General features: G+C 45.3%; 1 protein-coding gene across 9 annotated transcripts; it reads left to right on the plus strand.

Annotated features, from left to right (window-relative positions):
• Window positions 1–301: 301 nt before the first annotated feature.
• On the plus strand, window positions 302–119043 carry ADD2 (adducin 2). Of its 9 annotated transcripts, none has more exons than XM_078349109.1 (17): window positions 302–348; window positions 56766–56884; window positions 63537–63753; window positions 65489–65627; window positions 69011–69076; window positions 79372–79523; window positions 79949–80029; window positions 83259–83408; window positions 84895–85038; window positions 87067–87165; window positions 91725–91901; window positions 96576–96833; window positions 97665–97784; window positions 98909–98998; window positions 100968–101115; window positions 102767–102895; window positions 112073–119043. In XM_078349109.1, exons 3-17 carry the CDS (start codon window positions 63571–63573, stop codon window positions 112381–112383), a joined length of 2247 nt encoding a protein of 748 aa, XP_078205235.1. In that variant the 5' UTR covers window positions 302–348; window positions 56766–56884; window positions 63537–63570; the 3' UTR covers window positions 112384–119043. The 9 variants fall into 9 exon arrangements, with proteins under 9 accessions (XP_078205235.1, XP_078205239.1, XP_078205241.1 ...); XM_078349107.1 differs by lacking the exon at window positions 302–348 and adding an exon at window positions 523–970; XM_078349108.1 differs by lacking the exon at window positions 302–348 and adding an exon at window positions 1365–1525.
• Window positions 119044–143780: the final 24737 nt, after the last annotated feature.

Genomic DNA, 143780 nt, shown 5'->3' on the forward strand with positions numbered 1-143780 from the left:
GGACGGAAAGGGGTGAGGAGGATGTAGTGAGAGCTGGAGAGCGTTGTGCTCACAGCCCCCAAGGGCAGGGCCACAACAAAATTTTTGTCTTAGTTGAAGAGGGAGTGAGAATCAGGACTGGGAGAATTTTGGTTTGACATTCAGTCAAACAATTGCTATTAAAATCATGAATAGAATTATCTTCCGAAAGCTGGATGTCCTTTCCAGATGAAAATAAATGTTCCAAGTGTAAGACTTTTTCTTTCTTCCTTCCAGGGAGGATACATTCCCCCAAGGGAGCTCTGCTTCAGATTTTCTCCCTAGTAACAGACTCCCCTACTTAGCTCTGGGTGTCACGGGCAGCGAGCGGTACGGAGCTGGTGTGGAACGGGGCTGGAAGCCTGGCTGGGGGTTTGCGGCGGCGCGGGAGGGGGCGCTACCTGGAGCTGGGCGCTGTAGGGTGGGACCGCTGCAGGGCGGTGGGGGGCGCTGCTGGGCGGGGCTGCTGCGGGGCGTTGGGGGCTGCTGTGGGGCGGGGCCGCTGTGGGGCGGTGGGGGGCGCTGCGGGCGGGGGCACTGCAGCACCGCGGCCCTCGGGCGGCCCGCGCGGCCCGCTGGAGGGGGCGCTGTGGGTACCGCGCAGCGGCCTTTTGTCAGCGCGCAGGGCCGGGAGATCTCTCATTTCCTCCTAGCCTCGTGCGGGAAATGGCTTTAATTCTGACCGCAGGGCTGTGAGGGACGAGCGGGAAGCCGAGTCTTTTGTCAAGGAGCTGCGGCGTCCGTGGCGCGTCATCCGTGCCGCCGCCGCGGAGCCGCTGCACTGCTGTGGGATCTTCCGGCAGCTCTGACAAGCGCGGGCTGCAGCATGGGCAGAAAACGCTGCTCTGAAGATTAGCTAGGTGGATTTTTTAAGCGCACCCCCCCAACCCCATAAAATCGCAAAACCAACACGCAGTGGCAGACCAGAGATGGCTAAGATGCTGCGCAGGAGGTAAGGTCTGGGGAGCAGGCCTGGTGGGTTGCCTGGGGTCGCTGGTCTCCTGGCGCGGAGACCCTGGCATCCCTCGGCGTGGCGGGAGCCGCTTGGCCCAGGTGGGGCGCGTCTGTTGCAGAGCGCGTTTGCGCTGCAGCCCTGACCTGCGGCTGTGTGTTTTCAGCCTCAAGGTTTCTGGTGATGATGTAGCATCGGAGGTGCTTAGGAAATCGGGGTTGCAAGCGCTGGCCCCTGCTTAGGGATGGTGGGACCCTCGCCCGCAGCGTAACGACTGACAGGTGGGGCTTTCTTTTGGGTCCGAAAGGAGGGGCGGCAATCCTCGCCTCTCCTCGCCAGGCGGGACCGCCCCTCCCCTTCCCTCCCCTCCCCTCCCCTCCCCACCCTTCCCTTCCAGCTTGGCCGCAGCCCTCCGCTGGAGCAGTGCGGAGCTGGCTTGGCGGGGCTGGGCGCGTCTCCCGGGGCCTTGCGAGATCGCAGCACCGCACTCAGACGCAGGGGCGGGCCGAGCAGGTGCGGTGTCGGCAGCCGCCCACCTTGAGATCCAGGCAACAGGCACGTGAGCGGGCCTCGTGGGTTTGGATTTTATGAGGCTCCACCACTTTGGAGGGAAAAAAACCCCATGGTCCCCGAGGGGGTCTTGCCAGTCTGTTCCTCTCCTATCTTCCATCTTCCCTCCCCTCCCTTTCTGCAGCCGGGGCGGAGGCCATCCCCGGTCCCGGAGGCGGGAGACGGTGTCTGCTTGTTTTGAAATCACCACCGAAGCCTACTTGGTGTTGTGGGGAAGGGAGGGAGGGGCAGACTGCTTTGGGATGCAGATCAGGCTCTCGGGTCTGGCCTATTGTCTTTCCTTTTCTCTTCCTTCCTTTTCTCACCCCTAATCTCCATCTCCTGCCCAAAAATAAAAATAGAAAATAGGAAATAACAATAGAGAATTTAAAAAAAGCAAGTTAAAGCCCACATCCTATCAAATTCTTTTAAAAACTGTCATTATCTCTAATACTCGCTTATTATCCATCTGTTTCCTTAAACCCACTCTTCCCTCCTGTCGTTTGTCATCCAAGATTCAACTGACTCAGATGAGCTTTATCAATAATAGAAATCGAATCTCAGTTTCCTAAATGCACATTTCATGCTTTCTGAGTAACCCAAAAGGAGTGGTTAGTCTGGCATCCTGGAGGAAGCAAAGGGATTGGAGAAGGTGCAAGCGACTGTTTTCACATCTGGTTTGTGGATCTAGCTGGGATTCCTGAGATGTCTAACTTGTACAGTGAGGGGTGTTCTCATTAATGGGACTTCAAAGTTATGTTCTGTTTTAAGAGAAAAATAGCTAGTTAGCATTTGAAGTAAAAAATGCTTTAAATGAATCTCACCAAAGAAGAGAATGATGACATTACACACTTGCAGATAATACCTCCATTAGCATATGAATATGTTAGAGACTTAAAAGGGGGAGTTAGACCATTTAATATTTTTACTTTATAATATTCTGCCTTAATTGTGTGATGTGATCAAACTTTTCTCTGTAGAGACTTTTCTCCTATAGATCCTGATCTTGCCCAGCCCCCCTCCCCGACTCCCTGCATAGGGCACAAGAGCAAAGTTTTCATTATTAATATGATGTCAACACATTTTGAAAAACTGCTAAAGATAAATTATTCTTTGATCCAAAATCTGTTAAGAATTTTTTAGTAAGGCCTATATTCTTTCTTGTCCACCAAATTGCCTAGCCTTATTAGAAATATGGTTGTCACATACAAACATACAACAATGCCTGACTTGAGATGCTGTGGTTTCTAGATTTGGATTTAATTTGTTTTAAATATTAGTATAGTGATGGAATTAGCAAATCTCAGCTATTCTTAAGCTTTACAGATGAGCAAATGTGTTTGCTGGCAATGGGTTTAGTGTTAAGATTTTAAATACATATAAAAAAGGCTTTGGTAGATGTATTTATTTATTACCATCTGTTCCACAAAGGGATTTAAGGCAGTTTACAGGGATTCATAAATATGGCAAGGCAGCCTAACTTGGAAGTAGATGGGAAAAAAGAAAGTATGGTAGATGTATTTATTTATTACCATCTGTTCCACAAAGGGATTTAAGGCAGTTTACAGGGATTCATAAATATGGCAAGGCAGCCTAACTTGGAAGTATATGGGAAGTAGAAAAGAAAAGAAAAGGAAACTAAGGGTAGAGTCATAAAATGGGTTTAAGAATGAGGCTGATACAAAAACATGAACGAGCATAAGACCTTCTGCATTGGCTATGGGCAGGAAACAAATCCAGCTCTAAAATTCCTTATAGCATAAGCAAAAAAGAAATTGACCAGCCCATGGCTTATATGTTTTATTTATTTATTAACTCATTCACACAGTTCTTCACTCAACAAACATTCAGTGTGGACTTACTACGTGTCAGTTTCTGTGAGAGGTCTGGGAACAAAGGGAGAAAGCAGATAAATGTGGTCTCTGTCCTGATGGGCACTTAAAGACAAATGCAAGAAATGGACATTCATCAGGAAGTGAGGCCAGGCGAGGTGGCTCACACCTGTAATTCCAGCACTTTGGGAAGCCGAGGTGGGCGGATCATGAGGTCAGGAGATGGAGACCATCCTGATTAACACTATGAAACCGCATCTCTACTAAAAATAGAAAAAATTAGCTAGGTGTCATAGCACGCCCCTATAGTCCCAACTACTCGGGAGGCTGAGGCAGGAGCATTGCTTGAAACTGGGAGGCGGAGGTTGCAGTGAGCTGAGATTTCATCACTGCACTCAAGCCTGGATGACAGAGTGAGACAATGTCTCAAAAAAAAAATCTCTCAAATGAATATATAATTATAAATTGTGATAACAGCTGTGTGAGAAAAACACAAAACGTTACACGGCCAGAACATAAAAACACAATTCTTTTTTATTTTTTATGTGTTATATTTTTTGAAACACCGTCTTACTCTGTCGCCCAGGCTGGAATGCAGTGGCATGATCTTGGCTCACTGCAACCTCCGCCTCCTGGGTTCAAGTGATTTTTTATGCCTAGCCTCCCAGTAGCTGGGACTACAGTCACGTGCCACCACATCCAGCTAATTTTTGTGTTTTTAGTAGAGACGGGGTTTCGCCATGTTGGCCAGGCTGGTCTTAAACTCCTGGTCTCAAGTGATCTGCCTGCTTCTGCCTACCAAAGTGCTAGGATTACAGGTGTGAACCACTGCTCCCGGCCAACAGTTCTTGATTCTGAGACCACAAAGGAACTTTTTCCTGATATGACAAAGTGTTTGAAATGATGACTCCAGTCATCTCCTTGTCAGACACAAGGCCAAGTTTCATAGGGTTGTTTTTTACAGTGACCCTCAGTGTGAGCTAATGATAACATGTCACAGGTCTTTCACCCCCTGGGGTTCTGAAGATATATGTATTTTGAAGGATTCTCTGACATTAGTGGTTTTACTCCGGTGATAATCTTTTGTTTTTTGGAGGAGTCTTGCTCTGTCACCCAGACTGTTTGAGTTGGAATCTCGCTCTGTTGCCCAGGCTGGAATGCAGTGGCATGATCATAGTTCACTGCAGTCTGGACCTCCTGGGCTCAAGCTATCCTCCTGCCTCTCCCTCCTGAGTAGCTGTGACTACAGGCATAAGCCACCATGCCTAACCTATTCCAGTGATAATCATAAATAATTAGCAATAAAAATGTGTTCTGGATCATCTTGATGGCAAGCCTTAAACTGATGCTGGAGTCTGTGTTTGCCTTTGTATCTTTCCATTTGAGCCAGGGGCAGGCCTGGTGGCTCCAGCCACAGCCCGGGTAAAGGAATGGGGAGTTTGAATAGTAGAGAGAATGAGTCCACACAGGGCACACACAGCTTGCCAACTCCAAAAGTACAGCTCCTGGTGATCACTGCTCTACTGACAGGGACTGAAGATCTCATGCCAGTTCTACCTTTGTATGGATCAGGTTTGCAGCAATTTATTAGCAGCAGATATAGTAAAAACACAACAAAAAATTGCTGTTGTGGATTTTAACAATATTTGAATTAGATCTTCATTTAATGCATATTTAGTAACTCCCCAATAGGTACCCTACATCTAAGAAAATAAGACAGGGCCGGGTGCAGTGGCTTATACCTATAATCCCAGCACTTTGGGAGGCCGAGGTAGGTGTATCACTTGAGGTCAGGAGTTTCAGACCAGCCTGACCAACATGGTGAAACCCTGTTTCTACTGAAAATACAAAAATTTGTTGGGTGTGGTGGTGGGCACATGTAATCCCAGCTACTTAGGAGGCTCAAGCAGGGGAATCACTTAAACCCTGGAGGCAGAGGTTGCAGTGAGCTGAGATTATAACACTGCACTCCAGCCTGGATGACAGAGCGAGATTCTGTCTCAAAAAAAAAAAAAAAAAAGATGAGTAATTTGTTCTGATGGTTAAGTAACATCAGACTGTGACTTCAAAAATTATTTTTCTACCTACTAACTGTGAGACTTTAGGCAAGTTACTCAACCTCCCTGCTGCTCAGTTTCTTATGATAACATGGGAATAAATATATGGCACTGATTTCATGGTGATATAAGAATTAATGAGTTGTTACATGTGAAAGACTTATCTATTGCAATAAATTTTATTAATTTGATATTTTAAAGTTGATAGTTGTATTTATTTGTACATTGTTTTGATATTTTAATAATATAGAAGCTATAAAGCATAGGTGTTTAGAACTGGTATTTATGAGTATATATATTTAAGTTACATTTTAATAAAAGTGACTTAGGTCAACCATGAGGTCTATGAGAAATTTTTTCCTCCAAAAGGGATTTTAATATAGTTTAAGCATTTTAAACTATGTACAGGGCACACATAGATTCTTGGATAGAAATTTGAATCTTTAGAAAAGATTGCAGCCACAATATTTGACTCCATATACCTTGGCTGCTATAGTTTTAGCCTGAAATAATTTTTTTTTTTTTTTTTGAGACAGAGTTTCACTCTTGTTACCCAGGCTGGAGTGCAATGGCGCAATCTCGGCTCACTGCAACCTCCGCCTCCTGGGTTCAGGCAATTCTCCTGCCTCAGCCTCATGAGTAGCTGGGATTACAGGCACGCGCCACCATGCCCAGCTAATTTTTTGTATTTTTAGTAGAGATGGGGTTTCATCATGTTGACCAGGATGGTCTTGATCTCTTGACCTTGTGATCCACCTGCCTGGGCTTCCCAAAGTGCTGGGATTATAGGCTTGAGCCACCGCACCCGGTGCCTGAAAGAATTTTAAAGCAGTAATATGAAAAACTGCCTGTCTTCAACGACAGCCACCACCAAATCTTCCAGACTCAAACAGGACCCATGAAATGGCAAGCTTCTAGTAAAGATTTCATCCTGGTATGTCTTCCAAGATAAACTACCTAGGAAAGCTTTGCCAATGTTACTGAAAGAGGTGAAGAGAAAGTGTATCCTCTGTAGAGTGTCAACTTCACTTTATAGATTCAAACAAGTTTATTGATTATATTACTCAAAATTATTTTAAACTTTTCTTTGTACCTAAGTGGTTCTGTCAAAGAATACAAGAGACTCAGATGATATTTTTGACCGCTTTTCTTTTACTATGTCCTTTACCATGTCCATATACCTTTAAATCCATATGTATATCATATGTACAGGTATATTGATATATTTATTTGATACATAATATATGTAATTATATATGATAAACATATATTTGTGTATATTTAATTTATTTTTGCATAGTTATATTTGATGCTGTATCACTTCGGGTTTTATAGCACCCGATGGGTTTTCTGGGATGAGGGATTTTCAGTGCAAAAGCTAGGACAGTGCCAGGCAAATGGGGATGACGGATCATTCTCTGCGATGCAAACGTTGTGACCCTTGACTCTCCATTGCAGAGGGAATCTTCCATATTTCTAAACCTTCTTTGTCTCTCTGTATTTTTATTTTTGTCTTAAATTTTACTGTGTGGTAAGAAACCTGGTCCTGCCTTCTTTCTGTTTCCATTACCCTGGCATGATACTCATTCTCTTTCTTCTTTAATGTCATTTTAATCTATTTTAAGCATCATAATTAGATTTTTAATCCAATTGTGACCAAATTTATGTTTATTATATGTGATAGTCACAGATATTCTAAAATTTTATTTTACATTAAAAAAATTCCAAACTATTTTCTTACCCCCTTTCTTAATTTAAATGTACTGTAAGAGTCCCTTATTCTTTAGTTAAAAGGGAAGTTATCTGTCCATTTTTTTCTACTAGTCTTTATTGACATTAAAAATATAGTTGTCTTTCGTAATAATGAGAGATTTAATATACTTTAATTTCTTCTTTTTTTTTTTTCTGTCATCCAGCTCACTGCAATCTCTGTCTCCTGGGTTCAAGCAGTTCTTGTGCCTCAGCCTCCCAAGTGGCTGGGATTACAGGCATCTGCCACCACACCCAGCTAATTTTGTGTTTTTAGTAGAGACAGGGTCTCACCATGTTGGCCAGGTTGGTCTCAAACTCCTGACTGCAGGTGATCTGCCTGCCTTGGCCTCCCAAAGTGCTGGGATTACAGGTGTGAGCCACTGTGCCCAGCTTTAATTTCTTTCATGTTGCCCATCTACTTTCACTAACTTTTTGACCTAAAAACATCTTGGCCTAGGCTGGGCATGGTGGCTCACGCCTGTAATCCCAGCGCTTTGGGAGGCTGAGGCGGGTGGATCACAAGGTCAGGAGTTTGAGACAAGCCTAGCTTGGCCAATACGGTGAAATCCCATCTCTACTAAAATACAAAAATTAGCTGGGCATGGTTGTGCGCATCTGTAATCCCAGCTACTCTGGAAGCTGAGTCAGGAGAATTGCTTGAACCTGGGAGGTGGAGGTTGCAGTGAGCCAAGATTGCACCACTGCATTCCAGCCTGGCAACAAAGCGAGACTCCTCAAAAAAAAAAAAAAAAAATCTGGGCTTTTAGATTCAGAATTTGCTTTTGTTTTCCAGAATTATTTTTGACATTTATATTATGTTTTCTAACCATACTCACAGCTGCTATTTAGACTGAGAGTTAGATAGGTTACAACACTCAGTCTATTTCCTAGGCTCAGTATTCATTTTTACTTATTTCTTGATTAGCTGGAATCTTTTTTAGAAAGGGTAATATATTCTGGTGGTTCTTGCTTGCCTAAGGACTTCTTTATGTTGCCCTCTCGCAGTAACATTACTCTTTTGGGGCATATACTTCTTCATCATAATCTTTTTACCTAAAAACTCCAAATATTCTTTTGTCTTCTGGCATTTTGTATGATGGAAGATAAGTTCATTGCCAACTTTATCAAAATAACTATATGAAAGTCCACGAAATTTTGTTTCTTTCCCTTGTAATGAGTACTTTATTTAAAAAAAAACCTTAAAATATATAAAATATAACACAGATATAGAAAAAGACATGAAACAAACGTGCAGTTTAGCAAAATATTATAAAGTGAAAGTCCGTGTGAACACCATGCAGGTCAAGAAGCAGGACACTGCCAGCTCCCAGAGCCCATTGCACCCTTGGACCACACCCTCCTTCCCCTGGAGGTAACTACTCACTTTCCTTTTATGGTAACCATTTTCTTGCTTTCTTTGATAATTTTGTAATCTAAATTTGCGTCCCCTAACAAGCCTTGTTTCTCTTAAACTTTAAAAAATCAGAACTGTACCATTTGTATCTTATTCAATGTTATAACATCTCCATGGTGACAACTTTGATACTTCAAAAATATGTATCAAATTTATTCCAAGAGATTTGGAGCCCTGCTTTACTTGGTGCTCTAAAACTCACTTTGTCTGATTACTGGGGAATCCAGCACAGCCAAGAAGGAAGTGATTTGTGGAAGACAGTGGTCAGTTTTAGACAAGATGAGTTTGAGGTGGGGGTGGCCAGTAGAGAGGCAGATGTATGTATGTGTCTGGGCCGGGACCTGAGATCCAGGTTGCAGGTACAGGGTTATAAACGCACATACGTAGATGGTTTCAAGATGGCATCATGGGCCTAAATGTTTGCGTTTCCTTTCTTCAAAATGGCCAAAGACAAACATAGTAAGGAAAACATTGATTTGAGTTTTAGAGAAGAGAAGAAACAATGGGCCTAGATTCTTTAAGGATTCTGTAAAGGTAAAGTACAGATGGTGCTGGCCAACATCAACCAGCCCATGAGCATCAACAAGGGGGTTTCCTGGGAAGAAGCAGTGATGTCCTCTCAGTTAATTGCTAGTATCCCCAGGCTCAATGCAACAGGGCTAGACAGGCTGTGGTAAGGTCAGTGGAGTGGGGATAAGGTATATAAATCCAGGGGCCCTGGGAACTCTATTAGCACTGCCACCTGGAGTGGCAGACCCTTGTCTTTGTCTGTCTGTGTTGCTGTGAAGGAATATCTAAGGCTGGGTAACTTATAGAGAAGAGGTTTACTTGGCTCATGATTCTATTGGTTGGAAGACTGGGCATCTGGTGGAAGCCTCGGGCCACTTTCACTCCTGGCAGAAAGCAAAGGGGAGCTGGCATGTACAGAGATCACATGGTGAGAGAGGAAGCAAGAGGCAGGTGAGGGAGGTGCCAGGCTCTTCTTAACAACCAGCTGTCATGGGAACGAAAAGAGTGAGAAATCACTCACTATTGCAAGAATAGCTCCAAGCTATTCCTGAGGGATCTGCCACCATGACCCAAACACCTCCCACGAGGCACCACCTCCTTCAACATGAACTTCGGAGGGATCAAAAATCCAAACCATACCACCCTCAGTTCCTCAGACATGTGCTGAGGGAGCTCCCAGTAAAGTGGGCATTTAATATATCCAGCTTCAAACAAGGTTGATTCTGATCACTTCACCAGATGCAGCTAAAAATAAAAATACAAAAGTACATAAATAAATGTTATTCTACTCAGCAGTAAATACCCGTAATGTATTTGATCTAACAAAGGGCTTCATCCTGCAAGCTTCCAGGGCAGGATCTGGAGGCCAGGGAACTTAGGATGTAAGTACCTGAAAACAAATTTCATAGCTCCATTTAATACCTGGAATGATTTTCTCTGTGTCTTTTTTCCAGCCTTGAAGTGGCTGGAAAAAACCTACTAGGCCAAGTAGTAAATCCCTGTGGCTTCTATCAGAAGCCGCTCTAAGGACCATTTGACATCCTTCATCCCATCCCCATGGCTCCCTGAATTGATTACAATTCTAGTAGTTTTTCTGAGTCTAGGCTAGATTTTGGTTTCCATGTCGATGAGGTTGCCTTCCATTCTGCCTGGGCTACTTTACTTGGGTTTCTGTTTCACATGGCTACACTGCTCCTGGCTGAAACCCTGGATTATTTTAGATTCCCCCCACCTTCTTCCCTGCTTCCAGCCCAGTTTTCCTCCATCCATAGTTTATCGGTTTTTTTTTTGAGACGGTTCTCACTCTGTTGCTCAGGCTGGAGTGTAGTGGTGCAATAATGGCTCACTGCAGCCTTGACTTCCTGGGCTCAAGCAATCCTCCCATCTCAACCTCCAAATAGCTGGGACTACAGGTATATGCCAACACGCCTGGCTAATTTTTTTTTTTAATTTCTAGTAGAGACAATGTTTCACCCTGTTGCATAGTTGATCTTTTTAAAACAAAAATCTAATCTCATTGTTTTTCTACCTTCCGGATAAAGCCCAAGCTCTTTACCTACCTCTACTGCTTCTCCTCTTTCTTTATGATATATCCCCTAGGTAGGCTGAAAACCACTCCATCTTTCTGAACATACTCCACCCTCCTGGCCCCTCCAAAAGCAACTCTTTCCACTTCCTTATATGCCCTCTCCCCATCTTTAATCTAGTCAGTTAGTTCTTTTAGAAAGCCAATAAAATAGACAAACTTCCAGAAAGCCTAATTAAGATAAAAAGGCAAAAAAATTCACAAAGCTAGAATGGCATATGGAACAGCATGAAGATCTGAAATCCTAAGAACAATATGCATTATCGTATCCTAACCTCTGTGAAAATCTTGATGAAATGGACAATTTTCATAGAAAATATGCACTAGCAATATTTACTTAAGAAACAGAATGTCATGTTCCAGGATGGGAAGAATCAGTGTTGCAAAGATGTTGATCATGCATAGTTCCTGCCACATGGATGGCAGCCTCCCTGGTAACCAGAGTGATGCAGATTTGTTCCTATTTTTACATTCCTTTGGTAATTTTCTGTGGAATTTTGAAAAAGTAGTTAAATCTTTGTGCTTGATTGTGAATCATTGTATTGAAGGGAAAATCAATACAAGGGCATCTGAGTGTTGTTTTAAAATTGTTTTTCTCAAGAAACAAATGAAGTTATTAAACTTTGAAAGGCATGGAGGCTTTATGAAACAGAAATTCATTTAACAATGGATGTAATTTTCTGCCTGTGTTATTTTATTGAGGATGAATTTTATCATGTTTGCTTTCTTTACTCACCATGGAGTCCCCATAAGAGTATCTTGGGGCTTATTTTGAAAAATCTACTGTGAAAAGACAGGAAAAGTGAGGGTGGGTTTGGTCACTTCCTCCTTTCCTTGTGTCAGGTGGCAGAGCATCTATACTGATTATCTCAGCATCCCTTTTTTTAGAATTTATTCTCCTTCCCTCTCAACACCATATTTCTCTTAAATCTTTCCAACACCCTCATTTGTGTCCTAAATTAGCTACATCTGTTACCATAGTTATGCAGTATCCAGCCTAACCATTCCACACTAATTCCTACCATACTGTGTGTGAGATTGCCTCTTATTTCATAAAATATACCGTTATTTTTCTTTCTTCATCTCCTTTCCCCAAACTTTTAGTTTTCAAGGCAATGCTTGTTCATACTTAACAAATCAAATAGGACTGAAGGGCTTCTAATAAAAAGCAACAATCCCTGCCCAAATCTCACCCCAAATCCCTTATCCACAGGCAAACCACTTTTAGCTGTGTTTTTTTCTTCTGCTGTAGATACCTCTGTGTCTCAAAATAATATACATATACTGCTGTTTCTGAATGTATCAACTGTGATCATTGTCTAGTGACTTTCTGCCATAAAAATCAAGGTTGAAGCGGCTAGGTGCAGTGGCTCATGCCTGTAATCCCAGCACTTTGGGAGGCCAAGGCAGGTGGATCACTTGAGGTCAGGAGTTCAAGACCAGCCTCACCAACATGCAAAATTAGCTGGATGTGGTAGCATATGCCACGCTGAAGCAGGAGAATCACTTGAATCTGGGAGGTAGAGATTGCAGTGAGCTAAGATCATGCCATTGCATTCCAGCCTGGCAAGAAGAGCTAAACTCTGTCCAAAAAAACCCTCAAGGTTGAAGCTTACTTCACCACATCTCCATCTCTTCACCTCTCTTCTGGCCATCCCCACAACTCCCATCCCCACAACTCATTACAACCAAATTTCCCATTCCTTCCACTGTTGATGGTGTCACCTGACTCTCTCCATTCTGTACATAAGGCTGTTACCACCATGTAACAGCTGCTGCTATGTTTTCATCTCTTTGGAGATTATTGCCTCATTTTTCGGCCTTAGCAATGATCATTAAGACAGTTTTTGGGATTCTGCTATGTATCTTAACTGTTAAAGTTATAGGCTGTAAAGTTACAGTTGAAGCCTGTATTTGTTATATTTAGTTCTCAATGGAAGATACATCAAGATTAAGGATGTCGAAAACCTAAAATCTCTTCTTAAAAAGTCTATTATACTTATGAGTAGAATGGTAGACTGTTTAGGATTTGTCTCAAAATAATTTTTTTTATGGGAAGATGAGCATTAGAGGTAAGTTAGATACACCATGAGTTGATAATTGTTGAGACTGGGTATAATCTGTCATCTAAATGGACACACTTTTTAGAGTGAGAGGACATGCTGTTAATAATTACTCTGGGACAAGAGGGGTAACCTAGACTGGGCAGACTGCAGTCTACTCTGAAGCCAGGTCATAGGTACTTGGCATTTTTTTGTAATCTGCTCTCTAGTTTTGTTTATTTACAAATTTTCCCGTAATAATGTCTATTGTTTTGTACTATTTTGCTGTTTTATTAAGATTAGAGCTTTTAATCATGAACTGTGACGTTAAACTTTTGTCAACTTCAAACTATTGAAAATAGCTAGAGAATATTGTCAAAAGGTGAATCTGTTAAGTTGATTTATAATAATGAAACCAAAATCTATAGATTTTGCAACTGGGACACCCAGGAGGCAATACTTAATTAAGTTGACAATATGATAAAGTGGATCTATAGCATCAGTTTATGCAAAGGAGGATGGCTTTTATTGTTCTGAATTGGGTTCACAGATGTGTTACCGATGGGTAGATGCATCCCCAGAAAGTGCAAGTCCTGGGGGATGCGGCGTCAAGAAAAGGGGCTTCTATTTGCAGAGCTTGTCCACATGCCCATGCCCATCTAGAACTATCTTGGTGTCTCTCCTATTTGAGATCCTCCATTACCTTTTACCTGATAAAACATTCTTTTAAATGTAGATTTTGAGAAAGATTTCCATTCCTACTTTGTAATCCCCATTGTATAGTCATCACATGATTTAGTAATTTTTTTTTTTTTGCTGGCTGTTCTTGTAAGATGGTATGGGTGAGACACTTGGATAAGGCTGCAAGGGTGGAATCTGTCTTTCAGGATGTCAGTCATTTTCATGCTCCCAATCAGAGGGCCTCAAGGGCTGTGGATCTGAAGTGAGATCCTTTGTGCCCTATTGAAAACACAGCTGAGATGGGTGACTGCCTGGCTCCCAGATAGCAAGCAGCAAGATGGCACCTTGAAATGAACCTGGGGTACCAGGCAAGGTACTGAGTAATCATGTGAATTCTTTCAATACTAGAGTACAGCTACTGAGGATCAGAAAAAGTTCTGTCTGTCTTTCTTTCTTTGTATTTAAGAGACAGGTCTCACTCTGTCACCCAGGCTAGAGTACAGTGGTGTAATCATAGCTCACTGCAGCCTCAAAATCCTGTGGGCTCGAGCAGTTTTTCTGCCTCAGCCTCCTGAGTACCTCGGACTACAAGTGTGCACCACCACATCCACTGCATATTTAAAATTTCTTTGTAGATACAAGCTCTCACTATGTTGCCTAGGCTGGTCTTGAATTCCTGGGCTCAAGTGATCCTCCTGCGTTGGCCTCCCAAAGTGCTGGAATTACAGGCATGAGCCACTGTAATTCCAGCCAGAAACCAGTTCTTTAAAAGAGATTTGTTCTGATGCTGTTTGTGTGGCTGGTATTATTTGTTATTGTGTTACCCCAAGTATTATACAGAAAGTCTCTTTTTAATTTATTTACTTGTGTTTTTTAAAGTCAACTTTATTGAGAGAGAATATATGTACAGTAAAGTTCCTCTTTCTTAGAGGTGTGGTTCTATAAATTTTGACACACACACACACACACACACACACACACACGTATATAGTCATGTAACAATCACCACCACAATCAAGATAGAGGAAATATTTCTCATTCCCTTAGCGTGAATGCTCTTTCTCTAACCACAGTCCCTGGCAACCACCCATCTGTTTTTGATTTAGTCTTTTCCAGAATGTCATATAATTGGGATTATAAAGTATAGCTTTTTGCGTCAGGCTCCATTCACTTTGCATAATGTTTTTGAGATTCATCATGTTGTTATAAATATTAATAGTTTATTCCATTTGATTGCTGAAAAATATGCCTTTAGATGGATATACCACAATTTGACTAGCTATTCACCTATTAAAGAACATTTGGGCTGTTTCCAATTTTTGACAATTATGAATAAAGTGACCATATATATTAGCATACAGCTCTTTTTGTGAACATAAGATTTTGGTTCTCTTGCGTCAGTACCTAGGAGTGGGATTGCATGTGGCTATGGTAAGTCTGCTTAACTTTCTAAGAAACTGCCAAACTGTTTCTAAAATGACTGTCCCATTTTACATTCCCAGCAGCAATGTATGAGAGTGCTAGTTGCTCTATACTTGGCATGGCCAGGTTTTAAAAAAATTTTTAAACATCATTGATAGGTATATAGTATCTCACTGTGGTATTCATTTTCATGTCCCTATGGTCAGTGATACCAAGCATCTTTTCATGTGCTTAAATGTTATAGTTTCTGTTTTTTGCTAGCTTGCTTAATATTTTTATTTATTTATTTAGAGACAGAGTCTCTTTCTGTTGCCCAGGTTGGAGTGCAGTGGTACAATCTTGGTTTGCTGCAACTTCCACCTCCTGAGTTGAAGTGATTCTCATGCCTCAGCCTCTCAAGTAGCCAGGACTACAGGCGCTCACCACCATGCCCAGCTAATTTTTGTATTTCTAGTACAGACGGGGTTTTGTCATGTATCTTGAATTCCTGACCTCAAGTGATTGCCTGCCTCGGCTTCCCAAAGTACTGGGGTTACAGGCAGGAGCCACTGTACCTTTTTGCTTATCTTTTAAATATTAGTAAAACACTGCCATCCTCAGGTAAACATGGAAGGAGTATTTTCTTAGTTTCAAAGGAAAACAGGTGAGCTGGTTTGGAGGGGTGCGGGGAGAGTTGCCTGAAAGGAAGGTGATGCTCAGGGGAGACAGTGTTAGGTGCTGGGGTCTCATTCTTACCTCCTGCACTGGCTGCTTCTAGACCCCTTTTCTGGAGGATTTTGTGATCTGTGTTGTGAGGGCTCCTTCCTTAGAGAGGGAGGGAGGATCACAAGCTGTAATATTAATTCCGTTTTTAAAAGTTTGCTTATTCTAAGTTTGAATTTTATTATTTTTTTTGAGGGGAGGGAATCTTACTTTGTCACCCAGGCTGGAGTGCAATGGTGCCATCTTGGCTCACTGCAACCTCTGCCTCCTGGGTTCAAGCGATTCTCCTGCCTCAGCCTCTTGAGTAGCTGAGATTACAGGTGTGTACTACCACACCTGGCTAATTTTGTGTATCTTTAGTAGAAAAGGGGTTTCACCATGTTGGCCAGGTTAGTCTCAAACTCCTGACCTTGGGATCTGCCCACCTCAGCCTCGCAAAGTGCTGGGATTACAGGCATGAGCCACTGTGCCTGGCCATAAACATTTTTTTTTTTTTTGAGACGGAGTCTTACTCTTTCGCCAGGCTGGAGTGCAGTGGCGCAATCTCGGCTCACTGCAACCTCCACCTGGGTTCAAGCGATTCTTCTGCCTCAGCCTCCTGAGTAGCTGGGACCACAGGCGCGTGCCACCACACCCAGCTAATTTTTGTATTTTTAGTAGAGATGGGGTTTCACCATGGCCAGGATGGTCTCCATCTCTTGATCTCGTGATCCACCCACCTCGGCCTCCCAAAGTGCTGGGATTATAGGCGTGAGCCACTGCGCCCGGCCAAACATTTTTTAAAATAGATAAATTTGACCTGGATAGCAGCCCCACTGTTAATTTTTATGAGGAGAGGGAAGGAGGGCTAAATAAAAAATGTTTAAGAAAAAGTGCATTTAAATTTGCTGCAGGTATACTAGATGACGAGTAATTAATTGGTCACAGTGGTAGGTAAGTGTGTATGGTTCAACTCCGCACATCAGTCAGTCAACAAGTGTTTACTGAACACCTTCTATGTGTGGTTACTGTGCAGTGCTGGGGATGCTGCGAGCCAGGAGTTTACACTCTAGTAAGGAGGGACAGACACTAAGCATACAAATAAACAGTGTCAAGCATTGATGTCTGTTGTGCAGAAAATAGACTCATTTTAACATGAGGGAGAGTGATTTGAGGAGCCTGCTTTAGCCAGAGTGGTCAGGGAAGGCTGTCTTGGTAGGTAGCAGTGAACTGTTTACAGTGGGTTAGTAAGACTGGATCAGAGGACAAGCTAGTGCTGGCTGATTGCAGGCATTTCATTATGCTATTTGAGGCTACATCATTGGCCAAGAATGGAGTGAGGATGGAGTCAGGGAGATTTGAGATGAGAAGGTGGGAAATGATCCTGTTGAAGCGTCTGTACTTCGAGGGAAGGGCAGGTTGCTTGGCAATGTTAAGAAATCATTTGAAAGGTGTAGAGGGTTATTCGAAGTGAGTCTAGTCCGCAGAGTTTTGTGCAAGGGTCAATGGCTCAGATGCAGGCAGGTGCAGGGTCACATGAGGTTTAACCAAGGGTGGGGGCTCTGTGAGTTGGAAACAATGGAGGGAGAGAGGGCAGAGGAGTTAGAAGTGTTTTGCAAGGGAATGGTTACCCAGATGGATAGTTTAATTTAAGCTACATGAGAAGAAGTGGGAAGAGTAGAGTTTGGAGGTAGATAATTAAAAAGTGATTAGCAGGTATCAGAGATGTTGAAGAATTGCTAGGAGGTGGGGTGCCAGAGTAGGTGGGCTAGAAGGGGATGGTCAAAGAATAGGATGTTGACACCCACACCTTGAAGGTGTTGATCTTGGTGGCAGCAAGATCTAGGGTGTGACCACCAGAGAGGGTGAGGCTGGGTTGGAAGAAGAGATAAGTGGCATTGGAGGCCATGGAGATGTGATAGTGGGTGTCTGTGGGTCACTGTGTAGATGTCAACGTCAGCAGGAATGAGTAAGGAGAGTGGTGGAGGGGAACATGGTCAGCCAGGAGCTGAGTCATTGGAGAATGAGGGGAGTGGCTGGGAGAGCAGTAGAGGAGAGTCACAAGGAGGGGTGATAGGAAGTCAAGTTAGAAGACCGTGCTTCCAAGGTGATGGGGTTTTTGAAAGAGTGGAAATAGATGGAGGTGGCTATAGAGCTTGAGAAGATGTGCACCCAGGCCCTGTGAACCTGGGATGTGGGAGAGAGTGCTGTGGGGCAACAGGGTGCTGGGGGAGAGCCACGCTTCAGCCTCTTCATCTGTGTATCACAGAAGTGGGCTTTATGTACTGAATTTGGAAATGCTGCAAAGAATTCTGTGATTGTTACATTCCATTGGCTTCCAAGCAGGGAGGAAGGTAACCAAGGAGGTATTATTGACTTTGGGCTTGTTCAAAACTCAATTAAAGGCAATTAACAGTACTTGGTGTTGTTTACCAAAGCACTTGTCTCAGGAGGGATCTCCTAGCTTCTTGTGAATTGTAAGAACTCCCTCCCTTGAGGCATCTTGTGTTTTCAGGTCATTAATTCCTGCCTCACTCCTCAGCCATAAATCTCATGGAGGGGACAGAAGGCTTCTGTCCCTTTGTATCATCATCTTGCTGTGGCTCTATGATGACTCCCTTGTCTAGCCTTGCTCTGCTGACGGTGACCTTTAATGTAATAAAATGCTTACAGGAATAATGAGAATTGATGGAGAAAACATACTTTCTTGTGATTTATGCCTCTATGCTTTAGAACATGAGGACATTTTGGAGGAAATGTTATGGAAGAGCGTGGGGTTTTTAAAATGCGTGGCCAGAAATCTCAAAAAAGCATCCTGTACTACCTGGCAATTCTAAGGCATTTACCTTCCCACTTTCCAGAATGACAAATTCACTCCTCTTTTCTCCAAATTTCCTTTCCTCTCTGTCCCACCCACCTTGCTGGGCCTTTCCAACTTCATTGAGAAACAGAAACAGAAACAGTGAGCTGAGAGCTCCCCCATCTTCCCACTTTCCAACCCCGCTCTCCCCATACCCTGACATACTGCTCTGGGTTGAGGGTCCCCTGCTTCTATCAGAGGCCATCTTTTCTTCTGAGCTCTGGGCCCTTTTCCCTCTTACTATCTCAAAAACTACCTTGCAATTGGCCTTTCTTTTTTCTGCATCATCAGCCTCTTTCTTCCCTCCTTCCTCCTCCCATTTCTCCCTTATGTTCTCAGCAAGACTCCTTCAAAGAGTTGCCACAGTGGGTGTGGTGGCTCACACCTATAATCCCGCTGAGGTGGGTAAATCATGAGGTCAGGAGATCAAGACCATCCTGACTAACACAGTGAAACACCATCTCTACAAAAATACAAAAAATTAGCCAGGTGTGGTGGCAGGCACCTAGTTCCAGCCACTCGGGAGGCTGAGACAGGAGAATCACTTGAACCTGGGAGACAGAGGTTGCAGAGAGCCAAGATCGCACCACTGCACTCCACTTCTGGATGACAGAAGGAGACTCTGTCTCAAGAAAAAAAAAAGAGTTGCCTTTGCTCCATATCTCTTCCTGTTCCCCACTGTTTACACTTGTCCTGTTTGTGACACTGAGGCTATTCCCGTCAAGATCATTGAAGATGACCTCTATATTGCCAAATCTAGTGGCTTCTCCATTCTTATCTTACTTGACATGTTAGCAGCAATCAACACAGTTGACCACTTCTTGAGACGTTTGGATTATCTGGCCTGGAATACTGTCCTTTCCTGGTTTTCGCTTGCCTTGCTGGCTATTCCTCTTTTTCTTCTGTGCAGTTCCTTTTCCTCCACCAGAATTCTAAGTGTGAGAGACCTTTGCCCTGCACCACTTTGCCTTCCTTATACACTCTCTCTGGGGAGCTCTTTTGGGCCTTGGCTTTCAACTCCATTTATGTCCTGATGAATCCAAAGTCCCTATCTCCCCAGAACTCTAATTCATTGCTTCCGGAACTTTACTGTGCACGCGAATCACCTGGGGATCCTGTTAAAATGTAGATTCCTGTCTCATAGGTCTGGAGCAGGGCCTGAGAGTTTGCATTTCCAATAAGCTTGCAGTGATGCTGATGTTGCCAATTTCTGGATCTTACTTCCAGTAGGGTTGGGTAGACTGCTGAGAACCTGTATACTCAAATGCTTCCTTGACATTTCTACGTGGATGTCTTACAGGCATCTCAGATCAAACCTAAATGACCCTATTAGAGCTCTTGATTTTGTTACTCAAACTATTTCTCTCTGCATTTTCCTTATGTCATCATCCCAGTTGCTCAAGCCAAAGATTTTAGAGTTGTGTTTGGTTTCTCTTTCCTTAACTTTTTCAACCAGTCCGCCAGCAAATTCTGTTGGTTCAATCCTCCAAAACGTATCCCAGATCTTTGTACTTGGCTCCATTATAATAGTAGTACATGATATTTATTTAGTACTTCCTACATGTCAGGCTGTGTTAATGACATATTTATAAGTATTTAAAGTCTAATCACAATAACCCTATGAGGTAGATGGTATTATTATTCTCATTTTTTGGATAAGAAAAGTGGACAAATAAGAGGCAATAAATAATTATTTGTGTAATAAATACATGAATAAACTTTATAGCTTACTTCTAGGTAACCCTACATAGACCTGCAGTTTATTACCTAAAATCCCCAATTTATTCTTTTGGCTTATTTTTCTCCCTTGTTGTAAATATAATACTCAATAATGCTATTGATATACTTAGAGAATTAGAGTTTCTGTGTCCTTGTTAGGCGCCAATGACATGGCAAATGTCCATTGGCAAATATCCAAAGGGTGTGTGTGTTACAGAATTTGTAGCGCCTTTGGCTTCAAAGCATTTTTGACAAAGGCTATTTCCATTTAAGGCATTAAAAATGTTTATGTCTGATAATTACCATGCCATGATGTGCCTTGCTAAGACATTGTATCTTATGTGTCCTTGTGAAAAGTGGGGACTCCTATATTTCCCATCATATGCTCACATTTTCTGAAACCGGTGGGATATCTTGAGAGAATGACTTCAAGCTCCACGATGTGTTCCTTTTCTTAAGTTTCCTTTGTCTTGACTGATTCTGAGAATATTGTGCTCTGTGCTGGTTATCACAGTTACAGTGTATGATGATAAATGATTGGTGCTCAGGATAAAACAACTTAAATAGTCAAACAGATGGAAATAAGCTCATATGACCAAAGTCTGAAAGAATCGAGTTGTTTAGATTGGAGAAGAGCAGTTAGGCAACTACTTTGCTGTGCCATTGACTGAAAAGGAGCTCTTTAGTAACCTTGTTCATCAAATAATGACATCTTTTGTAATGTGAATAATTAACCTAGTTTTATGAGTTTAAGTTTCTTTTAAGAATGGGAAAGGGAGACACATTCATTTTTGTCCTAGTAATTTCTATCACAGTCCTCTAAAAGAATCCTCTCTTTTAGGACTTTTAATATGCCAAGGCAAACATAATACCAAATATAACACTGCATTCCTTTTTCTAGTTTAGTTCAAAGAGACAATCTAGGAAGTAAGATTTTTATATATAAGTGAACTCAGAAAAGCTAACAAGGTACCCTAAGTGATAGTAAGGGCCTGCTGCTCTGACCTCACCCAACCAGCCCTGCCTGTCTTTAGGTTACTGAGTAACAAGCATCAACTATTACACACCTCAAACATTCCCACCGGAATTATAGAGTGTCAAAGTAGAAGAGATCAAACAGATTTTTCAGTCCAACCTCTTCATTATAGAACTCAGACACGTGAAGCTGGGAAAGATAAGGCACTGATCCAAGGTGAGGCAGATATTAATGGCAAATTCAAGGTTCCAGGGAAGTTTTTCTTTAGGGCATTTCTATTCAAATGTCAGCATCTCCCATTTTAAGAGTTTTCAAGATGCTATTTGATTTCAAGGGAAAGTGACAGGAAGAATATCAATTCCTTGTAAGAATGTAAAATATGATGGAGGAGCTGGGGTTGGGGGAGACAGTTTCTCTACATGGCCAGGTCTCAGTGTTGACCCTTAATTCTCATCCCTGGACACAGGAAAAAGTTATAGTAATTTAGACATTGTTATAATGCTACAAAGTATATTAGTTCCCCAGGACTGCCTGAAGTAACAAATGTGTTCTCTTTCAATTCTGAAGGCTAGGGTCTGAAATCAAACTTTTGACAAGGCCGTGCTCCCTCTGGAGGCTCTAGGGTACTCCTTCCCTGTTTCTTCTTACTTTGGATGGTGGTGGTAATTCTTGCCATACCTTGGCTTGCCAGGAGTGCCAAGTCTCTGCCTCTGTCACCACGTGGTCTTCTCCTCTGTGTGTGTCTGTCTCCTTTGTAACTTTGATGATGAAAGCTTCCCATTCCTCGTAAGGATGCTGACCATTGGATTTAGGACATATCCTAATTCACTATGACTTCATCTTCACTTGATTATGTCTGCAAAGATCCTGCTTCTAAATAAGGACAAATTCACAGGTTTCAGGTGGATATGAATTGTTGGGAGACACTGTGGGGACATGAATTTTAGGAGAGTTTTATGTTTCAACATTTGCTAAAAGTTTATGTGTGTATATCCTGTAAAAGCATGATGTTTCCTTGGTTGAGAGAAAGAAAATGAGAGAGTGAGCATGAGCGCGGGCATACTTGGAGCATTGTTTCCTAAGGTGTATTTGGTGGGATATTATTCCCAAGAGATGTAACATGAAATAAAAATGTCCATGGTCAATAAAATTTAGTAAACACTGTACTCGGCCCTCCTCTCAAGAGCATCATCAGGCACCTACGATATAAAAAGGCTCAGAAAGGTCCTATAACAAGGACCTGTTTACCCTATCGATTACCAAAGTGATTGGACAGGAAAATCTTTTGTCTGTATAACATTCTATATTGGTTAAGAATTGCTTCCAGCTGCATGAAGCAGAAACCTAGCCATAGTGGCTTAGCCAAATAGGGGCTTATTTCTCTTCCCGAGACAGTCCAGGTGTTGGCAACCTGGGGCTGGTGCAGCAGCTCCTTACGGCATCATTGTGCCAGGCTCCTGCCTCTCTGCTCTGCCATGCTTAGCAGGTGGTATTCTTTATCTTGAAAGTTTGCAGCTACTCCATTTCCAGCCTTTTAACTACCTTCTAGATAGAGAGAAGGAGGAGGAAGAGGTGAGGGAAAAGAATAGTATTTCCATCAGAAAATTAGACTTTCTCAGAAATTCCCAGAAGATTTCTGGTAACACATTATTGACCAGTACCGTATCAAATGATTGCTTCTAGCTTCAGGGAAAGCTGGGAAATGCAGTTTTTTTTTTAGCTGGCCATATTGTTCCCTGAATGAAATTGAGGTTTTGTTAGGAAGGAAGAAGAGTAGATAAAGATTGCCTAGCTACAGTGACTGCCACACATATAACTTCCTGTGGCATTAGTAACCAGGAAGTTGCCCTTGTTAAACATTTGTCCTAACTGTCCTTCACAGGAGAGTGCTTTCTATGCAATTCTAGGTTTTTAGCATCAGCCTCTGATATGGTTTGGCTTTGTGTCCCCACCCAAATCTCATCTTGAATTATAATCCCATAATCCCCATGTGTCATGGGAGGGACCCAGTGGGAGGTAATTGAATCATGGGGGCAGTTTCCCTCATGCTGTCCTCATGATAGTGAGTTCTCTCGAGATATAATGGTTTTATAAGCCTCTGGCATTTCCCCTGCTAGCACTCATTCACTCTCCTGCCGCCTTGTGAAGAGGTGTCTTCTGCCATGACTGTAAGTTTCCTGAGTCCTCACCAGCCACGCAGAACTGAGAGTCAGTTAAACCTCTTATTTCTATAAATTACCCAGCCTCAGATATTTCTTCATAGCAACATGAGAACAGACTCATACAGACTCCAAGTTTGATCCTGCTAAATAGGATCTGTACTGAGTTAGTTCAGTACAGCTCAAGCAGTTTAAGTGTGCCTATAGTCATATAGCTCATTGCTGTACTAGGTGCCTTTTAAATTGTATAATGGCTTGAACTGTGTTGTACTCCTAAGCTAATTTCATTTTCTTTAATGTGCTATATCAGCATTTGGGACTTACATCTCTACAAACCTCCAAAATCCTTTGGACATATAGCTGCCACGTTTAAAGTAATATACTTGAAATGCATCACAGAAGCAATGCTTTCTTCTAGCCAACATTTTCAGTGCTGAAAAGACAGAGGCTTTTACCTTCTCAAAGACAATGGATGCTATAGAGTGGCTCAGAGGACCTTATCAGTGGCAGGGGTTTTCAATGATCACCTCTGTGGCCACACATTCTAATCACCAGGGGAGCCAAAGAGCAAGCCTCCATTCCCAGGTAGGAAGTACTCTGCTTTGGATCCAGATAAAATGGACGTGCTATGAGGAGCCTATTGTGGCAGGAGAAGCTATAAAGGTCTTTATCTTTTAGTTTTCCTTGTTTTACCTTAAGTGGTCAGAGAGGCCACATAAGATCAGGGAGAAGGAGTCTAGTTACTGCAGCATAACTCAGCTTACTTCAATGAATAATAATGTCAATGATAGCTATACAGAGACACAGAATAGATTCCAAAAAAGGATTCCTTTTTAACCAGTGTTTGAATATGTGACATTTCTAATTTTACCTCTAAGTACTTGGGGTGAGGAGGAGGGCAGGACCCACATAATAAGCCAATCATGTCAAACTTTAGAACAGAAATTTTCTTCACAAGTGAGGGCATGGTGTCCCAGGAGAAAAACAATATGGAGGTTATGTTAACTCCATACCCTGTTGTGACCACAAGCTCTTTTTTTGGTTCTGGGTGCAAAGATTAAAAAAACACCTGTTTTTCCTATTAGCAATAATATGTTAAGATTTTTTTTAAAACCATATAAAGTTTATGCCATTATAAATTTTCAAGAAAGTGCAGATCACATAAAGCCTCATACCCAAAGGCGGCAGCTGAAAAGAGCAAATGTCTTTATACCATTTTGATTGTTGACCTACTATACAAAAAACAATTGAATTTCAAATTGTAATACCATTGAGTATAAATGAAACAATTTGTTTTCAAATTTCCACTGAGTAATATTTCAGAAAGATCAATCTGAGATTATAAGTGGCTCCCAAGTCACTGGCCCATAAAAGAGATACTATCCCTGGACACAAAATGTGTGCAGAAGATATAAAGGGTCACATAGCAGAAGATAGGATGGGTTTCTCTTGCCTGAGTGACTGTGCTGTGGCAGGATGGGAAAGCATGAGGCATAATGGGAGAGCACATGGCATGATGGAAGAGCACTTGGCATGATGGGAGAGCATGTGGCATGACGGGAGAGCATGTGGCATGATGGGAGAGCACATGGCATGATGGGAGAGCACTTATTATATGACTCTGAATTGTAATCTTGAGGTTCAGCTTTCTTGTTTAAATCCATATTGGACTCTTAGCTCCTGGAGTGCAGGGACAATTTGCTAAATGTTTACTGTCTCTCAACACTTAGCCCAGTTTTCAAAAACTGTAAGAAGAGTAAAGACATTTGGAGAACAATGATGTCTAAGTAAATCTATCCAAAAACATTTGTCCCATCAAGAACATTTGGCTCAGATGCTAACCTGGCAGGCCCAGGCTGTGGGTCAGTGGTGGGAAGGCCAGGCAGGGGGGCTGTTTCTGTCTTGCCAGTAAATGTATATGAGACCTGAACTCCGGGGAGGCAGAAAAATCCCAGAGGCTAATGGGCTCAGTGAGTATCCTAAGGCTACACAGCTGACAAACTACCAAATACAAACTTGATTCCAGGTATTTTCCCTTCCAGGCCAGTGTTTTCATATCCTGTCCTATTGGGGAGGTGGTAGAGTCAGACTGTGTGAGTTAGAATCTTCATTGCCCCAAATTACTAGGAATGGGATCTTGCACATGTCTACTTACCTTCCCTCATCTTGGTACCTACTTCATTAAGGTTGTTGTGGGGACTAAAGGGTTAATGTTTGGAGTAAGTGTCTGGTCCCTTGAATGTTCCATATTAGCAGCTACAAGCTGCCATGCTTTTAATGTCTGCATATTCTTTAAAGCTCCAAAAGGAAAAGGAAGCTGAGTACCATGCTAGGTACTGTAATCAAAGAGAACTATTTGAGAGATTTCCCATGATAAATAATTCCACCACCCACTGATGACTGCCCTCAGAGCTCATAGGAGAGGCCTATTAATTCTGCTCCGTAGATCAGAGAAAATCTCACAAAGGGGTTTACATTTGAGCTGGGCCTTACAAAGCAAGTTGGAATACTCCTGCTTGGTTTGATTCCTTCTTGGAAGAATCCCTTTAATCACAAAAGCTATTTTATTTATTGAGTGCTTATTTTACAAGTCGTTATCACAAAGACAGTCTCACTAGCTCATTATTAGTTCTGAAAAAGGAATATCTATTATTTACTACTTTTCCCCATCAATTACATAACCTGTGGATTTTAAAAATAGGTTTGTTTCACAGTGAATTTAGATTAAAAATAGTCCTTAATTTGAAAATAGCTTACATTGAGTGATATTTATGTAATATATACAGTTAATCTGCTTCTCTAACTATTGGCTACAGGGGTTGGACTCGATTTATCTACAGTCTGCAGGGTCTTTTGTTGTCCTTGGATACCACCTCACATATGTCCCTAATTATCTAAACTGATTAATCATAAAGATGGTGACATTTCTTGGAGTAATTGGACATTATATAAAAAGCATTTACTGTGCTTTCTCAAGAAAGAGAGGCAAGCAATCTACCATTCCCAGTTGCTCTCCTGGGAGGGTTTTTAGTGAGGCTGTAGTCCGGCTTTGGATGAGAATCTCCTGCCTTTCCTGCTCCCCCAGCACATGCCATTTTTCTGTTCTGTGTAGGGATGTTAGAAACACTGTGAACCTTGGAGAGACGTCCTGCATCTCAGGAGGAGACCAACCCCTTCACGTCTAGGTACAGTGTTCACACTCTGAAGGCCTGGTCTCACATCTTAACTTGTTCTGCCTCCTCTGATTCTGTACTTTGTGGCACTGTCCAGAAAGGAATGTGGGAATAAGAAAACAACAACAACCCTTCTGCAAGAATGGGGTTGGGGCACTTTAATAGTTCACCTTGAAATCTTAAGTTCAGTTCCATTAACTGATCCAGTGCTCGAAAGAAGACAACTAGAGGTACATTCAGGTCACCACGAAGTCCTGTGTTTTGTTTTGTTTTTGTCTCCTCAACATCCCAAGCCTATCCACAGTTCTCCAGCTCCCTCAAGTCCTGAGTCCAAGCCCCATCATCCCCACTTGAACATCTGCTGCTGCCTCTAACTGACCCCCACACGCCCACTAGTGCCCCATCCCCATTCTGTTTTTCAGTGTGAGCATTCAATATGCAAATGGGACCTTGCTATCCTCCAATTTAAAGCCCATTATGCTTCCCATTATTCTTAGAAAAAAGGCAGAATTCCTGTGTGCTGGAATCCCATAGACCTTACCCTTTGCCACTCAGCTTCAGCCACAATGGACTTCTTTCTGCTCCTTAACTCATCAAGTGCTGTCCAGCCATAGAGCCTTAGCATTAGCTGTTCCCTGCACTAGGAATGCCCTTTCCTGTCATTTATATCTCAACCTAAGTTCTACCTCTTCAGGAGGCATTTACCCTCTCTTTCCCTGTCTCAGTGTATGTGTATGTATTGTGCAAACATACAGCTGTACAGACACATACACACAATTTAGTTCTGGACTGTTTGAATAATGCTTTAATAAATAGTGTGTGTTTCCTGAAAACAAAGACATTCTCTTACATAATAACCCAATACAATTTTTGGTAATTGTAAACTAGACAATATCGACAGACCTTTAATAAACCAGGCAATTAACATTGGTATAATCCTATTATCTATAGGGTTTATTCAAATTTTGCCAATTACGATTATTCCCATGGTGGTTACCAAATGGTGAATATATTGCCCTATTTTAATTCTCTTCATAGTTCTTATTACTCTGAGTTTTAAGAGGGTGGGATGCGTTATCCATTTAGGGTGGAAACTCTAAAAATAAGCTCCTTACCTGGCCTGTTTACTGCCATGTCTCTTCTGACACCAGGAACAGTGTTTGACACATAGCAGGTAAATATTTGATTGTTGAATGAATGAGTAAATGGCTTACTGGATGGCTATGACCTAGCATGATTTGGCTGCCACATGTCATCCCTGCTGGCCCCTCTAGGGTTCTTGGCTCTGCTCTGGCCACACTAGCCTTCTTTTAAAGTCCTCATACTTTATGCTCTGATCTACCACAGGACCTTTGTACATGCTATAGAGCTCTGGCCTGGAACACTGTTTTCTTCCTGTTTTATTATTGACTCTTGTTTTTCCTTACAAGACTCGATGACTTTAAATATAGTATTGCCACAGCTTCCAGGAAGCCTCTACTCTGGGTTTCTCAAACCAGATGTATTTTTAAATAGACCTGGCAGTATCTCAGAATTTTACAAACTTCTTTGAAATGTTACACACTTGTTGAGAAGAAGGAAACATTTTCTTCTCTTCTTCTACCAATGTTAAGTGCGTCAAAGCAGATATTGTCCCTTATAAATTACCTGTCTGACTGTAACATACAAAGCATCTTGGAGAAAGGAGACAGCCCTAAGATATCGCCTCTTCCTCTGTGAAATGCTGAACATTTCCTTTAGACCAGAGGTGCCTTATGCTCACATTTCTTTCATGATAATCCAGCTCCCAGAGAAATGGAGTAAAAATGCAACCAAATTATATTTTGCATATGTCCTTTTATGAGTCATAGGCTACTGTACATTTTACCCAGTTACACATGCACAATTCTGTGCAGGGTGATACATGGAGAGCCATGCTCTATTCTTCATGTCCACTGAAGAGATGTTCAAGGATAATTTTGACTCCAGCCAATATTGACCTTACTGACAGGCTATGGACTCTAACCCAGCTATCATAAGATGTAACTTTGCTGTGATAATTTTGACCTCCTTAGCTAATTCATTAAATACAGTCTTGGATTCTTGAGTGCACTGTGCTATCCAACAGAAGTATTAATATTTTTGAAGCAAGATTCTCACTTAACACATCTATAACATAGGATCCATAGGATAGGATTTAATAACATTTTTAAAGAGAGCATGTGTTTTTCCCTCATGGGCAAAGTTAAACATACACTGACAAATAATACCACATAGCTTAAAAAAAATCTTCAATGTATGTAAGTGTAGTCAGGGACCTCATTTGTAGGCTCCCTGGGTGCTGTCCAAATGATGTTCTATGGCAGGGAACATAGAAGTCTTTGCCACTTTCGTACATACAGAGCACACTAAGGGCTGGAGTGGATTGTATTGCCCTGAAAGGCGAGCCCCAAAGACAGATAATGACTACTGTACGTTCTTTTCTTTGTGGCATTCTTATTTCATCCACTGTTGTTCTATAGGCAACAAGAGTTGAAGAATCAATGGGTAACAGTTGAGCCTGACTTGATGTTTCACCTTGAACTCCATAACTTTGATTGTAGGCATCATCATATATATATTTTTTAATTCCCTCTCAGGCTGGGTGCAGTGATTCATGCCTGTAATCCCAACACTTTGGGAGGCCGAGGCAGGTGGATCATGAGGTCAGTAGTTTGAGACTAGCCTGGCTAACGTGGTGAAACCCCATCTCTACTAAAAATACAAAATTAACTGGGTGTGGTGGTAGGTACCTGTAACCCCAGCTACTCAGGAGGCTGAGGCAGGAGAATTGCTTGAACCCAGGAGGCAGAAGTTACAATTAGCCGAGTTTGGGCCACTGCACTCCGGCCATGGGTGACAGAGCAAGACTCCATCTCGGGAAATAAATAAACAGATAAATAAATAAATAAATTTCCTTCTCTTTGACCAGCAGTCCATTTCTTTTTTTAAGGGAAATGATATCACATCATCTAAAATAAATAATATGTATAAACATTAAAAGTTAGCTAAGAACACCTGCAACTTAGTTCTGCCTTGTCAAGAGCTGATTCCAAGCAGATGTAGCTGAGCTGTTTCTGGTGTTTCACTGGGCCCAGTTAATCTTTTCTCTAGTGATGTACTTGATTATACATTTTCATGTGAGCAGACATAAATGAGCTTTACTCTCTAAAACACAACTAGCTCAGAAATAGCACTTTCTTAACCAAAAACATGTTTCGGGCAGCTCTTAAATCTTCACAGGCAGGAATGCTTTATTCTGAATTAAGGAAAAAGAAGAATGAGCACAAGGTATTGGTAGTCTCTGATGTATCTGAATTAGGACTATTAAAGGTGTAGTGTATAATGGTTTTTCAAATAGTTAAAACAGATTGAATCAAACGCTTGCAGAACCCCTGATGTACCTCTTGGAAACTTCCAGGTTCTTGGAACACAGTTTGAAAACTTCTAATCCAGTCCAACATCTTCATTTTATTGTTGATTAGAGAAACGTCAAGTGGGTTAATGAATTTGCCTGGGATCCCACAGCTGGGTGGGATGTGCTGGGGAGGAGCTGGGATATGACCTTGGAACTATACCGCAGTACCAAGACACCATATGATTTCAGTTGCTAAACACAACAGAAATTTATCTCTTGCTGCTGTTACATGTCCATTGAGGTTCAGTGTGTGTGTGGGTCCTGTCCCATGTCTTCCTCACTCAGAGATTTAGCTGATGGAGTTGTCATCCTCTGGAAATTGCTGGTGACTGCAGTATGAGGAGATGAAGGCTTTAACATGCTTCTTCCCAGAAGAACTTGCGTTCATATTTTATTGACCAGAAAAAGACGCATGGGAATGCTGACCTGGGATAGGGTGGGGGAAATGTCATCTTTTCCTGTACGCCAAAGTAGAGAGAAAGCACATACTGGTGAACAAAAGCATCTATCACACTTAAAAGCTTGCCTCCCAAAGGAGCTGCCCTCTTTGTTAATACATTTGCCCTCACTGTCCTTTCTCCTTTATTCTCCCAAAGCACCACTAACACAAAGCCCTTCTGCACGTCAAACTTTTAATCAAAGGATTGGGCATATCAGAAGGTAATTATAGTAGAAGGCTGTAAACAGCTTTTAAATTCAGTGTTAGATATCTGTGATTCTCAAAATTTATTGACAATTCATCATCACAGGGAGTTTTTCACTGGCCGTTCCTTTCTATAAGCCACTATTCTTTGCCACGTTCTTGTCTTCATGCTCCTGACTCTCCTTCCATCTCCCATTATTTTCTCAATTGCTGAATTTTGGTAATTTTCCCTGCAAGAAGGCAATTTATCTTTTCTTTTTAATCATCCTCTCCCGAATCAAGATTTGTGAGAGTTGACAAAGGAGGCAGGAACTCATTTTTCATATTTTAAAGGACCCATCAAGAAATTTCTTAGACCAAGGCTGAGCACAGTGGCTCACGTCTGTAATCCCAGTACTCTGGGAGGCCAAGGAGGGATGGATCACTTGTGGCCAGGAGTTTGAGACCAGCCTGGCCAACATGGTGAAACCCTGTCTCTACTAAATATACAAACATTAGCTGGGCATGGTGGTGCATATCTGTGCTCCCAGCTTCTCGGGATGTTGAGGTGGGAGAATTGCTTGAACCCAGGAGGCAGAGGTTGCAGTGAGCTGTGATTACACCACTACACTCCAGCCTGAGCGGCAGAGTGAGACCCTGTTTCAAAAAAATAAAAATAAATAAATAAATAAAAATAAAAAATATCTTAGACAAAACAAACAAAAAACCCCACAAAAAACAAGATAACAAAAACCCTGCTCTCTCCCTGAGGACAAATGATGCTTCTTTTAGAATGAAGAAATTGTTACCTGAGGTGTTTTGTTTTTAACTAGCATTTTACTCTGCTCTGCATGCTTGCAGTGAAATTGCTTACTGTAATGTAACTGTTGACACCCAAATCTATTAGGTTTCTGAGTTTGTATTGTGAATAGTGAGCAGGAATACCTTTAAGTAGTCAACAGATTCAGGTTTCTTATATTCTCCTATCCTCTATTTAAGCCTCTTTGTCAAGGACTGACAAGCATATTAAGGTAATCCATTATTCCTATGATCCTGTTATTTTCTTACTGATTCTCAACAGTTTTTGCTTTATGTATATAGTCCAGTGCTATGTTATTTAGTGCATGATGGTTCAATATGATAGTTTCATTGTGGGATTTACTTTTTTCAAATATAAAATGTTTTGAATCGTTTAGAGCTTTTAACCTTCACTTTTATTGTCTCTAATATAAATATTGTAAGCTTTAGTTTGTTTATTTTTTCCTTGTACATATTTTTTGAGCTAATTATTTTATTTATTTATTTTAGTTTTTTTTTTTTAACTTTTAGGTTCAGGGGTACATGTGCAGGTTTTTGACATAGGAATTTATCCTTATGTCACAGGGATTTATTGTGCAGATTATTTACTACCCAGGAACTAGGCCTAGTATGCAATAGTTATTTTTTCTGATCTCTCCATCCTCCCACTCTCCACCCTCAAGTAGGCCCTAGTGTTTATTGTTTCCCTCTTTGTGTCCATGTGATCTCATCATTTAGCTCCCACTTATAAGTGAGAACATGCAGTATTTGGTTTTCTGTTCCTGTGTTAGTTTGCTAAGGATAATGGCCTCCAGTTTCATCCATGTCTCTGCAAAGGACATGATCTCATTCTTTTTCATAGTATTCCACAGTGTGTGTGTGTGTGTGTGTGTGTGTGTGTGTGTGTGTATCAATCACATTTTCTTTGTCCAATCTGCCATCGATGGGCATTTAGGTCTTTGCTATTGTGAAAAGTGCTGCAATGAACATATGTGTGCATGTGTCTTTATGATAGAATTATTTATATTCCTTTGGGTATATACCAGTAATGAGCTTGCTAGGTCAAATGGTAGTTCTGCTTTTAGCTCTTTGAGGAATCTTCACACTACTTTCCACAATGGTTGGGACAAATTTACACTTCCACCAACATAGTGTTTCCTTTTCTCTGAAGGCTCGCTAGTATCTGTTATTTTTTTACTTTTAAATAACCATTCTGACCTGGTGTGAGATGGTATCTCATTGTGGTTTTGATTTGCATTTCTCTAATGATCAGCGATACTGAGCTTTGTTTCATATGCTTGTTGGCCACATGTATGTCATCTTTTAAAAAGTGTCTTCATGTCCTTTGCCCACTTTTTAAATGGAGTTGTTTGTTTTTTACTTGTAAATTTGTTTAAGTTCCTTATAGATGCTGAATATTAGACGTTTGTCAGATGCACCATTTGCAAATATTGTTGCTCATTTTGTAGGTTGTCTGTTTGCTCTCCTAATAGTTTCTTTGGCTTGGAGACTGAAAGCTCTTAAGTTAATTAGATCCCATTTGTCAATTTTTGCTTTTGCTGCAATTGCTTTTGGCATCTTTGTCATGAAATCTTTGCCCATTGCTATGTTCAGAATGGTTCTGCCTAGGTTGTCTTCCAGGTTTTTTTTTTTTTTTAAATAGTTTTGGGTTTTACATTTAAGTCTTTAATGCATCTTGAGTTGATTTTTGTATATGGTGTAAGGAAGGGGTCCAGTTTCAATCTTTTGCATATGGCTCAGCTATTTATTATAAGTAATATTTTATGACTTCATCATAGATACATCTCTTTACAAGTAGCCTAGAGGTGGATTTTGTCTGACTCCCACACCCAGCCTGTCACAGGCACTTCTTATGTGTGTCTTTAAATCTCTGGCTTTAATACAGCATTGGCATCCATATCTGTCCCTGGCTATGTTGCGTGACCAGCACTGCAGTCCGGGTACAGAAGAAGCATCAGGTAATACGTGTGTGAAACGGCTCTGGCCTCTCAAGGAGTAGCTTCCATATCACAGTGGGAACGTTGCTCAGTTTTCTGGAGGATACAGACCCTGAGCTCGGAGGCAGGCAGTGAGGGAGGAATAAAGCTTCATTTTTCAGCTGATGAGCTTTCTCTCCTCCAAGTAGCAAAGACAAGTGCCTATATAAATCACTCTTCATGCTTCTCTTTTCAGTCTCATAGGTCTCAATGAGTAAATGTTCATCCATCATTCTGGCCCTAGGCTAATTGTAAGTTTTCATTTTTGGAGTTCTTATGAGTTATGATCTAATTTTGTGTGTGCATGGACATTGGTTCTTAGTGAAAAGTTGGGAGAGGTTGACTCATGAATCACTAGCTAGACAACATCTTAACTAGAATTTCTTGAGATATTTGTTATCATTTGAACATTCTGTTCTTCCCTTATTGGATTTTTGTTTTGTTTATAGATGTGTCTCCCGAGTAGTGTTTAATTTATTTTAAAAATTAAACACACTGTAGAAGCTACAAGAGGCCTCATAGTGCACTGGGCTTTGGAATCAGATGAACCCAGATCAATGTTCAGCTCTGCCACTTATTGGCTGTGTGCTCCTGAGCAAGTTGCTAAAGCTCACTGGGTGTCAGTTTCCTTTTCTATAAAAGGGGGATAATAATTTCCATTCTAAAGAGTGGCAGTGAAGATCAGAGGCAGTCTGTAGTGTTTTACCCACCACTTGCACTCTTTCGGCATCATGTGGATGTGACAAGCTGCATCACAATAGGAAGAACCTTTTGGGAGATGGGACCAGAACAAGCCTTTTTGTAATAGCTGCTCCCTCCTCTCCTGGACTAATGATTCTGCTTACCTCGAAGCTCATATTGTTTGACCATTCATTCAACTTAAAAAAAAAAACGGTGGCTGGGTGAGGTGGCTCATGCCTGTAATCCCAGCACTTTGGGAGGCTGATGTGGGTAGATCACAAGGTCAAGAGATTGAAACCATCCTGGGCAACATGGTGAAACCCTGTCACTACTGAAAATACAAAAATTAGCTGGGCATGCTGGTGTGAGCCTGTATTGGCTGGTTGCAGTGAACTGAGATCGCACCAGTGCACTCTAACCTGGCTACAGAGTGAGACTCCATCTCAAAAACAAAAACAGAAACAAACCCCACAGTGGGAAGAAATAGGTTCTCTTTATGTCCAACACAGAGTGAGGAAAAATGGATTTCTCTTCAGAAAACATTAATAAGATTTTCTGAACTAGGCAGCTTCTTGAAAAGTATATGAAAAGTTCTAGAAGTTATCTAATACGCTAAATAACTTATCTCAGTACACAGCACTGTGTTCTGTGTCATGTCTTATGTGGTTTAGAAATTTCAACTGAATATTGTTGCAGACTTTAGGGACCTCTCATGCTTATACCATGAAACCTGGAGGGTCATTTTGCAAAAATACTTAAAAATTCTAAATCAGTACAGATGAGGAGCTATCATAACTTTTCTGTCTACTTGATAGGAACAGAACCAGTTTTAATGTCACCACCATGTGAGGAGTCATATCCAGAAACCCAAGTTAACCAGTGCTGTGTTTCTCCCTTAGGCTGATATTTTAGCACTACTTGATGATTAGGACTTTAGGCATCTACCCAGCTGGCTCACCCCTTAATCCAGTGCCAATCCAACTAGTACATCTTTGATTCTCTCCTTTATGCCATCATACCTGCCCAATTCTTCTTGTTTGTAATGTGATGGGAGATAACTCATACCCTCTATCTGATTGTTCTCAGCCTTTCTGCCCCCTGGCAGTTAGAGACTCTGGTTTTGAGTACAGGGCTTCTTCCTTGCCCCATTGTGCCCTCATGATGGGGGAAAGGCACAACTGTCTGGTCAGGCTTGTGCAATATAAAGTGGGGGAATATGGGTTGGGCGCAGTGGCTCATGCTTGTAATCCCCGCACTTTGGGAGGCAAAGGCGGGCGGATCACTTAAGGTCAGGAGTTTGAAACCAGCCTGGCCAACATACTGAAACCCTGTCTCTACTAAAAAAAAAAAAAAAAAAAGCTGGGTGTGGTGGTGGGCACCTGAGGCAGAACTGCTTGAACCTGGGTGGGGCGGAGGTTGCAGTGAGCCAAGATCATGCCACTGCACTCTAGCCTGGGCAACAGAGTGAGGCTCCATCTCAAAAAAAAAAAGAAGAAGAAAGAAAGTGGGGGACTGAGCTTGAAAGGAGAGGTGAGCAGGAGTGTGGGATCAAGCAAGGAAACGTGGAATGAGCTTTTACATTTGCACAATGACACTGAGTTTGTCGGGAAAGAGTGAGGGAGGGAGGAGGGAACAAAGGCAGAGCAAGCAGGCTGGAGCAGAGGAAATTTTAGTGATGGGGAGGTTGAGGTTTGAGGAAAAAGGCATGGAGGTAACTGTGTATGTGGGTACAGCAAATCAGAGAGGAAAAGGGAAATTTTTAAAAGCTCCCCTGGGGTATCTCTATTCTTCACGGTGTTTGAGAAATTCTAGCAAAAGATTTGAGATACCTTAAATTTGGGGTTGTGTGAACTGTGCCCCCATGACTATGACATCCCTCCAGGGCCAACCCTGGTGTGTGATGGAGTTTTGATGCACTAATACACTGTCAGATCAGCGTCTAGTCCAAGTAGCTGAGGAATCATTTTCTTTTCAGTTAATCATTATGCAAAGCTCTGCCCCCAAACATAGTGTGTGTTCTCAGGGTTTCATTTAGAGGGCACTCTTTTTTCCTTCTTTTCTCTATTTGAGTGTCTCATTGTACCTTCCCTGTGCTGACAAAAAAAAGATCACCATCATCATTAGTAATAATAAGGCAATTGTAGTAACTGCAACAGTCGGAGAAAGCACTAGAAGTGAAAATCTAACTAATATTGTTTGAAATTTTAGAGATAACACTTTAACATTTTTTTCTCATAATCACTTCAAACTCCTGAACACTTTATGTAGGTGATTTCACAGTGTCTAAAATCAGGATTCAATCATTCATGAAGACAAACCTTCACTAGCCCCTTGTACATGCAAGTTGTTCTTCCAGGGCTCTTGGTTTAAAAAGACAGATAATACACTTATTTAACAAGGTGCAGTGCAAGCTAGATGGTACTAAATTAGCAAAGGGCACAGACATAGTTGTCTTGGGGGATTCAGAGAATCAAGCACATGGTTGCTTTTTGGGTAAGACCGTCCTGAATGGGTATCATGTCCAAGATCCCCTTAATTTCTCACCCACCCTCTTCTGCAGAGCATATCCCTAAAGATACTGGTCATTCTCTCTCCTCTCTTGCCAATGGCTGGCTCACTCCTCTGTCTTTCTATTTCCTTTCCATTTCAGTTCTCCCTTCCTTGATAGTAGTGACATTGGGGTCCTCTCTCCCTTCTTTCCAGACCAGTGTGCTACCCCTGAATCTCTAAATGCTCTGACCTGGGAGCATTTTACCCAGGCTTTTTATCCCAAAAGGCTTCCCTGGGGCAGGCCAGAGTGCCAGGTCTGGTCCCTTGGTGATGTCAGTGGGCTACCTCTGTTATCTAGAGCAACCTGTGTGTGTGTGTGTGTGTGTGTGTATATGCACATGCATGGGAGTAGGGGGTTGGGGTAAATATTTTGGAGGGAGAAAGTACTAGGCCAATTCTGCTTCCCTAAGCCATTCCCTATAACATGGGTCAATCACTTGGCTATTGTCCCAGATCCTTGCCAATTGTCCTTTCCCTTTCTATGTAAAACTCATTATCCCCCCATGCATCTGTTCAACCCGATGGTTGGTTTTAATAGAGCCCCCGACTCCAGGGATGTGCTAGAGATTTTGCTAGAGAAAGGGTCTTCAGTGTTCCCGGGGTGGGGGGTGGGTAGAGATAGCAGGTCCCAGCAGGAGAAGTGGGCGGAAGGCACTGCTGAGGCCAGGCCCAGGCTTTCTAATTCTAGAGCTAAGAACAGACTGGTTTCCTTGACAACAGAGATGAAGTCTGCTCATCTGCTGCTGGGGGTGGGCTTTTGTGTATCTGTGGAAAGCACTGGGACTTGGGGACAAGAAAGGCAATCCTTTCTTTATCACTGCAGCAAGCCCTTTCTGAAAACTTGCCAGCGCTTACTGTATTATTAACAATATTAAAACCCTCCTAGGTGGCAGAATGACATCAGTTATGTAATCTGCAAATTGGGAATCCAGATATAGAATCTTTCATTCCCTTCTACCACATTGCTTCTGCTCCTTGATATATTTTACCAGACTGAGAACACCTTTTTGATAACATGTTTTGTTAGCTGACATGTACTCAGCCAAATATGCATTTGTGCTTACCACTTTCAATGGCTACATCAAAAGCATTCCTTCTTTCCTTCCTCAGCAGGCACTGATTCCTGTGGCCTGGCTGCTGGGAGGAAATTAAACTCAACACTTGATAGGCTGATGTTGGCTCAAGCATGCAGTTGTGAGATGGCATCCTCAGGAAAGGCTCTGCAATCCAAACCCTCATTCTTGGTGCAAACCAGAAAACTTCCTCTAAAAACTGGTCCGTTTGCTTTAACCACCAGGCCTGATTTCAAGGCAGCATGTCCTGATAGTGGAGTGGTGTTTTATTTATGCACCGCCTTCCCTTCCTATGCATTATTAAAGCCTCCTTAAAAAGCAGCCGAGGGATCACTAGGGAGAAGACGAGCCAGCAGTGATTCACATCTCTCTGTAAGAGGTAACATCTGCCACCAGAAAAGCTCAGGGAAAAGATTCTGCAAAATTATAGCCTGTCCCAAATCTAATAGAGATGGCCCTTGGACCCTAGGCTGATAAAAGTAGCTAATTTTTTCAAATGTGGCTAATTTTTGTACCATGGACTCCTTGAATGCTAAGTAACCTAGATGGGAAACTGTAAGCGAGACTTATGAGCCAAGAGTGCCTGTGATGAGATGAGAATTAATTAGCAGGAGAAGGCGGATCAGACAGATGTATGAACAGACAGATAGAGAACGCTGCGCTGTTTCCCCAGGCATTTCAGCAACTCTTTCCCCTTGTGAAGTTCACAGCACTGGGGCTCAAATTTAGCTCCTACACATCCCCCTCCCCCCAGTAATCAGGAGTGAGCTGTGGTATTCTAAAGCCCTCCAAATAGTACCTTTGTTTCCTTCATCTCCCAAAGGAAAGATACTGACTTCCCCAGGCAAACAGTGTGCTCCGCCCAGAGGAGGCATTAGCTGGCTGAGTTTTTTGTGTAGAGGCAACAACCTCCCAGCCCCCAGGACCTCACTGCTCTGGCTCTAGACAGACAGGATCCTCCTCTCCATGCCCACCTCTGACATCTCTGAGGGCCACCTGACGATGGGTCAGGGAGATCTAGGGACTAGATTCTGGTCTCGTCTGTCCAGTGCCTTTCCCTCGTGATGCAGTGCCCAGAATGCCATACCAGCTTAGTGCCCTGCCTTCTCTGTATAGTGCAAGGGTCAAGTACATACTCAGGGATTGGGAGAAGCTTTCTATTTCATATATACGTGATCTTAATTGGTCCAGATACTCATTGCATTCACATGTTTCCCAACTAGACAGGAATTAGTTGATTACTTACTGTAAGCCCAGCATTGAGCAAGGTATGTGCATCTGGAGCTTTAGGAAGGCATGTCACTGGCTACATCCAGAGCTGTTTCTGGTTGATTGACAAAATGGTTTTGCAAATTGTGAAGACCCAGAGGCCTCAGACTATATATTTTCACACAACTTCATGCTTTGGTTCCAGATCACTCACTTTGTCCTGTCTTCCTTCAGATTTGATGGCTGTGTTCTCCCCGGCGGCCTGTGCCACTTCATCCTCTCAACTCAATGAGGAGGGAGGGGAAGATTGAAAATATGACCATAGACGTTACCTTGGGCCATCAGGTCCCACAGAATATTAGCAGTTTCATTTTGCCTGTGGTGCCTCAGAAGTGAAAGGTGGAAGACACCCCAAAGAATTTCCATTTGGTGTCTTCTGGTGCAAAGACTGTCACTCATTGGAAGGTTTGAGTAAGGGAAACTTAAGGCTGGTTGGTGCAGTGTCTAACTCCTCTTGTGGGACTGCCTGACATGACACGTATGGGCTAGCCATTTAGCAGGTGCTGCCTAATGAAGGCAGTGTCCCTGGGGAATGGCAGAACTCAGCAGTGCATCTCTGTGGGGTCCATAGGGGATTTGTCTTTTCTCTAGCAGCCCATCTATAACTCCAGCAGGAGACCTGTGCAGCCACACATGGTCATTGAGCCCTGGGGAATGAGGGGATTAGAAGGGTATTGAGGTGTCCTCTGCTTGCACTTTGGTGTGTACTGTCTCATGCACTGAACCAGTTCCTGTTGAGCGCACCTCTTATTGAACGCTGTTCTGGGCGCTGGGGATATGGTGAGGTGCAAAGTCAGACAAGGCTCTGTCTGCTTAGAACTTCATCTAGTGACAGGCGAAAGCCCAATCTAGTTCTTTGCTGTTTTTAGGATTTCGATAAAGAAGTTTCCGCAATGAACTTTCTGCTAATTGCATATGTTCTTTGGTCTTTGTCCTTACCTTTGTCCCCTCCTTCAGTGTCAGCCTTCTGCTCACGTCTCCTTTCCCCCAAAGAGGAAGCAATCCTGAGACAGTAGTAGGTGTTGACAGTGGCAGCCTGTCCAGGCAGGGTAGTCCTAGGCAGACCTTGGGTAAGCAGATATTTCTTCCTTCTTTTCTCTTTGGTGCTCCATCAATTTCTAAGTACCCCTTACTTGTCAGGTGTCCAGGGCCTCTCATTTACAATAAAATAAGGCAGGCTGCATCCTCCTGTATTCCCGTAAGCACTCCATATTTTGTTTGGGTTCTCCTTCCTGTCAGCGCCTGATGTCTGCAAAGCACCAGGAAGAAAGCTGTTATATTCGGCCATATTGACATATGAAGGATTAACAAATATAGTCACATGCTGCTTAATGACAGGGCTGTGTTTTGAGAAATGCATTGTTAGGTGATTTCATCATTGTGGGAAAATCAGAGAGTGTACTTACACAGACCTAGCCTGCTACGCACCTAGGCAATATGGTATAGCCTATTGCTCCTGGGCTGCAAACCTTACAGCATGTGACCGTCCCGAATACTATAGGCAATTCTAACACAATGGTAAATATTTGCACATGTAGACATAGAAAAGGTGCAGTAAAAATATAGTATTATAATCTTATGGGACCACCATCACATATGTGGTCTATAATTGATCAAATCATCATTCAGCATGTGAACTGTATCTGATCAGTTCTTCCTGGAGTGCTGACTTTTAAAAAGAGGAGACATATTAATCAGATAAATCCTCAGATGATTGAACTTCAGGCAAAGAGAAGTAGGGGAGGATGTATAAGTGGCCTGGTGAGATTTGGGGCAGAGAGGCCAGTCTCACTTCATCCCCGTGGGTTAGCTTGCCTTGCCTCTCAGGCTCGTATAAACTGTGGCTGTTTTGTCCTGCAGACACAGGACGTAACAGGTGTGTGCAAATGTGTGCATGTGTGTCCATGTCTTCTTGTTAGGTCACTGTTTAACTTGCATGCATCCATGTGACTAATTTTGGCCCATAGGACCGTGGCGAGTGGCGGGGGGATCTGCTCTGTGTGCAGAGGCCTGATGTGGTACCATGCTCACATGTCCCCAGCATCCAACCCCAGAGCAGTCACTTTCTTCTTCTCACCACTCTATTCACACCGCGGGGAAAGGCTGAGATATCTCACATATACCATCCCAGGGCTGCAATTTGGGAACAAGATAGGATTCATTTTCTTGACACTATCTTTCACCATTTACAAATGGTAGCTATTGCCTGTGGGACTCTTGAGAAATTATGAAGTGTTAATTAGCCGGAGCACTGTGTATTTAAAATATATGGCACACTTAAATAACTATTAAATTAAACCTACTTTGCAGAGTTGAGAAACCATCTGGTCCAAAAATGTGTGGACTTGAATTTTGCTGCATATATTAACAGCAAGTTTTAAATGCTTTTAGAAGTAGTCATTTTGTATTATGTTAGTCTCCTTAAATATGGAAATGGAGGCTGGAAATGGAAGCCTGGAAGCAGGCAGTGACCTGGCTATGGTCACAGTGTGGGCTATTCTAGCTGACATCTCCATCCTTCAGAAATGAGGTTTAAAAAGCTCCCGATGGCCCGAGGGGAATTGAAACTAAAAAGGAAGCATTCCCTGCCATATTTTGCAGAGGTGTGGAGGACAGAAACTGAGAAACCTAGACCAGTCACTGACAACTAAGTATCCCTGAGGCTTTTTTTGTTCAAAGCATACCCCTCTTGGCCTTGGTTACTTCATAAGTTCATTGAAGGGGTTGGGGAGAGGTTTCAATCAGGGCATAACAAGGTAAATATAAATTTCTTCAAGTGTTTCTCCCTGAACTCCCAGAAAAGCCTGCCTTGCCTCACTAGCACTTGCCTTGAAGAGGGAATTTAATGCAGAAAATTTGCACAGGTAATGAAGGAGCTGAAAACAAACCAACCAGCAAAACAAGGCTTGGTGAGGCAAAGGGAGGAATGAGGTAGTGTTGTTCCAGCCCAGGGGCCAGGGTCACCCTTCAGAAACTGGAAGGAACATGGTGGGCCTCTGGCAGAAGCTGGGGCCGTGGAGGAGATGCTTCTTGAGACAGAGCATGAGGAAAGAAAGGCCCTGGTGTCTCCTCCCATCTTCAGGCAGTGCCTCTCATTGCCCCCAACCCAGCATGGAGCCAGCTGCCATGGGAGCCTGCAGGGGTCAGTAGGAAAGGTTAGACTAGTAAAGGCCCAGGCCAGGCTGCCTTCAAGGTCCCTGTAACTCTGACACTCAATGAGCTGGAAGCTCAACATATCTTTGAGAGTTTTCCAGTGGGAGAACCATGCCAACAGGCCCGAGTAGTCTTCAGTAAGGCTTCCCTACTCCCCCACCATCAAAAATAAGCATTGCCAAAGTGCACCCACCTTTTCTGCACTGGAATTGCCTATGTGAGAGGAGAACAAGGCAAGCCCTCAAGGAAGGTGTCTGTGTGTGAGCAGGAGGGGGATGAGAGAGAGGCTAGGAGAGGGCTTATGCCTGTGGGTGGAAAGGGACTAATGGGGCCAGACCCAAAGGCACAGACATCACAGGGCTTCTCCCTTGAGCGGGGGTGGTTACTGTCTGTGCAAAAAGGATATACCCCGTCATAAAATAACTCACAAAAGGGCAGTGTCCATAGCATGTTTTGCTAGAACATTTAATATATTTTCACACACAGCATCTTTTTCAGAGAGTGCCTTCAATCAATACCTGTCAAACTGGATTGATTTTGTATTCACTCAACCAGTGAACCTCTTCCCGAAGGAGGGCAAGTGGTATTGGCAGGCACGCTCTGATGTCAGCCCAGGACCGACTCCTCACACAGGCATCTCAGCTGTGGTGAAATCTGAGGTGCAGACTGACCCTCACTGTGGGCTTCAGGCTCTTTATCTGTAAAGCGAGGGGGTTGGGTATACCCTAAGGGCCTTCCTGATTGCCATGCTGGAGCCCAGCCCAGATCCTGGCAGACAGGTACTGGAAATGGCCCTTTAAGGCATGAGGAAAGAAAACACATACAGAACATGGCCTATGAGGTCCAGACAGCACTGCTGTGGCCTCAGGGACGACGAGAGTGACCAGCAGAAGCTCCTTGTAGTAACTCTAGGCCTTTACTTGTCTTTTTTGAACATGACATTGGGAGAATGCAGAGCATAGCAGTGTTTCTTCTAAATCAACTTTTCTCTGTCATACCCTTGCCCTTGAACCTCACAAAGCTTCTCCTCTCTCAACAAAAGGCCCCTACAAATCCACAGATGTCCTTGGAGGTCCCCATCCTCCTGTTCTTACCCTGTCTCCCTTCCCTGGCAATTCTGCAACCAATTTTTATTATTTTTATTTTTTGAGATGGAGTCTCCCTCTGTTGCCCAGGCTGGAGTGCAGTGGTATGATCTTAGCTCACTGCAACCTCCACCTCCCGGATTCAAGCAATTCTTCTGCTTCAGCCTCCCAAGTAACTGGGATTACAGGCATACATTACCCCGCTCAGCTAATTTTTGTATATTTTAGTAGAGACAGGGTTTTACCATGTTGGCCAGACTGGTCTTGAACTCCTGACCTGCCTCAGCCTCCCAAAGTGCTGGGATTACAGGCATGAGTCACCACACCTGGCCACTTCTGCATTCTAAAGATCCAGGCCAGGCCCCATGGCTCATGCCTGTAATCCCAGCACTTTGGGAGGCAGAGGCAGGTGGATTAGGAGGTCAGGAGATCGAGACCATTCTGGCTGAATGGTGAAACCCCATCTCTACTAAAATACAAAAAATTAGCTGGGCATCGTGGTGTGTACATGTCCAGCCTGGTGACAGAGCAAGACTCTTTCTCAAAAAAACAAAGATCCAAGGAGCTAATGCGGAAAGGTAGGCTTTTCTGGGAGTTCAGGGAGGAAAAGGGTCCGAGGGAGTGGAAAATTCAGGAATACTCATACAGGAGTCATTTTTATCCTGACTCATTTACAGAGATGAGTAACAGCAGGAAAAGAAGTCAGTTTAATGATGAATGGGAGGCACTAGAGACCTGGAGAGGGAGAGGGAATTAGGTGTTGGGGAATGGAGGTACCTGGATGAGGAACGGGAAAGTTTGCTGGACCCCAGCCTCAGAGGCAGGTCACATGTTGGAGAGTGTTGGGGCTGGTGTGGGCTTTGTCAGGAGTGAGTGTTTCATGTAAAAGAGTGGGAGATGATCCTAATGGTAGCTTGAGGAGCTTGAAAGCCACAAGATAACTTTATCCTATTATCCTAAAAGAAATGACACAGTGCCAGTCTTCCTGCTCTGAGTCTATGGCAGACACTGGAAATCAATCCTAGCATTCTTCCCATGGATTGCAAAGAAGGACTTAAGCCCTTCTAAGGTAGCCACTACCAATCAATCAGAGCCTGTAACATGGTATAAAGCTTTGTGACCATTTGGCTGTGGACTGCAAGAAGTCATGGATGGTTTTTCTAGAACATTTTGAAATATAACCCTGTGTGTGGGATGCATTGTGGGGTGGGGGCTGGAGAGAGAGCAGTGGGAGAATGCAGTGAGAATGTAGGCTAAGTGCTGTCTATGTCTCCTACCCATTTTGTGTTGAATTTGGTAGACCATATTTTTAAAAAATTTCTTGATGTGGGCTCTTTTAGTGGGTAAAGCTATCTCCCCCATCCTGCGGCATGCATGCCAGGTGCCTCACCTCTCTTGTCTACCAAAATGAGCTTCTCAGTACCCAGTCAAGGAAGAGCACAGGCTATATTAGAGGCTTGTCTTCTTTTGGATCAAGTGTTTTTTGCCTGTAAAAGCATTAATACAAAAGTCCTGATTTATACATTTCCATCAAATTCATTGAAATTAGGAAACTGGTATTCTGTCACCAACATTTTCATTCTCCCAGGAATTGTTCTGGGCCCTCCATAAGGCAAGGATGATAAAACTGTTTTTTTCCCCCTAGCAAAAAGGATGAGATTACTTCTTGGTTGACCCTGTTAGGGAGTGATGAACTGGAGCCGTCAAAACCCATTAGCATTGCCTGGGTGAGCTGCTATTCAATTCAGAAGCATTGATTGGGCCCAGGGACAAGTGCCGCTAAAGGTCAGTGGCTTGCTTCCACTCTTTATCCCACAGCAGAAAGCTGGGCTCTCACACGCTGTCACAGTGGCCCAGTGCTGTGGCTGACTGGATCTCCAATCTCTGCCCCTTTGTTTCCAGTGGTGTCCTTTGTCATCATGGTGCTGCTGATGACAATAGCATTCTTAAACCTCGTTACTCAAAGTGTGGTTAGTGGACCAGCAACATTGGCATCACTGGGGGCCTTTGCAACATGCAGACTCTCACCCCAGACCTGCTGAATCAGAATCTGCAGCTTAGCAAAATCCTCAGGTGGTTTGTATGTATGTCTCAGTTGGAGAAGTGCCATGACAGTTCTGGAGGCCAGAAGTCCAAAATCATGGTGTTGGTAGGGTTGTGCTCCATCCCGAGGTTCTAGGGGAGAATCCTTCCTTGGCTCTCCCAGCTTCTGATGGCTCCTGGTGTTCCTTGGCTTGTGGCTGCATCACTCCAGTCTCTGCCTCCCTCTTCACATGGTCATCTCCTCTGTGTCTGTGCCTTATAGGGACACTTGTGAAGGGATTTAGGGCTTACCTGGATGATCCAGGATGATTTCAGCTTGAGATGCTTAACCTTATTACATCTATGAAGACTCCTTTTCTAAATAAGATCATATTCACAGGTTCTAGGAGTTAAGACAGAATATTGGGTTGAATATTCCTCCCCCACCCCCTGCCAAATATACATACATACACACACACACACACACATATATAGATATTCAGCATATATATATTTGGCAGAGGGTGGGGGAGGAATATTCAACTCAATACAGATTTCCTTGGAACAATCCCAGATAGCGTTCTTTCCAGGTCCTCACTTATACTCACCTTCTTCAGCTAGTCCAGCCTAGTTTTCTGACTGACTGTAAACTGCCAAATTAGACCAGCATTATTGAATGCTTCTTCTATGACAGGCATTATCCTAAGTGTTTTACATGGATGAACCCATTTCATTCCAACAGCCCCTTGGGGTGGCTAACAAAGTGGAAACTGAGACACAGGGTGTTTCAGTAACCCTTGCTTCTCATAAAAGTACATCCAGGATACAAACTAGGAAGACTGCACAGTCTTTGTTCTTTTCCTTTATGGGATAATGCTTCTGAAATTATGAAGGGTTTAAAAGGTCATCTTCCTGACAGAAAAGAGGGGAGGTGGAGGAGAGAGATGGTGTCAGGGGCCTTTGTTCCACTCACTGGAGAGGTTTGGGCAAAAAGAAGGCCAAGATACAGTGTGGGCCAAGATACATCTGTCCTGTCCACACCTGACACTGCGTGAAGTTTGGGGCCCCCCAGTTGTTGGCATGTAGAGGATGTAGAGCACATCTCCCTCACCACTGAGTGGCCGGCACTTAGTACAGTACCTTGCCTCTGTGCACAAGCATGGCTGTGGCCAGCAGCAACCCTGATCCTGTAGCCTTGAGAGGGGGCCCAAGTTAAGGAGACCCCAAAGCAAAAGCAGAGAGCCTGGAGTGGGGACCAGAGCCACAAGAGAGATGACAGCAGGTCTCCTTGTGGGGAGCTTAGGGGAGCAGCCCAGAGCCATGCAACCTGGTCTGAGCTCAGGAAAATCTATGTGCAGAGTGCATGTGTGGGGATAGTGTGGGGGTTGGGGGCAGAGACATACTACCCTGGGCAGGTGCATGACTTCATTAGGAAGCTGGCAGCTGAGCCAATCCCTCATGAAAAGGCCACCCAGAAATGCAGGGGGGACGTTTCTTATGACAGAGGTACAGCAATGGTCACCATTTAAACGTGAGCACACAGTGCTAGAGGGGCTCACCCAAGGTCACACAGCTGCTAAGCCTCTCGCTCCACAGCATGGAGTGGGCCCTGGAATTTCAGGTTCATGGCACAGCAGTGCCTGGCAAGGTGCCTAGACAGAGAAGGCACTTGAAAGTATGCATATTGAGTCCACCCCAACACTTTTTGCATTTAACACCAGGAAGGTACATGTTTCCGTAGACAGCTTTTAAGGGCTATGCTATGTGTGCAGCACCACAGAAGGTCGTAAGATGGGCATTCAGTGCGGCCCCATCATTGGGCACTTTTGGTCCATACTCTGCCTTGGGCTAATACATTTAATTTGTTTGCTAACCATTATGTGAAGCCTTATTGAATGGGCTTGAAATGCTCTTTTCTAAGTGGTGAGAGGTGGGGTGTCCCCTTGCATTTACCCTTTGTAGACCATTCATGATGTTTGGCCTTGGTTTGCAGTTCTTTGCCATTTTTTCCCAGTCCAAAAATCTAACCCTTTCCTTTGAGTTCCAAACTCAAAGAAGCTCCTCCTGAGGTGTAAGTGTGTCAGGAGATGGCTGGGCACAGCCTTTTGTGCTTATAATTAATGGCTGGGTCTAGGGGGTCAGGGAATTAGCTGAAAAAACCTGTAACCCCATCCAGACATTCTCACCAGCCACGCAAGCAATGTTGTAACCAGCACCAGGGTCTGCAGATTACCTGCTCAGACAGAAAAGCGGAACCCACCATTTAAAGCTAAAAATCTACCTATGTCTTTAGTGCAGAAATTCAGCAGCAGACATAACCTGCCTGTTTTATTAAGCTCAGTTTTAGATTCGTTGATGTTCCCTTGAGAACTTTTGATGAAGCAGTCAGCTCAGATGCATGCTTGCTGACTAGATAGAATACAAACTGTGATTTAAAAAAAATCCAATTGTTGCAATATCAAGAACCCATATGATGAATGATATAATAGTAGCACCTAACATTTATTAAGTATTTAGTATTTGTCAGGCCCTGTGCAAACCCTGTGCTTTCATATATTATCTTATGTAACCTCTGAGGAAGGACTGTTCTTCTCCACATTGTACAAAGACCCCGAGGTTTAGAAAAATTAAGCAACTTGTTCATATAACTAGAAAGATGCAGAGCTGGGATTCAATCCTAGGCTCTTAATGCCATTCAGAGCCTGCATTTGTAGTCATGGTGCTGTGTGGTGGAACCAATTCCCTGGGTCCCTCATGTAGGGAAGTAGTTTGGGGCCCCTATTATTTATCCCCTCCCCACCATAGTTCTTAATTTTCTCTCTACTCCCAGCTTTGGGAAAACACAGGGCAGAATCAAACGGCAGATTTGGAAGTGTTCTTGTAGAGAGAATATAGGGGATGGGAACTGTCACTGACTGAGCACCTACTATGTGCTGTGACCCTCTGGAGAGCACTTTGAGCCCTTGTGATTTTCATGGGCTGAGCCTAATCAGAAATACAGGTGGTGGATAAATTTCCATCTTCATCTTAGTCTGTTGCCTTATGACATTAAGCTCATATTTCACAGTAGAGGAAGAGGCTTCCTTAGCAGATGTACTGAAATACACACTGAGTGAAAACCTTTTTGGGAGTTATACACATCAGTCTGCCTTGTTGTAGCTCTCAGGATGCTGTACTGGGCAGAAGCAGGAATTGACAGATAACAAATTTGGTTTACTGGTAAGCTCTGAATCCAGGTGTCAAGGGGCTCTCCCAAGGCCCTCATGGCTTGTTGCTCTTGTCTCATCCTTCAGCTCCCTGACCCAATATATGATATGCCACCCACCATGTAAAAGGCAGTCCCAAATTGGTGACACTAACTTCTAAGTTGAGTTCCTTCCTCCATTGATTCTAAGACAGACATTTTCCCCTGCATTTTAACATCTTTGAGGTTGGGATGTGTCCCTCAATCAATGATGACTTATAATGATAATTAGCAATGTTTTTTTTTTCTCAGTAATATTGAAAATAATTGGTGTGCCAATGAATCAAGGATATCTTAGAATTGAAGAATACAGTAATGCCAATGCTCATTTTATTTTTACCCCTCTAGCAAATCAACGCCTGGGCTTGTATCTCTCTGCCTTCACTTCTGAGACCTGTATCAAAGAAACGTCTTCTTTATGCTAATCTGTGTGACTCACCTCCCATGTCATTCCTTTAAGCAGGAGATGTCCTAGAAGTGAGGCTGATCTGGGTCTCCAGTATCTGATAGCCCTCAAATTGTTATCATGATGTGTATTTTTCATTCCCTCCTTCTTCTGTATTAAAATAGTTTTATAGCTTTGCAGGGAATTGCAAAGCAGGGGATCATATTTTAAGATTTGTGGGCTCACCCAAGTATTTATTTCCTTGAGTCTGATGTTAGTAGCCCAATCACCCCACCATCCAGAAATGAATTTGATTGAATTTTAAGTTTTCTATAAATGGAGTCCCATTTTGTAACCTGCATGTAGGATTGGGCTGGTTTCCTTGACAATTGTCCTTTTATATCTCTAATTTTAATTGGACCAATCATTAAGGTAATTTCTTTGTTCATGTTAGTATGGAAATTGCCTGGAGGTATTAAAAGTCACTATTAATTATGTGTGCATCACACTTATTTTCAGAAAACATGTGGCATTCTCATCACATTTTGCCAGAAGCTATTTTCCCTGAAGGTTGTATCTTAGGAGACTTGATTTCACCTTATTTGAGAATAAAGGAAAACAATTAGAAATATCTTGAGAAAATATACTTCAGAGAAAGGTAAATGATCTGGAGGACTCAAAAGAGGCACCTATAATAACCAGCTATAGGAAACAGAAGAATGTCAGAAAACTGGTGTCCTTAGTATAAATGTTCAAAAAGACATGGTTTCTAAGAAATAGGAGAGTCATAGAGGAGAATAGACTAAGATGAAAGATCTGAGGTGAAAATTGAGATAAAGTAAGGATAGTACGCAAAATGATAAAAGGTTTAATATAAGCATTAAAATCCACATTAATTTTGCCAAATTAAAATCAGTGAAGTGGGAAATACTGACCAACTGTCAGAATGTAAGGAAAATGTCAACAACAGAATCAGTGAGAAGATAATGATATATTTAGAGAGCAGATATCCAACATGGATACCTGGTGATCCTGCAGGAGACACCAGAATACAGAATCGTCAGGGAGAGGAGTGGACAGGCAAACAACATATCTCCTGTTTTCACCATCCTGTTCTTAACATTCTATAATGGCCTGAGCCTCACTGCTCAGGCTTTTGAGATGTCTCCACATGGAGGCTCCAGAGACCAGCAGTTCCCCATGTGAGCCTTTGGACCGCCCACCCTTAACATACTCTCTGCTTCCTACCATCTCCTCTCTTTGGCCTTCCTCCACACTAGGACTCCCAAGTCTCATTTCAGTTTTGAATGTTCACAGGTTCCCTAGTCTGGAGAGGGGAGGGATAGTATAGGATTACCTTCCAGTTTTAGATGCAGAGTGTTTCTATTTTCTCTTATGCCCAAACAGTAGGTGTAAAATGCCCAATTATAATAAGCCCACAAAACGACTTTGACCTTAATGTGCCAAAAGAGCATTTATTCCTTCCTCTTATGGCTTAGGATATGGTTTATTCTATTAGACAAAGAAGGACCCATACCCAATAGCTGTTTCCTGGATTTATTGGTGGGGAGTGGTTGGGGATGGGAACAAGACAATCCTGTCACATGATCCAGTGAATTACACTTCACATTCCTATTGAAGGACAGATGCACTCAGATTGGGCCAAAGAGCAGAATCAACTGTTTCATGTTTGAATTTGATTGAGGAGAAACTTTTCAAAATGTAGCTCCATTTACTTGCCTGAAGACAAAAGGTAGGCAAGGTGACTGCTTAAAAATACCTGTGACTGGATTCCAGGACAGCATGAGGTGAAACAGTGAATCAGAGTCAGCTTGACTAGACAGCTTTTTTGATGGGCTTTTATCTGCATAGTCTCCTGGGTTTGACCTTTTCACTGAAGGCACTGAATGTGGGAAGACCAAGCCCAGCCATCTTGCTAGCTCAGCACTGTCTCTGCATCACCAGGGCTTCCGCAACAACCCTTTCTTTCCTTTCCATGAAGGCCTGAGGTCCACATGGGTTTGTGATCAGTGGCAGAGGCTGCTGATGAGTGGGTTAAAGCCCAGTACTGGAGCCTCGAGGCTGGGACCCCTGGTCACCTTCATGAACCTACACTGGAGCACTGTGCCCCAGTATTGTAATCATTTCTCTGTAAGCTGCTCCCCACACTCCTATCCTGGGCCTTTTGAGAAATGGGATTGCAATTGCATCCCTTCACATCCCCAGTGGTAAGCCAGGTTCTGACCCCTGGCAGGTATTTAGTGGAAGGATTGTCTTGAGTCCAGATCAAGCAGGTCTCAGAGGTGGCTGTACCCACCCTGCAGTGACTGGTATCCTGGGAGTGCAGGTGGGTGACCTACCACCAGCTGTCACCACTGCAGCCCACCTGCTCTCTTGAGGGGCCAGCAGCATCTTCTTTACCTAAAAGCTTAGCTCACCTTGTCAGAGCGAGTACCAGAGGTGCCTACTCTCTGCCTTGCCTCGTAGTCCCCATTTCTGTACTGGGAAAGAGCTTGGTTCTGAGCCCCACATGCCAGAAATGGGAAGCAGAATCATCCTTTCTGGTGCTGGCCAAGTCCCCAGGGCTTCTGCCAGGAATATAGAACCTGGGCTCTGGCCATGTACTGATGTCCATTCCCCCACTTCCTATCAGGCCCCTGGCATCTGCTCACCTTTGTTTGAATGAGGGGCAGAAAGTGTGGTGAAGTTAAAAAAAAGAACAGACTCTAGAACCAGAGGAGTTCAAACCCAGGCTATGCCTTTCACCAGCTCTGTGGCCTGAATCAAGTCACCCAGGTTCCTGCAGCCTCAATTTCCTCTCCTGAAAAACCGGGATGCTGGGTCCTTCACTGCAGGGCTGGGTATAGCATTGGGCACCTACTGGAGTTTTACAGCTTTTGTTGATTGAATAATGTCTTTCTTCAAGATCTAGCTCAGGACCTTGGTCCTCATAATGTGCACCCAAGGTTCCCAGTCTCCTTTCCCTATAAGCATTGAACACATTCTTTTCTGATCACCTTGGCATTTGTTGTTGGGGCCCTGTAGTGTGTTGGCCTTAACACTTAATTACATTATCTGCGTATATGTGCATATATCTATGTGTGCTTCATTTGCATGCATGTTTTTCATGAATACAAACATGACTGTGGGCCTCTAGCAGGCAGGGTCCTGTCTCATTTCTCCCAGCCATCTTCCTTCTCACGTTCAATTCCAGTTCTTACTCACTCCTGGGCACCAACAGATACTTGACAAATAAGTGTTTATTTAATTAGAGGGTGTGGAAATGATTCCAAGTCTGTAAGAAAGAATACTCCGTCCATTCATTCCACCACAGTAGAAGAACAGAAAAAAAATGCCTACCAACTATTAGGTTTGAGGCCACTTTCTGGAGGGCCTGAATTTTTAAAATTCACTGGACTTTGCTAGGAACATGCCCAAAAGTAAGTACTTATGGGGCCTGCAGCAGTAAGGGGTTAAAGGATTCTTCCAATTAAGAGGGAAGACAGCTATGTCTTTTTTCTTCTTTTCAACTATTTTAGCTTCTTTTCAACTGTTTCATCTTGGACACAGAGAGACTTTACTATTGCTGTCTTGCCTCCTTCTCTCTTTCTTCTTTTCAACTATTTTTGGCTTAAATGATCACAGCAGTTAATACCTAATCTAGAACTTTGTAAAATTCAGAACCATTTGAAGAAATGATGATAAGCTTCCCCGTAATCCCACCCACCCAGAGGCATGAGTTTTCTCTTTTATCTGAACACATCAGGCAGGGTGCGGTCTAGTCCCTTATTCAACTGTCTTCATTTTTTCTGCAAAAGTAGCAGCAGCTCAGCCCTGACTGGCTCCTCTCTCACCTGTGGGAGTCTCATTCAGGGATCGGTGAGTCTGGCTTCTGACTTCAAGCCTAAGTCCTGGAGCAAACGCTACACTGTCCTTGTGGGGAGCTGACCCGTGGGGCCGGGGCCTGGGGTATTCAGAGGCCAGCACTGCTGAGGGACCCATGGCTGTGGCTGTGGAGGAGCACTTGGGAAATGGCAGCTTGTGTCTTTCCACTTTCAGCTCTGGGTGCTGAGCCACACAGACTGTCTGTTCCTGTCTGGAGACCCCCCACTGAAGTGGCAGGAGACAGCACCTGCCTCTGCTCACAGCACATGAAGCTTAAGCTGATTTTAACAAAAAGTCAGACAACACGGGCATCTGTTACTCCCCTTACAGACCTTTTGTTGCTCTTATAGCCACAAGGAATGATCCATAGAAATGTGATTTCATACTTCAGTGATTACGTGTACTTGATCTTTAGTGGGACAGGGAAGAAGATGCTTGGTGACAGGGAGCGTGTTTCGTGATGTGTAGTCTCCAGTTGCCCTCCTACCAGGGTGACTCCCAAGCAGGGATTCTGCTGAGGGGCTGCAGAGATGTGAGGAAGTGAGCTGGCCAGGGTGAGAGGGAGCTCCTGAGCTCCTCTGTGCAGAGAGGAGGGTCCCAGGCGAGGCAGGTGAGGGGGTACTCAAGGGAAGAGGTGAGAGAGACACAGAAGAAGGCAGGGCTGAACATGGGAGAGCCATGGGGGTTGCTGTGTGTGATGTGTGGTGTGTAATATTACCTTCTCTGTCTCCCCATAGTTAATGTCAGATTTGTTAGTCTGAGAGTTGTAGTCTGTTGCTGAGATTCTGCCTTGAATTAGGCAAGAAGGGTGGCTGAGGGGCCAGCCACTGGGTTATATACCAAAAGAGGAGGTGATTGAGGCAATGAGGCACCTGCCATGTATTCCTCCATGAACACTCAGCACCTTGCCCTTCACGGTCTGTCTCCTCACACTGTATGATGAGCTCCCCTTGGGCCTCACTTGCTGCTGGGACCCCAGGGCTGGACAGTGCTGCTTTGTTAAGCTGGCCTAGCTCTTCCTAATTTACCTTCAACTAACATTTGTTCAGCACCTAACTGGCACCAGGCCCTATGACAACAGGGAGGATAGAGAAACTCGGAGACAACAGGCCGCCTGCCAGGAGCTTGAGGTAGTAGATTGTTGCTGTTGGGCTAAAAGTGGAATGGAAGAGGTGAGTCAAAGTGATGTGAGAACTTGAGGGCAGGGGTGTAGGGGGCAGGCTCCTGGAGGAGAGGACACCTGAGCTGCAGGGAGAAGGTGAAGAGAGGAGGGTGTTCCTGGCAGACACCAGCCCCGACAGAGAATCTGCTTTGTGCCTATTGGGTCCTGGGAATAGCTCCTGGAGAGCAGGGCCAACGTGGAGAGGTCAGGGGGCTGGGAGTAGAGGTATCATCTGAGTCTCAGACTCATCCTACAGGGTAGCCATCCTCAAGGAGAAGGGGCTGGGCAGAGGGAAAAAGGCACAGCTCCCAGTTGGGTGTCAATGGGCTTGAATTTTTAACATGGAGTGTGCATTTGGTTTGACAAAGCCAATTCGGATTTAACATTTTATATTTGGAGAATGTGAAAACTATACCTGCCATTTTGATAATAGAAGTTAAGTTTGACTGCGTTTTGGCTGAACAATCAGGGATTTTTTTTTAACGGTTAAGGAACATTGCTCCTGGTGACAAGATGGGTTTTTATTTTAGCAGGGTAGTGAGAGGTGTGGGCCAGGAAGGACTGTGGACCAGAGATCATTAATGGATGGGGAGATGGAGGCATGATTCAGGGCCTGGCGCTCCGGGTGGGGAAATATTTAGGACATAAAACCAGAAAGCTTAGTGATCAATTAGATGTGCAGGGCAGAAAGAGGGCATCAAGGTGGGATCCCACAGTGGGATGCCTGGTTGGTAGGGGGCAGAGAGGAAGGGCTGGCTGGGGAGGCTGTGGTGTGGGGTGAGCAGGAGTGATGATCTGTTTGCAGGTTGATTTTAAAAGAGGCTGCAGGACACAGGACTAGGCAGAGGCCCCTGAGTGTTTTAATGTCCAGGGTCACAGTCCAGTGGGCAGCCAACAAGGATTAGAATGCTCTGCCCTAACTCCTGCCACCTTGCAGCCCAACTTGACTGCACACCAAGAGCACGGGGTAGGTGGCTGTGAGGGGGCTGTGCCTCTGCTGCTCTCTGAACCATCCAGGGGGTGTCAGGCATCTGTTTTCACTACATGGGGTACTGTGGTTCACTCTGGCCCTTGCATCTTTGCTCTGCTTGAGGGATGTGGGGGCTGGAAGCTGGAGAGAAGCATGTGCTGGGAAGCTGAAGGCTGCACAAGAGGTGATGCTGTGCTTGGTACAGCAGCTCAAGCAGGCTCAGAGAGTTCTATCTGGCCAGGATCATCTATGCTCCCTCAGGGCAGCAGCCCTGTTGTAGGTGTCGGGGCCTCTCTAGAGTAGCCCTGGCATTAGGCCTCTTTCTTTCTCTTCCCTTCTCTCATGAAAACTTGCTGATCTGGTGCCTGTCCTGACCTACTCAGCCCAACTCCACCATCAGAGATTAGACAGTTTCATTGCCACAGGACAATGGTTTCTAGATAATATAATTGCCTCAAATACCTCCCAGTATTTTCATTTTAATCAGGGGGTAACACCACAACCCAAGGAATGCCACTCTGATGAGGGATTTCAGCAGTGATGGGAATTGGGATGGGAATTATTTTGTTTACTGTATATTTACCTTGGGGCAAATGTCTGCCTTCTTACAACAAGATGCAGGCTACTTCTGGGGACAAAGGATTAATTCTATTAGTGTACACAAAAAATAGCTGAGATTTTGAAAATTGAAATCTTAGGAAGTTATAGCCATGGGTCAGCCTCAGGCCTTCCGGGGAAGGGAAGGAAGCTGGTGCTTGAGGCTGCAACGTTGGTCCTTAGGGAGGACAGTGGAGATACATCAGCAAACCCTACCCTGAGGCCAGCCCTGGAAGGGAGGAGGCCATTGGAGAGAATCAGTATCTAGTGGTGGCTGGGACCCTGTTCTAGTGAAAAATAGAACCTCTGGGAGGAGGATCTTAGCCAGCACTGGATGTGCAGAGCGCAGAGTCTTGCTCTTAGAAGCAACTTGCAAGTTCTTAAGTAGATGAGGATCATCTAGGCACTGAGCCTGGATGAAAATGCTGAGCCCCAGGCCCCTTGGCTGGATTGAGGAGGAGGCTGAGCCTTAGTGGGTGTGCAGGGTTCCTGGACTCCCACAGGCACATTGTACCTACCAAGATGAGTTCTCCTTGTCCCCCATTGGCAGGATGAGTCTCTCTGAATGGCTCTACTCTGGACAGCATTGGGTCAGGGCTGGACTTGAGCTGCCAGTGAGCCCAGAGCCATGGGCAGGTGGTGGTAGGGTGGGGGTGATCAGGGATGCTGCCAGCCCTGGGTGAGACAGCCCCCAGCAGCTCTGGGTCAGAACAACAGAATGTCCAAGTGAAAATGGAAAACAATCACTTGTCATCACTTATCTTTATTTTTAAACATTTTGACAATCAATGTGTCAAAGACCTTGATTCCTAGCAGTTTTGGAGTAATACCCTACTTTGTAGGGTATTAACAACTTTAGATTCTTCCTTCAGTAGTACTTTAGGACCTATTATCCAGGTATTAGCTGGGGGCCTTTCTTCCCCTCGAACTCTAGGTGAAATTGTCTTGAAGTTACCAATGGATGGCCAGTGCAAATCTAAAACTCTCCCATTTTCCTGGGATGTGATATTCTTCAGGCTGCTTCTGTCTCGTGGACTGCATCCAAACATCACTCATACTAGCATCTGTGAGTTTAGCAGCTGTTAATGAAGTGTTTTGGGGGTCTCAGGAAGGGAGAGCCTTCCAGCCCAGCAACTTGCAACCCTGCTCTGGGCTTGTGCAGGAGTTCCACGTTCTGTACCCTCCACCAGGCCAGGGCAGCCTCTTTCCTTGGAGGCCTTGCCAGCCAACACTCAGCAAAGAGATTCTCCAATTCTTCTCTTTAAAAGAAATTTTGATTCCCAATTGTTAAGATAATGAAGCTTTCTTGACCTTTTTATAGGCATAATTTGCTTTTAAATTAAAAATGCATTTCAAATTCACTTTAAAGAATTTCCCAGTAGCTCTTATAAATCAGGGGAAGAGTCATGGTGGTGCGGACAAGGCTCTGACACTTGTCATGTTGTGTTCTGCAGTTTCCACTTGGATGTCTGAGGCTGTGTAGATGTGGCTGGCACCCCTGAGAGTGGAGCAGAGGGGTGCAGACTGAGCACTGAACAGAAGGAGCCTTGCACAGGGCCGGGCCAGTCTCCTGGTAAGTCAGCAGTGGTTTTTGGTGGTGATGGGGATGATGCACACTTTTTGGTTGGGCCCGTCACATGAGGTGCAGACAAGGCCCTTTGCATGAGGATAAGCTTCCAGACTCTCAGGTCATTGCCATGACCACCCCTTATCCTGCTGACTCAAGAGCTACCATAGAATGTGAAGGACCTTAAAAGTCATTAGTTCACCCCCTGCCCCTGGCTCAGCAAGGACAGAAGCCCCTCTACAGCATCCTGTGCTCACTCTGACTCCCAGCAAAGAGAACTCCCTACCTGACAAGGTAGCCTGTTTCACCTTCCCATTACTGAGCGGCTCCTGCCCTTAGGAAGTCCTCCCTCATGCCCTAAGCTGCAATCTGCCTGTCTATATCAACCACCTGGTTTTCTAGTTCTGCCCTCTGGGGTTCTAGGGAACCAGCCTCATCCTTCTTTCACATGGCAGCTCAGCAGATGTTCTGGGACAGAATAATGGAGTGGAGAAGTGCAGGATGTGGGGCTAGAGACAAACCTCGTTGAAATCCTGACTCCACTGTTTTCTGTGTGACCTTGGGCAAGTTTGTGAACCTTTTTGAGATTCAGTTTCTTTATCTTTTTTTTTTTTTTTTTTTTTTTTCCTGAGACAGGGTGTTGCTCTTTCACCCAGGTTGGTGTGCAGAGTTGTGATCTCAGCTCACTGTAACCTCCACCTCCCGGGTTCAAGCGATTCTCCTACCTCAGCCTCCCGAGTAGCTGGGATTACAGGTGCATGCCACCATGCCTGGCTAATTTTTGTATTTTTAATAGAGACAGGGTTTCCCTAGGTTGGCCAGGCTGGTCTCCAACTCCTGACCTCAAGTGATTCGCCTGCCTCAGCCTCCCAAAGTGCTGGGATTACAAACATAAATTACTGCACCCGGCTTATCTTTATTTTGCTCAAGTAAAACTGGAACAACAATATTGACCTCATAGATTGCTCCCGGGGGTGAAAATACATCATGAATAAGAGTTGCCTGGTAATATTATGTCACCAATTAATTCCCTGTCATCAGCTGGCTGTCCTACAATTCAATTCAATTCTGACATGAACTACCCTGAGTTGAAGGGCACACAAGCTAACTACTATAAGTTAAAGGACAAGGTCTCCAATATGACTATCCCTACCTCAGGCACCAGCCACGAGTGGGGTCCCCAAGTCACCCACACTTCCAACTGACTTAGCTATAAATAGGGGAGTTCCTGTGACCCCTCTTCAGATTCAATAATTCATTAGAATGATTCGCAGAACTCACTGAAAGTGTGGTACTTGCAGTCATATTTCAGAGGGTCCAACTATGAAACACCCACATGGAAGAGATGCATACGTAGGTCAGGGTCTAAGGTAGGGAGCACAGAGCCTCTATGCTCTCTCCCTGTGGAATCCAGGCACATTACTCTCCCCAACCAGGAAGATCCCCCACACTCTGGTGTCCAGAGTTGTTTTTTTTTTTTTAAATCAAGGGGCATTTGTTACAGAGGCATAAGTGGTTAAATCATTTGTCACTTGTCTAGACTCAATCTCTAGCCCCCTCTCTGCTTTGGAAGCAGTGGGGGGTGCGGGGTGGCGGGGGGTGGAGCTGATGCTACAGGCTTCTAATCGTATGCTTGGGTTTTCTGGGGTGGCTAGACCTATCATAACGGCATTGAAACTAAGGGCCTATCATAAGTCACCTTATTAGTATAAACTCAGGTTTGGTTGCAAGGGACTCATGATGAATAACAAAAGATATTCCTACTGCCTTTTGGGCATTTTAGGAATTCCAAAGGTTTTTGAAACTCTGTGCCAGGAACCAGGGACAAAGACCAGATATATTCTTTCTTATGTCACAACTGGATCATCACATGCTGGTCTCCTCTGATCTTCAGCATCCTGCTTAGGCTCTTTTTTGTGACACCAAGGTTGACCTGTTCCCATTATTTGGTTGGGAAACTGGGCATTCTGTCTCTTTCTGGATATTCTTTTTTTGTCAATATAGTTCAAGATTGAAATAGTTTTTTAAGACTAAAACACATAATTACAGTGATTTAATGTGCACCTGCTTATAATTGAATCACAAGCCTCTCATTACTTGCATTCCTGATGCTAAGATGATTTGAGCCCCTTAATGACACATAATAAGAGTAAATAGTTAATAGCACTTGCTATTAACTATTAAACTATATTAAACCAAGCCCTGTTTTAAATACTCTGCATACATTAACTTCACTAATCCTCACAAGTACCTTTCAAAGTAGTTAAGTTGCTACAGTCCCTGTTTTATATACGGGGAAATAGAGGCACAGAACAGTTAAGTAACTAGCTGAAGATTACACAGATAATAAATGGCACAGCTGAGATTTGAACCAAGATAGTCTTGTTCCAGAGTCTGTGCTTTTAATTACTAAGCCATGATGCACATAACTTTTTGGAGAGAGAAGAAAGGAGTATAAAAGGATGCCTCTGGTTCACAAAGCCAAAGGGTTAGCCCCGGCCCCTGTTGTCATGGTGATGGAGCCAGGGTTTCCATGTTCTACCACCCCTATTGGAGTACCTCTGGAGCAACCCTCTGGGGCTAGGCTCTAAGAAAAGAACGCAGACCCTAGGGCGTAGTGATGTGAGCTCCTGACCATCAGGCCCAGAGCTCCTTGGTTCTTTGCATCAAGGAGCAAAGAAGGGAGGGCAGAGCTATTTCACATCCTTCACAGACCAGCTGCTGGGAAATACAACTACTCCATGGGGAAGGGGAAATGGCCAATCTTTTCCTGCCTGGATGGAAAGGGTTTATGCCAGGAAGGCTCAGTACAAGGCTGTGCTGGTCAAAATGATCCCAGTCCCAGAGAAGCTGTGAGTTCAGGTGGTTTGGAGCCTGGAGCTCCTGAGGAGCACAAGGGGCTCACATGCCTGTGCTCACATCCAGTGTACTCGCTGGGGAAAGGGAGTGGCTTGTTGCTATTTTTAAAATAACATCAAAGGTTCATGGCTTTGAAAGCGCCAAAGAGAATTAATTTACTAGAATGAGTCACTAAACAGAGAAGGGGTGACATTTGATGGGGTGATGTCTCTGAAAGAATTTTGTTCTGCAGTGCTGCCTGCCCAGAAGAATCTAGGTGGGGGTTACATGTCTGTGTGGCTCCAATGCAGTCCTATTATGTTTGACTTTGTCTTCCCTTCTTATCCTCAAGGTCCAGGGATGAGGTTGGGCAGGAGCGTGATAGAGGTGAAATATTCTTAACTAACCCCATGCACATGGGATTGACTGGAATCTACAAGGTTAATGTGTGTTCTTTGCAGATGTTTCTCTTTTGGCATCTAATTTGTGGCAGAGGCTCTGGGGGGAAGTGGGAAGGTCTCTTGCTCCAGGAAACCCAGATCCTCCATCCTTCTGCCTTTGTTACATGAACGTATCTGTCTCCAACTCAGATAAATTGTAGAGTGTCAGAGCTGCAGGGGAACCCAGAGGTCATTTGGTTTATTTTCTCATTTAGAGATGGCAAAGTGAGACCCAGAGAGAGGCAATGACTTGCCCAAGCCCATGCAGCTACTAAGTGATAGACAGGGGCAAGACTGCAGGTCTCTGACTTGTAGTCTAGAGCTAAGTCCACCAGAAACATCCCTGACTCAATTACTCCTTTTCCATTCAGATGAAAGGAAAGGGTCTGGACTTAAATGTTACTGTGTATAACCACAACCATTCTAGCAGCCTGCTAAATCTGTTCCAAAATCTTTCTTTGCAGAATCTTTTTTTTTTTTTTTTTGGCTGCCACTTCTAGCAGACCCCTCCCTCTACCTCCAACCCTTCATCTCCATCCCCTATTACCAAATATTCTGTCAACACCACTGGTAAGTGTGGTGCTGGTTGGGGGAGATCAGGTAAGGGCTTTCGTAAGGAGATGACTAAGTAGTGGAGTGATTAAGATCATAGGTACTGGTTTGGCAGCTTTGCAGAAACAGACCATGCTGGCATTTGAAGCACTCCCACTGCTTGTTAGAAGAAAAATTTAAACAAATTAAACTTAACAGGTTTGAGCAAAGAATGATTCAGGAACTGGGGAGCCCTCAGAACCAGAATGGTTTCTGAATGACTCGGAGGCTGCCACATGGTTGGATACATTTATGGACAGAGAAAGGAAAGTGACATACAGAAAATGGAAGTGAGATATAGAAACGGCTGGATTGGTTATGGCTTTGTGTTTGCTTTACTGGGAACAGGATTTGAATAGTTGATCGCCTGTGATTGGCAGAAACTCAGCTGCTGTGGTTGGCTGAGACTCAGCTACTTGTCACAAGAGTAGGTTACAGTCTATTACACATCAAGTTGGGTTACAGTTTATTATACAGGGAGAAACCCTTAGGCCACACTTAAAATATGCAAGTGGGCAGCTTTAGGCCAAACTTAATTTAACATGTCCCAGGGCAAGTGTGTGGTGGCAGGTGGTGGTTTGAATGGGAGGAGGGGCCTAGGCAACTATGGGAAGTGGCCTGTGGTGTGAGCGTCAGGCATGTGAGGTTTTGTCCCATCTTTTGTCAGACTTGCTAGAAATGGTCAAGACCTGGAATGGACACCTTCCATTACATGTTGTGACCATTAGCATCTAAACTACAGATATTGCAACCCTGACTGCTCATTAGGGATTAGGGAGCTTTTGGAAATCCTGATGTCCAAGTCATACTTCAGACTAATTATATTAAAATATCTGGCTTCAATCATTTTTAAAGTTCCCCAGGTGATGCTACTGTGCACCCAAGGTTGAGAATCACTGCTCTAGGTTGAGGTTCAGGCCATCAGCTGAACCTTGAGGAACTCTGTCCATGTGCCTTCCCTTGAACGGACTGTTTACCTTTCCCCTAAAGGAAGAATGCAAAAAAGAACAACAAGAAACTGTCTGTATATTCTGGGCTGATGGGATGGCCTCCCACTGTCCTCCAAGCTTATCTATGGCATTTTTCTCCCTTACCCCACCCAGAGAGACTGCAAGGGTAGAGGGTGGAGTTATGATAGAATGTGGAAGAAGAGGCTACAGGCAGCTCAGGAACAAGAATATGCTCTACTTGACATCAGCAAAGCCTCCTTTGTAATGAGCTTCTGGCCAGAATCAAGGATACCTGGGGCCAATAGGACTGCTGGAGCAGGGCTGGAGGGAGCCAGGACTGGCCAGTCATGGGCAAAGGGCAGATTAGGACCTGAGAGGCCAGGAGCCTTCTCCCAAAGAACAGAGAGCACTCCATCTCCTCATGGGATGGGAGCCCATGGAGGTAAAGCAAGGAGTGGCAAGTTATGGATGAGAACTCAGGTGTCCTGGTCCCTTGCAATGCTCTTTTATTTGTATCACACATATGTTAAAAAACTAATTATTGTTCAGCCAAAGTACATGCTGCCTTCTGCTGAGAAGCAAATCAGCCAGCAGGGAGAAGGCCAGTGCTCTGTAAGTCTTCCCTAGGTGTTGAAGGGGCATAGCATCGACTTAAGGGCCTTGCAGTGCTGACACAAGAAGGGAGGGAGACTGGCTTGGCCAAACTCCCACAGCTGTGACGTGAAACCTGGAACTGCAGGCTTACTCTTCAGAAGGGCTCCAAGATAGCAACAGAAGACATTTCTTCATTCATCATTCATACATCTTAAAAAGCATGCTTGATTAGAAAAAATCCACGGCTTTCTCCCAGCTTGACTCTCCAGAGGCTGTCGTGGTCCTTGCTCCAGGGAGCAGATTTACACACAGCATGTGGGGCTCTAGTAGCCAGGCAGCATGGCACCCTGCAAACCTTATTTAGTCTTTGTTTCTCAACATGAGTTGAGTGGGATTTGGGAGAAAATAGTTTTCCATTAATAAAATTGCATACCTCTTTTTAAACTTGGAATAAGAATCTGATTCTGCATTAAGACACGTTTCACAGAAACAGATTCACCAATAAAGTCCTTTCCAGGGCCAGAGCAAAGTTTAAGTTGTCAAGAAAAGCAATGGACAAAGCGTTTCCCACGTCTTAGCAGTTCCTATGCTTTCTTAGTTGTAGTCTTAGTAGGCCCTGTTTAATAGCTGTGTTCTTTTGTGAATTTCCCACCATAATTTTTTTTTCTTTTTAGTTCTGGGGTACATGTGCAGGATGTGCAGGTTTGTTACATAAATGTGTGCCACGGTGGTTTGCTGCACCTATCAACCCATCGCCTAGGTATTAGGCCCACCATGAATTAGTTATTTCCACCATAAATGTTGAGGGGCCTTATTAGAGGGTTTCCATTTTAGATGAAGCACTAATTTCCAGGAAGTAGCTTACCACTGTGTAGGTGTGCATCACAGAAATGCTCAACAAGGTCTGCAGGTCATGTTTCCATTCAGGGAGCGCTGTACTCCAAGCCAACCGTGACCATTTCAGGGCTGGCTAGTTGGAGAAGGGAGTGGACACCTGAACCCATGTTTTTACATCCTCTCATGCACATCAGTGCCCCTATAGTAGGTATACCGGGCCGCAGCTGGCATCCTGCACTCCTCCCCAGGCTCCTCCTCTACCATCCTAGGAACAGCCGCACCCCTCTGAGAATCCAACCAAACCCATCCCTGTGCTCTGGGAAGCGTGTACCCCAGTGGGTAGCACGTACCCCGGTGGGTAGCACGCTTACTCTAACCTGACCGCATACCCTCTTCCCTTCTCTGTAGGGTTCCAGGAGGGGATTGCAAACCCACCGGGAAAATGAGCGAAGAGACAGTCCCCGAGGCTGCCTCGCCGCCGCCCCCGCAGGGGCAGCCTTACTTTGACCGCTTCTCAGAGGACGACCCCGAGTACATGCGCCTTCGCAACCGGGCGGCAGACCTGCGTCAGGACTTCAACCTAATGGAGCAGAAGAAGCGCGTCACCATGATTCTGCAGAGCCCCGTGAGTGGGGCCGACCCGGGTGGGAGAGGGCACAGGGGGTGCTGGCTCTTCAGGGTGCACCCACCCAAAAGATGAGTAACTCCTCTTCCCCTTCCTCAGGGTCAGTAGAAATGTAAGCCCACTGAGCAAGATGGTCTGGTCACCCGGGCCTTGACTCTCCCTTGTAGCTGATGGATAGCAGAACCTGGCTTGTGTGTGGCAGTTTGGCTCTGTGGTGGGGGAGGTGGGAGCTTCCTGTGCGCCTTCGGAGCCTCAGTTCCCAGTCTTCCATTCCCTCCTTACTGAAACCTGTAACAATGAACGACAAATCCATGTAAACTGGAGACGAGCAGGGATGCCAGGAGGAGGGCTTGGGGCTTCCTTTATTGAACACCACAAAGTAAGAACTTTCTGTTGGGACGAATGAAGCTTTGACATGAATTAGATGGGATGGAGAGGGGTCTGGAAGCCCCAAGAAGTGGGGAGAGTGGAGGGCTCAGCAGGGCTGTGGGGTGGGGTGCCGGATGGGAGGGCAAGTTGGGATCATTCCTGATTTGGGGCCAGTTGGTCCCTGCCTGGCATGGACACAGAGCTCCTCCTTGGGCAGGTAGTGCCTTGAGAAGGCTGAAGCATGGGCCCAGTAGACCACTGAAGGCAGAGGGAGATTGGTGTGGAGGAGGCAAGAGGGCTATGACTGTGGTAGAGCTTGGGGGTTCCTCAGGAATCAGCCCATGATCCTAAGGATTGGGAAGCCCAGGGACAGAGTTGGCATCTCTAGGTGCTTGCTAGGATGGGCTCAGGAGGTGGCCCATTCCACTCTGCCTTGGCCCCCTGGAATCCAGGGAGCCAGGGCCTGTGCAAGGGCTGGGAGCCATGGTGCATGTTCAGGCTGCTCAGAGAAGCTCCAGGGAATGGGCCCAGGTCTGGGTGATACTGTGTTGGGGAGCCTGGAGGAATATGGCAGATGCTGAAAGCACTGGGATGAGGAGCCCCTGGGAAAACCCCCAGAGTGTGGCTAGGAGGGGTGGCAAGGGGGTTAGGAGAGGTGGCAGAGTTAGCACCAGCCCAGATTTCAGGGCTCAGGCAGGAAATAGGGATTGGAGGAGGTCCTGCTTCCTTCTGTTCTTTTATAGGTTGGCCAACTCTCCTAAGGGGCTCTCTACTTCCTCCTGAGTGCTTTCTCCTGCCACCTGGTGGGCAGGATTCCTTGCTTATGGCTTCATGGTCTAAAAAGCCAGGCTTAGAGTTGGACATGAGGAGCGGAAGGACCTCAGAGATCATCAAATCCTCCTGTTCTTCCTCCTACCATTTCATTAAGCACATGAGGAAACTGAGGCCCGGAAGAGTCAGGCATCACTAATGGAGCGGGATGGTGGCTATCTCCATTCAGTTCTGCCTTAAAAATGTCCTTCATTAAAGTCCTACCATACCATGTCTGATGGCGGGGAGGGGTCTTGGGCTTCATATAGACACAGAAAGGACCTGGAATCTGGATTACTGTCCACAGGGCTAGGGAATACAGGATTCATTCCCATACATTTCTTTGTTGTTTCCCACACAGCAATTCCTGAGGTCCTAGTGGAACTGCTCAGTGTCTCCTGCCACCAGGGATCTCGAGCATGACCTTGACCTAGCTGACCCAGGGGCAAGGGGTGGGCACTTGGAAGAGCTCACTGTTAGGCAGCTGGACCCAAGGAGCCCTTACGCTCCTGTGTGAGAGGCTGTGGGGGAACCAGCACCTTGGGGCCTGCTTCAGTCTTTCAGGGAGGAGCTGGAAGGCCTCATCCAGGAGCAGATGAAGAAGGGGAACAACTCCTCCAACATCTGGGCCCTGCGGCAGATCGCGGACTTCATGGCCAGCACTTCCCACGCAGTCTTCCCAACATCTTCTATGAGTATGTGGTGTCTGGGGTGCTAGGAGCAGAGGTGGCGGGGGAGGGTAGGGTGTGGGAGAGAGGGAGGAGCAGCAAGAATCATCTTGTTGCCAGGCTACGGAGCAAGCAGCCTATTGTATTATCAGGCCTTGGGGAGCTCAGCAGCAGACAGAGAGGTACCTGTCTCTGCTTCTGATGTTGCTGCAAATTAAATGTCCACAGAAGAATTACCCCGATGCCAGGAATGAGAGGGGTGGGGTGACCAGTGCATGGGAGGAGACTACTGAAGCCTGTGTCTCCATGCCCCACTAGACAGTCCAATCTGACTCCATAGACGAGGGCTGAGAGGAGCCAGCCAGGGCTATGTGGGAAGCCACCCTCCTGGGCTGTTATGCTCTGCCCTTAACGTTTATAAAACAAGCATCAAAAAATACTCCCCCTCAATAAGATTAATATAGGATTATGGCTAAAAACTGAAAATAATCAAGAAAGGGAACCAGAAATAACTATACTGTGTTCTTAAAGCCCTCAAATTACTATTCTTAATATTTTGGTGAACATATATCCTTCCAGTCCTTTTTTTCTTAACATATATAGATTATGCAAACACATTGCCTGTGTGATTATATAAATGTAATCATATAAAATATGGTTCTATAATTTAATTTTTGGTGGATACATGCTATTTAATCAATTTCCCATTATTGGACTTTTAGGTTATTTCCAACTTTTTCTATTAGGAACAACAATGCAATAAACATCCTTGCAAATAAACCTGAGATTATATCCATGATTAAGATAAATTACTAGAAGTAGAATTGCTGAATTGAAGTATATGCACACATGTTTTAAAGACTTTAATGCATAATAGCAGATTATGTCCTTTCTCCAAATGGATCCAATTTATGTTCCCAACAGCAATGCAGTAGAGTGCCCATTTCTCTGGTCCATAGTGTATATTACCATTTGCTTCATCCTCCTGATTCAGTAGGTGACAAATAGTACCTTGTGTTTTAATGTGCATTTATTTGACTACTGATGAGGTTGGATATATTATATATTTTCACATACATATTGGACATGATTTTCTTCCTTTCTCTTTCTTGCTCTCTTTCTTTCTACTGCCAAGTAGCTGGGACCACAGGCATGCACCACCACGCCCAGCTAATTTTTGTATTTTTTATGGAGATAACGGTTTCACCATGTTGCCCAGGCTGGTTTGAAACTTCGGGTTCAAGCAATCCATCCACCTCAGTCTCCCAAAGTGTTAGCATTACAGACGTGAGCCACTGAGCCTGGCCCTGATTTTCTTTTAATAGTAAATTGCCTTTTTACATCCTTTGCCTATTTTCCTATTGGTGTATTATTTTCTTAGAGATGTTTACATTTTTATGAAGTAAGGCTACTTCTCTATTATCAGTCAAATATACTGCATTTTTTTTTCCAGTTTCTCCTTTGTCTTTTAGTTTTGTTCATGGCAATTTTTTTTTTTTTTTTTGTCTTGTAGAATTCTTTAGTTTCTGTGTAGTGGAAACCATTGTAATTTTCCTTTGTGTGTTCTGCTGTTGATTGTATGCTTGGAAATGCCTTTCCCATGTTTTACCATCTGGTGGAACAAATATCCTTAATTATGCATTTCTCATTTTTTATCAACTGTTTATACAAGTTTATTCTTTAAAATAACTTTAGGCCAGGCACAGTGACTCATGGCTGTAATCCCAGCACTTTGGGAGGCCAAAGCAGGTGGATCACGTGAGGTCAGGAGTTTGAGACTTACTTGGCCAACATGGTGAAACCCTGTCTCTACTAAAAATATACAAGTTAGCCGGGCATGGTGGTGCATGCCTGTAATCCCAGCTACTTGGGAGGCAGAGGTGGGAGAATTGCTTGGACCTTGGAGGTGGAGGTTGCAGTGAGCCCATATTGTGCCATTGCACTCCAGCCTGAGCCACAGAGCAAGATTCTGTCTCAATAAAGAAAAAACAAAAAACAAACAAACTTTAGAATTATTTGTCAAGTCCCCTCATTGACCTTAAAAATTCCTTTTGGGAATTTGATTGGGATTACATTAAATGAATAAGTTGATTTGGTGAAGAATTTATAAATTTATAATTTTATATTAGAATGTAAGCTCTGGAGGGAAATTTGTATGTTTGGTTCACTGCTATATCCTAGAATAGTGTCCTTGATTTAGAATGTATCTAGTACATAGTAGGTACTTAAAAATATTTACGAGTGAATTGTAAATCTTTTCAGAAATGAGATATGTATTTTATTTATTTAAGTCTTCTTTAATATCCATCAGAAAAGTTTAGTAGTTATTTTCATGTAGTTCTTACTAATTCCTTATTAAGTTTATCCTGGAATTTTTAAATAGCTTTGTTACTTTAAATTAATCTTTGTCTATTCACTTTTCTTTCTGGTTGTAGTTCTCATTTAAGATAAATTGTTAGATATATATAGCATACACACACACGCACACACACACTAGCCCCTTATCAAATTCTGATTTAAATTTTAGTATCACTTCAATTAATTATTTTGGATATTGTATATAGAAAAGTCACATAATCTGCAATTCATGGTCATTTTGCTTCCTTCATTTCAAAATTTACCCATTGGTTTATTTTTTTTAGTTTTCTCATTGCATTTGTCAGAACTTTCAGAACAATGTTTAATAATAGATTAGAGAATAGTCATCCTTGTTTTATTTCTGACTTTAATGGAAGTTGTTTTACCACAAGAGTTTGAGATAATTACTTTTTATCATGTTGAAGAAATATCTTTTTATTCTAGTTCACTATGAGTTTTTCTCAGAAAAGGATGTTGAATGTTATCAAATACATTTTGGCCATTTATTGATTTTTTTCCCCTTGAACTATTGAAGTGATGAGTTACAGTAACTGATTTCTGAATATTGAACTCTTTTGCCATTACTGAAGTAAATCATTACTGGTCTTGATACATTCTTTTAAAAATACCTTTCTGGATTTGATTTGCTAGCATTTTATTAAAGATTTTTGCATTCATATTCACACATGACATTGGTTAGCAGTTTACTTTTTGAGCAGTCTTTACCTAGTTTTGATATTACGGCTGTAATTTCATAACATGAATTAAGGTTATTTCACTCTCTTTTTTATCCTGATATAGTTTAAATAAGATAGGAAATCTCTGTTCCTTTAGAGTTATGATTCACTTACAAAGTCATCTATATCTGGAATATTTTTAGGGGTTTTTGATATTTTTGCTCTCGGTTTTATCTGGAGTTTTTGAATTTATTTTATGGCTTCTTGGTTAAATTTTGGTCATATATTTTATGTAAAATAATCCATTTAATGGAGCTTTTCATAATTATTGGGTCATTTACAATATTAGTTTCATCATTTAAATTTCCTGCTAAGCGGGGGACTCAAGATGGCGCTGTGAGAACAACCCAGGATTGGAGCTCTCGTTGTGTCCGCGGAGAGGTGAGTCTGAGCTGCATTTCCAGACTGATCTTTGTTGCCCACGGAATGGGGAAATTCCCAAGTGAAGAGGAGACATGGGACGCCAGGCAGAACCTCCGCCTGGCGAAGCCAGCAGCCGGGGTGGCGGCGGTCGGCCCTGCACAGCGCTCCCCACAGGGCGCGCTTGTCCAGGTGCCCTGTGGAACCGGCAACCGGAGACGTGAGAGGGCTGGACTTGAGACTGAGCTAGACTTGGACAGTGGGCCAGCCCAGGGGATTGCGGGGACAGAGCGTTAGGGGTGGCCTAGTGGGACAAACAAAACCGTGATTTCAAACAAGCCCCGTGCAGACGGCCCGAGACGCTCTGTGGGGGAGGGGCATCCACCATTACCAAGGCAACCCGCCCCAACTGAGATACACGCCCATTGCTGACGCAGCTAGCCGTTGCCGAGGCAACCCGTCCCTACTGAGATACACGCCCACTGCTGACGCAGCCTGCCGTTGCCGAGGCAACCTGCTACAACAGAGAGACTCCGCCGCAGGGCGTGGCGGAGAACACAGCAGAACAGCAGAGCCAGGGCGAGCCTCACGACAGCAGGGCAGAGCCTCGGCAGGCAAACAGTGGCTAGTCTGCGTCCTAGCTGGGCAGGACCTCAACGGACATCCAAAAATAAAGCCCAAACCCCTCAACACAGAGCATTTGAGAAAAAAAAAAGGGTTTTTTTTAATGAGCTCTGTTGCAGCAGAATCAAACATAGCAGCCTAACAGCCCTGAATGAACAACAGAGCCCACAGCTCAGCAATTAAGCCCCTATAAAGTACAAACTGTCTCCTCAAGCAGCTCCCTGACCCCTCTATATCCAAAAGACTGACATTAGGCAGGCATCATCCTGGGACAAAGATAGCAGAAAAAGAAACTGGTAGCATCCCTCGCTGTGCCACAGCAGCTAGAGGTGCACTCCAGACAAGCAGGGTCTGGAGCGAACCTCAGCAGTCGTACAGCGAAGGGGCTAGACTGGTAGAAGGAAAACCAAGCAACAGAAATACTTCATCATCAACATTCTGGGTGTCCACTCAGAGACCCAATCGAAAAGTCAGCAAATACGCAGACGACCAGCGGACAAATCCACAAAGATGGGAAGAAACCAGCGCAAAAAGGAGGAAAACACCCGAAACCAGAACACCTCACCTCCTAGAAAGGACCAAAACTCCTCCCCAATAAGGGAACAAAGCTGGACGGAGAATGACTGTGACGAAATGATGGAATTAGACTTCAGAAGATGGATAATGAGAAACTTTTGGGAGCTAAAAGATCATGTATTAAATCAATGCAAAGAAACTAAGAACCTTGAAAAAAGATTTGAAAAAAGATTCGAGGAAATGATAACAAGAATGGATAACTTAGAGAGGAATATGAATGAATTAAAGTAGCTGAAAAACACAATACGAGAACTTCGCGAAGCATGCACAAGTTTCAATAGCCGAATCGACCAAGCAGAAGAAAGAATATCTGAAGTCGAAGACCAACTCAATGAAATAAAACGAGAAACCAAGATTAGAGGAAAAAGCGCAAAAAGGAATGAACAAAGTCTCCAAGAAATGTGGGACTATGTGAAAAGACCTAACCTACGTTTGATAGGTGTACCAGAAGGGGATGAAGAGAATGAATCCAAGCTGGAAAATACTCTTCAGGACATCATCCAGGAAAACTTCCCCCACCTAGCAAGACAGGCCAACACTCAATTGCAGGAAATACAGAGAACACCACAAAGATATTCAGCAAGAAGAGCAACCCCAAGGCACATAATCGTCAGATTCAACAGGGTTGAAATAAAGGAGAGAATACTAAGGGCAGCCAGAGAGAAAGGTCGGGTCACCCACAAAGGGAAGCCCATCAGACTCACAGCAGATCTCTCGGCAGAAACACTACAAGCCAGAAGAGAGTGGGGGCCAATATTCAACATTCTTAAAGAAAAGAACTTTCAACCCAGAATTTCATATCCAGCCAAACTGAGCTTCAGAAGTGAAGGAAAAATAAAATCCTTTGCGAACAAGCAAGTACTCAGAGATTTTGTCACCACCAGGCCTGCTCTACAAGAGCTCCTAAAAGAGGCACTACACATAGAAAGGATCAACCAGTACCAGCCATTCCAAAATCACACTGAATGCTAAAGAGCATCAACATAATGAAGAATCTACAACAACTAATAGGCAAAACAGCCACTTAGCATCAAAATGGCAGTATCAAATTCACACATAACAATATTAACCCTAAATGTAAATGGACTAAATGCACCAATCAAAAGACACAGACTGGCAAATTGGATAAAAATCCAAAACCCATCAGTGTGCTGCATACAGGAAACCCATCTCACATGCAAGGATACACAAAGGCTCAAAATAAAGGGATGGAGGAAGATTTACCAAGCAAACGGAAAGCAAAAAAAAGCAGGAGTTGCAACTCTCATCTCTGATAAAATAGACTTTAAAGCAACAAAGATCAAAAGAGACAAAGAAGGCCATTACATAATGGTAAAAGGATCGATACAACAAGAAGAGCTAACGATCCTAAACATATATGGACCCAATGCAGGAGCACCCAGATACATAAGGCAAGTTCTTAACGACTTACAAAAGGACTTAGACTCCCACACAATAATAGTGGGAGACTTTAACACTCCACTGTCAATACTAGACAGATCAACCAGACAGAAAATCAACAAGGATATCCAGGGCTTGAACTCAGACCTGGAGCAAGCAAACCTGATAGACATTTACAGAACTCTCCAACCCAAATCCACAGAATACACATTCTTCTCAGCACCACATCACACCTACTCTAAAATTGACCACATAATTGGAAGTAAAGCGCTGCTCAACAAATGCAAAACAACTGAAATCATAACAAACAGCCTCTCAGACCATAGTGCAATCAAGTTAGAACTCAGAATTCAGAAACCGACCCAGAACCGCACAGCTTCATGGAAACTGAACAACTGGCTCTTGAATGTTGACTGGGTAAACAACGAAATGAAGGCAGAAATAAAGAAGTTCTTCGAAACCAATGAGAACGAAGACACAACGTGCCAGAACCTCTGGGACACATTTAAAGCAGTCTTTAGAGGAAAGTATATAGCAATAAGTGCCCATATGAGGAGAATGGAGAGATCCAAAATTGACACGCTATCGTCAAAATTGAAAGAGCTAGAGGAGCAAGATCAAAAAAACTCAAAACCCAGCAGAAGACAAGAAATAACTAAGATCAGAGCTGAGCTGAAGGAGATTGAGACACGAAAAACCCTTCAAAAAATCAATAAATCCAAGAGCTGGTTTTTTGAAAAGATCAACAAAATAGACAGACCACTAGCCAGATTGATTAAAAATAAAAGAGAGAACAACCAAATAGATGCAATAAAAAATGATAAAGGGGAAATCACCACAGATTCCACAGAAATTCAGACCATCATCAGAGAATATTACAAACAACTCTATGAGCATAAACTAGTAAACCTGGAAGAAATGGATAAATTCCTGGACTCCTGTGTCCTCCCAAGCCTAAACCAGGAGGAAGCTGAAACTATGTGTAGACCAATAACAAGGTCTGAAGTTGAGGCAGCAATTAAGAGCCTACCACACAAAAAAAGCCCTGGTCCAGACGGGTTCACAGCCGAATTCTACCAGACACACAAGGAGGAGCTGGTACCATTCCTTCTAAAACTATTTCAAACAATTCAAAAAGAGGGAACCCTTCCCCAATCATTTTATGAGACCAACATCATCCTGATACCAAAACCCGGCAGAGACCCAACGAGAAAAGAAAACTTCAGGCCAATATCCATGATGAACATAGATGCAAAAATCTTCAATAAAATATTGGCAAGCCGATTGCAACAGCAAATCAAAAAACTTATTCATCATGATCAAGTAGGATTCATCCCGGGGATGCAAGGCTGGTTCATCATACGCAAGTCTATCAACGTAATTCACCACATAAACAGAACCAAAAACAAAAACCACATGATTATCTCAATTGACGCAGAGAAGGCATTTGACAAAATTCAACAGCCCTTTATGCTAAAAACCCTCAATAAACTCGGTATCGATGGAACGTATCTTAAAGTAATAAAAGCTATTTATGACAAACCAACAGCCAATATCATACTGAATGGGCAAAAACTGGAAGCATTCCCTTTGAAATCTGGCACTAGACAAGGATGCCCTCTTTCACCACTCCTATTCAATATAGTACTGGAAGTTCTAGCCAGAGCAATCAGGCAAGAAAAAGAAATAAAGGGCATTCAAATAGGAAAGGTGGAAGCCAAATTGTCTCTATTTGCAGACGACATGATAGTATACCTAGAAGACCCCATTGCCTCAGCCCAAAAACTCCTGAAACTGATAAGCAACTTCAGCAAAGTCTCAGGATATAAAATCAATGTGCAAAAATCACAAGCATTCGTCTACACCAATAACAGACTTAAAGAAAGCCAAATCAAGAACGAACTGCCATTCGCAATTGCTACAAAAAGAATAAAATACCTTGGAATACAACTCACAAGGAACGTAAGAGACCTCTGCAAGGAGAACTACAAACCACTGCTCAACAAAATCAGAGAGGACACAAACAGATGGAGAAACATTCCATGTTCATGGTTAGGAAGAATTAATATCGTGAAAATGGCTATACTGCCCAAAGTAATTTACAGAATCAACGCTATCCCCATCAAGCTACCATTGACTTTCTTCACAGAACTGGAAAAAACCACCATGAACTTCATATGGAACCAAAAGAGAGCCCGCATAGCCAAGTCAATTCTAAGCAAAAAGAACACAGCGGGGGGCATCACACTACCGGATTTCAAACTATACTACAAGGCTACAGTAATCAAAACAGCATGGTATTGGTACCAAAACAGAGATATAGACCAATGGAACAAAACAGAGGCACTGGAGGCAACACAACATACATACAACTATACAATCTTTGATAAACCTGACAAAAACAAGCAATGGGGAAAGGATTCCATGTTTAACAAATGGTGTTGGGAAAACTGGCTAGCCATGTGCAGAAAGCAGAAACTGGACCCCTTCCTGACACCTTACACTAAAATTAACTCCAGATGGATTAAAGACTTAAACATAAGACCTGGCATGATAAAAACCCTAGAAGGAAATCTAGGCAAAACTATCCAGGACATAGGAGTAGGCAAGGACTTCATGAACAAAACACCAAAAGCATTGGCAACAAAAGCCAAAATAGACAAATGGGACCTAATGAAACTCCACAGCTTCTGCACAGCAAAAGAAACAGTCACTAGAGTGGATCGGCAACCAACAGAATGGGAAAAAATTTTCGCAGTCTACCCATCTGACAAAGGGCTGATATCCAGAATTTACAAAGAACTCAAACAGATTTACAGGAAAAAAACAAACAAGCCCATTCAAAAGTGGGCAAAGGATATGAACAGATATTTTACGAAAGAAGACATATGTGAGGCCAACAATCATATGAAAAAATGCTCATCGTCACTGGTCATCAGAGAGATGCAAATCAAAACCACATTGAGATACCATCTCATGCCAGTTAGAATGGCGATCATTAAAAAATCTGGAGACAACAGATGCTGGAGAGGATGTGGAGAAAAAGGAACACTTCTACACTGTTGGTGGGAGTGTAAATTAGTTCAACCATTGTGGAAGACAGTGTGGCGATTCCTCAAGGCCTTAGAAATAGAAATTCCATTTGACCCAGCAATCCCATTACTGGGTATATATCCAAAAGACTATAAATCGTTCTACTATAAGGACACATGTACACGGATGTTCATTGCAGCACTGTTTACAATAGCAAAGACCTGGAATCAACCCAAATGCCCATTGATAATAGACTGGATTGGAAAAACGTGGCACATATACACCATGGAATATTATGCAGCAATCAGAAATGATGAGTTTGTGTCGTTTGTAGGGACATGGATGAATCTGGAGAACATCATCCTCAGCAAACTGACACAAGAACAGAAAATGAAACACCGCATATTCTCACTCATAGGTGGGTGATGAAAAATGAGAACACATGGACACAGAAAGGGGAGTACTAAACACGGGGGTCTGTTGGGGGGAAAAGGAGAGGGCCAGTGGGAGGGGGAGGTGGGGAGGGATAGCCTGGGGAGAAATGCCAAATGTGGGTGAAGGGGAGAAGAAAAGCAAAGCACACTGCCATGTGTGTACCCACGCAACTGTCTTGCATGCTCTGCTCATGTACCCCAAAACCTAAAATCCAATAAAAAATTAAAAATAAATAAATAAATAAATAAATAAATTTCCTGCTAAAGTAGATGAGGTAACATCTCATTCTCATTCCTGGTGCTATGTATTTTTACTTTCTCTTTATTGACCAATCTTGATATTTGTTTATTCATAGATATTCTCACATCAGCCAATTCTTAGATTTACTTATTGGTCCTGTTATTCTTTCTGCTTCCTAATTCATTTGTTTTGTTTCTATGTTCATTAATTCTTATCCATATTTTTTCTGCTTATTTTGTTGTTTATATGCTTAAAGTAGCATAAGTGGATTTATTTTCATACTTAATTCAATAATAAAGACGTTTAAGGTTACATATTTTTTTCTATGAGTATGTGTTTGGTCTTATCCCAGGAATTCGACACATAGTATTTCTTAATCATTAATTTCTAAATAGCTTGCAGTTGCTTTTTGGACTTTATTTTTCTTCTAAGAGCTATCTGGGAGTGTTTTCTCATTTCCAAGTAGTTGAATGCTTAGTCTTTTAAAAGTTTGCTAATAACATAGGATTTTATTGCATTATGTTTAGAAAACCTGGCCTATTTAACTTTTGTGTTGGAGATGTACGAGGTTAATCTTTGTGGCCTAATAATAACATTTAGAAATGATAATGGGTATAGACCATCTCTATAGTATGGTATTTGATATTTTTGTTTTAATTTGATTTTGTCAAAAATTTTCTTTCATTATATTTGATTTCTGTTCATTTCTCTTGGTATTTATGATAATTTTTGCTTTGTATATCTTGAAATATTCACAACATAAGCATCAATGATAATTATAGCTTCATTATCAATTGTACCTTTAATTCATATAAAATAACCTACAAAATAGCTTCTTTGTATAAGAGAATATTGTTTTGCCCAACTTCTATTTTGATAATAATATGATGACCTTTACTTAGTTTTTGTTTATATTTCCCTGATGTGCTCTTGATCTTCCTTTTATTTTTACCCCTTTTGGGTCATTTTATTTCAGTGGAGTTTTTTCGTTTTGTTTTGTTTTTGAGACAAGGTCTTGCTCTCTCTCCTAGGCTGGAGAGCAATGGTGCAAACACAGCTCACTACAGCCTCAACCTCCTAGGCTCAAGTGATCTTCCTGCCTCAGCCTCCCAAGTAGCTGGGACTGCAGACCTGTGCCACCACGCCTGGACAATTTTTTTATTTTTTATAGAGACGAGGTCTCACTATGTTGCCCAGGCTGGTCTCAAACTCCTAGGCTCAAGCGATTTTTCTCCATCAGCTTCCCAGAGTGCTGGGATTACAGGTGTGAGCCACTGTGCCTGGCCTGTTTTTATTTTTTTGTAAAATTCCTATAGCATTGCCTTCTGACATTCTGTGGCTATAACAGAGAAATGAGATAGCCGATTTTTTTGGTTCCTTTTTAGGTAGCCAAATATTTTTTTTCTAGATGCTTATGGATATTTTCCCCTTATCTCTGTATTTCAGAAATGTTGCCAGGAAGCAATTAATTGTAGAGTTTTTTCTTTTTATGAACTTTTCCCATAATGCAATGAGTACTTGCATGCACAGATCTTTTTTTTCAGTTCAGAAAATGTTTCTTCTACTATATTCATACTGCTTATCTATAGGTTGCCTCTCTGGTTTTTGTCTCCCAAATCTGCCATATTATCTGCCAGTTCTTTCCATGTCCGTCCTTATACTCTTCCTCCTGACAATAGGAATCAGGCTGACCAGCATTCTCATTGCCTCACCAATCAGCATCTGTCAGGAAGACAGATGGATGCCTGGAAATCTGCTTAATACACATCCAGGATATTTGAGTCAGGGATGTGGAGAGGGGAAGTTTCAAGTATCATGAGTTCAAGCCCAGAGAGGCTGTTATTTGTCTAGCTCCATTTGCCTTAGAATTTGGGGTTTTGAGCATCACTGTGCTCTTCAGTCTTAGATTTCAGGGAGCTTGGTGAGTTTTCATATTTTTCTGTGTTTTCTTAGGTACTTTGACTAAACGGCTCAGTTAGATCTGATTTATAAATGTGGCATTTAGCCATCCTAACTTTCATGAGGCCAATTAGAATAAGATCTGAAAAACTTGTTGTGATATTATTTTATTTTAAAAATAGGTACATAATAGTTGTAAATATTTATGGGGTACATGTGACATTTTTATATATAAATATAATGTAATGATCAAAATAGAATATCCATCACCTCAAACACTTATCATTTCTTTATTGGGAACATTCCTCATCTTTTCTTATAGCTATTTTGAAATACACTATTAATTCTTGTTAACTATAGTTACCCTATTGTACTTTCAAATACTAGAACTTATTCATTCTGTCTGTGTTTTTGTACTCATTAACCAACCTCTTTCATCCCCTTTTCTTCAGACTCAGCAGGGGATTCGGAGCTCCTTTTGAGCCCTCCTGTTCTCTTTCTCTGCTCCTTGTACCTGTGGGTGAGGTCATCCTCTTAGTTAAACCACCACCAGGTTGGGGAGGAGGATTCTCTTTGATACAGATACAGAGGATGTGATGGAGTGAGTGTTTTCAGACCTGTTCTGTCCCCCTGGCCATCACTGGGACTCCATAGTTATTTGTAGGAAAAATATTCAAAGAACTGTGGTATAGACTATATAGACCTTCCAACATCAGCGCCACCTGCCTGCCTTTGCCTGGGGCCCTGTGCTTTTGATATGTCCTCCTTGCTGCTAGGCATGAAGCAAAGAGGTAATTTCTTGTCTTGTCTGGTGAACCCACAGAGAGGAGGAAGTGATCCCATACTGGTCAATTTGAATTAGAAATCCTTGACTTTGGAAGTTCGTTGTTGTCCTTGGCAGTCTAACTGGGCTTTTGGACCACTGCTGTCCCTGCTATCTGTGTTTGCAGAGCACCTGCCCTGGAGGTGCATCACCTCTGGTTGGCATAGGCCCTTGTGTGTGCTTCTTGACATGAGTGATTGAAGGCCTGCTCTGCTTGCTGGATGTTAGCCCAGCACCCAGTCTGCCCTCGCTTTTGTAGACCATGTCATCACTTCCACTAACGGCATACTTGATGCAGGATATGCATCACATCATGCTGCAGTAAGGTTCACAGAGATGGTAAAAGCTTCCAAAGAGCATCCTGATCCATTAAAATCTTCTGTGGGAGCTGGGAAAGGCAGCATCAGGAGGCTCACACCCAGACACCAATTTAAGCCAGAATCCTTTCTTATTGATTCTCTTACTGGTTCCTAGATGCTCACTAATCCAGGCACGGTGACTCAGATGCCCTCTGCTCCCTTCCTGAGGCATGTAGGCAGTGTGATCATGGTTAATGGGATAGACTGGATGTCAACTCCTAGACCCTTGCATGCCCAGAAGACAAGACTATCAAACCCTCTAGGTCCATTTCCAAATCCCTTCCACATCCCCCCAAATTCCTAGAAAGAACCACCATAAAGCTAAGGGACTGCATACCCAGAGAGGAGCCTAGGTACCCGAGCTGAGGCCTCTGGCCTTTCAGCCAGCCACAGCTACACTCACTTCTAGAAGTTTATGACTTGTTAGAAAATCTTGAGGAAGTTACTTCCAGGCTGATCTGGCTTTCTATTTGCCCTGTTTTTAAATCACAGAAAATGTTATTACATGGTCTCATTAAAACAATGTAGTGGCAGTTTTAATGACTAGTAACTTCATTAAAAATAACTGATGAAATATACCTGTGTTTCTAGTCAGACATTTATTATTGCTTTGATTCAGTGCCCATCTTCAGAGTTTATGGTAAGCGTAGAATTCCTAGAACCCTTCATTCTGTGGCCTTGAGACTTGCCATGATATTTTAGCAAAAGCTTATCTAAATGAGCAGACTTTATTGGGCACAAATGTACCTGTGGACTCCTCCCCCAGGTAAGGGTCAAAGACTGTTTAATTCCCTGCCCGGGAAAGTCTCTTGTGCAGTTTTAATGCCTGTGAGAATTTGGAGAACACTGGAGCTTGGAGTACACTGGAGCCAGGAAGGGGAGGACAGATGGGCCCTGGCCCTAAGAGAATTGCACTGTCCCTGCAGATGTCTCCATGATGACACCCATCAATGACCTCCACACGGCTGACTCCCTGAACCTGGCCAAGGGGGAGCGGCTCATGCGGTGCAAGATTAGCAGTGTCTACCGACTCCTGGACCTCTATGGCTGGGCCCAGCTGAGTGACACCTATGTCACGGTGAGCAGAGCACCCTGGAGCTGGGTGGGGCACTGCATGTGGTCCCACAAAACCCAAAGGGAGAACTCCTGACCCTTGGCATGGCCATGGCACTGCTGGTGACCTTTGGCCAAAATGCCCTTTGAAGGTTTCTAACCACTGTTAAAGCAGCCTGCCCAGCGGGCACTTCTTTGGATGGGAAGGAACTCCTGGATCTTATATGTAGAGCTACCCTCGACCACTGTGAGTTTCCTTTTGTAGCTCCCTTTCCCCTTCTCCAAATAAAGGCTGAGGCCTTTTTATCTCTCATGCGTGGGGGAGAAATAAGGGTTAATTAGAGGAAGACTTGGGTGCAGAGGGTTCAGGGGAAGAGAGCATTCAAGCACAGTGTCCTTGGAAATGTCCTTCTGCCTCCTTGCCCCTGAGAACGTGTGTCTTTCTTCCAGTTGAGAGTCAGCAAGGAGCAGGACCACTTCCTGATCAGCCCTAAGGGAGTTTCTTGCAGTGAAGTCACAGCGTCCAGCCTGGTGAGTACAGTCCAGCATCACTGCCCACTCCTTATGGAAATGACAGCACTCTCCCTGTTCCCATAGTGCTAGGTCCTCTCCAAATTGGTCACTGTTGCACTGTGGAGCTCACAATCTGGTGGGGCAGAGAAGACACATGGAACAAACTAAGTGTCCAGAGCATGATACGACCATGAGACCAGTTGCCAGGAGGAGGCAGCAAGTGCGGTGGGAGGGAGGAGGGAGCGGAGATGGGCCTGGTGTCCTCTCAGTAGACTCATGGGATGGCTAAGCCTGGGATTAGACCACAGTGGTTGGGAGTGGGGAGCCTTTCTGGATATGGGGTACATTAGAATAAGAACCAAAGCAGCATGAGGTTTGTCCAGTGCCAGTACCATTAGAGATGCTTCTGCATCCCTTTTCACTGTTGCTCCTTTTAGATGAGATAGAGGCTTTCAAAAGTTGCTTTAGTTCAGGAAAGATTTCTGGTTGGGAGGAGGAAAGCCATAGAAAGGACTGTCTTAGAAGCAGAAAAGCCCCAATTCTTCTCAGATACATGGGCTGCGGCTGCTGTGCCGTGCACCTTGGAGAGGAGGACACCATCTCAGGGGCCTCTGCCTGGCTTGAGACATGCTCAGGTGTAGAGTCCAGCCTCTCACTCAAAAGCTCAGGCTCAGTAAGTCACAGAATATCTAGGCAGGGCAGGACTTCTACCATGCCAAGGCCACTTTAGAGGCAGGAAAGGACACTGGTGCCCAGGGAGGGTAAGCACCTTGCTCAAGGCTACACAAGGAGGTGATGGCCAAATCAGAGCTAGGACCACAGAGACAAGGATGACACGGGCTCTGTCTATAAGGTGTTCATGGTCTGGTTGGAGGAGAGAGGTGAGGTAATCAGCTATTAAAGCTCAGAATACAGAGTGTTCCGGTAGAGGTGAAGGAAGATTGGGGAACCTGGAAAGGGGTACCCTACCCCGCCAGGAGCTGTAGGAGGAAGAGGGAATGAGGGAGGAAGAGGGAATGAGGGAGGAGGCTTCTAGCTAAAACCATGGTACAGGAGTGAAGTCAGTGGGATATGAGTCAGTGGGGTGAGCAAACTTAGACCATGGTGGCAAGGAAAGGTTTGGCAGATGTGACTATGTCCTCAGCAGGAGTGCAGCATGTGTGAAGCCCAGATGCATGCAGGAGCCCCATGCATGCCTTTGGGAGGACAGGCAAGTGGCCGAATCTGGCTCAAGTGTTCAGTATCTGGAGGTGACCTGGGAAGGGGATAGGGTCCAGGTGATAAATGGTATGGAAGGTCTTATTACGGTATTTGGCTTTATTCTGCTGGACACATAGAGCCACTGAAGTGCAAGCAGAGGAAGAATGCAAGCAGGTTTCTATTGTAGAAAAATCACTCTGAAAGCTGTGTGGAGGCCAACTGACATCTAGGTGGGGTTATTATAGCAAGCTGGGAAGGAAATTCTGGGCCTCTAGGCCTAGTGGGCCTGGTGATCAGTTGGGTTGGGAGGGGATTGAGTTTGAGGAACTGGTGGGACATTCAAGAGATGTCAGTTGGCGTTTGGTTATCCTAGGTTCAGAAGGGATGCAGGCTAGGGACACAGGTTTACGCCATGGGCATGAGATGTTTATGGAGTGTGTGTAGACATAGGGCTGCTACGTGTGATTGTGCAGTTTGTGCACTGCACAAGGGAGCCTGGCTAATGAGGAAGAGAAGAGAGAGTGAAATCTAACCTGTGCTCCACTCACTAAGTATGTCCTAGCATTGGGCTTCTGTTTTGAATTTGCACAAAGGCAATACCCACACACCAAGCCCTGTGTCCCTGGGCTGTCCTCAAGAGAGTGGTACCTGCTTTCTCATTTATACAAATGACAAAACTTCCCCTTGGCCAGGTTCAGGGAATCAGCCGTTTGTATACAAAGGTACCGTATGGGAGATGGCTGTTGTATTAGGCTGTGGAGGTTCTTAAGTGTCAACAGATCACACATCCAACGATAAGATATACAATATATAAGATCAGAGAGAGATCATCTGAGGGGGGGAATTCTAAACAGGCCATGTGTCCAAGGAAGTAGGGGAGCTGGGCTGAGGGAAACTGGAGGGTAGCACTCCACACTCAGTTTTAAAGTACCTGAGATGGGAGAGTTGCTGCAGCTTCCAGGGGTCACTCTGCTTTGACATCTGTGTACTTCACTTAAAATAGGATGTTGTAAGTGGAGATTTGTTGGACATCTTCCTGATGCTGCATAAACAAACATCAGCAGCACATTCCTCTGCCCACATTAGAGTCGGTCTCCCTGCTTTGATCCCCATCTTGACTGCCTGGGCTTTCTGGGGTGGGGTGGTGGGCAATTTGAGGAACTGCCCTGTGTGCCACATTCAGGATGTTATGAGTGCTTCAGTTTTAAGGGCTAAAGTTGTGAGTTTTAGAGACTATTATCTGGCTTGTTAATGTCCAGGGAACAACTGTAGTCAGTGAAGTTAGGTTAACTCACAGCTGCCGGGAGATTGCACTCAGAGAACCAGGGGAGGTGTTCAGTGAAAATGCATTGGAAGGTGCTGGTTTCAGGATTTGGATTTGTGCTGGATGATTCGAGAGAGTCTGTTTACCTTGGATTGTGGGCTTTTGGGACAGGGGAAATTCTGATTGAATATTTTACTACTTTTAATCCAGGAGGCAGGGGAGTGGGGGCGTGGAGTGAGGCTAGAGCTGTCATTGGTAAAGCAGCCACAGCCTCTCTGAGCCTCATTGAGAAAGGGCTCAGTGTAGACATTACTTCCACTGGAAGGCCTCTCAGATGCTCCTGTTCTGCTGGGATGAAAGACTCCACCTGTGTCTGTCTAGAGTATTCTGTGCATCAATCTGTTCTAGCACTTTGCTACCCCACATGTGGTCTGTGGATCACTTGAGAACTTGTTAGAAATGCAGGCTCTCAGGCCCCCCTCAGCCTATGAATCAGAACCACATTTGACTGGACTTTGGGTGATTCATGTTCACAGTCAAATCTGAGAAACTCTGCTCTTGCATTTCTCCTGCTGAATTATAATCGTCTGTGCTCACCTTAGACTGCGTGCTCACTGAGGGCAGAAACTGGTTTGTTTTCTTCCAACACCAAGTCCGTCATTGCTCATGGTGTCTGGAATGCGTGAAGATAGGTTGGCAGCACAGGCTGGGCCCACCAGCTGGGAGAGGAGTAAGGGCCTCTGCCACCGTGTTGCCATAAGTTTCTCTTCTTTCCTGGTGCAGATCAAGGTGAATATTCTGGGAGAGGTGGTGGAGAAGGGCAGCAGCTGCTTCCCAGTGGACACCACGGGCTTCTGTCTGCACTCGGCCATCTATGCAGCGAGGCCCGACGTGCGCTGCATCATCCACCTGCACACACCGGCCACAGCAGCGGTGAGTGGACTCCTTCTCAGCCACCCAAGCCAAGACATAAGCCAGCCAAGGCTGTAGCACTCTCGTCATTTAAAACAGTCTGGAAAGATCTAGAACCCAGGCCAAGGTGAAGCGAGAGAACTCCCAATGTGGAAACTCCCAGCCTCTCCATCTTTCTGACTACTGAAGTCAGTATAACGTGAAGAGGTGGAATGTCTGTTCCATCACGTCCCCCACCCTGCTGCATACACAAGCTGGGACTCTTGCCCCGGGAACAGTGCCTCCTAAATTTCTACTCAGGTTAGTCCTATTGGACCAAAGGGTGGGGCCTGCCCCCACAAAGCCAGGCTCTGGTGAGATGTGTTGACAGAGGACAAGTTGGTGGGAACCTGGACTGTGCCCACTTTCCCATAGTTCAGGGTAGGCTGAGAGTAGGGGATGGAGCAGGCAAAACTGTGAGCGAGTAGAAGGAAGAACCTCAAGGCGCAGGTTGTCCCTCTCTGGTCATTTCTCCATGTGTACCTAAGACACTGCAATGTCACTTAGATGGCAGATAATCAGTTCTGGGCACTCCCCCTCATCCCCACCCCATCCTGCTGACCCCCACCCCATCCTGCTGACCCCCGGGCCACATACCTACAGGGACAGAGTAGGCTGACTTGTCATCAGCCTGTTTTCTTAGCAAAGCATACTGGTTATGAGCATTCAGACCTTCCAGAATTTGGACTAAGATGTGAAGATGTATTTGTGCCAAGTGTATATCTTTGCAGAGCCCAGGGCTGAGTCAGGGCAGAATGAGTGAAGGAGGGCAAGGGTTCTTCTAAACCTCTCCATGCGCCTTGCTTTAAAAAAAAAAATTACTGCACATTCTGTCCATGATGAGCAGCTCACTTTTAGTAAGTGATGGCAGAATGGGTTACAACTTGTGTTTCAACCCTGGTCCCCAGCACTTGTATTGTCCCAGTCTCAGGGGCAAGAGATTGCTTTTGAGATGGGACAAAAAGTCCCATTGGGCAGTAAATAATTTCATTCAGTTTAACATGGGACTTTTCAATGGGCCTCTCTGTTTGTCAAAAGTTGCGGCCTTGTCTGCACTGAAACCAAAGCTGAGGGTCTACAGCCTATCCCAAGAGATCTGGATTCTGCTTACCCCAGCTTGGTGCAAATTGCACCACAGCCTGCCTCTTTCCAGAGTTGTGTGACAACAGCAAAGCTGTGTGTGAGGTAGGGGGAGTGGGAGGGGTGTCAATAGCTCTCTGGAGTACATTCTTTCTAGCAATTCAGAAAGGTGATATGTTGACATGGCTGTTGTGAAAACAGTGATGGAAAGATGCTAGAGCAAGCAGCGTGACAGCACAGCCAAGCCAGGGGTGGAGGAGCCCAAGCCTTTCTTGTGCCTGCTCCCCACCCTTACCCCCACCAGCCCCTGGAGTGGAGCTGGACTGTGCTGCTCTGAGGAAAGGGCCAGGAGGGCTGCAGGTGCTAACCACACCATTGTCTCTCTAAGGTGTCAGCCATGAAGTGGGGCCTCCTGCCTGTCTCCCACAATGCCCTGCTGGTGGGGGACATGGCCTATTATGACTTCAATGGGGAAATGGAGCAGGAAGCCGATCGGATCAACCTGCAGAAGTGCCTTGGACCCACTTGCAAGGTTAGCTTAGCTCTTCCGGGACAATAATCTGGAGTGGCACTGTCAAAAGGCAACATCACAAAAGTGACATATGTTCGATGGACAATAAGGGAGGGAGAGAGAGGGAAAAAGAAAGAAAGAGCTCCCTATACCACTTCCCTGAGATCTTGGTGTGTACCCCAAATATATTCAAATTTATATTTGTAAAACTAGGATCATAAAATTAGTTGTTTTTGCCCCAGCAATGTATAGTAAACACCTTTGTATGTTATTCAATATTTTCTCTATCATCATTTAAAATTATTAAATTTAATTAAATGACTTCATTATGTGAATAGTTGTTGTATAATTTACCTGAATACTCTTTTGTGGTTGAACATTAGAAGGTATTTTTCAGTTGGGTGCAGGACTCATGCCTGTAATCCCAGCACTTTGGGAAGCTGGGGCAGATGGATCACTTGAGCCCAGGAGTTCAAGACCAGCCTGGGCAACATGGCCAAATCCCATCTCTACAAAAAACAAAGTTAGTGAGGCATGGTGGTATGCACATGTGGTCCCAGCTACTCAGGAGGCTGAGGTGGGAGGATCGATTGACCCCAGAAGATGAAGGCTGCACTGAGCTATGATCACACTGCTATATGCCAGCCTGGGCAACAGAGTTAGACCCTGTCTCAAAAAAAAAAAAAAAAAAAGATTAAAACAACACATTGATGAAAATTATTTCAGCTAAATCTTTGTGTGAGCTTGAGAGGAGTTTCTTAGGATAAGTTCCTAGGGATGCATGGGCTAGAACTCGCACTTCACGTCACCAAATTGCCCCACACGGTTCGTTCACTCTCCCACCCCATGTCTAGGATATTACAATCCTACTTCCCTGCAGTGCAGTCTACCCAAACTTGAGTGTCGTTGCAAATTCAGTTTGGGTTTTTCAACTTTTGCTCACTTTTCCCTGACTGAGCCTAAAACATTGCACTAATAGTGAGAACCCCTGGCTTCTAGTTCAGATGCTTCCCCTAATTCAATGGGAGACTTTCAGTTTTTTTGTTTTGTTTTGTTTTTGAGATGGAGTCTTGCTCTATCACTGGTTGGAGTACAGTGGCATGATCTTAGCTCACTGCAGCCTCCACCTCCCAGGTTCATATGATCCTCCCACCCCAGCCTCTTGAGTAGCTGGGACTACAGGCACACACCATCACACCCAGCTAATTTTTGTGTTTTTAGTAGAGATGGGGTTTCACCATGTTGGCAAGGCTGGTATTGAACTCCTGGCCTCAAGTAATGCACCCACGTTGGCCTCCCAGAGTACTGGGATTACAGGCGTGAGCCATTACACCTGGCTGAGACTTTCAGTCTTTTCAGGCTTTTATTTTCTTCGTATCTATAAAACCAGTGAGTTAGATTAAAAGGTCAATGTGGCCTCTTTCTAGAGCTGTGAGATCTCAGAGCTGACAGGGCCTCATTGAGTTTATGGTGCAGAAACCTAAGGCCCAGAGAGGTGATGTGATGCCCCTGTTTCTGTAGGGCCACCTCTCAGAGAACTGCCTCCTGTCAACTAAGTTTTGACTCCCAAGTCAACTAAGTCACAGGAGCAAGAGGCTGCTTTTGAGGTGGGAACTTTGTATTGGACAGCAAATAATTTCATTCACTTTAATGTACGCATCAGTTTTTCAAGCTTCTAAGCTTTCCAAGGCCTAAAAAACCCAGGCATTGCCTAAAGAAATTGACCAAGCTATTTAGTTTCAGTTTTAAAATGACTTTTCAATTTCAATTTTTAAAATGCCTAAAACCCAGGCATTGCCCAAAGAAATTGATCAAGCTATTTAGCCCCAGTTTTAAAGTGCCTTTTCAATTTCTTAGGGTGGACGCTTTGAGTTAAAATCCCATGTGGGGTAGCTTTGGAGTATTTGATTAGAGAAAATAAACAAGGAGTTGGGAAAAGGGGCCCTGGGATTGGTTGTGGAAGTTTATCTAAATAAAATGAAAAACCTCTCCCTCTTAACTAAAGTTTAGGTGGCTTAAGGTTTTAATTGACTGTTTACTCCTCTACAGATCCTGGTGCTAAGAAACCATGGAGTGGTTGCTCTGGGTGACACTGTAGAGGAGGCATTTTACAAGATTTTCCACCTGCAGGCTGCATGTGAAATACAGGTGAGCAGATTCCCTTGGGAAGTGGGCCCAGGGGTGGGCTCTGACGGGCTTGTGGGCAGAAGTGGTGACTCCATTGGCTATGATTCAGGGAGTCTTTTGATCCGGCCTTCTAAAAGCTTTGCCCTATTTCTCTGCCTTGGCACCATTCTATCCTTCTAAAGTTTCACATTTAGGGTTAGTTCTGTGGCTTTGAAAAATGTATCAGTATTGTCTAACAACCAATAAATACCCAATTCTTGAGGGTCAGTGCCCAGTCTGGGGAGTTGCCGGGGCTCATCACCTAGACAGTTGGAGAAACTGTAATAAGGCATAGAAAAGTCTTTACCATGCTCATGTTACGTGGGCTGTACCTGCTGCACCTATGCCTGGCAGACATACAGATAGGTTTTATTTTATTTTATTTTTTGAGGGTGGGGGTTGGTTTGCAAAGGCCAGGAACATGGTCAAGTCCAGAAAGAGGAGTGGAAAGCAGGCCACTTGGAGTGTTGACGTGGCAGCCTTCACAGCCAGGGCAACCCCAAGTGATGTCCAGGAAGCCCATCATGGAGTTCCTAACTGGGAAGGGATGGAGAAGATGGAGTGTCAGTGATCACGGAACCCCTAGAGGAGCTGGTGGAGAAGCAGTAGGAAGACAGACAAACCTGTAGTTGTGTAGACAACAAGGTGGTATTGGATAAGCCAAGCACACACTTTTCAATGTGGCAGGTTGGTCAGGAGTGGGTAGGGGGCCATGCATAACCCTGAAAAGACCTTATTAACCAGGCTGACCGTGCTGACCAGGCTCCATCCACCCCACTCTGGGCTATGTGCCCTTGGGTAGAGGACTTGCTCTACTTGAGCCTCTGTCTCCTCAACTGCAGAAGTGGGGCCCAGCGGGTTGCTGTGAGGACACAAGGAGGGGTGTTGCTGATGGTATTTTTAGGACTCAACTGACGTATGGGAGGCCCGTTGCCCCTGGATGAGTCAGCTCTTTGCCCAGCCCCTTGGTGTCCCGTCTGCCCTCTCCTGCCTGGCCTAGGCAGAGCAGCACCCAGAGGAAGAGGTCTTTCTCTTAGAGGTATTCTGGGGAGATTGAGATCTGCCAGGAAGCATCACTGGTGGAGGCTCTGCAGCAGGACCCTTTCAAATGTTTTTAAAGGAATATGTGGTGAGGACAGCTGTGAAGATAATGATGAAGAAGTATTAAAGGCAGTGGTCAGAGCAGGGGAAGGTGGACACAGACCCAGCTGGTGTCTTTCTGATGTGATGTGGTGTGCCCCCGCCACCCTGCCCAATCAAAGATTCTGGCCCTGAGCTCTGACCACTGACTGCTGGAGAATCTGGTGGAGCCACTGGGATATAGGGAAGCTACTCTCGCTTCCCCACATCTGAACTCTTAAGAGCTCTCCATCTTCTCCTGTAAAAATTTCATCTCTGCAAAGACAGCTCAGTCCTAAAATGAATAGAGACAGATGCCCATGTGTCGTACCACCCCACATGGTGAATTACACCTCTCCCAGGATCCAGACTTCCAGAAACAGTTTCTGGGCAGTTTAAAGGGCAGAGCTGCAGGCTACTGTCCCTGACAGCCCCTTTCCCTCAGCTGCTGTCACACTTTCTTTTGAGGACTGGTTTGCTGAGATCTTGTGACAGGACCTCAGGCAATGCAGAGAGATAACCCCGGGCAAGCTCCAGTGGCCTTTTTTTATCCCCCAGCTGATAGAGCAGAGAGGTTTCTAGAGGCGGGTATAGAGCTGGAGGATGTGGAAGAAAAAAATAGGAAAGCTTAGAGGAGGCGTGGATGGATTGGGGCATGAAAGAGCCTAGGTAGCAGCAACTGCAGGTGCTGCTGGGAGCGCAGCCCTGGCCAGGTCATTTTTGGGTGAAGCAGCCAGCACTGAAGCTCTGTTTCCACTAAGGGCCAAGTTTTCTCCCTTGGTGACCTTGGCAAACAAGCGAACGTGGCTGTGGTCATGTTAGTAGTTCAAGGCTGACAGCCTATTCATTTCTCCTGGGGATGGTGTTCTCTCTGCTCCCCATCAATTTGGGGTTCCAGGAAACTGGGTCATCCCCCGCCGAGAGAGGCAGCTCCCTGCTCTGCTAACAGGCAGATGGGAAGAAGCTCAGGCAATTCTTCTCCATCTGCTACCCATCACTATGGAAACCGGGGGAGAAAAAGCTAGGCAGGAGGAGGCAGCCCTTGCAAGATTGTGGGAATTCTCTCCCTCTCTTCTTCTCCACTAAGGATGGGTCCCCAGGGAATAGCACTTCTCAAAATTCATTCATCCAAACATTTATACAGAACCCCATATATACCAGGTGCTACGCTAAGTGCTTTAGATCTATTACCTTAAAGACTCCTCACAAGGTAGGTACTGCTATTTTCATTTTACAGATGAGGAAACCAAGGCACAGAGATGATAAATAGCTGTTAAAAGTCACACAGTGCATAAGTGGCAGAGCCAAGATTCAAACCAGGATTCAAAGCTGAATGCCCAGGCAGCCTGGTGCCCAGATCTGTGCCCTTAAACACTACCTGGAGAAGCGCTGGCTCTCCAGATCTGTGAGGGGCAGTGGGAGAGGTCTGTCTTCTGCTGGATATGTGCCTTGGATGAGAAGGGCATAGATAATGTTATTGCTTCCTTCTCTTCACAGGGTGATGGGGGTCACCTGGGAGGGCTGCGTGGCTGACCTCAGAGAAGTGTCACAGGGGCATTTGTTAAATGATGAATTTAACATACTCCAAGGTCTGTTCCTGATCCTCTTGGGTGCATAGAGCTGTATTTGTCAGCAGGTTAAAGTGGATTTTTTATTTCCAGAAAAAAGTAACTGTCACAAAAATACTGAAAGTTTGTGTAATTACAGCAGTTTCCCATAACAAGCAGGCTAACATGGGATATCATATCTTACTCAGAATGCGAATATAATAATGTACAGTGCAAAACACCTGGCTCACTACCTGGAATATTCAAGAGCCATTGTCTCTTTATGTAGCTGGATTTATCATCTAGGAAGCCAAACCCTAACCAATTATATCTGAGTGGTAGATACATGGGGTTAAATAGAATGTACCATAGATGAGCATGGAATTAAATAAATAAGGGGATGTGTTAGATTAACGAATGTTTTTAGGATCATTCTAAAATTGCCTGCTGGCCAGGTGCGGTGGCTCAAGCCTGTAATCCCAGCACTTTGGGAGGCCGAGGCGGGTGGATCACGAGGTCAACAGATCGAGACCATCCTGGTCAACATGGTGAAACCCCGTCTCTACTAAAAATACAAAAAATTAGCTGGGCATGGTGGCGTGTGCCTGTAATCCCAGCTATCCAGGAGGCTGAGGCAGGAGAATTGCCTGAACCCAGGAGGTGGAGGTTGTGGTGAGCCGAGATCGTGCCATTGCACTCCAGCCTGGGTAACAAGAGTGAAACTCCGTCTCAAAAAAAAAATAAAAAAATAAAAAAAAATTGCCTGCTATATACACACACCTCTTATCCTAACACTCATAGTCCCTTGTCTATAACCACTTGCATTGCCCTCCCCATGGAGCGTTGACAATGGGACAGACACTCTAAGTCTGTGGGTGGGAACTCTCACCCCTGCACAGTGCTTTGCTGTACATGTACACTATAGGCATTTTATCTGTCTCCTTTTTCTGGGTTTCCTTGACTGACTAACCCCATTGTAGAGAATGCATTCTCCTTTTAGACCTGTGAATCCATCCCATCAGGTTACAACTAGAATTCATGGCTTGGGAGCCAGCCTGTTTCATTCAAGTGACATTTAAAAATATATAGGAGAGGCCAGGCATGGTGGTTCATGCCTGTAATCCCAGCACATTGGGAGGCCAAGGCAGGTAGATTGCATGAGCCCAGGAGTTTGAGACCAGCCTGGGCAACATGGCAGGACCCCATCTCTACAAAAAATACAAAAATTAGCTGGATGTGATGGTGCACATCTGTAGTCCCAGCTACTCAGTAGGCTGAGGTGGATGGATAGCTTAAGCATGGGAGGTTAAGACTACAGGGAGCTGAGATTGTGTCACTGCATTCCAGCCTGGGCAACAGAGACCCTGTCTCAAATTGAAAATAAAAAACGGAGATATTTCAAACATACAGAAAATTGCGGAGACTAACATAATATACACCCATACCTACCACTCAGATCAAACATATTCATAACCTTTGGCTTCAAATCTTGGAGAAACAAAATACTACATCCAAGAATTGCCTTCCTTTCTAGTCTCATCTTCCCTCCCTCCTCAGATATAGTCACAATTCTAGGTTGGTCTATATCCCAGGTTACTTACAGTCTCTGTTTTGTTTGATTCTTAAGGTTTTAACACTTGCTATTTCCTTCCTTATAATCTCTAAGAACTGGCATCAGGAAATAAACTAATAGCTGTTTTCTTGGAAATGAGTGCATGCCCATTAAGTGTGGGTGGCTCTTTATCAGTTTGGCAGACATATCTGGTCTCTAAGCTCTCCTCGGTGACCCCCATTCTCCCATCACATACAGGAGCATAGATAATTGCAGGAGACCTGTATGCATGTGGGCTGAGGGCTCTCTGCTCTTTGCTGCAGGTGTCAGCTCTGTCCAGTGCCGGGGGAGTGGAGAACCTCATCCTCTTGGAGCAGGAGAAGCACCGGCCCCATGAGGTGGGCTCTGTGCAGTGGGCTGGGAGCACCTTTGGGCCTATGCAGAAGAGCCGGCTGGGAGAGCACGAGTTTGAGGCCCTCATGAGGATGCTAGACAACCTGGTAAGTCTCCTGCCATTGCCCTTCCAGGCCAGTCTGTTGAGGCTTAGCCCTCTGGAACCAGGAAGTACAGGCATTAGGTGGGCACAAGAACTGCCAGCATCACAGGTTGTTGAAGCCTCATTGATAGGAAATTTTATTTAGAATGCATAGTTATTCTAATAGTAGTTGCATTTTCACAAATTGTAAACTTTGCCATCCTCAACTAAGTGCTGTGGATGTTGTCATATCTGCAGAGTCCTCTGTGAAAAGATGTAGTCCAGTAAAAACCAGAACACAGAGCCTATCTTATATTGGGGCTTTGCTCATACCTCTTACATAGTTAGTTCTGCCTTTCTGTCCAATCTCATGACTTGAATGCAGAAAGCACATAATACTACTGATTTCCTTAATCCTAGGCAGCACCTTTTTGACAGTCCTATTACAATGAATAAATGAACTAATCAATCATGTAACAAATTAAACTGATATGTGTCTAGGATTGGGCTGGCTCTTCAAAGGATGCAAAAAAATTGTAAGACATTCTTCCTTCTTCTAAGGGCTAACAATTTAGCTGATAATATGGGATATAAACAAGTGACAATTCAACAAGAGGAAAGCATATGCAATAAGGAGTGCTAACTGCATAAGAGACTGTAACTTCTTAGATTGCTCAGAGAGGTGAAAGATGTTATTTATCTTTATAACATTCTGTCTGATTCATTTTTCTCATCCTCACTGCTACTGTCTTGGGCCATCTTTATCATGTCAAGGTTATTGAAATAATTAATAATGTTTCTCCTTGTCCTCATTTCCTCCAAATCGTCTCTACTTTGTTACTAGGCTGACCATGAGGGCCACTTTATAATGATGAAAGGCACAATCCACAATAAAAATACAACTCCCATTAACATTTGTGTGCTGAGTAATCTATGCCTAAATAAAGCACCATGACTAGATGGTTTCATACAATAATTCTTTCCAACCTTTAAGACACAGGTAATTCTTAAGTTATTTAAAGTGTTTCAAAGAGGAATTAAAAAAGAATACTAAGCCATAATAATTGTAACAATAACTTAGACCAATTTTTCTCTGAATGTTGATGAAAAATGATGCACAAAAACTAGTAAATACCATCAAGCCTAATAATAGAATAATCATATACAATAACTGATGGCTCATTTCTGGAATTCAAGGATGGCTTAATAATATAAATTTATCAATCTTTTAAAGGTATTTCATGATACTGAAGCATCAAAGGTTAAAAACTTTTTATCTGTCCAGTATGGTGGCTCACACCTGTATTTGCAGCACCTTTGAAGGCCAAGACAGGTGGATCAATTGAGTCCAGGAGTTCAAGACCAGCCTTTGCAAAATAGTGAGACCCTGTCTCTACAGAAAATACAAAACATAGCCAGGCACGGTGGCATGTGCCTATGAAACTTTTAAATAAAACAATTATTCTTGGTCATAGCACTATTATTTAATATTATTCTTGAATAATATTGGAATTCAATCCAAGGCAATGAAGCATAAGAGGTATAAATATTGTAAAAGAAAGGAAATTATTATTTACAGATAATTTGGTTACATGCCTATAAAGGCCAAAAAAAATCAACTGAAAAAAAAAGTTAGAAATAATGAGAGTACTTTTACAACCACCTGATAGGTTCTTCCTGCCCATTGCACAAGCAAAAGTAATTCATGGAGACCATGGCATTGCAGTAAAGAAAGAGTTTAATTGGTGCAAGGCCAGCCATGCCATGCGGGAGACAGACTCAAATCAATCTCACTGAAGCCTCAGAGGTTAGGGATTTTTTCAAAGATTCCTGGTCTTAAACTCTTGGGCTCAAGCGATCCACCTGTCTCGGCCTCCCAAGATGCTGAGATTACAGATGTGAGCCACCATGCCAGAAAGAGTCATAGACAGTTTGGTGGGTAGAGGGCTAAGGTATGGGTGCTGCTGACTGGTTGGGGATACAGTCGTAGGAGTGTGGGATATGGTCCTCGTACACTGAGTCTGCCTATGGGTGGGGGCACAAGACTGACTGAGTCCCAGAATCATCCAGTTGTCAGAAATGGAAAAGCCCGAAAAGACATCTCAAAAGGCCAATCTTAGGTTCTACAATAGTGATATTATTTACAGGGTAATTGGGGAAGTTACAAATCGGGGAAGAATTGCAAATCGTGTGACCTCTGGAATAATGGCTGGTAATGATTTAACTATGCCTACATCTTAGTAAAATTCAGGCCCCGCTCATCTTCTTAAGTTGGTGGTCTTTCATTAGTTTTACAAGGGCAGTTTAGTTTTTGGGAAGGGCTATCATCATTTACACTATAAACTAAATTTCTCCTCAAGATAGCTTGGCTGACATCCAGCACTGAGCAAAGCCAGCCAGCTTGTGAGGCTAGAAGCAAGATGGAGTCAGCCATGTCATATCTTACTTCCTTACCTTACTGTCATAATTTTGCAAAGGTGATTTTAGTTTACAGTGGTCAATTATGTAAATATATACAAAAATTGGTAGTTTTTGTATCTTATCATTAACTACTTTGAAAATATAATGGGAGAAAATCCTATTTGTAAATGGAACACAATCATAAAACATTAAAAAGCTGAATCCATTTTCTGAAAACCATAAAACTTTATTAATAGATATCAGAGAAAACCCAAAGTCAGTGAAGAGCTATAATTTATTCTTGGTTAGAAAGCTTCAATAGTGTAAAGAGGTTACTTCCCCAAAATTAATAAACCCAATGTAATTCTTTCAAAAATGGGGTAACGTATGAGGATGACAGAATGTCCTTCTATGTGAAATTCAGGATGGCTAGGAGAATGCTATAAAAAGAAAAGTAATTAGGGATGCTAATTCCACCTTATAACAAATTGTGATAAAGCTTTAGCAATTAAATGGTGTGGCACTAGCAGAATGGGCGTGCAAATCAATACAACAGCTGAGAGAATCCAGAAATAGATCCAAAATATATGATCATATGACACAGGAAATTCAGGTACTTTATAAACCAGTGGGGGAAAGATAGACTACTGGCCATCTGGGAAAAAAAACAAAGGCTGATTGCTACTTCATTTATTTCAACAAAATAAATTCTTGGTTTATCAAAATGGTAAATATAAAAAGCGAACTCATAGGGGTATTAAAAACATAGATTTGGGCTGGGCGCGGTGGCTCATGCCTGTAATTCCAGCACTTTGGGATGCCGAGGCAGGTGGATCACGAGGTCAAGAGATCGAGACCATCCTGGTCAACATGGTGAAACCCCATCTCTACTAAAAACACACAAAAAAAATTAGCTGGGCACAGTGGCGCGTGCCTGTAATCCCAGCTACTCGGGAGGCTGAGGCAGGAGAATTGCCTGAACCCGGGAGGCGGAGGTTGCGGTGAGCCGAGATCGTGCCATTGCACTCCAGCCTGGGTAACAAGAGCGAAACTCCGTCTCAAAAAAAAAAAAAATAATAATCATAGATTTACGTTTTTGATTTCCTTGTGTTAGGGAGGACTATCAAGCATGGTAGAAAAGTCTGCAATCATGACAAATACTGATAGATATGATATAAAACAATTCAAAACTTGCATTTCTATAAACCACTCCCCTACCATAAACAAGGTAAAAGACAAAATATGGAGGGAAGTATTTTCAGCATCTCTGATAGCAGAAAAATTTAATATTCTTAATGTACAAAGAGCTTATAAATCAATGTGAAAAAGAGAAACATCAATAGAAAAATGGGCTGAGAACATAAACAATTTACAAAGGAAAATATTTAAGTAGCACTTTACAAAGGAAAATATTTAATTATATGTAATTGGAAATACCCATTTTACTAGTATCAAACATACAAGACACACTTGTGTATGCATAGAGACAACCTGGAAAGGTTTGTAGTGGTTGTCTCTAGGGGTGAGATTTTGCATAAAATTCAGCTTTTTCCTTTTTTATTTTGCTTAATTTTGTTCTACATGGATCTGTATTTCCTTTATTATCAGAAAAATACCTTCATACCACTTTAATTTTAAAATAAAAGAAGACAAGGAGAGCTGAATATTGCTCCAATAGCTGCCAAGATTGCAGAATGTTTGTTCTCTCTGAGAAGCAGTGAGCTCCAGCTCGGAGGGACATGGCCTTGCTTAGGAGACAGGAAAGTTCTTGAGTATGATTTCAGGGTTCCAAGAAGGAAGTTGTTAAGAAGCTTCAGAGTCAAGGAAGGGAGGGGCAACTGTTATATCAGCTGGGAAGCTTTTCAAAATCCTGTAGCCTGGGCCATGCTGTGATCTGATTCAACCAGCAACTCTGCAGTAGGGCCCAGGCATCAGTGTTTGTGTGAAGCTCCCTCGGTAATTCCAACACGCAGCCAGGGCTGGGAGCCACTGGACCAGAGGAAATCTGGCTCCATTTGGATGAGGAGCTTTGTCTGTCTGGTCCACAAAGGTCTAGGGATTTTCTCAGCCCTAATCACAGAGGACTTGTTGGGGTAGAGAATGAGAAGGACTGGGAGACCAGGAAAAGGGAACGGTTCTGAAATATACCAGAAGAGTGGCAAGCCAAGATTGCTTAATGGAGATTTGGGTTTAAATGAAGAGTCCTTTAAACGGAGGGAGGCAAAGTGTGTGTGCATGTATGTACATGTACAGGCATTTTTTTCTCACCCCATAAGTGGTTCTATTTTTGTCTTTCTAGGGCTACAGAACAGGCTACACGTACCGCCACCCCTTTGTTCAAGAGAAAACCAAACACAAAAGTGAGGTGGAGATTCCAGCCACAGTCACAGCCTTCGTGTTTGAGGAGGACGGCGCCCCGGTACCCGCCCTGCGACAGCACGCCCAGAAGCAGCAGAAGGAGAAGACCCGCTGGCTCAACACGCCCAACACCTACCTGCGGGTCAACGTGGCTGATGAGGTCCAGAGGAGCATGGGAAGCCCCCGACCCAAGACCACGGTAAGGGAGAGCCCAGGACAGACCCAGGCAGAGAGGGGCCGGCTGCATTTGTGGGGCATAGCAGCTTTAAAAAGGGAACAGAGCAAAATTCTCCTGCCCCAGGTTAGTAGCATCCTCTTTGGGCTTCCTATTGGGCATGTGGGGGCAGCTGCTCAGGCCCACTGAGCCCCTGACCACTTCTTCCTTGAACCTCTGCACTGAATTTTTGGGTCTAAGGAGCAGATTTCTCCAGAGGGCAGTTGGACCAGGCACATGACCCAGAACCAGTTGGTTTGTGCTGCTTTCTCCCACATCCACAGAGGGCTTCTGGGAAATTCAAGGGAGGAGCCTTTAACATTGGGACTGCAGATCTGATGCAAGTTCAGCCCAGGAGGTGGGCTGGCAGCTGCTTTCTATGAAATTACCCTTTCTCTTCCTCTCCCCACCCACAGGCTCTCAATTTTTCCTTAACATAAAAGTAGCCAATAGCCAAACAGAATACCTCTTCATAAAACAATATGACGCTCTCCAAACTCAAATTGAGTTACCTAATCCTGAAGCCCCAGTGGTTGCCCGTGTGTTAAAGCTGGTTCCCAAGGTTCTGACCCCGACTCTCAGACATTCTTTATGGCTGACCTTTGGCCTGAGGGCCTTCTTTGGTAACTGGGTCATCTGTTGCCCCTCTCTGCCCCTGGAGACAGACATCAAAGAGGCCCAGGAAGAGAGTGTGTCTATGAGTAGGCTTGCTGACCTTCCATGCAGGCCGGTGGGCCCAGATCTCATGGGTAGACCACCAGGGAGGATGCATGGGCCTGTTCACTCACCTCAGCCCATGGCCTTGTGTTTGTGCAGTGGATGAAGGCTGACGAGGTGGAGAAATCCAGCAGTGGCATGCCAATTCGCATTGAAAACCCAAACCAATTTGTGCCTCTCTATACCGACCCCCAGGAAGTGCTGGAGATGAGGAACAAGGTAAGTGGGGGCTGTTTATCTCTCTCTTTTCCCACATTGGGGTGGTCTCAAGTCCCACAAACAGGAGCTGAGGTCCCAGGATGTGGCTGACTTGCCGACATCTCAGATGTGTCACAGGAGAAAGAAATTACCCAGGTGCCATGCTAAGTGCTGTGCTTACGTGGTCCCATAACTTTTTACCTAGAGCAGGGCTTGCTTTACACATTAGCTGTGTCTGAAAGGCCTACCCACAAATTGAGTTTTAATGAATTTTATACCATTTTCCTTTTGCCTTATTTTCAGTATCTGTGTTTGTTTCCGGAACTTTGCCTGACAGTTCACTTGCATATATTTTTAATGTTACTTTAAAACTGCAGTTGTAGCAGGTACCTCTAACAGGTCAGATCATTCACAGGACAGTGGTACAGAGTGTGAGCTGGATCCCCTGCAGCATTTGTTAAAAGTTGAGATTCCTGGGTCATCCTCTTCTACTGCCCTCCCTCCATCCCCGCTCCCCCCAGACATTCAGTTTCAGTAGGTGTGGAGGGCCTAGAATTCATATTTAAAACAAATTCCTCATGCCTGTAATCCTGGCACTTGGGGAGGCCAAGAGGTCAGGAGTTCGAGATCAGTCTGGCCAACATGGTGAAACCCCCTCTCTGCTAAAAATACAAAAAAAATTAGCCAGATGTGGTGGTGTGTGCTTGTAATCCCAGCTACTTGAGAGGCTGAGGCAGGGGAATTGCTTGAACCAGGGAGGTGGAGGCTGCAGTGAGCCAAGATTGTGCCATTGCACTACAGCCTGGGTGACAGAGCAAGACTTTGTTTCAAAAATAAATAAATAAATAAATAAATAAATAAATAAATAAATAAATTCCTCAGGGACTTCTTAGGATCAACTATGCCTCATTTTACTTTTCAGCTCCTTCTGAGTTCATGAAAATCTGGTGCTTTACATAAATTACCGATTAACCCTGGAACAAACTTGGAGGCCCCCCTTAGAGTGCAAGGATTGAATTAGGATAGGAGACGGGCTCCTACACCACTGGACCTTTCTAGACCCCAGGCACACAAGAACGTCCCCTCTGAAACTCCACGCCGACCCTGAACAGCCAGCTCACTCTCCCTCTCTCCTTTTCTCACAGATTCGAGAGCAAAACCGACAAGACGTGAAGTCAGCGGGGCCTCAGTCCCAGCTCCTGGCGAGCGTCATTGCCGAGAAGAGCCGAAGCCCGGTACAGCAGACGCTGCCCCTGACTGTCGGGGAAACATGTTTGCCTTCGGGGTCTTCCGTGCCTGGGGCTGGGCTGCAGGACCCCTGAGTCCTCATGCCCACCTTCCCCTGTGATCTTGGGTGCCGGTGCTCTTGCTGCAAAATGGAGGCCCACCTCACAGGGGTGCTGTGAGGACCGGGGAGGACAATGTCTGATGGCCCCTGTGGGCACTGGGCGGGGGAACAGCAGCCCAGCCTGCCCGCAGGAGTGACGCGGCCCCACCATGGAACTCCACTCTGTCCTCCCTTATTACCCTGCGAAGTGGGACTTGTAGGCTTGGGGCTGGAGACTCCGAGGTGCCCCAGGTTGCCCAGTCCTGAGTGTCTCTGACCTCTGTGCCTGGATATGCTGTCATCCAGCCAGAGCTCTGGAAAGACGATCATGTACCCATAGAGAGGGGGTCTATAGATGGGACCTATGCTCCTACAGGATGGGAAGGGACAACACTGTCCACACAAGCCCACATTGAGTTAGAAAGTATTGTCATTGTTTCTGTGCTTGAGATAGAACCGTGTTTTGTCTAGTGCTTAGCAAAAGGGGTGAAGTTCAGGATGCTGGCATGTGTTTCAAATCTCTGTTGCTCTTTGCAAGATAGCAATGGGCATAGCATTTTTCTTAGCAGTAAAAATTGGGGAAATACAGGAAATGTTCCTCTCTACAGGGCAAATTGTGATGATGCAATGACTTCAGGTCAAGACTGCACCCTGCAGGGTGGGTGTCCATTGGCAAGAGAAGTGTGAAAGTTGCATCATCGCACCCACTTCCCCCCAACCCCAACCCAGCCAAGATGGGGAACACTGAACATTCCATAGGGTCAAGGATAGAAATAGCCATGTTCTAGGGAGAGGTGAGAGTTCAGTACAATGAGCAAAACGGTTAAAAACAAACAGAAATCTCCCTTACCATTTATACCAAGTGCCCTTCTTGGAGTCCCTCTTCTAAGGTTTCTGGTTTTGGATTCTGTTGACTCCATGATCCTCTACATTAGGCCTGCTGTGACTTTCCTTTTGGAAGGGGCCCAGGGGCCAGAAGACCTGGTGGGCCAGGGCTGGGAGGACTGGCTGGCTCCAGGCTCACCTCCCTTTGGCTTCACTCTCTTTGCTCCACAGCTTCAGAGTGCTTCATCCTCAAAGGCCAAGATGAGGATGCTGAATTAGGAAAAAGGGCTGTGGAGTCTAAATTTTAGTCCCTATCTTGGGCTAGAGGGGTCAAAGAATTCCTGAAGCTTATGCAAGGGCTGGCTGGTCAGCTTCCCAGAGCCAGGGGCTAGACAGAGGTGGCAAAACCCAGTGACTTTGCCAGTATCCCTTCAGGGACCTGCGGTACAGGCAGGTTGAAGATCCGAGACTCAGGAACCTTGGCCCCTTTGTCACTTAAGACTGTGTGCGAAACAGGACTACCAGTTTGGACTGAGAGCACTGAAGCTGCTGTGTGTTTTGCATATGACTTAATGCTGTGCATTGTGGCTTGCACTGCTGTGGGGGCGGGCAGGGTGGGCGGGGTGGGCAGTGGTGGGGAATGGCTGGCATGAAGCTTGCTTGAGCCAATGCTATGCTTGCTGGGCTTTGGCTGACTGACTTTGGCCCACCAACTGTATTTGCATAGTGATGGCTTGGAAGTGTCCATAGCAGGGATTGCAATAAAGGTGTGTCTTGCTTCTGCTCGGGAGCATCCTTTGATTTTATTTCAGGGCAGACTGTGGACCCCCTGTATTCATCCAGCCAGTTGCAAAATCTGGGTCTAGGGAGAGGTAGCAATGGGGAGGAATGAACAACTTCTGCCCCAAGGCCCTGAACTGTTTCCAAGGAGCTGCATGCCACATTGTCCCTAGCAAGACCACTTGCAGCCACATGAATCTAAAAGGAGGCTGGGGCCTGCGCCCCAACCACGGCGTTCAGAGAGCGACATACCCTCTATGGTTAACTTTCAGTCTACAGAGAGCCAGCTGATGTCCAAGGGTGACGCGGATACCAAAGACGATTCAGAGGAGACGGTGCCCAACCCCTTCAGCCAACTCACTGACCAGGAGTTGGAAGAGTACAAGAAAGAGGTGGAGAGGAAGAAACTAGAACTTGATGGTAAATGACCCTGAGGCACCCTTGCTTCCAGATCCCCCAGGGTGGAGGGGAGAGCTCAGGACCACCAAAAGAGGACCTTTTTGCTCCATCAACAAAGAATATTCTTATTACCATGGTTCCATTAGTCACAATAATGCCCTTCATTGTGCTGTTCCTAACAGTTACTCATGACGTTACTTCATGACCTTACTTGACCCTCTCACCGGGTATATAGAAAGTAATACTTGTAATGTACTTAGAGAAGTGCCTACAAACATGGCTTAGGCTGGTAAACACCAGATAAATTTTAGCTATAATAAGATAATGATAATAGTCATAGTTATTATTTCCCACCAGGTATAGTATAAGCCTTTTGGCCTGGCAATCGAAACCCTCCACCAGCTGACAACTTTACGTCTTTTTCTCACTCCTTTGTTTCAGAATCTTGAGTGAAGCCCATCTCACCATGTTGACTTCCAAATATTCACTCACAGTAGCTTGTATGCCCTTGTTCCTACCTTTGTCTTTTCCTGGCATGCTGCTGCTTCTCGGCTAGCCCGGTCTGGTCATCAACATGTCACCTTTTCTACCCTACCGAAATCGAGCTGTCCCTTCTCTTTGCTTCCTGAGCACTTGGGGTCTGAGACACATAGTTCAGCTTTTGGTTGTGTCCACTGGCCTAGACTGTCACTGCCTCAGAGCAGCATCTTCCACCATCTCCCTTCTTCACCCCGAGTCAGCCACCTTCTTGGGCACAAATCAGCTACTTAAAAAACCCTTGCTGACTGGGCATGGCATAATCCCAGCACTTTGGGAGGCCAAGGCGGGTAGATCACTTAAGGTCAGGAGTTTGAGACTAGCCTGGCCAATATGGTGAAACCCTGTCTCTACTAAAAATACAAAAATTAGCCAAGCTTGGTGGCGGGAGCCTGTAATCCCAGCTACTCAGGGGGTTGTGGCAGGAGAATCACTTGAATCCGGAATGGGGAGGTTACAGTGAGCTGAGATGGCACCACTGCACTCAAGCCTGGGCAACAGAGCGAGACTGTTTCAAAAAACAAAAACAAACAAAACCCTTGCTGGCTTGCTTGGTGCTCTAATGTGCACATTGAAAAGTAGATAGAAGAACATGGCGCTTTTTATCCCTAGGGATTGTTTGAAGAGAAAATGTGAATTCAATGAGTTAACAGTAACATGCAAACAAATCATGGGTGTTTTTAAGGGGAGTCAGCAAAAAGAAAAAAAAGATAAATAAGGGGCGTCGGTGGTTGTGGGTCCACCTCTTACCGGTTGATGTGCTCTGTGCTCATGACACAAAACTCCTGGCTGGTTCTCTACAGAGACAGGACAGGAACGAGAGCCAGGCTCTGGTCTGGCTGTGTGGGCGTTCTCCTGCAGTCTTGCCTTCCACATCTGGAGTAACATATTGGTAGGTGTGTTTCAATGAAGGAAACAACATGATTCCACCTTCTCCCATCGGCCTTCCTGGGAAAGTAGCAGAAATTTTAAAAGGTCAGGGGGAGCAGCTAACTTCAGCCAGAAGGTTCATTATCAGCTAGGAGGACTGATAACTAAATAGAAAAAAGTAATTTTTAGAAGGCTTTATTTCTCTGCCCATCTCTTCTCTATTTGACCTCTGTCCTAAGGTGGTTTTCTGTTTTTTTTTTTTCAGGGGAGAAAGAAACCGCCCCGGAAGAGCCTGGCTCACCTGCAAAGTCTGCACCTCCTTCTCCAGTGCAGAGCCCAGTGAAGGAGGCAGAGACAAAGAGCCCTGTAGTCTCTCCTTCCAAGTCTTTAGAGGGTGAGTCCAGCTGAGCAAGCTGGGAGGGAGGGATGGGGGTGCATCTGCTGGCTGGGAAAGTGTTCCGCCTTCCACCAGTGTTGCCCCTTATCCAAAAATCTTTCCCCTCTGCTATTTCTAGGGAATCAGAAATAGGGGTTATCAAGTTTCACCTTGTTTCATTCACAAGCTATACCACTACACCTTGCAGCTTAAGCCTAGGGTAAGCAATGAAGAGTAAGTTACTGGCTGGCCCAGTGTAAGTAATAAAGAGTAAGTTACCGGCTGGCCCCCAGCTCCTCTCCCCAACTCAGACACAGCTGGGGCTGTTGGGCCTTTTCAGATGCACTAGCCCCTTTCGCAGACTTTAACATGCATAGGGACCACCTGGGGATCTTGTGAAAATGAAGATTCTGCTCATTAAGTCTGGGATGTGGCCTGAGATGCTGAATTTCCCAGGTGAGGGTAATGATGTCATACTCCACCTTAACTGCACATTGGAATCACCTGGGGAGCTTTAACAGTCTGATTGCTGGATCCCACCCCCAGCTTTTCTGAGTTAAAGAAAACTCGGCAAAGTCTGGAGTTGGGTGGATTAAGGAGTACAGCCTGGAGTTTTCGCATCTCTCCAGGGGTATCTAAAGTGTGGTCCAGGTTGAAAACAGCTTCAATAGAGAGATACTACCTTAAAGAACTGAGTTCTAGGCCCAACTGAACTGCTAACTAGTAATAACCGCTAATTTTAGCAAATCAGATAGCATCTCTGTGCCTCAGTTTCATTGACTGTCAGATGAGGCTACTAATATATTTCCTTTTTATACTTGCATAAGGGAAGTGTAGGTGAAAACATACTTTGAAAGAGTAAAAGCAGGACTTAAATGTAAGATGTGATTATGGTTATGATTAATAATATACATAAAGTGGATAATAATTACAGGTCATGGCCACCTAAATCATAAAAGTATCTTTACTGAGCTCCTGGAATCACTCCAGGGCATCAACACTTCTTCCCAGGTCACCTGGAGACCCCCACCAGACAGAGCTGGCCCACCAGCCAGAGAATAGAACCTGGTGGCCTGTTGGAATCTTCTCCCTCCTGGGTAGAACAGCCACACCTGTGGATTCTGATAGAATCCCTCAGCCCTGAGCTCCCTCCACAAGCAAGTTACTGCCTCATGTGCAGGTCCAGCGTTGCCAGAGGAAACCCATCTGCTTGAGGCCAGGGCCCCAAGCGGATGTCCCCCAACTGTTGTGTTCATTGTGTCTCACTGTGGTGTTGTCAACCTGTCTCCACAATGTCTTCCTTTCTCTTCCCATTTGTGCCTTCATCAAAGGAGTTTCCTCCGATTCTGAATACTTGTCTCTGTAGTAAGTATAGAGAGGCTGTTTACTAACTCACTGCAACACTTGCAATGGGGGAGGGAGGATTTTTTTTTTTCCAAAAGAAATAAATTTCTCCCCAAGTTTTTCTTTTGCGACTCACAACTCTGCCTTTGGGAAGTTTCCAGGCTGTAAAATTCATGACCAATTCCACATGCACTATGCATGGATCAGGCTTCTCTGTGGGAGATGTGGATATACACACAGAGGCTGCACCCGTACACAAACACACAGGCACACACACTCAGAAGCAACAAGCACCCAAGAGTTTGCAGGCAGTGGGGTCAGCTCTCCAGCACTCCCAGTGATAGAGGGCTTATGGCTCTCATGTGCTCACTCCCACCCCTTTTCCTAATGCACCTGCACCTCAGAGGAGCCTGTGGCCTTGTCTAGGCTTTGGGCCAGAGCCTGAACTGCACTATAAGGATATGTAGAGAGCCTGGCCTGCTGGGGTCTTCAGGACATGTGTTCCAGCTGCAGGAATGAAATCCAGGCTGGAAAGGAGGCTCATGGAGGAGTGGGACAAGGGGCAGGAGGGGTGTGCAATGGGTGGGGTAGCTGCTTACCCACTGCCTGACATTTTACACCCTATAGCAGGATTCTTCCTTCTTCCCCTGGAGGGGCCCACTGTTGTTAGAAAAGTTGTCTTGAAGATACTTCCCATAACCCACTTCCTGTAACAGAGAGCTAGGGAGCATGGCACCTTGAAGCAGTCCCTGCATGGCAAGGACACAAGCTGTAGCTGGGTGGGGAGCCTGGTGTGAAGCCTTGGCCAGGCTGCTCATAGGCTTGCCCAGCTCATGGACAGATAGGGCTAACCCACCAGGCAGCCTCTGCTCTTTCACATCTAGCCCACCTGTCAGATCAGAGATGGCTTTTTCCAACCATTGCCACCATGTCCTCAAATCCTCTTATGCTGTGTCACCTCAGTGTCACTCCTCATCTGTCTACCTGACTCCTACCCCATCAGCCTTTCTGAAGGCTGGCCATCAGAGAGAGCCTTTGCATTTGGCCATCTGTGCTATCACCTTCTCTTTAGCTCCTGTTGGACCCTTGTCCCAGCTCATCTCATCCTCTGCTGAACCCTCAAGGCACTGGCTATGCCTGCAAAACAGTAATCCTATATTGGACATCACATGATCAGCTCTGCCACTAACTAATCTAGCCATCTCAAACAAGTCACTTAAAAACACTGCTGGATGGGAATAGCATGAATTTTTGCCTTTCCTAACTAAGCCACAGCAAGTTGTCAGGATAAAATGAGCTACTGAATATAAAAGCACCTAGTAATGTGCTTTATGTAAGTTAGTCCTTTTTATCTACCATGCTCTCCAAATTGTAAGAACTAATACACCACTTGACGTTTTAAGCCACTAAGTTTTAGGGCGGTTTTGATGCAGGGATAAGATTTCATTTAAGTCATGGTGTTTAATAAGAACTAGTTTTATGGAAATTATTTCTTCTGTGAGTTGACTGGGGTTGACAGGGCTTAGCTGGATGAGTCTTCTGATGGATGTGATATCCACTGAGGGCGGCAGTCAGCAGGGAGCTTGACTAAGCTGGAACTTCCCAGATGGTGCACTCACAGGCCTGGTACCATGGCAGGGGCAGCTAGAAGGCAGGGCTCAGCTGGGACACTTAGATAGCTTGGTGTCTGTCTGTCTCTATCTCCCTCTCCAGTATGATCTGAGGGCCCACCCTCTACATATTTTCTATCAGGAGAGTTGGGCTTTATACATGATGGTATAAGGCTCCCAAAACTGTAAAAACAGGAGTTGCTAGGCTTTCTTAAGTCTTTGGCCAGAGGCCTGCTCTGGCACTTACACTGCATTTTACTGGTTTTGACAGCTACAGGGCCAGCCCAGATTCAGTGTGGGAGGGGGCTACAGAAGCCCATGGGTACTGGAGGCACAGCTCATTGGGGTCATATTTGCACACAAGTTATACCAGATACTGAAAGTATATTTGGGTACTTAGAGGAACATTTATATTCCAGCTGTGGTGAGTGGATGGGAGTCACAGAGTCCACAGCACCCATTTATGAGAAGCTCTACTTTCTTTTTTATAAGTGGTACTCTCTCAGTTTTCGGGGGGAGGTAAAAGAGAAAACACAGCATTCTAAGTAATGCTTCTTAATATGTGGTCAATGGGCCTTGTATTAGAATTACCTGGTGACTTATTAAAAGTATCTATTTCTTGGCCCACCTTCGGTTTCAGTTTATTGTGGGGACAACACTAGGAAGCTGCATTTTCACAGGCTCCCTGGGTGATTCAGACACTGAGGTTTGAGAATTGAAACCCAGACAGACACTCTGTTGCAAACCTCTGCACAGCCAGCATGCAGCTCCTCCATCAGCCATGGGCAGCTCAGTCTGTGGCTCTTCTTCCCCTCTGTTCTTTTCTTTGAGCACCGTGGGCCTTTTTGACTGTTGCTGCATGAGCGCCTAGCCCTTGTGTCAACATAGGACATTTTTTTTCAAGGTTTTTAATGACTCTCTCTATGGCCTCTCTATGCAATGGTATGGCACTGCCTTTTCAACAGGGAAATAAAAGCAGTACATGGCAGTGACCAATTCTCCATGCATTTGGAATATAGGTCAGGATCAGTCTGATTGACCTTGTGTTCTGAAGTGCGTCAGCAAATCCTGTTTTGAGGCCCTCCACTGGTATCTCTCCTACTGTAAAGAGAGGGCTTCTCAAAGCTGGGGGGCTTGAGACAAGAGATCATGTGTTTGACCCTGAGATGTTAGCAGTCCAGGGAAAGAAAGGCAGCCTTGCTCCTTCAGTTAGTCAAGGTCATATTCGTTCCCCACGTCTTCATCCCAGTGCACAGCTGCAGAAGAGCCCAGCTGCTGAGCTGACACAAGGCATCCTGTGTTGAGTCTTTACCTGCCCTTACTCAGCAAATGTCAGCAGCAATAAACATGGCATGAGCATGTTGTCACTGAGCTGCATGATGGTTATAGAGAAGTAAAAGACAGAGTTTCTGTCCTGAATGGTGTACTTGGGCGATGAATAGACTCTTAAAAGAAAAAAAAAGAATGACACACCCAAGTGCAAAATGAATAGACGAGCAGTGTGTTCAGAGGAGGTGAGCTCATTGTCCAATGTCAGGGGAGGCTGTACAGAAATAGTGTGACGTGAGCCAGACCTTGGATAGGTACATGCTTGGAGCGGCAGAGAGGAGTGGAATGGGCTGTGTGGGGGCAGTGCCTAGGAAGCTGGGGCAACTGGCATTCCTGGAAGAGGATTGTATTAGGGTTCTCCAGAGAAATAGAACCAACAGGTTATATAGAAAGATAAGAGGAGACTTACTAGGGGAATTGCCTCATTATGGAGGCTGAAGAGTATGTTATCTCCAAGCTGGAGAACAGGAAAGCCAGTGGTGTAACTCCGTCTGAGTCTGAGGCCTGAGAACCAGGAGCTGTAAACCTGAGGGCAGGAGAAGAGGGGTATCCCAGCCCAAGAACAGAGAGTTTACCCTTCTTTCACCTTTCTGTTCTATTTGAGAGGGCCCTAAGCAGACTGGATGGTGTCCAACCATGTTGTTGAGGGCAGATCTTCTGTATTCAGGCTACTGATTCAAATTCTAATCCTGGCCTGACGCAGTGGCTCACCCCTGTAATCCCAGCACTTTGGGAGGCTGAGGTGGGTGGATCACCTGAGGTCAGGAGTTTGAGACCAGCCTGGCCAACATGGTGAAACCCTGTCTCTACTAAAAATACAAAAATTTGCTGGGCATGGTGGCACACACCTGCAATCCTAGCTACTCCAGAGGCTGAGGACAGAGAATCGCTTGAAACCGGGAGGTTGAGATTGCAGTGAGCTGAGATTGTGCCATTGCACTCCAGCCTGGGTGACAAGAGCGAAATTCTGTCTCAAAACCAAAACAAAACAAATGCTAATCCCTTCCAGAAACACCCTTACAGACACACCCAGATATATTGTTTTACCAATTATCTGGGCACCCCTTACCCAGTCAGGTTGATACATTAAAATTAACCACCATATGGTCATTGGTGGCCAAGAGACACCCAGTGGTTGGAGGCTGTGGGTTAGTGAGAAATGGAGTTGGAGAGGCAGAGTGTCCAAACCAGCTCTGCACCTCCTACAGAAGCTCCCTCCTCCTCTGGCCTCTGGAAGCCTTTTAGCCCTTTGTCTCCCAATGCACAGGGTCCGGGTGTGGACCCTGACTTTTGAATCCAGTCTTGCTCCTGTCACCTGTTCCCCCAATGCCTCCTGTCTCTCCCGTAGCTTTCCAGTCACCACCCTGGGACAGAGCCCCCATTTCCCAGCTTCTGCCCCACTCTACTTACTCCCACAATATCCCCTATTCCCAGAGCTCCAAGTTCCCCATTCAGGAGAGAAAGCCAGAGGTTCTTCTTAGAAGAGGCTGGAAGTTGAGTTCTCATCTGACCCTAGTTCCTAGGGCCTCTCTCAGCCTAGTCTTCAACCTAACTGTTAACAGAGGAGGGTTCTAGGCTCTCAGAGCCTGTCTGCAGTACTTTCCAGAGGCCTAACACATGTTTACTTCTGGAGCCCTTCTCTTGGCCGGTGGAATCCTCCAGTAGTCTCTGACACTATAGTTGAAGGAGTGGTGACCGTAATTAGGAACTTGGCTCCTCCAAGCCCCATTTTCCATTTGCCATGACTCCTCATACAATTCATGATATAGAGCCTCTCTGAGTCATAGCAGATCCACTATCTGTGGCCCCCACTTTCTACGTGGTGAGAAGAATCTTGATTGTTGCTCTCCTAAACCAGACACACACTAGGGCCTGAGGCTGTTGATTAGGTTGACAGCAGGGCAGGTGTGGGCAAAGGGACATGAATGAGGGGGCATGGGTGAAGGATGCCATCGGAGTGAGGATACTCATTGCTACCAGGCAGGAAATGACACTTGGACAGAAAGGGAGAGTCCCTCTTATCCATAGTTGTCTTCATGAAGCCAGAAGGCAAGTGCCCAAACCATCTTAGAGGAGAGCGCCAAGGGTCAAGTTTGAGAAATGTGTCCTAATGTGTCATCCAGGTGAGAGCCCTGCAGTGAGGATCTGGGTTGAAGTTGCAGAGCCATGGAGCTACAAGAGCGCAGGAAGATAAGACGGGGGACCAGGACAGCAGGCACAGGAGACCAAGGCTAGCACTCAGGGCTGGTGTTCGTTTACATGAGTAGATCCAGTTCTGCTCAGAAGGCTCAGGCTGGGATAGGCAAGAAAAGATGAGGTGATGGTATTGGCTTGGTTAGAATAAATCCATTCACATATTCATTTATTTGCTTATGCTTTCTACCATTCATGGATTCCACAGACCTTTTCTGAGTGCCTTCTGAGTGAGCTAGTTACATAGGTCATTAGACACAGTTTTGCCCTAATTTATTTCAGTTTTGAAGGGGGAGGAGATAGACATAAAAAAACAAGTATGGGCTGGGCGCGGTGGCTCACGCCTGTAATCCCAGCACTTCGGAAAGCTGAGGTAGGCGGATCACAAGTTCAGGAATTTGAGACCAGCCTGGCCAACGTGGTGAAATCCCATCTCTACTAAAAATACAAAAATTACCTGGGAGTGGTGGTGCGCTCCTGTAGTCCCAGTTACTTGGGAGGCTGAGGCAGGAGAATTGCTTGAACCTGGGAGGCAGGGGTTGCAGTGAGCGGGGATCATGCCATTGCACTCCAGTTCTGGGCAACAGAGCAAGACTCCATCTTGGGAAAATACCAAATAAACAAATGTGATTGTTTTGCAGATGTTGTGATGGAAGTTTAGATAGCAGAGGCAGAAAGGAAGGAATGATAAACTCTACCTAGAAGTGGGAATGAGGATCAGGAAAGACTTGAAGGAAGAAGTAACACTCAATCTGATTCATTATATGGAATGAAGGCTGGGGACACAGAGGAGAGAGAAGGGCCTTGCAGAAGGGAATGAGCTGGGATAACAGTGAGAGGTCCAGGGACCCGCAGCTTGGTATGGCAAAAAGCAGGTGAAGTGGGAATAGGAGAGTGAACAGCCTGGTTTATGGCATTCAAGAGTACTGCCAGGTGATGGCCACAGGATTACATGGCAGGACGGAAAGGGATGCTGGATGAGGATGACAGGACATGAGCTGGGCAGTGGGAAGACTGGGAGCAGTGGCCAGAGTCTTTGCTACCAAGAGGGAGCTGGTGCTCTGCAGTGGTCTGCAGGGGGGGCACTTTGAGTTATCCAGCAGTGTCAGGGGTTATGGAAGACTTTGTTACAGGGAGATCTGGCCAGGTAGTTCACTCGTCCACTCTAGCTGTCCACAAGTTACCCCACTCTGTCCCATCCTCCATGGAACCATGCACTTCCCCAGACTTCACCCCTGTTAAAAGAGTCCAGGCTTTTCCTAAAACCGAGTCCTTCACTGACTCCCTCTGTAACACTGATTATATCTTCTACATCACCCACATTCCCACACACCCCAGCACGCTGGGCTCCTTCTTGTGATGTGGCAGCACACACACACACTACATTCATATGTGCATATCACACACATACCACACAGGTAGGTGTGTCACAGGCTCACTCACTCACACCCTCGCATATGCTCATGTGCACTCACACACACTTGTACATACAAACACATTTGTAGACGCTCACTCCCACACTCATATACCACTGTCATACACACTGATTTCACTTGCTTACACCACACATACCACACACTCATGCTCACACACACTTATGGCAAACACACAGACTAATTTACATACTCAGTTACATACTCAAACCTCACACACACCCAACTTGCCTGCTCACATACATATCCTCGCACACCCTCACACATACACCCTTGCACACCCCCCACACACACTTGCACACCTGCACTTATACACACTCACAGACATTCCTTGCAGTTCACATGGTGAGAAGAAGTGGAACCACAAGTTGGTAAGCCGAGGTCTGCCCACCATTTTACACTGTTCTTCGGCCTTCTTAGCTGTACAGGGGGGAAGGGGCACCAGATGATGCCTGGCTTTCTACTTCTCAGTCTGTGGTTTTACAATCTCCCCAACCCCCACCCCACCCGGGCATCTGAAAGCTTCTGTGGAAGCAGAGTTGGGTGAGAGTGGGGAGTGGGGAGAAAGGGCAGCAGGAGGGTTTGGTTTCTGGGACCTGAACAATGCTGGCCTTGAACATGGCAGCGATCCCAACAGATTCCCAGGTGGAGTAAAGACCTGGGGGTCCCAGTGGCTGCTAGAATGGGCTGACCAGGGATCTTCCCCTTTTCACTAACACATAATTCCCTGTATAACACAGACCCTGTATTTCCAAGGGTCTGTGTTATACAGGGAATTACACTCTCCCTGTGCCAGCTGGGAAGATACTCTCCATATTTCTCAAAGTTCATCACTGGTATAGGAAATGAAAACATGTAATTTCCATATTTTTATTGGTGAAACTGAACTGGTTACAGCAATTCTTAAATGTCTCCACCAAGCTGTACACTTCACACCTTCTTCTTCCTCTGTCTGTTTCTTCTTTCTTGCTTAGAAAAACTCTGAATTGGACCCTAGCTGGGCCCCCTGCCACGTTCAGACATCAATATACATCTAAATTCATAGACAAGAGCCCAGAGCTGCCAGCTTACAAGAGGGTGTTCCCAGGACAGGCCGTGTGGAAGGGGTGCAGATCAGAGCCCAGTCCTTCCATCTGTCTCTGAGAGCCATCCCTCAACATCAGGCTGGCCCTTCCCTTGCTCTGGACTGACTTTATATAATTTCCTAGAAATTGTTCTGTTAGTCCCAGGTGGAAGCTCTCATCCAAGTGAATTCTTACAGGTTATATCTTTTGATATTTTTCTAGAAGGTGCTAAGAAGACAGAAACAAGTAAAGACACCACCACAGAGCCCGAAACAACCCAGCCAGAAGGGGTGGTGGTCAACGGGAGGGAGGAGGAGCAGACAGCAGAGGAAATCCTCAGCAAAGGCCTGAGCCAGATGACCACCAGTGCTGACACGGATGTTGATACCTCTAAGGACAAAACCGAGTCGGTCACCAGCGGCCCCATGTCCCCAGAGGGCTCACCTTCCAAGTCTCCCTCAAAGAAGAAAAAGAAATTCCGAACCCCTTCCTTCCTGAAAAAGAGCAAAAAGAAGGAGAAAGTGGAGTCCTGATTCATGACACCCTTGGGCTCCCTCCTGCCTACTCTCTCTCCTCCCCTTCCCTTTTCCTGTCTCTGTCCCTGCAAGCACAGGGCCAAGGAGGGATAGAGTAGGACCCTGGATCACACTCAGAAGGGGAACTTAGAGATTGCCTAACCAACTCTTCATTTTACAATTGCCCCAGAGAAATCAGGTGACTAGCCCAAGGTCACACAGCTAGTTAGAGGCAGAGCCTGCACTCGAATTCAGGTTTCCTGACTTCCAGTCCAGTGCTCCTTCTGCTACATAACACTGCCTAGTTGTGGGCTGCCTTTGTTCAGATGCTGCCCACCAATCTGAGCCTAGGGCAAGAAGGCCAGAAATGGGCCATGAGCTCTCATAGGCTCAGACTAAATCAGACAGATCGAGGCTTCCCCTGAGTAAGGCCCATTTCTTCGCAGGAATCCAATCTCCTGCAGATGGAGCTATCTCTACATTTAAAAATCTCTTTTCCTCTTTGTATCCCTGCCCTGCTGTTCGAAGTAACCAGGCAAATTGACCCCTCCAACAGAAAGCAATCTTTGTTCCCACGGCCTGATGGCTTAGCTTGTACTTCCCCAAACATTAACCCTGAGCTTTCTTCATGGAACCTCTTGAATGATGGCTGAAAGAGCTGTAAGCGGTGGTAGGCATAAGGGCAAACCATGTAAGCTGAGGATTGGGGATGGTTTCATGAACATAAGAGGCCAGGAACTTGACCCCTTTGAATTGTGCATCTCAGGCACTTCAAAACTAAAACCAAATTTAGCATAGGAAAAAGTTGTTTCATGCTCAGGGTGGAAAATTGGGGAAGTTGAAGTCTTTTGGCTTTGGGTTGTGCAAGGAGGATCAAAACAACAGAGAATGCTATGACTTTCTAGCTTTGCATGACACCTGGAGCAATGCGCTGTACCTGCCTCACTCCCGTCCAGCAGTCAGGTGTCCCCTGACCTTCCCTCACCCCCAGAAGCATTTGCTTACAGACTGAAACGGGCATCTTACTCTTGGCACCTTGACTTGTACCCTCTGAGGTTCCAACTCTGAGTCACTCTAGGTCCAGCAGAGGAGAATCAGAAATGAGCCCTTCAGGATTAATCCTCTTGCACCAGCTCTCAGAGAATGCTGGGGGTCCCTGTCCCTGTCCCTATCTGTCTATCCTGGGGCCTTGTAATGGCCACAGCTATATTTTTAAATGCCAACACTGTCTTCTCATGTTCTTCTGTGGGACATTGCTTAATGAGGATTGTTGGCTCCTAAAAATTAGACAATCCATTATCTTGAAAGCACAGTGTCTTGAAAGAATATTTTTCCTTTTGGCCTGACTATTGTGAAAATATTTTTGAAAGTTCTTAATCATAGTTTTCCACTTTTGAGCACTTATTATCTATAGACACTGTGCAGGCTTCACATATATTACATCCTTTAACCCTCATAGTAATCCCTTGAGGTGGGTAAGATTGTTCCCATTTTGTGGGTGAGGAAATTGATCCCCTGAAAAGATAATTGACTTGTCCCAGCTGACTTGGCTAGAAAAATCTGGATCCTGGATTTGAACCCAGGTCAGCCTGAGTCCAGAGCCCTTGGTCTTAACAGCTATAGTGAACAGACAACTTTAATCCCCAGGGGTGGTGGTTTTCATCCAGTACTTGTCTCTATGACTGGTCTCCATTGCATAATTGTAGCACTTGAAGCAAAGGTAGGAAACTCCCTGTGCTCATTCTCATCAGTATATGTGAAGTTCCTGGTCAATGTGGATTGTGGTGATGCTACTGTGTACCTGTGACAAAGGATAAGCAAGAGCCTTCTTGTTGGGACAGGAAATACCATCTATAATTGGCTATTTCTTGAGAAGGAAAGAAACTGACCTAGGACCAAGGTAAACTTGACACTGTGTCTGTCCAGTGCAGGTTCCTAACTGCTGCCCCTAGCTCTGTCTCTGTTCTACTTCCTGATTAGGTCAAATTTTAGGAGGGACAACGCCCTGATGTTTCAGAAAAATCTGTCATATGGGAAATGCCTTTAAAAGCCAATCCCTTGATGCCTTCTTTTAAAAAGTAGATTTCACATTTATTCATTCATCCTTTCATGGTGTTTGTTAAGCATCCCACTGACCACCGGGGATTATTTTGACACTGAAAGGAAGCCATCATTATGACTCAAATAATAAGTGGCAAGCAATGTTGCGAGAATGGTGAACACGACCTCTGATGCAGCCTTTCATGTGTGAGTTGTTGTAGTTCAGGGGTGATGTGGATTGCCTCTGCATTCAACACACTCTATTCCCTTTATGACAACAGTGAGGCCTCACTTAGGTCAAAATATTGGATGGAGTCTTGCTGCAGCATTATTCTTAAAATTTATGCCGTGGGCCCACTTGCTATTGATTGATGAACCTATCAGTTGGTTCATTCCTCAGGTTCATTTCTCATGTGATAGGGTCCACCTCCTATTGATTGATGAACCTATCAATTGGTTCATTCCTCATGTATCCAAAAACATGCATTGAACTTGGGTCAAGGGCTAGGCATGAGGATAGGCATAGTTCCTGCCCTCAAGAAGTTTATGAGCATAGTAGGTGTATAGACAAATTGCAACACAGGCAAGTGTACCAAGGCGGCATAAGGAAGCAACAGTTAACTATCTTGGGGACCAGAGAAACCCTGAGAGAAGCAATGGCTTTTAGGGTTTTAAAACAGAGGAATTTTCCAGTAGAATGGAAGGGTTGGCAGGGCATGCCACGATGAGGGAAGAATGTGTGCAAAGGTGTGGATGCATGAAATGCCATGATGGGGTCCACTGAGCAGTGTGGCATTGGCAAAGCATGACACCTAAGCTGGGTGGTTGAGGGGTCCCTTCACAAGTGGGCAGGGTTGAATCCTACAGATACTGGTAGGAAGTGTGGAGGAGCCAGACTTGTCATGGAAGGGGTTTGGAGCCACTGAAGCCTTTCAATCAGGATAGAGTCATGATCAGACTTGCATTTTAGGAAAATCCCTTTGGTGGCTGAATGGAGGCTGGACTGGATGGGCGTAGGATGGTGGCCTGGGAGCTATGAGGCCTTTCTGAAATGTCAATACTAAAACATATTTGATGGCCTGCCTCACATGATATTTCCTCTATAGCAAATAGTTTCTGACACAAAATTTATTTCCATAAAAGTCTTTGGATAAAGCACCTTAAGAGGGATTTTTGACAAGGAGAGGGGAGCATTCAAAGAGCTAATGTTTCCAGTTTTATTTTGTCTTGGCGTAGAATTTCTGGGAGAGGTGTTGAGCATCCTGCCGTTTCTTCTTCCTTTGACTAGAATGTGGCACACTTAGCTCCAGGCTTGAGAACATACACCCAATGCTACAGAAATAGACATGGGTCCTAACAAAACTGCAGGCTATTAGGAGAAAAGGAAAGAGCATTTTCTTTGGCTTTGGATAAAAGTTGGCTGAAAGCTTTGACTAGTATCTGACTGGAGAAAATGTGTATTCAAGAGCTTAGATTTAGTGGGCAGTAGGTTCATGCCTAGTTGAGCCACTGTGCTTGGATATGCCAGAGAAAAGGGATATTTTGAACCAATATGCTGCTCTGTGGCTGGCTGAGCTGGGAAGTGGAGAGGTTTCTGAGCTTATTTCCATCGGAAGGCAGGCAGGAGGGAAAGGAAAAGAAGGATTAATGGTTGCACAGAGACAGGCTTAGCTCCGACAACTCCGTGCGCAGCGTTGGCTGCACCGAACAGTGGTGTGGGAGAACCATCCATACCTGTGGCTTCCCCCAAAAGTGCAAGAAGAGACATTCCTCACCCAGATCTGGGCTCCCTAAGAGTGCCTGCTGGCCTGCAGGTGACCCAAGTAACTGTCCTACTTTGGCCAGTTGACCCCCCTCAACTCTTCTATAAATAAAACAAGCTGCTGCTTCTGTGAACAGATAAGTTCTTTTTAAAGGACTTGAGGGAAATTGGATGAAGAGCAGTAAGTTCTTACATTAAGAATCCCACTGTAAAGCACTGCCCTCTGCCACTGATCTGTGTAGACTAAACTTGAATCCCATTCCCTGTGGATGACACTGTCACTTGCTCATGGCATGGCAAGACAGTCATTCAGATATTTGGCATTGTTGTAACAGGGCTACTGCCAGTGTGGGGAAAAGTGCAATCAATCCACTTCTTTGATTACCATGAATTTGAAAGAACCATTCGCTCAACTCATGATTCGCCTCTGAAAGTCTAAAACTAATTTTCAATTTTTTCCATGAAGGTATGTGGAGGATAGTCACACAGCCTCCCCATAGGTCTGCATGATATGTTTTTTTCTTTTCTCTCTCTCTCTCTTTTTTTTTTTTGAGATGGAGTTTAGTTCTTTGTTACCCAGGCTGGAGTTCAGTGGCACAATCATGGCTCACTGCAACCTCCACCTCCTGGTTCAAGGGATTTTCCTGCCTCCTGAGTAGCTGGTGTTACAGGGGCTCACCATCACGGTCGGCTGATTTTTTATTTTTAGTAGAGACGGGGTTTCACCGTGTTGGCCAGGCTGATCTTGACCTCCTAACCTCAGGTGATCCGCCCACCCAGCCTCCTAAAGTGCTGGGATTACAGGCATGAGCCACTGTGCCCGGCTGACATTTTTTTCTTGGTGTGAATTTTATGTTCTTGTTGTAGGAGGACAAGGGTAATCAATTCTTCACTAATGAACAAATGAGAACATTTACCCTTTACTCATTTTACACAAGTGGGTCAGCAGAAGCCCTAGAGTTGGTTGGCACAGTTGCAGTTGACTCTGAGCCTAGAGGAAACAGGTCTTTTTACATTCTCTCTCATCACTTGAGCTCAGTTGAACTCTCTAAGACCTTAGCACTCAAAGAGTCTGAGAAGAAATGAGGGAGAGGCTAAATCTAAGCTCCCCACTCCCACAGAAAGGACAGGGCACCCTACAATTTAAAAGTCAGTGGGGCATCCTATCATCTCTTTTACATCTGTTCTCAAAGGGATAGTTTAGTGCAAGAAGCAAGAGGCCTATGTAGTGACTCTACACTCATGAAATGTGCACCTTGGTTATCGGTGCATATGTCCACTTGCACCATAATGCGAGAAAGTATACATGGTAGTGTAATTACTTCCAGAAGCCCTGTCCACCCAGCCTATTCAGATGTGGTATGCTTTCTGTCATAAATGAGAGACCGGACATAGAGCTCAGTCACCAAGGCATGCCCAACATCCCTTTACCTCTCTCAGTGAACAGCCACGCTCACCAGGAAGCAGTGTAGGGACATCAGGTGGGGTGTCATCGTTTTTATAGAGACAGTTTCCTTGAGAATATAGGCTTTTCTTCTGAGGAACAATTAGGAAGAATCTTCAGTTGGGAGTGTTCTTAAATATACAGAAACAATGGTTCCCATCGGTTCACGCACAGGTGGTATTAGGTTTGGCCATATTGATGTTTGGTGCCACTTGCCTTCTAGATTTTTCCCAAAAGTTGGGTCATTGCTACAAGAAATTGGGACCTGAAGATGGGGGAGAAACTGATGCAGGTGAGGGGTTCAGGTAGAGCCAGAGTCTGAGGCACAGTGTGAGAAAGCGCTGGTGGTTTTGTAGTAGAGTCAGGTCCAGGGCTCCTTTCCTCACCCACTGTGCCCTAGACTGAGTTTAGCTGTGATTGGCAAATTCCTTATCTCTAGGTAGTTTAAAGAAAATATAAGAGTTTGGGGGGTGGTAGGAGAATAACTGTAGAAAGAACCTAAACTATTCTCTCCCCAGGAAATTATCTTGTATAATGTTTAACAACCCAAAGGCCAGATCTCCCCTTTTAAAGTGAATGAGAAGGAGGGCGGCAGTTGGACCTAGGGCAGAGGGGCCACACTCGAAACACATTACAAAATGGGAATATATTTCAGGGAATCCCACCCCCACACTTCCACTCCACCTCACACCTGTTGGTCCTGCTTAGTGGGTGACTGATTGATACCCGAGGTCTGCCCCACCTTTAAATTCCTGCAATTTATGCTGCAACCAACATCCCAGTGTTTGCCCTCTCCAGGAAGAGGCGGGGTGGGCGAGAACCTATGGTCCAGAGCCTGAGATCACCTGGCTGGGGTACAGGCTAGCAGGAACCCAGTCTAGATAGAGTGCAGTGTTCGCTAAAGCTATGGATGGTTTCAGTGAAATGTCTGTGTCTGACAATCGTCATGCAAGAGTGCTACTTACTGTCTTCCCTTGTACATACATTGTCTGTGTTTAGCTTTTCCCAGTATTGTGAGGTTTCAAATAGGGGTTCCATGTAAATACTCTTTCTGCTACTGAAATGCCAGCCCCCTGGAGTATGCACCACCCCCACAAATGGTTTTGCCTTTCTCTATGCTAACACTTTTTGAGCCACTGATGTGCAGATTGATGGTTAGTTTCTTGGGCTTTTATTTTGCAATTTTATATGTATACACATATATAATATATATATTTATGGGTTGGTTTTGTATAGTTTTCAGTTTGAATCTCTGAGCACCAAAGCTGCCCTTTGATTTTCACGAGAACTTTCCAAAGCCACTTCCTGAGCCCTCCTGCTGCTTTGGTGTCTGACGGTGATGCTGGGGTGGCATCTCTGCCCATGGATTTCTGTATGTGTGTGCTGTTACCTCACCTGCAGATATGACCCTAGTAAATCTAATGTGCTTGGCTTCCCAGTGTGTGTGCCCCATCTCTGTTAGCTCCTCCGTTCTCCTGGCTCCTAGGGGAGCGAAAGTCAGAAAGGCGGCCCTATGGAAACATGGACCATGCAAGAAACTTGTACCCTTGAGACCATTTCTCACATGTGGAAACCTGAACATGTGTCTGCTTGTGTTCTGATGTGGGAAGGGTAGTTGTAAAATACTAGACTCCCCTGAAAAGGAAAAGGCCATGTGGATTTGCACAAGCACAAGTGTCACAATGAGTGTACACCATGTGTGTACACCCTGTGATATTATTTGTAATATCCTGGGAAGATATTTCTTCTAATATTTCGGTGGTGTACACTCTTTCAGATTATTTGTAATATTTTAGATGTTACTTGTAATATCACAGTGGATGTACACTCTTTGAAATTATTCATTATATCCTAGGAAAAGATATTACTTTTAATATTACCATGGGTGTATACCCTGTGTGTACACCCTGTGAGTTTATTCATAGTATGGGTTACTATGAATAATCTCAAACATTGTACACCCACTGTGATATAGACTAGGGAAATATTACTTTTAATATCACAGTGGGTGTCCACTTATTATTCATAATATCACTCCTAGAAAGATATTACTCTGGCTGGAGATTTTGCTCAGTTCTGTTCTAGCTGTTTATGCGGACAGTCACTGTGTTCAGCCTGCAGGCTCCATAGCAGGTGTCTTCCTCTCCTGGAGGTCTCACCTCCCATCAAGGAAGAGGTCAGATTGCTGTCTGATGTCTGATCTCTAGACTGAAGGCCATTTAGTGCAGGACTCACAAATAACCATGGGGCAAGGCAGGCGGTATGCATGAGTGGCATGGGCAAGGTGTGAGTTGGGGATACAAAAGGGAGTGGTGGAGGCCAGGTGCGAAGGCTCACGCCTGTAATCCCAGCACTTTGGGAGGCCGAGGTGGGCAGATAACCTTAGGTCAGGAGTTTGAGACCAGCCTGATAACCTGAGCAACATGGAGAAACCCAGCCTTTAACAGAAAATACCAAAATTAGCTGGATCTGGTTGTGGGCACTTGTAGTCCCAGCTACTTGGGAGGCTAAGGAAGGAGAATCATTTGAACCCAGGAGGTGGAGCTTGTAATGAGGCAAGATGGTGCCACTGCATTCCAGCCTGGGTGACAGAAGCAGAGAGAAGGAAGGAAGGGAGGGAGGGAGGAAGGGAGGGAAAGAACAAGAGAGAGAGAAGGAAAGAAAGAGGTGGGGACTGTGGCTAACTGAAATCTGCGCACCTTGTCAGACGCTGTAGACTCTACCCGAATCCAGTCTCCTAGTGCCTTGTGAAGATGTGGCCTAGTGTTGCCAGATCTACTTTGAGAGACCATAATTCCAGATCTTTATTTATTGGTATTTGTATTTATTTTTTTGAGACAGAGTCTCCCTCTGTCACCCAGGCTGGAGTGCAGTGGCGTGATCTCGGCTCACTGCAACCTCCACCTCCCAGGTTCAAGTGATTCTCTTGCCTCAGCCTCTCCAGTAGTTGGGATTACAGTCATTCACCACCATGCCCAGCTAATTTTTGTATTTTTAGTAGAGACGGGATTTCACCATGTTGGCCAGGCTGGTCTCGAACTCCTGACGTTGTGTGATTTGCCTGTCTGGGCCTCCCAAAGTGCTGAGATTTCAGGCGTGAGCCACTGCGCCCAGGCTTGGATTCCAGATTTTTATGTGATCTCTCCAAATTTTTAAATACTGGCAACTTATTTAAAAACAAAACAATACAAACAACCATAAAGCCCCATGTGTGCCAAACATACCTTGTGAAGCTGACCTGACCAGCAGGTGGCTGTTGCGTGACCTCTCAGGAGGATGCCCTCTCCCTTCACCCAGTGGTTGCAAAATATTTCAGACAGAAAACCAAAGTTCTCTCTGGGTGCAGTTGGTTGGCTCAGAAGCTGACAGAGCCTGGTCTTTGTACAACCCCATCCTTCCCCTTTCTTTCTGTCAGTTGTTTATGGGAGGATTCTCAAACTGCTCTGGAGAATGTTTCTACCTTTTAATTCTAGTGTTGGGTGACCTGTTATTTTCATGTTGGTTGGGGATACCAGGAGTTGGCAGAGGCTCATTCCAGAGCCCTTGTGGGCTGAATTCTGCCACTTCTATAAAATCTTTGAAAAGTAGAGGGTGAGTCAGGCACAGTGGCTCACACCTGTAATCCCAGCACTTTGAGAGGCCGAGGCAGGCAGATCAGCTGAGGTCAGGAGTTCAAGACCAACCTGGCCAACAAGCTGAAACCCTGCCTTTACAAAAAACTACAAAAAGTAGCTGGGCGTCGTGGCAGGCACCTGTAATCCCAGCTACTTAGGAGGCTGAAGCAGGAGAATTGCTTGAACCTGGGGGATGCAGGTTGCAGTGAGCCATGATTGTGCCATTGCACTGCAGCTGGGGTAACAAGAGTGATACGCTGTCTAAAAAAGAAAAAAAGAGGCCGGGCGCGGTGGCTCACACCTGTAATCCCAGCACTTTGAGAGGCCGAGGCAGGCAGATCAGCTGAGGTCAGGAGTTCAAGACCAACCTGGCCAACAAGCTGAAACCCTGCCTTTACAAAAAACTACAAAAAGTAGCTGGGCGTCGTGGCAGGCACCTGTAATCCCAGCTACTTAGGAGGCTGAAGCAGGAGAATTGCTTGAACCTGGGGGATGCAGGTTGCAGTGAGCCATGATTGTGCCATTGCACTGCAGCTGGGGTAACAAGAGTGATACTCTGTCTAAAAAAGAAAAAAAGAGGCCGGGCGCGGTGGCTCACACCTGTAATCCCAGCACTTTGGGAGGCCAATGCAGGTGGGTCACTTGAGGTTGGGAGTTTGAGACTAGCCTGACTAACATGGAGAAACCCCCTCTCTACTAAAAATACAAAATTAGCCTGGTGTGGTGGTGCATGCCTGTAATCCCAGCTGCTTAGGAGGCTGAAGCAGAAGAATTGCTTGAACCTGGGAGGTGGAGGTTGTGGTGAGCTGAGATGGTGCCATTGCACTTCAGCCTGGGCAACAAAAGCAAAACTCCATCTCAAAAGAAAATTAACAAATAAAAAATGATAATAACCATTTACACTCATTATGTGCCAGGCCCTGTTCTAAGTGCTTTGCAGGCCTGACTTATTTAATCTTCACAACTCTATGAGGTAGGTGCTATTATTAATTCCATTTTGAAGGAATGGAGACTGAGTCACAGAGAGGTTAAGTAACTTGCCCAAAGCTACACAGCTAAGTGGGAGGGCCAGTATTCACCTCCACATGTCCAGTGCTTCTGAGGTCTGAATGCAGTGTGGTCAGGAGGCGGCATGTCCTCAAGTGCCAACTGAGCTGGCTGTGGAGAGGCAGCTGGTTCCTCCATCTGCCTGGAAGCCTCCAGAAAGTAGACACTCGCTCCTTTATCTCCTCGCCCATGGTGCTTAGCATATAGTAGATGCTTATTAAATGCTGGAGGAATGACTGAAGCCAAGTAGTGGAGACAAATATATTACTATTAAGTACCTGCTGTGTGCCAGCACTAAGCACTTTCCCACTCATGAAGGTTGAGTCATTCATTTTACAGAGGGGAAAACTGAGACTCCGGGGGTTTGTGACATGGCCTGCTAAGAGGCAGAGGCAGTATCTGAATCCAGATCTCACTCCAGCAAGTGAGTGGGAACAGGATGCAGATGGTGGATGCCGAACATGAAGAAGAAAAGAAGAAAGCACCGAGGCTGGGATAGAGAAAGCCTGGCTGGCCTTTGTGAGCATGGGGGGAGCCTTGTAGGGGAAGAGTGATGGGTGGGAATCAGTGTAGCAAATGCAGGTGGGTGAGGCACGCCCCAACCCTTACCGGCGACTTTACCCAGAAACCCACCAGAACATGGCTTTGCGGGGGAAGGATGCCCCTGCCTTTGCACAGGGGTTCTGTAACAGACAAAAGTGGAGAAGGGGAAAATCTTGGTCTCACATCCCGTGGTGAGTATGTGGGAAGGGCAGGAAGACAGGATGAACTGACTTTGTTTTTTTTTTTGAGACAGGGTTTTTCTCTGTTGCCCAGGCTGGAGTACAGTGGTGTGATCTTGGCTCACTGCTACCTCTGCCTCCCAGGTTCAAGCGATTCTCCTGTCTCAGCCTTCCAAAGAGCTGGGAATACAGGTGTACACCACCACACCTGGCTAATTTTTTTGTACTTTTAGTAGAGACGGGGTTTCACCATGTTGGACAGGCTGGTCTTAAACCCCTGACCTCAAGTGATCTGCCCACCTTGGCCTCCCAAAGTGCTGGGATTACAGGCGTGAACCACCACGCCCAGCCCTGACTGTATTTAGTACTGAAAGTACACGTCAGGGTGCCCTGTCTCCTTCCCAGAGGTGCACACCAATGAACTTGGTGCTTCCCAGCAGGCAGGGCAAAAAAGGGATTGGGCCACAGGACTCACAATGTCCACAAGGTAAGAAGTAACCGTGGCTCAGAAGAACAACTATGATTATACTGAAACCAAAACCTTGCTTTGTTTCTCAAAGCAGGGACCCTGCATAATGAAGACAATGAGGTCCTTGACAATATCCCTCAGCAAATGATGTGGAGAGAGACCTGTCCTGAGATTTTGTCAGGTGCTCCAGGGAGATTACACCAGTCTGTACTCTTTACCAGTAAGGCATGACAGTGCCCATTTCACCACATATTTGCCATCACAGCTTTTCAATTTTTAAATTTTGTTGCCACTCTGGTAGGGGAAGAAATATTCCTATGACAGTTTTAGCTATATTTCTTAATTTCGAGCAAATTTTGTTTTTGAGACATGATCTTGCTCTGTCACCCAGGCTGGAGTGCAGTGGTGCAATCATAGCTCACTGCAGCCTTTACCTCTGGGACTTAAGCAATCCTCCTGCCTCAGCCTCCACAGAGCTACTCTGCAGTGGGACTACAGGCGTGCACCACCACATTTCGTTATTTTTTTAAAACTTTTTGTATAGATGGGGTCTCCCTACATCGCCAATTCTGATCTAGAACACCTGTGCTCAAGCAGCCTCCTTCCTCAGCCTCCCAAAGTGTTGAGATTAGAGGCATGCTCCACTGCACTTGGTCCATCTGAACATCTGTTTATATGATGTCAGATTAGTCTCTTCCTCAAAAGAATTATTTCTTGATTTCACAGATTTCTTCAGTCTTAACCTGTTGTAAAACTCTCATGAACTCCTACAGAGCACTTACCCCAGGGGTAATTTTCTTTCTTTTTTTTTTTTTTTGAGATGGAGTTTTGTTCTTTGTTACCCAGGCTGGAGTGCAATAGTACAATCTCAGCTCAATCCACCTGCACCTCCAGGGTTCAAGTAATTCTCCTGCCTCAGCCTCCCGAGTAGCTGGGATTACAGGCATGTGCCATCATGCCTGGCTAACTTTTGTAATTTTAGTGGAAGCAGGGTTTCACCATGTTGGTCAGGCTGGTCCTGAACTCTCAACCTCAGGTGATCCACCTGCCTTGGCCTCCAAAGTGTTGGGATTACAGGCATGAGCCACTGTGCCCAACCAATTTTCAACATATTTAATTATGTGAGTAATGTCTTGTTCCCCTGCTTGACCACTAGCTACATGAGAACAGGAACTCTATCTGCTTGTTCACCATAGATCCTTAAACCCTTGCTGGGGCATAGAGGCAGGTCTGCAAACTATGACCAAATCTGGTCCACTGCCTGTTGCTGCAAATAAAGTTTTATTGCAACACAGCTATGCAATTTGTTGACATATTCTGCTTTTGTGTTCAGTGGCAGAGTTGAGGAGTTGCCACAGAAATCACTGTATGGCTCACAGAGTCTCTCGCCCTATACAGAAAAAGTCTGCCAATGCTGGCATCGAGTAGAAATACAATTCACATTTTGCTAGATGGCTAAATAAATACAAAATTAAAATTTTGGTCACACGAGGGAGACTGAGACCTCAAAGTGGAACAGGAATGAGGTTGGAACTTGGTGACTTACAGACTGCTGAGGGTCTTTAGGTTAGAAGGAAGGTTGATCCACAAGGCAGGATAGCACAAACTGTGCCACCATTAGAGACAAGCACAGATAGGTGGACAGGTGGCGGACCGGTCACTCTGGAAGCCCTGTAGGAGAGAAAGCAGAAGGTAAGGCATGGAGGCAGAGGAGGGTGCTCAGAGGAGAGAAAAGGTTTCTGATGCTGGGGTCTGTGCCCACGCTGGGGACCAGGGCAAGAGTGTTTAAAAGCCAGAGCCCTGGCATTCCTAGTCTTCATTTTCTCTTCTTTTTTGAGATGGATTCTCGCTCTGTCGCCCAGGCTGGAGTGCAATGGTGTGATCTCGGCTCACTGTAACTTCTTCCCAGGTTCAAGTGATTCTCCTGCCTCAGCTTCCCGAATAGTTGGGATTACAGGTGCACACCACCACGCCCAGCTAATTTTTTTTTTTTTTTGTATTTTTAGTAGAGATGGGTTTTTGCCACGTTGGCCAGGCTGATCTCAAACTCATGACCTCAAGTGATCTGCCTGCCTTGGCCTCCCAGAGTGCTGGGATTACAGGCATGAGCCCCATGCCCAGCAGGTCCTAATTTTCAAGTACCCAATTTATAATATTCTGTCTGTACAAATGGGCCAGGGCTGTGTCTGGTGTTTGTCGTTAGCCATGTGATGATTTGCCACAGCTGCTGAGACAATGAGATGAAGAAACACTTTACCTTCATTGTGCCACAAAGGAAATCCTTTCCCCATTCCACCCTCTGCCCCAGTCTTCAACGCTGCTCCCTGTTGGCCAGTGTTCTCTGGTTTGCAGAGACAGGATTTGGTTTTATTGAGCACTGGCTCTGCCCTGAGCACGTGTGGGAGACTTTCGCCATGCAGTCTCATCAGCTGGGGTTTTCTTGTTTCTTTGACTCATGAGGAAACCAAGGCTCAGAGAGGTGGCAGCACCTTGTTCAAGAACACACAGATGATCTAGTCCAAATGGTGAAGCTCCTGCTGCCATATCACCATGATTTTTGCATCTGCTGCCTGTCATCTGGTCATAAACACCTGAATTTTCTTTCTTTTTTTAATTTAAAAAACTTATTTTTTAATTTTAGGTATATATGTATATATTTATTTGTACATATTTATAAATAATATATATTCAGGAGGCTGAGGCAGATATATATAAATTAAGGTATATGTAAAATACACACATCGTGTGTATATGTATATATTTTTATATGTGTATATAAGTACATATATTTTACATATGTATATATACATATATAAACTTTTTATGTTTTAATTTTAGGTGTATTATATATGTATATTGTGTGTGTGTGTGTGTATTTTTTTTTTTAAGACAGAGTCTTGCTCTGTCACCCAGGCTGGTATGCCATGGCATGATAGCTCACTCTGGGCTCACTGAAACCTCTGCCTCCTGGGTTCAAGCAATTCGCCTGCCTCAGCCTCCTGAGTAGCTGGGACTACAGGCACACACAACAATGCCCAACTAATTTTAGATTTTTAGTAGAGATGGGGTTTTACCATGTTGGCCAGGCTGGCCTCAAACTCCTGACCTCAGGTGATCCTCCCACCTCGACCTCCCAAAGTGCTAGGATTATAGGTGTGAGCCACCATGCCCAGCCTGATGTAGATATTTCTAGATGACATGAGATATTTTGATACAGGCCTGCAATGCATAATAATCACATCAGGTTAAATGAGGTATCCACCCCCTCAAGCATTTATCCTTTCTGTTACAAACAATCTATTTTACTCTTAGTTATTTCCTTTTTTAGTTTATTATTGAGTTGGAGCCTCACTGTGTTGCCCAGGCTGGAGTGCAGTGGCTTGATTTTGGCTCCTGTAACCTCTGTCTCCCAGGTTCAAGTGATTCTCCTGCCTCAGTAGCTGAGATTACAGGTACATACCACCATGCCTGATTTTTTTGTATTTTTAGTAGAAGTGGGTTTCACCATGTTGCCCAGGCTGGTCTTGAACTCCTAATCTCAGGATTAGGAGATCCTTCTGCCTTGGCCTCCCAAAGTGCTGGAATTACAGGCATGAGCCACTGCATCTGGCCTCTTTTAGTTAAAGTGTACAATCAAATTATTATCAACCATAGTCAGCCTGTTGTGCTATCAAATAAATATTATTCATTCTTTCTATTGTTTTGTCTCCATTAACCATCCCCATTTCCCCTCACCCACTATTCTTCCTAGCCTCTAGTAACCATCCTTCTACTCTATGTGTCCATGAGTTCAATTGTTTTAATTTTTAGCTTCCACAAGTAAGTGAGAAAACATGTAAAGTTTATCTTTCTGTACCTGGCTTATTTGACTTAACAGAATGACTCCAGTTCCATCCATGTTGCTGAAAATGAAAGGACCTCATGCTTTTTTATGGCAGCATAGTACTACATTGTGTATACCACATTTTCTTTATCCATTATATATACCACATTTTTTTTATCCATTCATCTGTTGGATGGGTGACTGAGGCCTGGCCAATGAATACATTCCAGTCTCCTGGCTACCATGATTGGGTTAGGAATGCACATAGCACCCCATGCTGGGTACTTGAGAGCTGGAGCCATCGGGAGAGTCTGCTGGGTTTGCTACGTGGTAGAACGTAAGTCTGAAGGTATTGGCTCTTCTTGCCACTCCATTGGAGAATCAAGTTAACATGGCAGAGCCAAGAGGCAGAAGTGGAGACCTGGTGATGGTACCTAGTCCCAGGCCTGGATCAGTCATGCCTGGGACATCCCAGGGATATGAAAAGAAATACATGAGCTAATGAACTCCCTCTGACCTTCCCTTTTCCTCAAGCTAATGTGAACTGAGGTTTTGTGGCTTTAAACCAGAGCCCTAGTTTCTTTTTTTTTGTTTTTTTGTTTTTGAGACCAGGTCTTGATCTGTCACCCAGGCTGGAGTGCAGTGGTGTGATCTCGGCTCACTGCAACCTCCACCTCCTTGGTTCAATCGATTCTCCTGCCTCAGACTCCTGAGTAGCTGGGACCACAGGCACACGCCACCACGCCTGGCAAATTTTTGTATTTTTAGTAGAGACAGGGTTTTACCATATTGGCCAGGATGGTCTCGAACTCCTAACCTTGTGATCTGCCCACCTCGGTCTCCCAAAGTGCTGGGATTACAGGCGTGAGCCACTGCATTCGGCCCAGAGCCCTGGTTTCAAATCACAATTCCTCTACTGGATATTTTACTCTTCTAGTTTTTTTTTGGCAGATAGAAGAAAATTGGATATTCCAATGACAATATGGCCTATCTTCCCTAAACTGCCACTGTTTCCCCCACTGTTTGTTTTTCTTTTTCTTTTTCTTTTTTTTGAGACAGAGTCTCACTCTGTCACCAGGCACCGGGCTGGAGGGCAGTGGTGGGATCTTGGCTCACCGCAATCTCTGCCTCCCGGGTTCAAGCAATTCTCCTGCCTCAGCCTCCTGAGTAGCTGGGACTACAAGCACATGCCACCATGCCCAGCTAATTTTTGTATTTTTAGTAGAGATGGGATTTCACCATGTTGGCCAGGATGGTCTCAATCTCTTGACCTTGTGATCTGCCTGCCTCGGCCTCCCGAAGTGCTTGCCCCACTGTTTCTATCAGAAAGTTTGTTCTCCATTTCTGTGAGATGAACTTGGGCTCTGCACTCCCAAGCTGTGTGGCCCTGAGGCCATCGTTCCCTTCTCCTAGCCTTAGTTTCCCTCATCTTTAAAATGGCCTGTTAGAATCCATCATTGGCTGGGCACATTGGCTCAATCCTGTAATCCCAGCACTTTGGGAGGCTGAGACGGGAAGATCACTTGAGCCCAGGAGTTTGAGACCAGCCTTGGGAACACAGTGAGACTTTATTTAAAAAAAGAAAAAAGAATCCATCACTGTGCCCTATTTTGAGAATCCAGTGAGGACAGGTGTGTAAGTGCCTGCCACAGTGCCTGGCACATGCTTGGAATCCCAGAGTGTAAATGGTGCCAGTATTATTGTTTCTATGCTGTGTCTCAAAAAGTTGACTTATGTCAACTGTGGAAGCCCACCCTTTCAGAAATTACTGAATAACCAGTGGAATCTCTCCTTAGTTACAAAGGTTACTCTTTTAAAAACTCTGTCCTTGGTCAGGCACTGTGGCTCACTCACACCTGTAATCCCAGCACTTTGGGAGGCTGATGTGGGTGGATCACTTGAGATCAGGCATTTGAGACCAGCCTGGACAACATGAAACCCTGTCTCTACTGAAAATACAAAAATTAGCTGGGTGTGGTGGTTCATGCCTGTAATCCCAGCTACTTGGGAGGCTGAGGCAGGAGAATTGCTTGAACCCGGGAGGTGGAGGTTGCAGTGAGTCCAGATCGTGCCACTGCACTCCAGCCTGGGTGACAGAGCAAGCCTCTGTCTCAGAATAAACAAACAAACAAAAAATAAAAACTTTTTCCATAAGGGCAGGATGATGTTTCTCTACCTTCTTTAGGGGCAGGATGGAGTAACCACTGGGCTCCAGAAATGATCTGTGAGTCCAGAGGTGGTGGCTCATGCCTCTATCCCAGCACTTTAGGAGGCTGAGGTTGGAGAATTGCTTGAACCCAGGAGTTCAAGATCAGCCTGGGCAACAAAGAACGACTTTTTCTCCACAAAAATAAAATAGTAAAGTAAAATATCTGCAACCTGCTGCAGCCTGGTCATTGGTGTCAAGGTTATCCCTCTCCCCGGAGCCTTGGCTAAGCCCTCTGTCGAGGCCAGTGCCCCTCAACAGGTGGGCAATTTTGTCCTCTCCACCCCCAGGGACACTTGGTAATATCGGGAGATATTTTGGGTTACTGCAATTGGTTGGTATGCTACTGGCTTCTGTGGATCAAGCCAGGGATGCTGTTTCACACCCTCCAGCAAACAGGACACCCCTGTCCTCCCACAGAATTATCTGGCCACACATTACTAAAGCTGAGGTTGAGAAAAGTTGATCTAGACTACATGTTTTTCTCTTTACAGAGAAAATGACCTATCATGTCTCCTAATATAGAAATGCTGCTTCCAGCCAGGTGCAGTGACTCACACCTGTAATCTCAGCACTCTGGGAGGCCCAGGCAGGTGGGCCACTTGAGGTCAGGAGTTTGAGACCAGCCTAGCCAACATGGTGAAACCCCATCTTACTAAAAATACAAAAATTAGCCTAGTGTAGCGGCACATGTCTGTAATTCCAGCTACACGGGAGGCTGAGGCAGGCGAATCGCTTGAATCAGGGAGGCGGAGGTTGCAGTGAGTTGAGATCATGCTACTGCACTCCAGCCTGGGCAACAGAGGGAGCCTCTCAAAAAAAAAGAAAAAGAAAAAGAAAAATCCTGGCTGGGCGCGGTAGCACACGCCTGTAATCCCAGCACTTTGGGAGGCCAATGGGGGTGGATCACGAGGTCAAGAAATCAAGACCATCCTGGCCAAGATGGTGAAACCCCGTCTCTACTAAAAATACAAAAATTAGCTGGGAGAATGCCGGGCATGGTGGCAAGCTCCTATAATCCTAGCTACTCGGGAGGCTGAGGCAGGAGAATCGCTTGAACCCAGGAGGTGGAGGTTGCAATGAGTCGAGATCACACCACTGCACTCCAGAGCGAGACTCCGTCTCAAAAAAAAAATGCTGTTTCCCAGACTGGACAACAGAAATGTTGGTGTGCAGAATAAGCGTGTACATATAGATGTGTAGGAACACGGGGAGGGTGCGTGCATGAGATGAGGGAAGGTGTGCATGTAGGGAAATGTGTGCACACAGGAGTGTGTCTGCCCAGGTTGTGTGTGTGTGCATGCATGCATGTGCTTGTGTGATGTATGAATCAGTGCATTAAGTGTGTGCCCCATGGACAAGTGGAGCGTATGATGTGGGTGTATAAGACAACAGGAAATTGTATTGATAAGTAAAGTATGGGATGACAGGTAATTACAGGTGCGGAAGTGGATTTTGTGTCTCTAGCATGTAAGTGACTGGCCTGTGTGTATCGCTGAGTCGAGAATAAGTCATATGTGAAAACGGGAGGAGGAAGGATGGGACCCAAGACCTGAGCCAGCATTTTGGTTTCCGGGATGGCCCATGCCCCCACTTACCCCTCTGGAGGCCTGCTGGGCGGCACTGGTAGCTGGCAACACAAAACAGAGAAGCCAGTGCCCAAAGAGTACTCGAGATGACTGGACTCCCTTCTTCTAGGTGTGAATCAGGAACACTCCGAAGCTCTGGGCGGAAAAGTCAGGGCAGGCCCTTAGGGAAGGGCAGGAGGCAGGAGAGCCTCTTCTCTTTCTCTTCTCCGCTGTGGCAGGCAAAGGAGCAGCCAGCGGGGACCTTCTGCTTCCTAGCATCTTTCTCCTCTGCCCCGCCCGCTGCTGGGGGAGTCGCGGCTGCCCAGTGCCTAGAGGTCGCGCCATCACCTCCTCCCGTCTTGGGAAGGGAGAGGCAGCTGCGCCAGAACGGGGTGAGCGGCCGAAGGCCAGAGCCGGTCCAGCCCCCGCGGGGAATATTGCGACCTGGGCAGCAGCAGCCTCCCGGCGGGCACCGTTAAAATCCTGGAGAAGCGAAGGTGCCTTGAGAGAAGACGGCGCCAAGTGGAACCCTGGCCCTGCTGCCTCGGAAGGGGGCCGCAGCGACGGAGCAAGGAAGTCCCAGTCGGGGCACTGGGCACCAACGAGCGCCACAGCACCTCCAGGCGGCGCCCACGCCAGCCTACAGGGGGCGCCGACCAACCTCCAGGCAGCGCCCACATCAGCCCACAGGGGGCGCCGCGCGCACTGCACCTGCCACTGCCACCCTGGGGTGGGAACTGCCCTGTCTGCCCTGCCACACTGACCCGGGGCAGCCAGGCCCGCTGTAGCTGGAAGAGGAGCCTACAGCCACTGCCTGGGGTGACGAGGAGGAGCAGGACCGCGTCCTGGAAAAGGGCAAGAGCTCAGAGCTCGGGCCCCATGCCAGGAAAGGCCAGGAGCAGAAGATGGTGAGATGGAGATGGAGAAGCAGCAGGGGGGAAGGAGCGGCCTCCACCTGCGGGGTCAGCATCCGCTGGCGGGGTTAGAGCATGAAGAGGATGAAGCCCAGAAAGAGCAGAAACGAAAAGGTGCAATGACACCGCGGAGCACAATGCAGAATCCAGCCCCAGGACTCCAATAAAGGCTGGCTTTAATTCCAGCTCACACCCACACCCCTAATCAGAGAGGATCAGGGGAGAGGGAGGACCCAAGGAACAGGGGAACCTGAATGGCAGGAATCTGAGGCCAGGACTGATTGTGGGAAATGGTGGGAATCAGAAAAGGAGAAAGTGAGGCAGAATGGGGAACAGGGGGTAGGAGGTGGGGGGGACAGTGAGCTGGGATAGGAAGGATTAGACATCAGAACCTTAGGAAGGATCCAGAAAGGAACTGTCCTTAAGAAGTTTCATGCTGTGGCTGGTGCAGTGGCTGACGCTTGTATTCCCAGCACTTTGGGAGGCCAAGGTGGGCGGATCACGTGACGTCAGAAGTTGGAGACCAGCCTGGCCAACATGGCAAAACCCTGTCTCTACTAAAAAATACAAAAATTAGCCAGGTGTGGTGGTTTGCGCCACTAATCCCAGCTACTTGGGAGGCTGAGGCAGGAGAGTAGCTCGAACCTGGTAGGTCGGAGTTGCGGTGAGCTTACATTGCACCACAGCACTGAGGCCTGAGTAAGAGTGAGACTCCAACCCGCTCCCCACCTCCCTCCCCACAAAAAAGAAGGTGTGTACTGGGGATAAGAAGGGGTTCTAAGACTCAGGGAGTGAGGGCAGGGGAGTAACAGGGTTGGGGGTGAAGTGGGGTGCTAATGCAGCACCAAACAGAGGAAGACTGGAGGAAAACAAAGCCCTTCTCCTCCAACTCCAGCTGCTCCTCTGAGTCCCAGGCCACCAGCTCCTGTGTCTGCTGACCTACTGAGCTGTCTCTGAACCCTGCTGAAATGCTGTTCCTCCTGATCTCTGCCCTGCCCCAGACCTTTCACTAACACCACCACCCCCAATGCCCAGCGCCCACCAGCCCCACCGCCCCTGACCATAGCCTGCCCCATCCTAGATGTCCCTGTTCCAGCCTCATACCCCTGGTGACCCAAAGGGGACCTGGACATGCAAGTGAAGAGGGTGCTCTTCTGGTTCTTTCTTCTCAGCTGTCCCAATCGCGCAATCATGAGTGTGAGGAAATGTTAGATCTGACACAGATTCTATTTCTCAAGCTGTTTCATACTGTGGTATCCCTAAAAGTGCTTCTGTGGGGTCATCGATGGGGATTTGGTCCTCCCTGCAGAGCAAGGACCTGAGTGCAGATTTCTTGAGCAGCCTAGAGAGGCTCTGGCCTCACCAGTCCGTGTCAAGTTCTGGGTCCTACCGGCCCTGCTTGGCCCAAACACAGCAAGGTTGACAGGATGGAAACAGGAAAGTATTGACTATAATATTGAAAAGGAAGGATTTCATGGGCCAATGGAACATAATAAAGAACCCAGAAATTAATCCATGCATTTACAGCCAACTCGTTCTTCACCAAAGCACCAAGAACATACCTTGGGGAACAGACAGTGTCTTGAATAAGTGGGGCTGGGAAAATGAGAGGTATCTACATGTGAAGAATAAAACTAGATTCCAATCCTTCACCATATATTAAAATCAAGGAGCCTGGGCATGGTGGCTCAGCCCTGTAATCCCAGCACTTTGAGAGGCCAAGGCAGGTGGATCACGAGATCAGGAGTTCGAGACCAGTCTGGCCAACATGGTGAAATCCTGTCTCTACTAAAAATACAGAAAATTAGCCAGGTGTGTTGGCAGGCACCTGTAATCCCAGCTACTTGGGAGGCTGAGGCAGGAGAATCGCTTGAACCCGAGAGGCAGAGGTGGCAGTTAGCCAAAACCACGCCACTGCACTCTAACCTGGGCAACAGAGCAAGACTTCATCTTTAAAAAAATCAAATCAAAATTAATTAAAAACTTACATGTAAAAGACTACAGGCCGGGCATGGTCTCTCATTCCTGTAATCCCAGCCCAGGCAGAGGTGGACCAATTGCCTGAGCTCAGGTGTGAAAGACCATCCTAGCTCCAAAGCCAAGTTCTGTCCACCCAGCCAGGCTCCATCCTTCCTTCTATAAATGTTGATAACAATATGCACTGGGCACTCTTGTTAGGCCCTTTTACACATATCACTCAGTCTTCTTTTTGCATTCATTTGAAAAGTGTTTATTGAGCTCCTACTGTGTGCAGGAACTGGACTCGATATTAGGGACATCTTGGTAGAAAACTCAGGCAAAGTCTACCCACCTGGGGTTCTAACAAGACAAAAGAGGGTTGGCACCATGGGCAAGGCTGTGAAGGCAATGAATGTAGTGGTGGGGTCAGACAGGAAGGGTGGTCAGGAATGCTCTCTGCATAGAAGGACATCTTCTTGGCTTTGAGACCCAAATGCCAAAATACCTGTGAGCAGCAGGCCATGCCCACTCAGTAACGGAGCTGAGCCACAACCCCCCATAGATGCCAAACCAAACACTAGATCAGGCCAGCAATGAGGGACAAAGACCATGGCCTGGAAGGGTCTGGCCACCTGAGCTCACAAGGGGATTTTTGTTATGCTTCTTTTTATTATTATTATTATGGTGGGGTAGGGGTCCTTGGTGCACAAGAAACACTCTGGGAACCATAAATCAAGATCAAGGCTCCAAGCCCTGCTCTGCCCTTGATGTGTGACCTCTGGCTGCTATTGCCACCTCTCAGAGCCTCAGCTTCCTTCCCCTTCTGTAAAATGGAGATTCTAATAATACCCACCTGGCAAGGGGGTCCAGGGAAGTCAGTGAGCTCCTTCATGTGAAAGCTGATGGCCCTGGTCACAGATTGCAATGGGGATTGAAATTACTGATAAGTGGCCAGGCATGGTGGCTCACACCCATAATCCCAGCACTTTGGGAGGCTGAGGCAGGTGGATCACCTGAGGTCAGGAGTTTAAGACCAGCCTGGCTAATGTGGTGAAAACCCATCTCTACTAAACTATGAAAATTAGTCGGGCTTGGTGGTGTGTGCCTGTAATCCCAGCTACTCAGGAGGCTGAGGCAGGAGAATTGCTGGAACCTGGGAGATGGAGGTTGCAGTGAGCTGAGATGGTGCCACTGCATTCCAGCCTGGGTAACAAGAGTGAAACTTTGTCTCAAAAAAGCAAGCAAGCAATTACTGATAACCTTACAGATTGTCAGAGGCAGCAAGGGACTCAGAGGGGGGACCACACCTGTCCTCTCACACACAGAGGGGAGCAGTCTACCTACCCAAGACCACACAGCAACCAGCTGTCAGCAGCTACATCACCCCAGCCTCTCCATTATGGGCCCAGGCTTCTGACATGCCCTGGAGAGGCCCTCGGGCCTCCCCCTACTACCTCCTCTCCCTTCCTCACTTTAGCTCTCTCTGTGGCCCCTGGTTAAGGCCAAAGGCTGGGGATCTTATGAGTTTGAGGCAGCCTGAGCCTCTGTCTGTGCTTTCACCGAGAGCCAGAGCACCAGGCCCCATGCACATCAGCTGTGATTCTCCACTGGTTCAAAACCACCTAAGGGCTGGCTGGTTGTGCGTGTGGAAGAGGGGGTGCTGTTCTTCCTCCAGGCTGACAACATGATTGATTGAAAAGTACATGGGAGGCCGGGTGCGGTGGCTCATGCCTGTAATCCCAGCACTTTGGGAGGCTGCGGTGGGTGGATCACCTGAGGTAGGAGTTCAAAACCAGCCTGGCCAACATGGTGAAACCCCATCTCCTAAACATACAAAAATTAGCTGGGCATGGTGGCATTTGCCTGTAATACCAGCTACTCGGGAGGCTGAGGTGGGAGAATTACTTAAATTCAGGAAGCAGAGGTTGTAGTGAGCCAAGATCACACCACTGCACTGTAGCCTGGGTGACAGTGAGACTTCGTCTCAAAAAAAAAAAAAAAAAAAGGACAAAAAAGTGCATGGAGGTAGAGAGATGAAATTGAATCATTGAATCACAGCTTTTACTTCTCAGCTGTGTGCCCTTGGACAAGTTCGCTTCTCTGAGCCTTAGTTTTCTCATCTGTGAAATGGGAACAACATCTGGCTTGCCAGGGGGTCTCAGGATGACTGGGGAGTGCCTGGCACGTAGTAGGTGCTCAACATGTGTGCTTTCCCATGGCAGTCTAAGAAGCCTCAGGGCTGCCCTCCTGCCCTTCCCCCACAACTCCTGTGACTGCCTCCTAAATGGTTACTCAGGTGATAAGGAGGAACAGGTGAGGGACTGTTAGCAAAATAAGCCTTTAATGCCTGGTCCTGCTCCTGGTGGTTGAGAGTATAAAATGGGGCCGAGAGCCAACCTCTCCCTTCCTCTAAGGCACACCAAGGCAATAGTGTTTAAAAGGAAAGGAGGCAGTGGCATGGAGTCTCCAGGAGCCAGTGGGCCCACTGCTGAGGGCTATCTGGCAGGTGTTCCATTCTACCTTTCTCCTGGGGACCCTCAGCCTCGTCATCAGTGATGTCTTCAGGTTCACTGTCCCCAAGCTGCTTAGGTGAGTCCAGACTTCAGGTACTCTGCTAAGGCTGGTGGTCTCTTAATGGCATCCCTCCAGGGTCAGGGGGCTTCAGCTCTCCTGCCTCTGCCTATAGATCTGGTGCTCGGGACACTGGAGGGTGAGAAGGATACTGAGGAAGGGAAATGATTAATGAGAAAGTGACTGACCCCCAGAAGGGCAAATGAGCAAGCTGTTACCTGACTGCATCAATTAGCTTTTGCTATAAAATGCTCTGAAAGTGAGTGACTGAAAATTACAAGCATTCATTTATTTAATTCATGGTAATGTGGGTCAGTAACGTGGGCTGGGCTCACCTGGGTGGTTCTTCTTTTCTTGGCTGGGTTTTCTCATGTGCCTGCAGTTGTGTATCTGAAGCTGGGATGGCTGTCTCTGTTCCATGTGGGTTCCCATCCTCCAAAAAGCTAGCTCAGACTTGTTCATGTGGCTGCTTGGGAGGCTTCTAAGCAATAGGCCAAAAGCCACATTTTCTCTTGAGGCTCAGAGCCGGCATAGTTTTACCTCCACTGTACTCTCTTGGTCAAAGGCAGTTTTGTGTCCAGCCCAGATTCAAGTGGTGTCTGCTCGGCTGCCATAACAAAGCATCACAGACTGAGTAGCTTCAACAACAGAAATGTGTTTTTCTCATGATTCTGGAGGCGGGAAGTTCCAGATCAGGTATCTGCAAGTTGGTTCCATCTGAGGCCTCTCGCCCTTGGCAGGCAGTTGGCCGCCTCCTCCCTGTGTCGTCACATGGTCTTTCCTCTGTGTGCGCCCTGCTGTCTCCCTGTGTGTCTGCATTTTCTCCTCTTATAAGGACCCCAGTCAGACTGGACAAGGGCCCAGTTTAATGACCTCATTTTAACTTCATTGCCTCTTTAAAGGCCCTATTTCCAAAGACAGTTACATTCAGAGGCACTGGGGCTTCGACATACAGATTTTGTGAGGACACAATTTAGCCCATAACAAGTGGGGACAAAAATGCCATCTCTTGATCTTGAGGAGCTGCAGTCAGATTGAAAAGAAGTGTGGACAGTGGGGGAAATAACCGAGATCATGATTGTGAAGAAGTCAACCATGCCGACTGATCCTCCACACCTGGCCTGGTTGGGGCAGAGGCAGCACACATGGGCACCTCCTCTCGCCAGCTGTACCTTCTCCCTCCTTCCCCTGCAAGCCTTTTCCTGGAGTTTATTGGTGATCCCAAGCCTCCAGCCTGGAAGGGCTACCTCCTTGCCGTGCTGATGTTCCTTTTCAGCCTACCTGCAAACACTGTTTCAGCAACAGAACATGTACTGGCTCAAGGTGCTGCAGATAAGGTTGCGGTTAGCTATGACTGGCCTGGTGTGCAGAGAGGCGAGCCCCAAGGGACAAGTGCAGGCCTTCCTGGCCAGAAAAGGCAACGTCACTGAGCTGGTTGGTAGTACGCTATCAGCAGCTGAGAATGCGTTCAGTCCTTACTTATTAGAGTTACTCATGATATATTCTCACTTCGTTATTTCTTTTTATTTATATGTATTTAGTTTTTCAAGACAGAGTCTTGCTCTGTTACACAGGCTGGGCCTCAGCCTCCTGAGTAGCTGGGACTACAGTCACATGTCACCATGCCCAGCTAATTTTTGTATTTTTAGTAGAGACAAGGTTTTGACATGTTGGTCAGGATGGTCTCAAACTCCTGGCCTCAAGTGATCTGCTCACCTCCTTAGGTATTTCTGTAAGGTCTTGTGTGATCTGCTCCTGGGACCTCTCTGACCTCATCATGTCTCACACACACACCTCCTCCTATGCTCACTCTCCTCCAGCCACACAGGCCTTTCTGTTCCTCAAACACTCTGGGAACCCACCCACCTTGGGGTCTTTGCATTTGTTTTCACTGCCTAGACACCATGTCCACTCCTCCTAATCCAATTTTAATATTTGAGCCTAATTTTAACTTCCACTCATTTCCCCTTGAAGATGAAGGATTAACCTGATAAGGTGGCCCATCAGCTGTGTTCCCAGACAATACTGCTTGTGGTGAAAATGACCCCTAGGCTGGGTGCAGAGGCTCATGCCTGTAATCCCAGGACTTTGGGAGTCTGAGGTAGGCAGATCACTTGAGGTCAGGAGTTCAAGACCAGCCTGGCCAACATGGTGAAAACCCGTCTCTACTAAAATACAAAAATTAGCTGGGTATGGTGGCACGTGCCTGTGGTTGCATTGAGCTGAGATCACGCCACTGTACTCCAGCCTGGGTGACAGAGTGAGACCCCCATCTCAAAAAGAAATGACCCCAAATTGCATCTGGCCTGGAAGCCATGTCCATTGACTGAATACCTGGTTGGCGGCCATAGCTTTGGACTTCTCTCTGTGCAGTGCCTTGTCCCCTCAGGGGATTCTGGATGCTATGTTCCTAGACTGTTGCCACAAGAGCTATTGGCTCCTGTGGGACATGAAGCATCTGAGCAAGGGCAGGTCCTGTCTCATGTAAGTCTCATTCTCTGACACCTGAGCTGTCACCTACGGGAGGAGGGGACCGAGGGTATAGCTCCTGGATGGCTGAGAGGGCAGCTCTTGATGCTGTCCTGCCAGAGTGCTGCATCCCAGGCTCATGTCCCCCTGAGGATGCCGGAGCTGGGTGTGCCTTATCCTGTCTCCAGAGTCCACGTGTTTCCTTGAGCCTAAGAGGAAGGCCTCCTCATGGGGTGTTGATCTTCCTACTTCCAACCCACTGGGAGGCCTTCTTTGATCTCCTGATGAGGTCAGACCCCTCCTCTTTAACCTCAGGGCTTTTTTTTTTTTTTTTTTTTTCTGAGACATAGTTTCATGCTTATAGCCAAGGCTGGAGTGCAATGGCACAATCTTGGCTCACTGCAAACTCCGCCCTTGGGTTCAAGTGATTCTCCTGCCTCAGCCTCCCAAGTAGCTGGGATTATAGGCGTGTGATACCATGTCCAGCTAATTTTTGTATTTTTAGTAGAGACAGGGTTTCACCATGTTGGCCAGGCTGGTCTCAAACTCCTGACCTCAGGTGATCCACCTGCCTCGGCCTCCCAAAGTGCTGGGATTAAAGGCATGAGCCACCATGCCTGGCCTAGATGACTTCTAAGAAATATGTTTCTTAAATCTAGAAAACAAAACAAGTAAACAGGCAGGCGTGGGGCTCACACCTGGAATACCAGCACTTTGGGAGTCCCAGGCAGGGGGAGGGAGGGGGAATGGGGAGAGGAAGAAGGGACCAGGATCACCTGAAATCAGAAGTTTGCGACCAGTCTGACCAACATGGTGAAACTCCATCTCTACTAAAAATACAAAAATTAGTATTTGGGCATAGTGGCACATGCCTGCAGTCCAAGCTACTCAGGAGGCTGAGGCAGGAGAATCGCTTGAACTCAAGAGGCGGAGATTTCAGGGAGCCAAGATTGCACCACTGCCCTCCAGCCTGGGTGACAGAGTGAGACTGTCTCAAAAAAAACAGTAATAAAAATGTTTTAAATTATAAAGTTATAAAACATTATCTTAATAGATTTTTTGTTTTGCTTGATCTTGCTTATCAGTTTTTTGAATGCTTAGGTTTCCTTACTAGAGTTCTAGAAATTGGTTTTTAGTTCATTTATTTTTATTTATATTTATTTATTTATTTTGAGATGGAGTTTTGTTCTTGTTACCCAAGCTGGAGTGCAATGGCGTGATCTCGGCTCACCGCAACCTCCGCCTCCTGGGATCAGGCAATTCTCCTGCCTCAGCCTCCTGAGTAGCTGGGATTACAGGCACATGCCACCATGCCCAGCTAATTTTTTGTATTTTTTTTTTTTTTTAGTAGAGACAGGGTTTCACCATGTTGACCAGGATGGTCTCGATCTCTTGACCTTGTGATCCACCCACCTTGGCCTCCCAAAGTGGGGAGTTGTCAAGAAATGAGAGCAGGACGGAGTCACTGCGCATTTGCTTTATCTTCTACCAGGTAGAGTTTGTCCCAGAGCTGCACAAAATCAGCAGCAGCAGCAGCATCAAACAGCGTCAACTTCAGAAAAAGCAGTTTGTTCAGATGTGATCAATAGTGAACTCAGAAGTCAACTGGGTAGCATTGAGTTGGTAAAACTCTGACTGCCTCAGTTACCCCATATGATAGTGGTGAAGATGGGAACTTTGAGAGAGTTGATTTGGAAGGATATCAGGGGTGTGAACATTCAACATTTTAGTTTCTTTACATTAAATCCAGGCACCATCTTTCCTGCATGTCTCCTGTTTCTTTCAGATTGCACAGCTGAGTGCTCAGATTAGGCCTGGGGGTCATAAAATATTGGCTCCCACACCAACAGTTCCCCTGTGTCATGCATGCATTCTGTGCATTTTCCTGTGCTAAACACTGTCCCAAAACATTGTGGGGCCTGATTCTTCCTCTTTGTTCCAATGGCCCTGGGTGACTCAAGTGCCCATTCAATGACCAGAACACAGAGGTATTAGAGGGATGCTCCATGAGGCCCCAGGTGCCAGCTGCTGTGCTATCAAAGTGTGAGGCAAGGACAGGGCATCATCTGTGGGGGCAGTGGTCAGCCAGGCCTGGTGACTCTACTTGGTGGACAGATGATCCTACCCCTGCCACCTCTGATGGACCCACTGCCTCTGTGGCTGTTTGTCCTGCTGATGCTGCAGTGGCTGCCCCAGCTTCCCAGCCTAGGCCCAGTGCCACTGAAGACAGACCTGGACCCTGGGGAGCCAGGAGACATACAGGAATCACTCAGCTGTCCCCAGGAGTCCCCAGACCCTCATTCTTATCTAGGACTTAGGAGCCCTACCCTCTGGCCCTCCCTCAACAGCCACATATGATGATTTACTGCTGTTATTATCATTACTGTTGTTAGTGACCAAGGACCTTCCAAGGTGCCAGCTCTGGAAGGAAAGATGTCCTTGGGAGGTGATGACATTCTGTACACAGGTGCTCAACAGGTTGCTTCCTCCTATCCTCAGACAGTCTTTGACACAGCCATTGATGTTCCCATTGTGTGGAAGGAATGACCAGCCCAGGGTCACACAGCTGGTCAGCAGCACAGCTGGTCTCAAATCTGAGGTGCTGGCCCTGCCTCCATGAGGGACCTGCCTGCAAGGGAGGTTGACCCTGGCTTTGAGGAGCCTTTCCTGGGCTGCATGAATCACCCCCCTGTTGGAAGCCCCAAATTCTGCTCACATCTCCTTCCTTTCCTGTCTCTGCTTGGGCTGTAACCAAGGTGACCCCAGCAGCCCTTCATGGACATCACGGTGCTCTCTGCCATTCACTTTGGGCGAATCTGACTTCCACACCCACTTACTTGGTCTCTCCTTTTACAACCAAGACAACCCAAATCTGGGGCTCTTTATGCAGGTGACAGCACAGGAATAGAATTGAATGCCATAGTTGTGTTATGCCTGTTTTGTTTTTGTTTTGCTTGTGTCTCAGGGTTGATTTTCTGTTTATGGCAAAGGCATTGGCTTTCCATTTGTAGTATGAATAGAATGTTTGCAGTTTACAATAACTTTATGTCATAGTAAATGGTAAGGAAATTTAAAGCAGTGGTTTTCAGCTGTGAGAGGCCTGAGTAAGTTTGAGGACACTCTGTGATCAGACAGAAGCAGGCCTTTGGGAAGTTTAGCTGAGGATGGGTCAACGAAAGATAATGGACAGTGGGGAAGTGACCTGGTCACCAGACCCCTGGGTCCTGCCCACCTGCTTGGCACCCCCCACCCATCACTCATGATGCTGCCAGACCCTCTGGGTATTGTGGCCAAATCCCCCAGGAGAGAGGCTGATGAACTTTGTCTCTTGAAATGCACAGATTCCTTGGACATCCTTGGGAGCTCAACCATGAGAGCCAACATGGTTTTCTCCCCATCATTAGGGTTGAGAATTAAAAGTCCACCCTCACAGGCAGTAAGGTAATATAGATAAGTGATGTCATCATGCTGTTTCAGATGTTAACATGTCTAGGTGGGTTAGGGGTGATTGGAGACCACATAACCTTGTACCACACAGTGGAATTCCCGGGCCCGAGGGATCCATTTGATTGCCATGTTATGATCTTCTTACTGAGTGTAAAGGCAGTCTTGCTTCACTTTGGACTCTTTCTTCTGTTGATATCTTATAAGGGCACTTTGAATTTCCAAGCATATAATAATTTTTGGTTAGCCTTTAATCATTGACTTCTAGCACAGTTCTGTGATCAGAAACCTGAGGTGTGATTGGATTTGTCTGAAATATATTGAGATTTGCTTGATGAACAAAATAAGTCAGGTTAATTTTTGTAAATGTACCATGCATGCTTAAAACCAGTGTAGCTCCAACATTTGTTCTGGAGATACAGGATGATGAGCAGATGGCTCCATGGATGTGAAGGAGATGGTTTACTATTGGGACCTTCTGCATCCTTCTGATGCTTTGTTGCTTAGAATGTGAATGGCTGAGAGGGGGCTGTGGAGCCTCCCGCTCTGCTTGTGTGTGAGGTTCTTCCTGCCATCATGACCAACATAGTGAAACCCTGTCTCTACTTAAAATATAAAAATTAGCCAGACATGGTGGCAGGCACCTGTAATACAGCTACTCAGGAGGCTGAGGCAGGAGAATGGCATGAACCCAGGTGGCGGAGGTTGCAGTGAGCCGAGATTGCACCACTGCACTCTAGCCTGGGTGACTGAGTGGGACACTGTCTCAAAAAAAAGAGAATTTTTTGCGATTTATTTATTTATTTATTTATTTTTGAGACAAAATCTCCCTGTTATCTCCCAGGCTGGAGTGCAGTGGCACAATCTCAGCTCACTGCAACCTCCACCTCCTTGGTTCAAGCGATTCTTCTGCCTCAGCCTCCTGGGTAGCTGGGATTCCAGGTTCCTGCCACCACACCTGACTAATTTTTGTATTTTTGGTAGAAATGAGGTTTCACCATGTTGGCCAGGCTGCTCTGGAACTCTGACCTCAGGTGATCTGCTAGCCTCAGCCTCCCGAAGTGCTGGGATTGCATGAGCCACCACACCTGGCCTTTTTGTGATATTTTTTAGATCATCACCTGTTGTTAGTGTTAATGTATTTTATGTGTGGCCTAAGACAAGTTTTCTTTTAGTATTTCCCAGGGAAGCCAAAAAATTGGATATCCCTGCTTTACATCAAGGAAAAAAGACACTTTACATTTGGAATGCCTAGAAACACTACCAGCCATGCAAAAAACATGAGCCTGCTAACTTCCAATCTTTTTGGAAGCAGTGGAATCCCCTGGTGATATCTGAGGGGTGTGGTCACCTCTTGGAAGAG

The sequence above is a fragment of the Callithrix jacchus genome, chromosome 14 (assembly GCF_049354715.1).
Source record: "Callithrix jacchus isolate 240 chromosome 14, calJac240_pri, whole genome shotgun sequence".
NCBI lineage: Eukaryota > Metazoa > Chordata > Mammalia > Primates > Cebidae > Callithrix > Callithrix jacchus.

Excerpts from the sequence above, each read along its gene's own strand:
- ADD2 (XM_078349109.1), top strand. The coding sequence starts at position 63,571 with ATGAGCGAAGAGACAGTCCCCGAGGCTGCCTCGCCGCCGCCCCCGCAG. Across the intron at positions 63,754-65,488 it reads CCATGATTCTGCAGAGCCCC|TCTTTCAGGGAGGAGCTGGA; the intron begins GTGAGTGGGGCC and ends GGCCTGCTTCAG. Across the intron at positions 102,896-112,072 it reads TCCTTCCAAGTCTTTAGAGG|AAGGTGCTAAGAAGACAGAA; the intron begins GTGAGTCCAGCT and ends ATATTTTTCTAG.